Source organism: Anolis carolinensis, chromosome 4, assembly GCF_035594765.1.
Source record: "Anolis carolinensis isolate JA03-04 chromosome 4, rAnoCar3.1.pri, whole genome shotgun sequence".
Taxonomy (NCBI): Eukaryota; Metazoa; Chordata; class Lepidosauria; order Squamata; family Dactyloidae; genus Anolis; species Anolis carolinensis.
The window spans coordinates 241568730-241712908 of NC_085844.1; the positions used below are offsets into that span (position 1 = coordinate 241568730).

Genomic DNA, 144179 nt, shown 5'->3' on the forward strand with positions numbered 1-144179 from the left:
TGATAACTTTAGGAAAGGGATAAAGAGGATAATAGTCCAATTGCACTTTCATTCTTACCACTTCCCTCGGGCAGCAAGTCTCATACAGACATCATAACTAATTTGTTGTTGTTATTGTTGTTATGTGTTGTCACATTGACTCCAATGTATAGCCACATTATTATTGGGAATTTGGTTTAAGATTTATTTCAGGGTGGTTTGTGCTTGTCTTCTAAGGTTACTCAAAACCTTGGTCTTTCAGAGTTTTGGGTATAAATCCTTTCTTGGCCACATTCTTAGCCTTAGAAGAGGGAAATGGTAAATCTCCTTTGGATAAATCTTTTTTAAAAAAACAACCTAGGACAGGATCGCTAGAAGTCAGAGTCAACTCTAAAGCGCAATAAGTAAAATATCTCTATATATATTTTGCACCCAACATTTTTGCCAGTTGTTTTAATGTATCATTGTTAGGTAAAGGTAAAGGTTTTCCCCTGACATTAGGTCCAGTCATGTCTGACTCTGGGGGTTGGTGCTCATCTCCATTTCTAAGCCAAAGAGCTGGCGTTATCTGTAGACACCTCCAAGGTCATGTGGCCAGCATGACTGCATGGAGCGCCATTACCTTCCCACTGGAGTGGTACCTATTGATCTACTCACATTTGCATTGCATTTGAACTGCTAGGTTGCCAGAAGCTGGGGCTAACAGTGGGTACTAACTCCACCCCTCAGATTCAAACCTGTGACCTTTCAGTCTGCAAGTACAGCAGCTCAACGCTTTTACATGCTGCGCTACTGGAGGCTCCAGTTAAGCTGTCTAAAATCACCAGATGCTGTCTGATCTCGGAAGCTAAGCAGGCTAGCTCTGATTATTACTTGAATGGGAGACCAATAAGAAATCTCAAGTGTGGTAGGCTATAAGTCTGAAGGAATGGGCAAAGTCAGCTCCTAATATCCCTTTCCTTGACATCCCTATAAAATCAGTAGGGCCACTATAAATCAACAGGTGACTTGAAGTCTAGTTCATTGTTTAATAGCACTTACAATAAATAAGGTCTTCCCAATGTATAGGTAGAATTTCCTTTCCTGCAACTTTGAATTCATTGGTTCTCATTCTAGTTAAATGAGCAGCAGAAAACAAGCCGTCTGCAACTTTTACGCACTGCATCACTTCAAATATCCCTTGAGAATTTTTTAAAGTTATTACACTTTTCTTCAGATGAACTGAAAGTAGCATATATGGATCTCTTCCCATTTTAGTCTCGCAAGAGCCCTACAAGATAAACTAATATGAGAAGCAATACTTGATCATAATTTACCCAGCATTCTTCAAAGCTGGGTAGATATTCGAACTCAGTTCTCCTTTGTCCTAGTCTGACATTCCAACTGCTACCCCACATGGATTCTCATATAAAATTAGAAAGTATACTTGAAGAGAAATCCCTTGCTCTGTTCCAGGTCTGTTAACTTGTAGGCTATTAAGGCTCAATGAACTTCAGACATTTTGAACAGTAAAAAAAATGCAAAGCAGATGGGGTATCCATTATCCAAAATGTTTGGACCAGAAGTATTTTAGTCCCGTTCCCTCCAGATTTTGGAAATATGTATAAATACATACACCTTAGAGATGAGATCCAAGCCTAAATGTGAAATTCATTATGTTTCATAAAAGTCTTATACACATAGCCTGAAGGTACTTTTAGCCAACGTTTTAATAATTTTGTACATGAAAAAAGTAAAAGGTAAAGGTTTTCCCCTGACGTTAAGTGCAGTCGTGACCGACTCTGGGAGTTGGTGCTCATCTCCATTTCTAAGCCAAAGAGCCGGCGTTGTCCGTAGACACTCCAAGGTCATGTGGCCGGCATGACTGCATGGAATGCCATTACCTTCCCGCCGGAGCGGTACCTATTGATCTACTCACATTTGCATGTTTTCGAACTGCTAGGTTGGCAGGAGCTGGGCCTAATAGCGGGTGCTCATTCCACTCCCAGGATTTGAACCTGGAACCTTTCAGTCCGCAAGTTCAGCAGCTCAGCGCTTTAACACACTGTGCCACCAGGGAAGGTTTATATATATTTGAACCACAAGCCAAAAGCAAAGTTGACACTATCTGTTTCCTATGTCGATAATCACCGTTTTTAGAGTACTTTGTAATTTTGGATCAGGGATGCCCAACCTGCAAACCTTTATTCCCCCCATAATACTCCAGCTATAGTTTTGTTCATAGTGGATGAAACAATTTTCTGGATCAGCTTTCATTCAGGGAGGAGTCAGGAGAGAGAAATGAAACCCAGAAGAAGTAGGGATGGGATAAGGTGACTGGATATAACAGAAGAGCAGGGGGCCTTTAGTCTTTTGATCGCTGCATGGCAAAAAAAAAAAACAACCCTCCAGTCCGACTTGTCAGTGTTGAGGAAAGCTGCGCATGTCCAAATTCTCCAGCAGAACCAAGTGAAAGCAGACAGGAGAGCCCTGCCTTCTATTACATCCGGTCATCCAAAAGGATGAAAAAGCAATCCAGAGAAAGGCTGGTGACAAATCCCTCCGAAGTGGGCCTACCTCTTGTTCATGTCTGTCTCTGAACAACGGAGCTGACCATACATAGCCGGGCCTGGCAAAGCCATGGGGTGGCCCTTTGTGTGGTAACTGAGACTCCTCTTTATTTGGCCTTGCTAAAAATAGCCCGGTGGAGCAGGCCGAGGGTGTGAGTGTGTGTGTGTGTGTGTGTGTGTGTGTGCATGAGGGGAGAGGGAGGTATAAAAAAAAGGCAGAGTCAGGACCCTTGCAGGGCTAGTAGTCAGTGGGCTGAGAGAAGAGATTGAACTCCAAATAGTCCCTGCTGTTCGGCCAGCTCCAGCTGACGGGCTATTTTTTGCCCTGGTTGACTAAATATGGTCAGGGAGGGAATGGCAGGAGAAGAGGCCACTTGCCTTGGGTGCGTGTTTCAGATGCTTAGCTGGGTATATAAGCACGGGAAAGGTGGATTCGGTTCCTGACCAGCCGCTTTGCCCTGCACCTCCAGACTCTGTGCGGATCCCGCTGACCTTCCCCCCAAACCCCCTAGATTTCACCCCCACCTTATTTTCTCCCAACCTTCTTTCTTTCTTCCATTCCATCCTGACCTCTACCTCTGGCTGACCTTTCTCTGGAGTGGGGAGGAGGGTGATAGGGGTTGGGTGAGTAAAATAAAGGCAGTGAGGTGACAGAAGAGACTTTTTGGAGAGAGTGAGAGAAAGAGAGGCGGTGGGTACCTACCTAACCCAACCCCATTGGCTTTCTAGTTGAGGGTGTGAGCAGCATCAGCCTGTGCAAGGAAGATTACTTTGGCTTCTTTTTCTTTTCTTCTTTGCTTGGCTTCCTTCTTTCCTTTTCTCTCTCTCGCCCTCTCAGCTGTAAGCGTGCATGCCTTCCCCTCCCTCTGTACCTTAGCTGGAGATGCTGCAGGAAGAATAGAGATGTAGTGGTGCCTATAGGGGAGATGAGGTGCAGGATGTGTGGAAGGGAGTTGCGTGTGTGTACGTGTGTGTATGTATGGAGGGTGGAAGATAACTGGGGGTGGGGTTGTCTGAATATTCTCTCTCTCTCTCGCTCTCATTCTCCAAGTGAGGTCTAATGCCATTACTGGGCCTGCTCCTTTCTCTCTCTCTCTCTCTCTCTCTCTCTCTCTCTTTCTCTCTCTTTCTCTCTCTCTCTCTCCCCTCCTGCATTAGAGATTAGCTTTAAGGAAAAGGCTGACGGCTGCTGCATGCAACGCATTATTACCTTGTGATTCCATGACCCTCCTCTATGCATCCCTAACTCTCGAAAGCTGATTCAGCTTTCAGCTACTGCTCTGGTGACTTCCACTGCTGCAACAGGAAAAAAAAATCTTCTAACTGGTATGTCTTCTTTTCCTTTTTTTCTGTTTCACCTCTCTCTCTTATCTCCCTTTAACTATTTTCCTACCCCCTTTTCCATAACACCCTCTGAATTGCACCAGCTTAGCTTTGTTTTAAAAAAAGACCTGCTGCAGAACTCTTTTTTCCCCCTTCTGTGCATGCATCCAACTTGTCTCTCTCTGTGTGCTCACTTAAAATGCATGCTTCTGCATCCAGCAGAAGGGCAGCAGCATGCTTTCATAGAGGTGGGGGTGGGATGGGTTAGTGTTAGGGCAATGTTGGGATTCTTCCCCCTTTTCTCTTCCTCCCCTTTTTTCCTCTTGTTGTTGTTATTCTATTGCTGTAGCACACACTCCGCATTTAAAACACACACACACAGACACACATCCACACGCACAAAACTGCAGAGCAAGCAGTGGACTAGAATAATCTGAACTGAAACGCTAGAACTTTGACATGCAGCCGTATTGCAAGGTTAAACCAACCTTTTAAATGCCTCATTCAGATATGAGCCGGCTAATGACAGCTGTGGCGGGGAGGGGGAATATTTTTTGATATTAATAACTAGTGGCTGCAAGCTGTAGCGATACCAAAAGGGGAAAGGGGCACTGGCACACAGCGACACAGCCACACTCACAGGCACACAAGGTGGTTAAACTTAGCCTAACTTGTCATGATCTCAGCGCTGCGGTGATTAACCATCGAAATGCCAGGGCTTGTGAGCATTAATTACCTGTGCATGATTTATGGGTAATCAAAATGGGAGGTTGGAGGTGAGGGTGAAGCATCCGTAACCAGATAGGCACACTGGAGAAGCCAAAGAAAGGGGGTTGGGGGTGGCTGGAGGAAAAGAAAGGCAAGTTAGACTTAAGAACATCTTGTATGTAGTTTTGCTTTCTCTTGGTCTTGAAGATTATAATTGAAGTATAAGATTGTGATGGCTGCTCAGTCATAAAGTCATGCAATATCCAAGAATGCACTGTGGATTTGATACCGGCAATGTATGCATATTTGTATACTATAGGTACTGAAAAGCATCTTGACTGTAGGTAAATGGAGGATCACTATCCTGAGTCAATGTGAATATTTGTACATTCATGTGCCTGTATCCCAGCAATGCTCACTAACACATGTGTCTCTTGTGTACTTATTCCATATGTTATGGCTGTGGTTTCTGAGTCATGTAGTGTGTGGAGTAGACCTAGGTCCCCTCCTGGGGCTGCTCCAGAGTTAGTGCATTAAGGATTTCAGGCTTGACCACTTGAGGCTTCTTTTCCATCTCTCTAGTGTACTGTGTATGTGTGCATAGGGAAGAATGAATTCCTAACACTCAGCAATAACGTGCAATTGTGTCGTCAGAAAAAAAGCTATCATGGTAATTGCTGCTTTTCTCCAGAACTGGTTTTATCATGCCTCTTGCTCAGAATATCATTGATGACACCGAGACATGGAGTCAATTCAGTAAGGAATAGACAGATATCTATTTGGGGTGGGCAGGAACAGTCAGCCTCCCCGCTCCCTTTAACTTTCCCACTCCTCACTTTCTTGTGCATGTCGTCTTCCCATGGCCCTTCTGTCTTGTGCCTCTTTTGACATAGATGGTCATTTTGCAAATATTTGAGATTGACACTTAGGGGACAGAGTTGAGAAAAAAAAGCTTTGTACATTAAAGTGGGTTCGTAGTGCCTTTGTGTCACCACACCCACAAGGAGCCAACTCTCTTCCTTACTTCAATTTCCTCCTTGAATTTTCATTGTGCCTCCTTATAGGAGGATTATTATTTGAAAAAGACATAGGGAAAGAGAGAGAGGGGGGGGGGGAGTCTCCCTTCCTCAGCATTTTGCCCTTGTTCACCTTTTTATCATGCAGGATTTTCCCACTATGAATGAACCGACTACTCCAGCTGAAGATGAGGAACTTGAGTTGCCCTCTGTTATCCTTGAGGGTGTGAAAATGATAAATAACCCTGACTAAATGTAAAAGCAGCAGCTGAGCTATATAATTCCGCTGTGCTAAAAGAAAAAAAGAAAAAAGAAGAGGAGGAGGAAGAGGAAGAGGAGGAGGGGAGGTGGAAGAGGAGCACTTTGGGCTGCTGTAAACCCAGTGCTGGGAGCAAATGTGACACAAATTACTTACCTGTCTTTTCCCACACACCTCTCTCCATCAGGAGAGTAACGGCTGGCTCCTGTATTAATTTCTAGCCAGACTTGAAAACTTTGAGGTGACTTTTTTGTGCTGCTTTAAATGGAGACAATTTTGTCGCTTAACCTTTTTGTATTTATGGGGTTTGCCTCTTCCGCTTTGCTGAATCGAGTTCCCAATTAGCAGCTGTTTCATTTGTGGAAGGAGCGCTTCAAGGATTCAAGGGGATAAAAAGGCATATAGGGAGAGAACTGGTGCCAATTGAGGGCTCTTCACAATAATTTAAAATGAGGGGTAAATAGATAAAGTGGATAACCTTCATCCACTTGTAGCTGTTTAAAATGACTCCCCCCCCACCCCACTGCATTGGAACAAGAAGAAACAAGTTAAAAGCCTGTGTCTCGATCAGATCCATGCTTTTAAAAGGTATTTGATAATGATTTCTAAGCAAGGACACTGCTATCCCATCTAAGTGTGTGTGTATGTATGCGTGCCGATTTTGTACCTTGGCTCAGTCTCGCTGAACTTAATTCTGCTGCTTTGATGCATTCAGAGGGGGGAATTTGCTTCAGCAATCTCCACTGAGACCAATTCCCTGCAATGGGGCTATCCTTTGGAAATTTGCCTATATATTAATAGGGGAGTGCTAGAACAATTGAGAGGTTTTTCAAATTGTGATATTATTATTGTTGTTGTTATTATTATTATTGCTTTGAAAAAAAGATATTTAATCAATCAATGCAGTCTATCTGAGCAGATAACCCAGTTGCCTTCTGGATGAGTGGGATAGTAGGCCTGCTTTGGAAATAACGAATCAGAAGAATAGTAATCCTAACGATCAATTAGCTTTATAGTAACGCTTTGAATTTGCGGTAGGGGTCCAGGTTGCCTTTGCCGTTGTATGTTCAAATGCCTAGTGGGGAGGGTGGGGTTGCCGGACCCATCAATACAATTAAGTATTCCAAAGTGCTTAGTTTGCCACTTGCTAAGTTTACTTAAACCCTCTTTAAAGGGTTCATTAGAAGACTGTGAGAAATGGTAAAATTCATTAACATTAAGGCAGCCGTTCTGCATTTGCCTGTAAATTGGTATTGATCTGCATGGCTCAGTCCAGTGGCAGGGAGGGAAGGAAGGAGTGAGGAGAGGAGAGGAGAGGAGAGAGAGAGAGAGAGAGAGAGAGAGAGAGGAGGTAGCCGTCAGATGGAGCAGGTGAGTGCTCCATTACAGCAATGCTGAACGAGCATTATGCACTCAGTGTGACCTCCTGGTTTGCTCCATGTCTAAATCCTGCTCATAATAGTCTCCTATTCAGTGCACTCATCATTCTCAGCGATGCTACTCGGACCTCATTGTTAGGGGAGCTTTAAAGCTCAGAGAGGCTGTGAGGTAACCAGTGAGAAGAGGGGGAAAAGAGAGGAGAGATGCAGCCTGATGCAAATGCAAGGGAGACGCAAGGTTTCATGCACATGGACACTCACACGCACACCGAGGAGTAACTCCCGTGACTTTCTACTCTGGCCTACTTGCAGCATCATCCACCTGCCCCCCTTGAGCTGCTCCCACTCCGTCTGATCTGGTCTGTCCTCACCTACATCTCCAGCATACTCCAAGCAGAAGATATTTTAGAAAATCCCATTGCTCCCCACTGTCTCCTCTTGTTCTCCTGTTCCTGGCAAAAGAGACCCAGAGAGAGGTCAAAGAGAAAACCAAGCCTTTTTCTTTGGGGGGTTTCCATCCTCCAGGCTGCACCCCATCTATCATGACCTACAAAAAGGGGGAGAAAACTGTGACAGTGGACACTTGAGGTAAGGAAGAAACTCACTCTTTTTTCTTACATTTGTGAGTCTGTGTGTGTGTGTGTGTGTTTGCATATATATTTCCCTCTGGTGGCTCTTTTTAACAGCAAGCAAATACAATGCATTGATTTGTTAAGTTTATAAAGTGGACACTTGCTTTGGTCTGTGGGTGTGGAGAATGTTTGTTTTAAAACAAGGCAATATATGTGTGCGAGAGAAAAAGAAAGACACTAGCATTGTCTGTATTTTATAGATGTTGAATGTATATGTGAGAGTGTTTGAAGAGTGGATGAGAAGAAATGAAAGCCTTTTCACTCTGGTCCTCTTTATCACAGCTGAAAGTTTCAAATTCTGTAAGAAGTCTGTTATTTTGAAATGAAACCTCCTTGGAATACATGTGGATTCTCCAATTTATGCTTGTTTTTAGATTAACTGGAAGAACTGTGTTTTACCTTTTAAAAAACTCAACAACACTATTTTATTTGTATGAAAATATCTTATTTCAATGATTGCTAAATTTGCTTCCTTTCCCCTGTGTCTCCTTCTGTTCTTTCAAAAGGAATGAGATAACTCCTTGCACAGATTTATGGCTGGATGGATGGTGAAGAATTAGTCAAAGGCAAAGTGGGTGTGTTATGTCTTGTCTGTTGGGATTTGGATCAGCTTTTGGAGTGGCAACCTGGCAGCAGGATTGGGGTAGAAGTTTGAATGGGTGATGGAGAGAAAAACCTACCTTTTTTTCCTCCCACAAATGGAATCCCTTTGGGCTTTTGGATGCTCGGCCTTGGGGCCACCTTTGGGGAGCCACTTAGGTGCTCATCCTGAAACTTACCTGCTTGAGTGACATACTTCTTTATATGCCCATATGAACCTGGCAAACTATGGAATGTAAAGAAGTATGTATTTCAGGTATGGACCTTCACGCTGGTGCTAATGGAGGATGCAGGGTGGAAGAAAATAAAAGATGAAAGGTTCAGAGGAAGGTTCGCTTCTTCGTCTTCTTCTTCCCCCTCCTCCTTTCTTTTTTTACTATTTAATGCTTGACATGGCAGACTGACTGGGGAGTCAATTGATGATCGTGTTCCAGTGCGTGTATTGTTCTGTCACTTTGCCTGTGTCAGCAGGTGGAAACGCTCATCAGGACATTAAATATTCAATATGCTGACTGCGGTATGGGCTTTGAAAGGCAATGGCAGAGAAAATCTCACTGTCCACTTCCATGGTTCCCCTTCCTTCCTTCCTTCCTTCCTTCCTTCCTTCCTTCCTTCCTTCCTTCCTTCCTTCCTTCCTTCTTTCTTTTGTTTTTTCTTCCTCTCTGTCTTTCTGCCAAAAGAAAGGGCCTCACTGCCTCCTTTCCCATTAAAATGAGAAAAAGGTGTCTTTATAGCAGATTGCATAATCCTGAAATTCTAGAGATAGAGCCAGCAGGAAGGAAAAAAGTACCCATGTGTGTGTATATATGAGTATGTGCCTAACGAGAATCGGAAAGGTTGTAACTAAATGCGCCTGGCTTATTAGAACTAATCTGAGTCTTAAAACTTCCTCTTCTTGATCTTTTACTGTGTTAACAAGTGATGCTTAAAAGGCAGGACAGAAAATAAAATTAAGATCAAAACCCAAAGACTTTAAAGTGTCAGGTGCTGTGGAATGAGAAAGTGATTTCTTCCAGCTAGAAGTCTGAGATCATTTAGGCTTCAGGTGCACTTTTTAGAAAGGCGTGAGCATACATGCATTTTTCAGGATGGGCTTTTCAACCTGTTCTGTCCATATCAAAAGTGGAACATGGCTAGGGATTGGAAGACATTTGCAGGCATACTTATCTTGGGGACCACTGCTATAAATATATTTTGAGAAAGAGATAATCTCAGACTTCAGTGGGGAGGAATGCTTGTTAAGTTGGCCCGTGAAAAAGCATAGGGTTCTTGTCTATTAATGCCTTCATCCTCCAAAGAGCTGCAGACAGACAAATTGCCGAATTCCTAAAAAAAACCAAAAAAAAAAAAACCAGCTGAAATCCTTTTGAAAATACCATTTTTGAATTAAGTCAAGTGACAGAGTTATTTACCCTTGCCTTGCTGTGAGACATTAACTCTTCCTTACCTTCTCTCGTCAGAGACACCATACTGTGTGTTCCCAAATGGAACGCTTGCAGGTCTGACGTCAAGTTATTCTGAGTTTGCCAAGACACTGCACACCACATGGCCGCCTATCTGACAAGCCATGAGAGTCTTGATGTCTTGATCCCCCATTGCTGAGTTGCTGATCAAGCAGCCGGCAGATGCTCTCTTTGGAAACCTTAGCTTGGTGTGTGGTGTGGGGCTGCTCTCAGAGAAATAGCAGGATTTTGAAGGGCACCCTCTAATTCTTTCCCCATAACCTTATCTGGATCAGCTCAGGCTAGTCCTTTTTTTACATGCAAGGTGGAGGGGGATTTAAGCAGAAAGGAAAATCTCTGTTATAAAGAGTGCAAGGTGTGTTTGTGAAAATGCTATACATCCCCTCCAAAACACATTGGGGAGGTTTTTGTATCATAGTGTGTTCAAGAAACATCAGGGACATCTTTTCTTTTCAAAACCCACATGGTTAAAATGACTGCAGAAAAAGCCCATCAGTATTTTAACTTGGACAGTCGATTGTCATTCAATGCAGTGATTTGGATGATAAAATGATGGTGTTTAATGCAGTGATTTGGATAAGGAAGTGACCAGAGTCAAATAAGGAAATATTGTAAATGTTAAGGAAAAATATTAATATACATTTAATATTAATATACAACAGGGCACTGACCCTGTTGGCATCTGAACTTGCTGGTAGTGGCATTGTGCGACCTTTGATCTTTCGGAGATAATCTCACTCGTGCCAGCCTCCAACAGGTGGGAGCAGGAATGGGAAGACATTGACCTTTGGCTTGAATAACAGGTGACCACTCTGAAATATTAGACTGACAGTGGAAGCTGTTTCTGGAGAAGGGGTGGGGACAGAAACAGGAGAGCTGACTCACAATTTTCACTCATCGTTTTTCTAGCAGCTTCAGGATGTTGAAGGTGACCAAAAAGCTTTCATCTTGCATGTGGGGGGACATTAGCATTCATTCAGATGGTTTAGGGGTACAAACCCTTAGCACTTAATTCTAGGACCACTTATTTCATAATGCAAGTTGAGTAACTCTTATCCAAAATGCTTGGGACTAGAAATATTTTGGATTTAAAAAAAACTGGAATACCCGTATTTGTACATTTGTACTTTATACAATATCTTGGAGATGGGGCCCAAGTTTAAACACTAAATACATTTATGTGTCATATGCACGGTGCTCCATGCAGTCATGCCGGCCACATGACCTTGGAGGTGTCTATGGACAATGCTGGCTCTTCGGCTTAGAAATGGAGATGAGCACCAACCCCCAGAGTCAGACATGACTGGACTTAACATCAGGGGAAAACCTTTACCTTTACCTATGCACCTTATACATAGCCTGAAGGTGATTTTATATACTATATTATTATAATGGAGCCCCTAGTGCCGCAGGAGGTTAAACCCTTGTGCCAGCAGGACTGATGTCTTGAAGGTTGTGTTGCTGACCTGAAGGTTGCAGGTTTGAATCCAACCAGGGGAGAGTGCCGATGAGCTCCTTCTGTCAGCTCCAGTTCCATGCTGGAACATGAGAGAAGCCTCCCACAAGGATGGTAAAAACATAAAAACAACCTGGTGTCACCTGGGCAACTTCCTTGCAGACAGCCAATTCTCTCACACCAGAAGCAACTTTCAGTTTCTCAAGTCGCTCCTGACATGAAAAAAATATATATAATAATGTTGTATATGCAATAAAGGTTGTGCACATGGAACCAGCAAGAAACAAAGGTGTCACTATCTTAGCCATCCTTGTTAATAAATTTTGGATTTTGGAGTATTTTGGATTTTGGAATTCTGGATAAGAGATGCTCAACCTGTACAAGAAATTCCCATCCCCGACTCCAGATGGTAGGCCAAAATGGACCCCAGTTTTAAGCAGAATGTGGACAATCTAAGATGATCCTTTCCCTTATTTTATCATGGGAGGCGAATAAAGAATGCTCACACATTTGTTTAACAAGAAAGGGTGCCCTGTTACACTGAAATTAAAACTAGTCAGCTCCCATAGGATTCAATTTTATTTCATTGTATTAGGGGATTTTTTTTTTGCAAAAGAATGTCATTTTGCAGATTTCACTTGCAGAAAACAGTGCTTTTATGCTAAACACACTTTTTATACACATGCAGAAAAATTGTACATAAATGACATTTTTCAAAAATCCTGAAGTGAGGGGGGGGGGAATCATTTTGAAATAAATGTGCAAAAGCTTCTAAACTTTCTACACTGGAAAAGAAAAAAAATCTAAGATTCTTCATTCTTACATACATACATACATACATACAGGTTTTACAACCCTTCTTTATAGAAGTCTGTTTGGAATACAATTAAGAGAACAAAATTCTATCTAAAAATGACTCTTAATGGAAATGCTTTTATTTATTTATTTATTTATTTATTTAATATTCCACTTTAACCAAGTTTTCTTTAAATATCCATAGAGAAGTTCACCATCAGGAACTACACCTGGCAAATGGAATGAGCAAGCACTATTCTTACCTGATGGTCACACTAGCGTGGCATTGTGTATCCGTTTAAATAATATTTCAAAATATTATTAGCCACATCAATTAGTAGATGTACATTTTATTCAAATCCCTTTCATATTTTATTTTTGCTGTTATTTTTTGGAGGGGGGAAACCATAAGTAGCCATTCTTGCCCTGATCTGTGGCCTAGCGGTGGCTGTTAATGTGAAGCTATGTTTTGGGAGATGGTGTAAATAGGAGTTTTATGGGATTCTTGGGAGGGATCAATATATGGTTAATGGGCCACATCCAGCTTGGTGGATCATAAAGTGTGCACACTTCTTTTTAAGAAGGTAAAGCAGTCAGATTAGAAAATATCAGACCATTGCCCCCATAAGTTAAACATACTTTAGAGACCCAGTGAACAGTCTTCATTTTCTCTGAATTGTACCTATTTTACTGGAAATATTTTTATGGAAACATAGTTAATTTTGGTGACCTCCTAGCAACTAAGCAGCATACTTAGTACAAATGAAGCCATTTTTACTGGTGTTCGGGGTGTGGCAAGCACTTTATGTGAAGTTTGTTGGGATCGTTCTTATGGAAGCTGACATAAAATACCAGATCCTGCCTGATCTTGGAAGCTAAGCAAAGTGGGTTTTGGTTAGTACTGAAAACCAGGTGGTCTGGGTTATATTTCAGAAGAAGAAATTGACAAAGTCCCTCTGAGTATCCCTTGTCTAAGAAAACTGTGTGAAATTCACAAAGTTGCCATAAGTCGACAGCCAACATGAAGACATACCACTATTCTTTTAGCATCAGGTCTATAGAGGTTATTGATATGACAATCGCCATATTTTAGGATGGGAAAAATCCATCTTAGAATGAGTAGTTTGCTTAATTTCAAATATGGATTTCTGATTTGTGCATCAGTTTCTCAGTCATTGCAATATACTGGTTGACTTGTAGCCAGGAATGTAATTCTTTCCTAATTTTCTCCTTGAAGAAAGCATTGAGCAATTTAAACAATTTCCTTCCTGTTTTAAAAAAGTTTTCAAAAACTACACAGTTTTGAAAGCTTTTTTTGTCATTCTGGACTTCTTCTGCGAAAAATTCATGCAGAGTTGTTTTGCGAGAAAACACTGTAGAGTAGATCTCAGAGTCTGGCAAACTATTTCAGGGTGATAAAAGACACCAAGTCCCTGTTTAGCAGTAAGATTTTACAGGATGATGTGGTGTTTAAAATTAAACCATGAGTGTTTTGGAATTAGCCTTGGCAGACCAGGCTTCAGTTTGTAGCTTTGGCTCGGCTATAAATCGGTGGCATTTGTGTGGGCACACTAAATTCAAAAGAGGGACAAATAGCATCACTGTCTTGGGTATAAATGAAGATTAATCTCTCTTAGCTGCAGTTCACTTTATTTATTTACTTATTTATTTGGACTGTCTGGTGTTGCAAATATTCTAAGAACAAAATGTTTGAAAAGAAAGGAAGCCATAGAGCTTTGATGTACCATAGTATAGAGAATTTTAACACTATCAAATGCTAAAATAAGATGTCCACCATGCGTACATATTTATTCTAGGATATGACTTTATATTCCCAGGACCCTCGTCGTGCTCTAACTGATGTCCACATTCTCTTTTTAGCGCATATTTCCCTGACATTTTCAGCTATTTTTTATTTGTTTATTTATTTATTTATGAATTTATTTATTTATTTGGGATGGGTAGTTTCCTGCAGTGATTTGCATGAGTGAAATGCATCTTCAATGCCATTTTGATTGATTTTCATTTTCTCTCCCTCCCATTTGCATTAATCAAAGGAAATTACATTAGGAAGTAACTACAACATACAGATTTACATTTTATGTAAATATTTGAGCAGCATTAATTTAAGGGTGGGGTGGGTTTATGATATTTTAACTGAAAGAGAAGAGATATGGCAAAGTGGAAACAGGACTAAGGGGTCTTCTAGGTTTGGGGTGGTGGAGGACTATGATAGGTGGGGCTGCAAAATGTAATTGAAAATGCATACTAAATTTGAAACAAATACACGAAACATATTAAAATTTTCTCACTGACCTTTTTATTACTTGCCTTGTCCTAGTAAGAACCATCTCTTTTTGTCATGGGATGTGTTAGTGCCTCATTCCCAAAAAACTTTGTCTATAATGAACAGATCTCTCTAGTCCTGACTCACTAAAATAATTAGGAGAAAAGCTACTATAAAATAAAGGGAAATAGGAACCAACTTTTATTTTATTTTATTTATTTATTTATTTAAAAAACCCTATCGTGTTTGTGGCTGAAGTTGGTTTCTGCCGTTGTCCATCCAGGCGAGGCAAAGTCATTCCTTCAGAACAAGTGGAGAAATCCAGGAGCTGTCATCCAAACAGCTAAGCGAGGATTTGTTTTAAGAGCCTGTTGTGGAAACAGTAGCTTTGAGGATTGTAAAAGCTGTAAATCCAGTGAACCAAATTAGTTACATTTTCCTATTCTCTATGCTTTGCAAAATTCGGCCATAGACACACAGGCCAAAACACATGATAAATATTTTACATGTAAATGAAAAAAAAAAGAAGTCTCTGAAAATACTCTGAATATTCCACATGGTACAAACAGGATGGACATGGGGAGGAAAGTGACAGGGAGGTTTTTCTGTGAAACTTTTCAAGCATTTTTTTTTTTGCTTAAATTGATGACACGCAATGTGCCGGTTAACATTTATTTCTTTTTAACCCCTGACTATCAGGAAGCCCGATAAATACACTCTTACACTCCATTACTAAATAAATAATGATTAAAAATAAAGAAGAATATGATGTTTACAATTGAAATTTAATAGTTCATTCATCAAGCGCAATAAAGCATTTTATTGAGCAAAGAGCTACATGCATGCGCTGGCCACGCTTTTGTGGTTCTTTTGCTTAGCTTTTTTTAAAAAACTGAATAAGAAAGGAAATGCATCAGCAGCTCTACTTAAAACTGTCGACCCCATGTGAAAAATGTTGCATGGAGGGATAAACTGCTATTAAGCATGATTAGATTGACCTGCAGGACAAATATTTTAGCTGCTGCAGCATACGTCACTCATAGCGAATCTCTCTTGCATTGAACACACCGTAGATACTCCAAGAGAGAGAGAGAAGGAGAGAGACTTAAATTAAAAATGAAAGAAGCTTCGAATAGTAGGGCTTTGGGGCTGGGGGATTGGATGTCTATTTCAAAGGGAAATGATAATTATATTTTCTTTAGGAAGGAGGTGTGTGTTGGGGTGATGGGGAGGTTGCACTAATTGCTGTCACTTTGGCACAAATCGGAAGTATGTGACTTAGATCAACCAATCCAAAGGGAAAGGAAGGAGCGATTGTGCTGACTCAGGTTTGGGAGAGTGTGCACGTTTGATTGCAGAATTGCTCAACAGCACTGCACTGCAGCATCTGCCCTTGCTTTGGAGTCCAACTTAGCTGGGAAGGGCTTCCCTCATGTCCGGGGAAGCTTGGCCCCGAAGGAGAGAAGGCCCGCACCCGCCCACCTGCAGCGCCTTGGCTGGTTCGCCACTTTTTGCCAAGTTTACCCATTTTTGAGCCAACTCATTCTTAGCATCAAGGAGAAGGGTAACCGCTTGGCTCTGAGGGTACTGTTCTGTGCATCTTGTGCCTCTTTGTCATGGCCTTGGGCTTGTACAATAAAACTTTTGATTGACTGAGTTTGGCATTAGAGAACAGAATTGTATCTCATGGTGATGTTGCAAAAAGGCAATGTGGCCACTTGCTAACTATCTTCTTCTTCAAACACAGCCAACCCTGAATATCTTCTCAATGTTTCATCCCTAATGTTCTGAACATTATCCTCAAGCTACTCAACTTAGGACATTGCAGCAGAAGTCCACATGATTCCATTTGTTTTTTAGCATTCAGAATGTAATGAAAACCATTCCTTCTGGTTTTTCAGAATGGATGTAGAACCACTTGGTAAGGCTGTATACAGGTTAGCTCCTGCCAACCTAGCAGTTCGAAAACATGCAAATGTGAGTAGATAAATAGGCACAATTCCGGCAGGAAGGTAATGGCGCTCCATGCAGTCATGCTGGCCACATGACCTTGGAGGTGTCTATGGACAATGCCACCTCTTTGGCTTAGAAATGGAGATGAGCACCAACCCCCAGAGTTGGTCACAACTGGACCTAACGTCAGGGGAAAACCTTTACCTTTACCTATACATGTTAGATCAGGCATGGGCAAACTTGGTTCCTCCAGGTGTTTTGGACTTCAACTCCCACAATTCCTAACAGCCGGTAGGCTGTTAGGAATTGTGGGAGTTGAAGTCCAAAACACCTGGAGGAACCAAGTTTGCCCATGCCTGGGTTAGCTAATTTCAATCTTCTCTATATCAGGAGAAAGCCGAATATATATCTATATCTATACCTATATTTTAGCTGATGAGATAAATATAATGAGAAATCCAAACACCAGAAACCAATTTTTCTTTAAAAAGTTTTTCTTTTTTAAATATGACACATGTTATTATTTCTGGATGTGAAATTTTGACTTTTATTAAATAAAGTTGGATTGTATCATATCTTGGTGGAAAGCCAGGGGCGAGGTGGTAGTAAGACCAGTTAAACTGAACAAAAATTACCTATTTCTTTCTTAATTCTGCTTAAAATGAATACAGTGTACCAGGTTCTAACACTCTTTGCAACCATTATTTTTCAGTTTGGCAAACATATTAAAGTAGATCTATCATATAGTTATTCTATTTTGGGAGGGAAAGCAAAGGCATTTTTATTTAGAGAAGCATTAAAAATGAACAGAATAAAAATAGATATTTTATTGTTTGGTGGCCTTTTGGAGTGTTTTCAATACTGTTTTGATTTCGTTTATAATTGTATATGCGGTTAGCTTTTAATGTGATGTTAGATGCTTTTCTCCCCAATCTTGGAGGAAAATATGTGATGCTAAATAAATAGATGAAAATAATGGAACCCAAAAAAGTGGCAACAGGGATGGGTAGACAGTGTAATTTGAGAAGATAAAGCCAAAAACAAGGTCATGTTTTAAAATATTAAAAGACCTTTTAATTTAAACTTACTAACATATTTTATAATAATTATTTTGGTTTTGTTTCAAAGGTTTAACCACTTTAGCAAATTATCTACATACTTTTTTGTCTATCAGAAAAGTTGGCCATTTCCATTCTCCACCTGTCCTCCTGTTTCCTTCTGCATTGATTGCATTTTAACTTTTATTTTGCTCTCAATAGGAAACATTTATTTCTTTTCCTCTTTTTTTCCTATTTTATGTTTTCCTTCCATATTTTTTCCTCCCTATGTCAATTAATTCTTTCCTATTAGAAAGGAATTGCAAATATGAAAATATTTCAGTTGACTCCTGCATAATATCTTTTGGGTTGCTGTTGGTTTTCCGGGCTGCAGGGCCATATTCCATAATATTTTCTATCCTGATCTATAGATTCTTGTGATCTAAATGAAAATTTACTATCTATGCATGTTTACTGATCAAAATTGGGAGCTGCACCTCTAGTCTTTCCTTTTCTCATTTGAACATCTATTTTAAAAAAAAGTATTGTCATAATGTCACCACTACATTCTGCATTACCACCATCAACATCAGCAACTGCAAACGGAAAACAAAAAAAATGCATACTTTCCCCTAAATAGTTTATACAGAATGAGGCATGAGCAAAAGAGAACTACACCTGCCATGTTGACAGGAAAATGCATTATTTATCGAATGCCTATGTGTTCTCAGTGGTTGCAAGCAATTTGTGCAACACTGCAGCACCAAAGTCAATGGCTTTACTGCTAAAGAATTTGAGAATAGAGGAGGATGTTGGAAGTTGCCTTTGTTGTTGTGTGCCTTCAAGTCAATTTCAGCCTATCCTAGGACTTTATTACATGGAGATAGCAAACAGGCACAGTAGCAGGCAATATTACTATTGGACGATATTGTGAAATACCTATTGCTTGTATATCTCTTCCCTGTGATGAAGCTGCCTGGGACTATTGACAGGCAAAGCCCATCAAAAGCATCTATGGTTTTGGTCGTCCAGAACCATAGTACTATTTGTAGGGGCATCTGCTTCTCTCCCCTCTCTTAACAGAAAAAGGAGAAAGACAAAAACAAGCAAAGGGAGAGTTATGCCATCCACCTGGAAGTACAGCTTCACACTATGAAAGCATTATGATCATGCAATGCTATACAATGTCGCCCATCATTATTATTTTTTATCATGTCAGAAACCACTTGAGACAATACTGCAAGTCACTTCTGGTGTGAGAGAATTGGCTGTCTAGAGACGTTGCCCAGGGGATGCCCGGATGTGTTACCATCCTGATGTGAGGCTTCTCTCATGTCCCCGCAAGCTAGCGCTGACAGACGAGAGCTCACTCCATCTCGTGGATTCAAACTGGCAACCTTCAGGTCAGCAAGTGAACCTTCAGGTCAGCAGTCCAGCTGGTACAAGGGTTTAACCCACTGCACCATCATCATGATGGAAATTAGCCATTATTCTGCATCTCAGGAATGCTGCGGGATAGCAGCTTGCATGCAGTAATATTCCTAGGTGGGTTTTTTTTTTGGCAAGATTCATCCAGAGGCGGTTTACCAGCGTCTTCTAAGGCTGAGAGGTTGCGTCTTGTCCAAGATTACCCAATGGTTTTTTTTTTTTTTTTAGCTGAGGGGCCAGAATTAAAATTCTGGTCTCCCAAAACCTAGTCTAACATTCACAATTTAGCCTCCTCTATGTTCTTCCTTGAAGCACGAAAGGGTTCTTCAAGTTCTCTTTAATGTCATCTGTTGCTGGAGATACTAGATATTGTATCTGACCAAGGGAGGCATGTTATATACCAACTGCCAAACATATGCTCCTGCCTCTGAGCCATCTATCTTCATCTTCCAGGAGTTACCTAAAAGAGTGTAAGCAGCTTTCACTATTGTGTCTTGCTGCTATTCTATTGTTTTTACTATTAAGTTGTTCATTTATGGCATAATTTTAATTCTTCCACTATTTTTGTTAGCCATCTCGGACTTGTTTAAGAGAAAGACAGGGTGTGTATTTCAAAATAGAAATAAAGTTTTAAAAATGGGCGCAGGTGTGAAATCTCAACTGGGTAATCTGATAAAGTGATGCCTGTGCGACCAAGAGCCCATTCACACTACACAACTATAATGCTAGATTCCACTTTAAAAACATCCTATGGTATCCAGAGAGTTGGAGTGTAGGCAAGGGGCTTATGGATTTTCAACTAGAGTGGCCTAATGGCTCACAAAACTACAAACCCCACAATTTCATATGACGGAACAATGGCAGTTAAAGCTGAATAATGCAATAATTATATGATGTGAATGGACATCATGTTGTTGTAGATGCCTATTTTTAAAACGAAATGATAATTGATAATTGAAATGTGTATGTGTGTCTGTGTGAGAGAGAGGGGAAAATTTTTAGGGTCTTATTATTTTATGTTTTTAAGCAGCTTTAAAATTATTGTGCTTATCCCAAGATTAAAGGAGACGGAATTAAAAATGAAGAATAGAGAGAATGGTCAAAACAAAATTGTTGCTATCTAGATAAATTTTAATTTATCTAGACAAAACTAGAGTAGAATGGTAAGAAAACACTTTTACTAATCTGATTGGATCAGCAGCTCTCCTTTTATTGAAAATAGCAATTGGACTTCTGAGTTGTATCTCATAGTGGTCTTGATCCAACTTGATCCAAGGGGAAAAATACTTCATTTTCAATTGTCTGGTGTGCCATAGTCATTATTCTCTTGGAACAGCATCCAAGTTTATAGCAGATGTGGTAGGTGTTTGAAAAAACTAGATACCCCAAGTGGAACTACTGTACATAACTCATGTACAGATTGACTTAATGTATAAGTTGTGGGCAGGTTTTGGGGCCCACTTTGCCACTTTACTCAAAGTGGATCTAGTTTGTTTTTTGATAAGAATTAAGGTACAATATTCACATTACCTCAAAAAAACTCATGTTTTTTTAGGTTGATTTTTGACTAAAATTTCTAAGCTTATACATGAGTACTTAGAGTAATTTTCACTGGTGCAATGTCCTTGTTTGATACACCTCTGTGTTCCAGAATCATTTACAAGAGTAATTTACCTTTTACCATGGCCAGTTGGGTACACATATATTGCCAGACCAAGAAAAAATACATAAATAATATATACAAAATTTGCATATGCTAATTTATACATATCATTGCAAACTCAGAATAATTAGCATACTTTAAACAGAGAATCTCTCCTTACTGGAGATTAAATATTGTGTCTGTTACTAAGTTTATTGTTGGCAGGTAATGTCAAGGCTCCAGCTTTCCATTGTGATGGTTCTATGTTATTAAACTGGGAACACAGAGCTGCCAGTTCCAGCAAAATGTGCAGAGATTTGGTCCATCGAATCACAAGCGCAGCACAGCTCTGAATGACTTGTGGCCACATGTGAGATTCAGTTCTAATAAAATGCATTGAGGTAACATGCTTAAATGTTCAGAACATTTAATCTCTCCTTATCTCACTATAAACCCGCATGTACATGACTGGCCTAAACCTGGGCCAGATCTATAAAACAACATATGGACAGTGACACATGTTACAGGATGTGTTGATGAGCAAATTCTATGAATGCGTGTAACTGGAGAGGTGAGAAATCTCTCAGCCTCCTTGCATGTCTCAGAATTCCACCAACCATCTCTTTCAGTCCTTTATCCTCTACCAGTTTGCAAGAATTTTCATTCTTTTGGAATGGAAATTTGTGCTTGTCCCCTACATTTTCCTCCAAATAGCCACCTTTTAAACATGTCTTCTTAGACATTTCAAGGTTTGTATATGTAGACATTCTTGCAGCAAGATGGGTCACAAACTCTCTTACATTACCAATTGCAGGAGATTGGGAATGGGTATTTCACCAACAGAAACATGAACCCAGCAAATTTATATTTGTTTCCAATCCCAAATTGTGTAAATGAGTAAAAATTTATAATCGCAAGGTGTAAATGAACAGGTGATGTGATATGCAATATGATCATTTGAGCCATCGTACATTTCATTTTTAATTCTCTGTTGTTAAGAATATTTGAATCCTTCCCTGTTACTTTCAACCTTTTGAAAAGTAACATTCCATGTTTGGGACACTTACGAGGGAGATAAAAATGAAAGCAAGGTTTGAAAAATAGATATACTGAATCTTCTCCCGCGTATTAATTTTAAGCTGTGAATGAGTTTTTACAAAATTGAAGCAATGTCAGGTGGAGATCTGACTCAGTTTGAAAGATTGTCACCATATTCAAATTATTTAATTCTGACTCAACAGAATTCTGCATTCTTCCTCCTTTTTCTGAGTTGAAAAAAAAATGGCAGTGATATGGGTTGTCCTATGAGTAAGCATGTTTTTATGTTTCTACATACAAACACCATCACTTTTCGTGATGAAGGAAGGGAATCCAAAAGGTAGTGGTAAACTTTTGCAAGGCAGGTGAATTATCAGTGCATGAAGAATTAACTCCTTTGTTAGTTACGTTGGTCAGCAGGATGCAGTGTGACCACATGTACAAAATCTCTTTTTTCCCGCTTGTTCACAATACAATGGGCCTATTTTTCATCCCATGTCATTCTGAAAGCCAGGCTAATGGTATAATGCAGGATCTCGCAGTTTACAGCATGCAGCCGGATTGGATGTTCCGGACAGAGATGCATTTAAATCCATATCTTATTTTTATCGAGCCTTAGATCTTCCTTTCAGCTGAAAGGTTTTCACATATTATGGCAAGCTCTCTTTACCCAAATCCTCGCTTTCAGAGTTCAGTATCATCATTTACATCTACAAAAGTTGAGTTGGTGCGAATGAAGATATCGTAAGCTAATACACGCCAGCCAATTTCATCCTGATTTGTGTGGAGGGAGATTCACAGGCAACATTTGTGTATTTATTTAACATTTTCAGGAAGGTTGTCAATACATATTAAAATACACACAACATACACAGTACTGCACTCAAACCTTTCTTCTGTCAAATCAGAATCCAACTGCCCAGGAGTATTCTTTAAATAGGACAAACCATTAGTTTTAATAGAGTTTATTTAAATAGATGAAGAGAAGCATTCATGGCCCCATGTAAGCCGCCCCGAGTCCCCGTTGGGGAGATGGTGGCGGGGTATAAATAAATTTTTTTATTATTATTATTATTATTATTATTATTATTATTATTATTATTATTATTCATTTTAAAACAAGTGGCAGGAAAGGTGGATTTTTCTTTTTCTTTGTTTGCACCTTTTTCCTCCTCCTCCTCTTTTAGGGGTGAAAGTGTTCTTAATAGCAGAACAGAAAAGTGGAATTGCATATATTTTTATACATCTCTCTCTTAATTTCTATATACAGTAGAGTCTCACTTATCCAACGTTCTGGATTATCCAACGCATTTTTGTAGTCAATGTTTTCAATACATCATGATATTTTGGTGCTAAATTCGTAAATACAGTAATTACTACATAGTATTACTGCGTATTGAACTACTTTTTCTGTCAAATTTGTTGTATAACATGATGTTTTGGTGCTTAATTTGTAAAATCATAACCTAATTTGATGTTCAATAGGCTTCTCCTTAATCTCTCCTTATTATCCAACATATTCGCTTATCCAACATTCTGCCGGCCCTTTTATGTTGGATAAGTGAGACTCTACTGTAGTTGATGTACAAGGCAACCAAATGACAGGAAGTTGTTGAAAATAAATTAAAAAAACCTCTCCGCTGGGTTTGCGAGAGGCTCTCTTATGCCCAGATATGGCCAGTATCTGGCAGAGTGCTTCTCCCTATCTAAAAAAGCCCCGAGAGACCCTCCAATGATTCCAGAGGGGACTGGGGAACAGCTGATATAAATAGTCCTCATTCTCAGCTGCCCTTCTGGTGAAACTGGACTCGCGAGGCATCTGGGCAATCAGGACGAGCGAAGCGGCCTCTTGATAACCAAGCGTTGTCGAAGTGCAATGTGATCGGTGACCAAACAGCTGTGGGGATGGTAGCCACTCCTGCAAAGGCCTTACATAGGCACATCCAGGGAGGCATTTTGCGGACTGAGGAATCCAGTGAGCTAATAGCAACCGAGAATAAAGTTCGCTTCCAAAAGGACAGGACACCAGAGCCTGATTGTGAAAGTCACACGTTCTCCTCTGGAGCCGCAGGATGACCCACCATTCTTTTTTTAACTTCTTCAGTTGGAGCTAAAAGTGAGAGGCATGCTCTTTCGAAAGAGCAAGGCACCGAAAGCGAGGTGGGGAAAATGGCGGGTGGAGAGAGGGAAGAGGCAGCACTCATTAAATTGTGTACATCCTTGTCCTATCTTATGTTATATAGAGCTATATTCAGTGTATATGTAATTACAATTATTGCAGAATTTTTAAGGGAAATGGGAAGGCTTTTGTGGTTATATGCCACTGAATCCCAAGTACTAGGGGGTAATGAGGAAGCGCTATAGGAGCCTCCGGTGGCCTAGGGGATAAAAGCCTCGTGACTTGAAGGTTGGGTTGCTGACCTAAAAGCTGCCAGGTTCGAATCCCACCCGGGGAGAGCGTGGATGAGCTCCCTCTATCAGCTCCAGCTCCATGTGGGGACATGAGAGAAGCCTCCCAAAAGGATGGTAAAACATCAAAACATCTGGGCGTCCCCTGGGCAACGTCCTTGCAGACAGCCAATTCTCTCCAGAAGCAACTCCGGTTGCTCCTGACACGAAAAAAATAAATAAATGAGGAAGCACTGTTGCAACCATGTTTGCTTTGGGGCTTTTTAGAAACCCAAAGTAGCTGGCAAGGCCATTAATGGTAATCAAGGTGATTAATTTCAATATTCACACTGGCCTCCAACAGACAAGAGCCCTTTCTCCCACCCTGGACCTTCTACAGATATATAAACCTTCCTTGCTTAGTTTTTCCAATATACCTCACAACCTCTGAGGATGCCTGCCACAGATGTGGGTGGAACATCAGGAGAGAATGCTTCTGGAACATGAAAACCTACAACAACCCCTTTTAGTACCATTTGGCTGGTCACTGTGGGGGGAAAGGTATTTGTATGTGCCTGTAGATTTAATGGTGACCACATCAATTCCACAGTGGTTTTTAAGACAAGGAATACTCAGTGGGTTTACCAGGTGCTTTCTCTGAAATATAGTCTACAGCCCGCAGCATTTGTCAGCAGTCTCCCATCCAAGCACTGATCAAGGTTGACCCTGTTCTCTCCCAAAATCAGATAGGATTTCAATCTTTAGGGTATTTATTCTTAAATTCCCTCCTGTGTTCTTTCTAGACTTATGATTAGGGAGGGAGAAGATGTTTACCTCAAACATTAGCTATTGGAAGACCATTGCAATGTCTTAGAATGTCTTTTATATTTTCTCTCATGGGATGAGAGGGATTTATATTTGCTACCTTGGGAAACAAAAAGCCCTGGATGTCCACTATGTACTACTTGAACATTTTATCCAAATTTTAATTTGCAAGCCGCACTGGTAGAAATGTGGGTGTATAATGCTTATTTTGTTTATTGTGCTTTAGCGTTCAGACTTCCAACGACCCCATCCTTGGGTTTTCTGGAGAAGATTTATTCAAAGGAGGTTTTCTATCACCTTTCTCTTAGGCAGAGAGTGTGTGCCTTTCTCAATCTTATCCAGCACGGTTTCATGTCTGAGCAGGGATTCCAACCCTGGTGTCCTGGGATCCCAGTTCAACACGTAAACCACTATGCTAGGGGGCTCTCACAAATAAATAAATTCTCTGAACCCAGAGATTCCACTCGATTGTATCATCTGAGGAAATCTTAACACATTGTTATAATCCCAACAACTTGTTTTTCTGAGAGGTTCTACAGAACCCCTCGGGCACTTTCAAAAAGTCAAACTTTGCTTGATTTGTCAAATGGTGTATATCTTCCCCTGACTCTCATCATCATGAGTGTTTAGTATCAGTCAATGGCTGAGAAAGAAAGAAATACTGTCTGTAATTGGACAAGTTGTTTGGGTGAGAATTGTAATCCAGTTTCAACTGAAGAAAATTTTCACTCATGAATGTGCTTGAAGAAGCGAAATGCACTTGAGAAATTTTGCAGTCATTGAAAACATAATTTGAGCAAAGTTAGTTAGAGCATTTCTCGGTCAAGAGGGAGATCTGCACATTTTAAGCAGGCTTTTGTGCGTGTGTCAGTATGATTGTAGGATTCGGGTTCTTTGTGAAGCTGATAAAAAGAGGTTTCATTTAAAGAGCTTAATCCCACGGTGAGGCACATGGCTGATTGACAGAATGGACTTTTCCTCTCGACCTGACTGATTTTGTAATGTTGCAAATTTATGTATAAATGGTGACTCACCCTAGCTTCCTTAAATTCACCCTTGAAGCTTTTTTTCAGGCATCGATGCATGATATGTAATGACATGATTGCATTTCCAAGACTAGTTCCACCTATCACATTCAGGTGAAAAGACCGATAGTCTTGACTTCACAATATGTGAGATGCTCATGTTAATTTTCCACATCAAACTGGTTGTCTTGGTGTTAGTTCTGCCTCCAATAAGCTTCGCAAATTTTCTGATTGCTGGAAAAGCATCTCCTTTGCTGAAATCAAGATTTCTGGGGGAAAACATATGCTCTGAATGTAGATTCCACCCAGATCAATTATGTGGCATCTCCAAATCATCTGGCAGATTATTTGTAGAGCCGTTGCTAAACCAAATATGCTAGGTTGGCTCTACACTGCAGAATTAATGTAATTTAACACCCATGTAAAATGTGATGGCTTGATGCTATGGAACCATGGGATTTGTAATTTTGTGAAGCATCTTTGGCGGAGAAGGCTTTTTTGTGAAGAACCAGCATCTTTGGCAGAGAAGGCTTTTTTGTGTCAGGAGTGATTTGAGAAACTGCAAGTCGCTTCTGGTGTGAGAGAATTGGCCATCTGCAAGGATGTTGCCCAGATGTTTTGATGTTTTACCATCTGCAATCGCAACCAATTGGCATGATGTGTGTGTGATGATGTATGATGGAGAAATACATCCCCATATATAGGGAGAAATTGCTGCTGTTCCCTATCTTCCCATGCCACACTTACCTTTTAGGTACAGGAAGTCAAAATACATTAAATCTCAGTCATTTTGCACTCTCATTTGTGTTCTTATTTCCATTGTGCCTGCAGTAGGTAATAATACTTTTGCCCTCCCTTTCAGCTCATTTCTAATCACAAATTGATTTTGAAAGTCTCACTAGTCAATTTTAGCATAAGTTATACTTGTGCATATTGTTTAAAAACATCGAAAAACACATCCCCAACACGACCTCAAGAATGTGGGATATTTTACAGGTTTTTTTGGACTACACGTAATACAACATCATCGGTGGGAAATATTACCTGAGCAAATACTTAGTTATGCTGAATATTTTAGTCTCTGGATAATCTTGATGGGAAGTGGTTAAGAACAAGGGATAACAAATAAGGTGAATTCATTGATATGGATATGTTTCGGAAAACCCTGTTTGAAACATAGTACTTAATCCATCATATTAAACAATAATTTAAATTACTGAAATGACCATTAACAAATTAGAGGAGCGAGGAACATCAGTTGCAACCCAAAAATAATGCAGTTGGCATTTAATCATTAAGTGCTTAATTTTAAATTCATTGTGAGGGGAAAAAATGAATTATGGGTGATAAATCAGTTTTGAGTTAGTTGTTTCCAGACTCTGCTGAGACTTGAGTCTGTTTCCTTTCCTATATGTAAAAAAATAGAACTGGCAGAATAAAATAAAAACAGGAGTTGTCATGGAGAGTTGTACCTAATCCATACCTTTTCATTTTCCCAATTTGGATGAGATGGTCTCGATTAACCTTCTGCCCCATTTTTTTTGTATGTCCCAGTTTTCTTTTCTTCTCCCACTTTCCCTGCTTTCATCATGAACTTATTTCAGTTCCTACAAACTGAATTCAAACTGCAACAGCACTCTATTGACTCAGCCAAAGGAAGAGAGGAGATGAAAGGGTGGAATCTTGCATTTTCATGTAAGGTAATAGTAAAGGTTTCCCCTGATACTAAGTCTAGCCGTGTCCGACTCTGTGGCTTGGGGCTCATCTCCATTTCTAAGCCAAAGAGCCGGGGTTGTCCGTAGACACCTCCAAGGTCATGTGGCCGGAATCACTGCATGGAGCACTGTTACCCTCATGCTGAAGCAGTACCTATTGATCTACTCACATTTGCATGTTTTCGAACTGCTAGGTTGGCAGAAGCTGGAGCTAACAGCAGGAGCTCACCCCGCTCCCTGGATTTGAACCACCCATCTTTCAGTCAGCAAGTTCAGCAGTTTAATCCACTGTGCCATTGGGGACATTTCCCTGAAGACTCTGGAAAAAGCAACCTGCTGCAGCTTCTCCTAACCTGTGTGTTCTTTCCTCAGTCATAATTTTTGCTATTTTGACAACACTTGATGTTGTTGTCCACACATGTTCTGGTTTTCATCTGTGAAATGCTGGAGTGTATGAAATCTACAACCATGTTAATCATAGAATGTCATTGGCTCTATCCCTGATATTGTCAGGTAGGGCTTGGAAGAATTCCTGACTGTCAGTGTTAATAATACTAAATTGCAAAAGCTAATGTTCTGAGCTGTTTCAAGATGGGCTCCTGTGTTCTGATTAAAGAGGGAAACCAATAAAAGGTGATCCTTCCCGCACAAAATGATAAAGTTACGAAATAATATAATGCTTACTTTAAATCACACTTCGCTCTTATGATACCCCAAAGCTTGACAATTTCAAAATTTCCAGTTGATGCCTGAGTTTTAAATATTTAAGAGACTGTCACACTTTGATGTGTATGGCATGTCCATCCTACTTTGAATCTGGATAACACAGCCTTAGTTTCAGCTGTTCAGCATCAGCTGCTCACATTTGAATAATATTTTGAGCTCCGTTGAGAGAAGCGGAGATGCCAGCAGTCTTTGGGTGTGTCTTGCATGATTGGCTAACTTGTGCTGAAGCATTTGGAGAAGGGAATTCTCTTGTCAAGTGAGCAAACATTTGCCAGCTTGGAGATTTATAGGTTACATTCCCTCTCAGCTCTGCAGGGAACAAAAATGCATATGCTGTGCTGTAGGGTGAAAGAAGTGGCTCTCTTTCTCTTACACAGAGCTGCTCTGCACATAATAGGCAGAAACTCATCTATAAGCAATGGTGTCCAAGCCAGGCTGTAGAGAGAGTTGAGTGGCTCATGGAAATCCTAGACCCCATCTACACTGCCATGTAATGCACTTCAGAACTGCATTAAATGATTGGTGGAGATTCATCGAATGCTGTTCAATGTAGTTTCAAACAACATTCTATCACAGTGTAGATGGGACCTCAGAATACATCAGAAGGAAGAAATGGGAAGATGGAAATACTGTAGGTAGAAAAGGGCAAATAGAACCACTAGCAAAATATTGCAGTGTGAAATACAACAGTCAATGTGTGCTGATGGCTGCAAGTGTGAGTGACTTTGCTACCTTCTGAGGCAGTGTTCCAATATATGAGAATATTCTTCTCATATAGTATTTAATATGAGAATATTCTTTTTAATATGAGAATATTCTTCTCATATAGTATTTAGATGGAATCTCGCTTTCTGGAATTTGCGTCTATTGTTCCATGTCCTAGTCTCTGGAGCAGCAGAAAACAAGTTTGCACTCTTCTCAAAATGACATGCTTCCAAAAATTTAAACATGGCAATAGTTTCCCCCTTAAATTTCCCTTCTCCGAACTAAACATACCCAGCTCCCTAAGCTGCTTCTCATAGGGCTTGGCTACCCAACCTTTGACCACTTTAGTTGCCCTCCTCTGGTCACATTGAAAATGGAATGTGTATTTTACAACAGCCCTTGCTGACAGTAGCTAAAATCCAGCATGGCACTGGTGCTGCAGCCCAAGCACAATGTAACTTTCTCCCCTCTCCTCCTGCTCCCTGCAGCTCTCTGCACTGCATGAAAACCGACTCTGGATGGGTTCCCAGACCTCCAAACTAGTTTTTGTTGCTCTTGTTTAAGTGGAGTTGGCTGCAGTTGGGAGAAGACATTGTTCCCTTTATGATTCCACTGATGGAAGCAATTCCATCATGAGATGTCCCGCTTTGTATTTAGGTTGTCTACTAAACATTAACAAAATTGTGTGGGTGGCTATTCAGGCAAGGATAGAATTCCACATGTCTATTTAATGAGAACTAGCATTTCAAGAGAGAGCCAGCATGATGTAATGGCTTACGTTTTGCACTACGGCTCTAGCAGACCAGGGTTCAATTCCCTATTCAACAATGAAAACCCACTATGTGACGTTGGGTAAGTCATATTTACTAAACATTGGAGCAAGGCAAAACAAACCTCTGAACTAATCTTAACAAGGCATTCTATCCTTGGCTGTATCTACACGGGTCAAGTAGTGTGTTCTCACCTCTCAGCTGCTCCATGATGCATGGTTGGATTTGCAGCAGAACTACATTCAGCCATTGATTTGGTTCAAGAGGAAATGGGATTTGGTTCAGAGATTTAAAGCTGTGGACTGCTGGATTGGTCTGGCCCTGGTCCAGTCTACTGTCCATATGTCCAATGGACCCCCTGTCGTATTGCTGGCCTCAAGCAGCTCGCTGGCAGAGACTTTCTGGTGAAGTCAGACAGCAAGTCTTTGCCAGGGAGCTGCTTGTGGTCAGTGATGCAATGGTGGCAGCCCCAATGTGCCCTCAAAACAGACAACTGTCTGGGCACACAAAGGTTCCAAAAACAATCTTGGGCTGCATCAGGACAGGGACATCTCTGGAGCAGATACCCTAGATTGTGTGAGTGTAGTTTCCCCCTCAGATTGCCATAAGTTAGAAATGACTTGAAAGCACCCAATAACAAAGCAGTTCAGATGGGTCTGCTCTTTCCTAGGGTTCTGATATTCCCAGTGAAGTTGCAAACTGAAATATTTGTATTTTAAAGGGAGGTGGACATTGTATCCAGGGTATTAGAGCAGAAATTAGTCGCCCCTTTCCCCCTTTTTAAAGTGATGCAGTAATTTGAAGATTGGAAATTAGAGCTCTATTCTTTACCCAGTCACGCAAATTCCCATCTTCAGAAGAAAGTAAAGGCAAAACCCCTTCTGAAGAATTCTTGCCAAGAAAACCCAATGATAGATTCACTCTAGGGTTGCCATAAGTTGGAAATGGCTTGAAGGCACACAGCGCTTCTTTTTTGCTTTTTCTTTTGCAAAGACCAGCAGAATCATAAGCCACGCTGCTCTCTGCTCCATGCACTGCATTTCTTGGGACTGTTTGAAAGGGAATTTATTCCTTGGGAAGGCCCCCATCAATTTGCTTTGCTCTTTTGTTGACACGTTTATTAAAAAGCTGAGCATCTTGGTATTAAAGTTTTATCAGCGTTGAAGAATAATATGCCTTTTGAACAGATTCAGAAGTTATGGGATGAGTCTGAGCTCTTCTCGTTGTGGAGCTCGGCTGAGTCAGCATGAAAAAATCAACTCTGAATTCTCTCTCTCTCTCTTCCAGACATTTGTCCTTAAGCAAAACATATAATAATGAAGTTAAAAGCAAAGCTCCCCTTTGATTTGCATGGGCTTTCTGGGTTGATATAGAGGTAAAACAGTGCAGCAGGTTCTATTTGTGGAGAATCCCCAGTGAAATTAATGAGCATTGCTCAGGGAAAATCTTTAACGATGTGTGATGTATTCAGGGAGTCCAAACTGAAATGAAATGAAATTATACCCATTTGCACTTTGATTTGCATGCAAAGAGGAATCCCTAGTGTGAGCACCTTTCTTCTCTAAAAGGGTCCTAAACCTATGGATTTTAGGTGTACTACATTCTAGGTTCAGTTCCTGGTAGTTGAAAAATTGTCAGTTTAAAGGACTGGAGTCAAGGAAACAATCCTTGTTGTTACAAATGCATATTATCTTGCAATTTTCTGTGTCAATCTCTGTGTTTGTAAAGGCAGTACACAGTTCAGCAAGATGATTTGGGAAGGAGAAATGGAGGGGCAGGATGTCTATGGATGAAGAGATCATCAATCTCATCAGACGGGGCACTTTTTAGTGACACGAACCCATTCTTCTATACTTTTGCAATGGAGCCCACTGGCTCCCATCCCATAACACAGCGCTACTTTTGGCAGAACTTCATTGTAAAAGTATACACAAACTCGTCATGCCATCACGGGAGCAACACAGAAAGCTTCCCATCTTGTATTGAATCAATGGGGAAAAGCCGGGCAGCCGGTGCTATAATGCTACAACTATAAGTAAGCCAGGCAATGCAAAGGGTTCACCACACACCCTGACAGGCACCAGCAGATTCACCACGATGTATAGCGATTCCAGCAGATCTAATAAGGTTGCTGGAAAGCTTCCATGCACTTTGGTATCCATTTGGTTGTTCTTATAAAGATAGCAGATTGACATGGACTTTGCGGCCAGCATGGCTATTTCTGCTCTTTGTGTAGACATAGTTTCAGAGTGGGGCAAAAAGCTAGGAATAAGTGGGCATTTGCAGAACAAGATCAGCAGATCAAGGAAAGTTTACAGACCTTCTTCCCACTCATTTATTCTTCTTTGTAAGGGCCATTTTCCCCTCATTTGTCTACATGAAAAAAACATTAACATTTCTTGATATAAGGCAAAATCTTCCCTCATACAGTTAATAAAAGGTAAGGTGGGACAATGTTAAAAGTCTCCTTGACCTTTGATCAATTGTTTTCCATCCTATGCAGTTTGTATATGTATATGCCGTCAAATTACCTGTCAATTTCAAGTGATTCCATGAATTTCATAGGGCTTTATTGATGAATGCTCCTTATTATCTGGTATCTGAGGTGGCTACTTCAATTCGTTTAACAGGGACAGTTACTGGTATCACTAGGCTTGGTATCACCAAAATTAGTGAGTTAAAAAAACAACAACGAAAACAACAGTGCATACTTGTAGCACATGCAGACAAAACGATGTGATTCAAAGTAGCCTTGTAACTGGGTCATAATGGCAGTTCTGATTGGAGCGCATGCACATTAAAAGGCTCCAAAAGGAAATCCAGATAGAGTTGTAGCATTACAGATATATCAGTATAGTGGTGTAAACCAGGCTCATAAAAAACATTGTTTATTTGGGTTTTAGTTAATGTCAAGGAATAGTTTTATTTTAAAAATATCAAAGAGTTTGGGGAAAATGTGTAAATTTGGGGAAATGCACAGGAAAAAATGTACAAATTTCAGTCCCTGCAAAAGTCTCACAAACCAATGTGGAATCAGAACAGGAAAATCTTTTTTAAAGTTGTAAAATATTTTTTTAATAAAAGGTGTGTCCTTTCTTTTTTTACAATGTTTTTAATTTTAAAAATATTTTAAATTAATGTTTTCATTGGATTGTTTGCTTAATCCAATGCTAGAATTGCAAATGTATGTGCAATGCTAGAAAATTGGGAACTGAAGGAAAATTCTATTAAGGTTATAATTCGAAAGCTGTGCCATTCCTCCTGACCCTAGTCTGCCAAAATACTCTACTTTTTGAGTGGAAATGTTGGGTTTTCAGTACACATAATGTTAAATGTAGGGGCCCCTGGTGGCACAGTGTGTTAAAGCACTGAGCTGCTGAACTTGTGGACCAAAAGGTCCCAGGTTCAAATCCCGGGAGTGGAATGAGCGCCCGCTGTTAGCCCCAGTTCCTGCCAACCTAGCAGTACAAAAACATGCCAATGTGAGTAGACCAATAGGTACCGCTCCGGTGGGAAGGTAACGGCACTCCATGCAGTCATGCCAGCCACATGAGCTTGGAGGTGTCTATGGACAACGCCAGCTCTTCGGCTTAGAAATGGAGATGAGCACCAACCCCCAGAGTCGATCACGACTGGACTTAACGTCAGGGGAAACCTTTATCTTTTACCTAATGTTAAATGTGCATTTTTTAAAATTTTGCAGTAAAAATCCAAAATGTAGAGGAAAAAATAATCTCACAGCAATTGACCACTCAATAGTGTGTCTAGGTCAGGCATGGGCAAACTTCAGTCCTCCAGGTGTTTTGGACTTCAACTCCCACAATTCCTAACATCTGTTACCCCTGGCCATTGAAAGGGATGAGCATTGGACATGTTGTGATGCTGATCAAGATTTATGCTCCTGAAACATTTCTATCAGCTAAAACTTTGATGCGAGATCTTGATCATTTTCAGCAAAGAGGCTTGCAGAAAATCTTATACCCAGCAGCCCATCACAAGTTTGATAACAGGAAAATGTTGAAACCCACCTTGACTCAACAATCTTATCACATATCCTTGATTTGTTCACATTGGGTAGGGATTAATTCTTTGTCATCCCACTTTTTGTGATGCTTCTGAAATGACTATTTTTCAGTCTTCCTCCCACTTTCTTCCTCTCTTCTCAGCTTACTTTAACTGCTACAAAAACTGAATTCATAGTGCAAAAGTATTGTAATTAGCTTAGAGCTAAGTCAGTGGCTCCCCCGGTGGCTCAGCAGGTTAAACCTCTGAGCTGCCTAACTTGCTGATGGAAAGATCAGTAGTCTGAATTTGGGAAGTGGGGTGAGCTCCCACTGTTGGCTCCAGTTTCTGTCAATCTAGCAGTTCAAAAATATGCAAATGTGAGATCAATATGTACTGCTTTAGCGGGAAGGTAATGGTGCTCCATGCAGTCATGCAGCCGCATGACCTTGGAGGCATTTTCGGACAACGCTGGCTCTTCGGCTTAGAAATTGAGATGGACACCCTTTCCACCCCTATCCATATCCCTACCACACCTCCCTTCCCTTCCCACCCTTTTCCCCGGGCTGTGGCGCAGGCTGTTGAGCAACCAGCTGCAGCCAGCTGCAACAAATCACTCTGACCAAGAGGTCATGAGTTCGAGGCCAGCTCGGAGCCCTGCGTTTGTCTCTGTCTTTGTTCTATGTTAAGGCATTGAATGTTTGCCTTATATGTTTAATGTGATCCGCCCTGAGTCCCCTTTGGGGTGAGAAGGGCGGAATATAAATACTGTAAATAAATAAATACTGTAAATTTTCCCCTATATACTACCCAATCCCAATACACCTTTTCCTTTTATCCTATGTAAATAACATTTTCTTTAATAAAAATCACTTAAAAAAGAAATGGAGATGAACACCAACACCCAGAGTTGGACACAACTAGACTTAATGTTAGAGGAAAACCTTTACCTTTAACTAAGTCAGTAGAGAGGAGAGGAAGAGGTAAAATATTGCTCTCCCCAGTAGATTTGGGCAAAAGCAAACCACTACAGTTTTTCCTGAATTGTCTCATCTTCCTCACTGTTAATTTTTTTTATCATCTTGACTGCCTTTTTCTGAGTTTTTCATCTGTAAAATTTTGGAGAGTTGTCAAGTTTGTCTCTGCAGTCTTTTACACAGCTAACACACAACATTGTATAATGGTTTTATTACACGATCACTGCTAACCCCATCAGTATTATGCATCATGCTAAGAACCCATTTCCTAGCACAGCAATATCTTAGGATCTGACTGTTAGCATGGTTAAGTGCGAGCCTTTTTTTTTCATGGGCCAAGATATTTTGTTATTAATTTTAATAATTAACTAAAAGATGGGATTAAAAATTCATCAGGTGGCAAATCACGGCTTCTTAAAGTCATTCCGATATAATCAGCAGGAAGTCATTTACATTTAAAAACTGCAGATAATTGCTGTAAAGCACTCTACACTCAAAAAAGAGGGCTCCAGAAACAATTAATAATCATTGCACTATGAAAAGGAGAGCTTCTGAAATGAACCTCTAGATCTGGATGAGACACAGATGAATTAATGGGGTGGCTGTTCAGGGTTAACTTGTCGTAATTAGAATTTCTCTAGTGCCCTCCATCTACTATGATGGAGAGCAAAAGAGGCAAAAAAGGAGGGATTTACCGCTTTTGATTTCACAAGAAGTGTTGGGACAAAATACTGATGTGCAAGTCATAGGCTTGGGAGGGGCCTCACAATGTAGAAGATGCATCTACACTGAAGAATTAATGCAGTTTGACACCACTTTGTCATGGCACAGTGCTCTGGAATCATGGGAGTTGTAGTTCTACAAGTTCTTTAGCCTTCTGTAAAGAGTGTTGGTGCCTCACCAAATTACAACCTTCACATTTCCTTAGCATTAGGCCATGACAGTTAAAGTGGTGTCAAACTACATTAACTCAACAGTGTAGATGGACCCTATCTTTTTGTTAGTGAAATCAAGAAGTACTTGATTTCACTAGCAATTTATTTCCTGTTGTGATATATTCTTTTGAAAACTATGTACTCTCCTAACCCGGTTAACAATCTGGGGAAAATTCCTCTTAATGTTCAATCAAAATCAAATGGATTTGAAAGCATTAGACCTGGCCCACTATCTGAGACAGCAGTGAACAAGCCCGTTCCCTCCTCTCTGTGGCAAGTTTTGAAACATCACAGGCTTTTTTTATCATGTCAGAAGCAACTTGAGAACATACTACAAGTCACTTCTGGTGTGAGAGAATTGGCTGTCTACAGAGACGTTGCCCAAGGGACAACAGGATGTATTGCCATCCTGCTGGGAGCCTACTCTCACGTCCCTGCAAGCTGGAGCTGACAAATGGGAGCTCTCCCCATCTCGCAGATTCAAACCAGAAACCTTCAGGTCAGCAACCCAACCTTCAGGCCAGCAGTTCAGCTGGAACAAGGGTTTAACCCACTGCACCACCACAACTCCACCATCACAGGTGAAAGACAAGTCAATAATATATTATTATTTATTATTATTTATTACAAGCATTTCTATCCTGCCCTTCTCACCCCTGAGGGGGGACTCCGGGCGGCCTTACAATTAGCATCATTAGACACTGAACAAACCAGTATAAAACATAATATATAAAAACTATTACAGTTAAAATAAATAACCACTAAAACATCCATATAAATATAAATAAATAGACATTCAAGGGTGCATTCCAAATAATATGCAAATGTAGTCATTATTTTTGCTTTAATTTGTTCATTTATTCCCTTTCTTGCTCAGAAACTTAGGAGCTTTTCACTCTACAAAGATACAGCACCATGACTCCACTTTAAGTGCCATAGTCCTATCCTATTGAATTTTGGATTTGCACCGTAGGAAGGGCTATTTAGATTTTTTTTTTAAAGGAAGAGCAAAGTAGTGTTCAGAGAACTCTGCTTCTGTTTTTATTTTGTGTGCTTTTAATTATGTTTTAATTGCATTTCAAAACTGTTTTTAACTGTGCATTTTAATTAGTACACCGGACCTTTGATATCTGCTGGGGTTTGGCTCCAGAACCCCCTGTGGATACTGATATCTGTGGAGGCTCAAGTACAATTATATAAAATAGTAAGTAAAACTGCGTACTTATGTAAAATGGCAAAACAAGTGTTTAGGTTTCGGATATATATATATATATATATATATATATATATATATTCGCAATTCAGGGAGAATTGCATTCGTGGATGCATAATCCTTGGATATAGAGGGCTGACTATATTGAGATTGAATTGTGATATATATATATGAGTATAGCTTTCACTAAAATGCTATTTTGATTTTCCGAGCCATCCGCGGTCCCTTGGTAAAAGAAAGGTGAGATATAAATTGAATAAACAAACAAAACAAATGTGTAATGTGAAAGGGTCCAAGGTACTCTTGAAGCCGAAGAAGCTGTTAGCGGCTACAACTGTTTGGGCATTTGATAAAGCAAACAATTAAATGGGCTTGAAACATCTGCTGACTGCCTAATCCCATCCAGGGGAGTGTACTCAGCGTTTTTAAACAGCATCTGATAACAGATACCACTCTATTCAACCAAATGTGAGCAGTCCCGTTAAAATCAATAGAAAATTAGATGCTATGAAAATGCAATATGTGTCCAATTAGTTATAATTGGAGCAAATGTTGATGTAGATAAAGTTCCAGCATAAGATGTATTTGCTCAGAATGCTTGCTACTTGGCTTCGTAATGGAAATGCCTGAGAGCCGATGGATCCCATCAAGTAAATGATAGCCCATTGAAGGCACACATGTTAAGCATTATCTAATTATGCAGGTTCCCAGAGTCTTTCGGATCACATTGGTTTGCTCTGTGTCTTTTGAAAAATAGCTCTCCATCATGCTGAGAAGTCCCAGTTGGATTTGACAAATTATGCTAGTAAACCTGTTCGAGAATTTCGTTTAAAAAAACGTACACACAAAACTGTGAATGTTGTGACAAGTTAAGAAATATGCTGTTTGCAAATCTGAAGTATTTTACTGATCTTTTAAAAAATATTCAGGAGCAAACAATCATTTTCTCCATTCAAGTTCTGTTTGTGACATATTCCTCTCCTTGCAAGCTGTAGTGTTTTCAAATTGCCAGTTGTACAGCCATTCACCCTAATCCAGAGTCCCATGTGGGCCATGAAGCAGAAACTTCAAAGAGGGGGCAAGTGCACTAAACTGCCTTTTTCACTGAAGGAAAGCTTTAAAAAACCAAGCCCACAAGAAACCATCTAAAGTGAGCCTTTTTGAAAATGTGTTTACTCTAAAAGAGTTGTGTTCTTATAAGTGGGCAAGTTTATTCAGCAGTGAGGACCATGCTTTCACAATCCAAATTACAGTAGAGTCTCACTAATCCAAGCCTCGCTTATCCAAGCCTCTGGATAATCCAAGCTATTTTTGTAGTCAATGTTTTCAATATATCATGATATTTTGGTGCTAAATTCGTAAATACAGTAATTACATCATAACATTACTGCATATTGAACTACCTTTTCTGTCCAATTTGTTGTATAACAGGATGTTTTGGTGCTTAATTTGTAAAATCATAACCTAATTTGATGTTTAATAGGCTTTTCCTTAATCCCTCCTTATTATCCAAGTTATTCGCTTATCCAAGCTTCTGCCGGCCCGTTTAGCTTGGATAAGTGAGACTCTACTGTATGTAGAACAGAAACTTCTTGTTGTTCTGAATATTCAGTTTTAACTTCTTCACCATGCCTAAAGGTTAGCTATCCTCCCACAATGACTATAATAAGATGCCTGTCTATTCATATTTTAATGAACACATAATTTCATGACATTGCAGTTTTAGATACTATTTTTTAAATCAAAAACACATTGTGATCTCATTAGCTAAAGCAATAATTTCCATGCTACCTTTATGTTTTTTTTTCTTCTGTTCCTTTCCATTCAGCTCTTCCTTCCTATTCTATGGCTTTCTTGGGAGAAAATATTCAAAAAGGTGTGCTATTGCCTCCCTCTTAGGCTGAGAGAGTGTGATTTTCCATGGCTTTGTGGGGATCTAAAAATCTTCCAAAGTCCTAGTCCAGCATACAAACCATTAAACCATATTAGCTTTCTATACCGTATTGGCTCTCTACCTTTAACTTTGTTGTTGCATAACTCATGTCATGCTTCTGGAAACCCTAAGAATAAGTAACTATTTGTTTTTTGGGGGTCTGAGAGTATCTGACCTATGGTGACCAGTGGATTGGATGGATGGCCACATTGTGGTTTACAAAGTCATATTCTAATGGTTAAGCCCAAAAAATCATGCTGACTCTCTACCTTTAGCTCTGCTTAATCTAGTTCAATATTCCTCCTACATAGAATAGTTCGCCTAAGGCAGTGGTTCCCAGACTTTGAACCTCCAGGTGTTTTTGACTTCAACTCCCAGAAATCCCAGCCATAATGCCAGCTGTTAGGAAGTGTGGGAGCTGAAGTCCAAAACACCTGGAAGCCCAAAGGTTGGGAACCACTGGCCTAAGGAGATGTTCCAGTGCAGCAATGCCATTAGCCATTGTCTAATCTGGAGAGAATGTCAGTCTTTCATTTGCTGAGTACACCATTGCACACATTCTCTGAATATTTCCAAACTTGTTGCAGACGGTTGCATGTTATCTTTCCAATGGAAGATGTGTTTAGCACTCCACAATGTAGTCTTTTTCTCAAAGCTTTGTCTTGCTAGTAACTGTCACTCGCTCCTTTTTGTGGACTTCCAAGCCGTACTGAAAATAAAAGAAAAGTCGACCTTGCAAATTTGCATTTAATCAAAAATGCCTCAATTGAAAATGCTCAGACATTCAAATTGAAAGTGACTTTGACTCAATCCTAGCTTGTAGTTTTTGGTTGGTTTTAGGTCCAAATGACTCTCTTGCTGCCTGCATTGGAGGCATAAGAGTGAAAATTATTGTCATGCCTGCTGAAGTTGCCTACCTTTGCGTTTATTTATTTTTTAGCAGCGTGCTATGCAGACTTTAAAAAACAACATTGCCATTCCAATCTGTTTGAATAATCTACATGGCATATAGAGTTCTCTTTGCAAATTGCCACTTTGGACACTGAGAGATAAGAGATTGGCTAGGTTATCAAAGAGCGTTTCATCTGTGGCAACAGCCCTCCAGATTTAGCAACATCAGACACTACATTAACTTAGAGGAAACTTCTAAAAGCAAATTACTAAAGGAACGTGTACTTCATTAAGATAAAGCTGTAGAGAAATCAATATTTAGCATTGTTGTTTTGATTGCATTTCCCTAATGATAAACTGCTAATGGGCTTACCCTCCTAAAATGATTTTTTTATCTAGATGAAGAATGTCAGATCTGTTTCGATGAGTTTGAGCTGATGGTAACTTAAAAGTCAGAAGTTTCAACCCCCCCCCCCCCAAAAAAAAAGTTTGCACTCTTCTAAAAAGAAAGCCCCCATTTCCAAGTAAGGTATGAAGGTTCTTTTTCTTTTATTCTGAGAGAAAGACTTCCAATTGGTGGTTCAATGTGCTTTAATTCTATTGCATGCTGGGAATCTGCCGCTTTATTAGCGATATTGACATGTCGGGATTTGCGATGACAATGTGCGATTCTTTGGTTTGAAGACCAAAAAAAAAAAGAAAAAAAAAAAGACAAAAAGCACAAGAAGATCCTGCAGTAGTATTCTACTGTGAATGTGAAAGGGAAATGATCTTATCACAATACTGATAGCATGGATGCCACTGCAGCAACATTAACTAAATATTTATAGATTCACCTTGTGTATTTTTCCCCCAGAAGCATAGAGTAATATGGTGAAGTGGTTTGAATGCTGGGAAATTAGAGTTTGAGTTACTACTTGGCCATGGAAACTCACTGGGGGCCTTTCCACACAGCCATATAACCCAGAATATCAAGGCAGAAAAACCCACAATATCTGCTTTGAACTGGGTTATCTTAGTCCTCACTGCCATATATTCCAGTTCAAATCAGATAGTGTGGAGTTTTATTCAGCTGTGTGGAAGGGGCCTGGGGTGACATTGAATAAGTCACACTTTCTCAGCCTCAGAGGAAGGCAAAATCAACTCCTCTCTCTCAACAATTTCTGCCAAGGTCCACCTTAGGGTACAAATGATGTGAAGGCACAAAAAAAGAAGTTGTGCAACTTTAGATAAAGTTGAGGGATACTCTGGAGTATTCTGGAGCTTTGTATCAATCTGGACAGATGGATTAGTTCCATTTCAGACGGATCTGCTGTCCAGATGGACAGTGCACTATCAACCTTTCCTTGTTGGCTCTTACTGGGTTGCATTTCTTTATATTCATTTATCTAATCTAGTTCTGCAATGACTTTGCAAGGGCATTGCACTACCTGAAGTCATGAGAAACCAGGGGGTTTCCTTATGCAGCCAAATCATTAGGCCATCTTGTTCAGGGTTATTTACTATGAATGGCAGCAACTCTCCAGGGATTCAGGCTGGAGTTTTTCCCAGCCCTATTTGGAGGCACATTTTTTATACTGAGTCAGACCATTGATCCCTCTAGTTCAGTATTGACACAGAATGGAAGCAACCTTCCAGGAACTGAACCTGGGACTTTCTGCATTCAGAGTAGGTGCTCTATCACTGAGCTCTCTTCTTTCACTGGCCCTATTGCTGACCTACAGGTTCATTGTAAGTAATGAGATGATATGGCTGAAGGCTTGGAAAGTATCCCATGCTAATTAAGAACATTAATGAAAGTTGCAAAAGAATGCACCCTTGCTAAACATACCTTGATTGTGTGGAACAAGGAGGGATTTTGGATCACATAGAAAAGAACTAGCTAACTTTTCTCTATTGTGAGCTCTGATGATGTGCTTGACTGTTCAAAAATGAATTAATTGGGGAAGAACTGGTTTATAGTGGTGCATGAACTAGCATGGGGAAAAACCTCTCTATGTGCCTGGTTAAACCTGCATGCCAAATTCTCATTGTGGGGTTTATTTACTTTTGTTTACTCTATGTTTATTCCACTTTTCTTTCCAATATAGGTGAAAAGTGGAATGGAGAGAGAAAAAAATGGGACACTTCAAATGTAGCTGAAAAAGAGGGATGGTAGAGGGTTAAGTTCCAGACAAATTTGTATAAAATCTGTGCTTTTTAGGTCCAATCCTACCATTAGTCAGAATGAGGTTGCAGATTTTAGATACCTTGAAAGAGCAGCAAATTGTTCATTCTCTCATTTCTTATTATTTTATCTTTACTGCTAGAGGCTCAGAGATTTTTATATCTGGAAACAAAATAGAGATGCTAGTTTTGGTGTTCTAAGCCTTTTAATTTTCTAGGTATTTGCTATTCTAACTTGGGCAGCAAAATTAGTCTGCGTCTCGTTAACACTTTTTTACAATATGGTGCAGCCGGTTTTATTGCATTTCTCTGGCCAACCAGTAGTGTATACTATGTCTTATATGCAGCAATTGTTCTTACTCCTAAAGAGAATAGCATATGCTTATTAAAATAGCAAAATAGAAGTCAAGCCAAATACAAAGGCTTTGCAATGGGAAAGATCCACGGTGCTGAGTGCTAAAAGGTGAAATCTATAATGTAATGGAGCCAAGACAAAATTCAAATGTGTTATAAAGACCTATCATTATACTTTCATTATCCCAGTCCAAGGCATATCAGTAAATACTTTTGGGATGGGATAGGAGGACAATTTTGCCACATTACCCTATAATGAATGTACCATATTCATTACAAAAACAAGCAGCCTCCATACCGAAGGATGTTCGGCTTTTGTCTCTCTATTCCAATAAACACACACTTTCACCATCAGCAGAATAATAAAGGGTTCCAGAAGGGTAACTGCATTAGCCGGTAGCGTTTTTTTGCATTTTGAGAGTGGCAAGTGCAGAATTTTGTAGAATAAGCAGAATAGGCCCACTAACAGTAGCCTGGCATGCGCTGTGTTTGTGAAAACAGTGTGCAAATTATGCTGACTGCATACAGCCACAATGTGCAAATCAGGGCCAGCCATCAAGCTCTTTATAGATTTCCAATGTGAGCCTCAGATTTAACCAAGTTTCTCATCCTGAGTCAAAATGTACGTCGCTGTTATCGGGCCTTGCAAAGATATGAAGTAGTTACGGTGATTTTTTTTCATATATATATATATATATATATATATATATATCCCTGACTGTTGCTGGTATAGAATTGTGCAAGATTTCCTGGAAAGGCTGAATGGTAACTGTTGGAGATTCTAGAAGAAAAGCTGTTTGGAATCTTCACACCAACATAAAAGCAGGTGCATCTACACTATTAAATTAGTGCAGTTTGACATCACTTTAACTCACATGGCTCAATGCTATGGAATCCTGGGAGCAGCAGTTTGGTGAAGCACGAGCACTGTTTGGCAGAGAAGGCTAAAGTTGGTAAAGCTTCAAGTCCCATGATTTCATTGCATAGAGTCATGCCAGTTAAAGTGGTGTCAAACTGCATTAATTCTACTGTGTAAATGTATCCTTGGCTAGGCACAAGTCAACAAAAATTAAAAAAAAAATAAATCTATAGAACCATTGGGCCATAGGAGCCCAAAATAAGACTCTAGAGGGCCACAGAAAGCATTTATTCACATGGGAGAACCAGAGCAAATTATTTTGTACTCCTGCTCATTACCTTTTCACATGCATCTTGTGTAATTCTCTCTAGAATCTATCCTAAACTTTAGGAGATGAATGAGATGGCCTGAGAAGGTTATGGAGTCATCTCTTCTGTTTCTTGAAGAGTTTAAGTTTATTTCCAGAGTCAACATTGGCTAATTTTCTGGAGGTTTTTTTTTTTGGTCTTTACAAAGTCACCAAATGACCTTCTATGCGCATTGTATCTTTAAGAGATATCACAGTTTTTCATTTGGGTCCATATTAAATTTATCACTACCTTTCTCTCAGTATAGTTTTCAAGACAGAAGTAGAACTTTTCTTACATAAGAAAGAAACAAGCAAATTAAATCTTTAATCTGCACATTCTGATTCTTGTTGTGGTAGCCTTTCTTCCTATGTGAGCAAGTTTGAGGCATCAACATTTGTAGAGACCCGAAGCCATTTCTGCAATGGATCTCAAATAATACCTTCTCACCAAGGTTTGCAAGCAATTGTCACCTAGAATCCTGGAAAAGTCATCACTAGAAACATGGTAAAGCATAGCCCACAGCATCTTTGGAGGGGTGTCTTGAGATCATCCTTATTTATTTGTTACTAAGAGGGTCAATTTAATCAAAAATTATTGAGGGAGATTTTTGTGTCCATAGCTCTTTTAAAGTTAAGGGCATGTAAGTCTGTTGATTTCAGCTCCTATCAGTTTGTAATTTTTCCCTATTTTAAGTACATTTTGTCACCCTTTGATATCATTTTTTTTAAAAAGACTGCATGAAAATGCATATACATTTATATAAGTATCTCTACACACACGTTGTCTGCAATGTTTAATATATGTCTGCATAACATGCTGTTTTCCCAGTATAATTCATATTTATACTGTTATTTTTATTGAAGTACATACTTGTGTGGGTATTTCCCTAATGCATGCATTTTATAAGCATTGCTATTGCATTGCCTAACTTTAAAAAGGACACATACTGAATGGTAACCACATTTCAGTCTGAAAAGTCCCAATTAAGTAAATTCTCATTAAAATGCAAACGCTAAATGCCTGAATATTTTTTTCTAACATCTCTATTTGAACTTGTTGTTCTATTTGGTGTTTTTATTTCAGTTTGTTTGTTTATTAAAAATCTCTTGAGAGTTGTCTAGCAAGGAAATGGTTGGCTCTGGAGAACATTCCCCCATATAAGTGCCTAGTTTGCAGGAAAAAAAAGATTGACAGCCTTGAAGCCCTTTGTAACAAACTCAAAATCCTTCAGCGGCTATTTGCAGCTTTGCCACTGAGGTCTTTCTGGTGGAAAACACATTATTATTTTTGATTAATGGCAAACAGCAAGGAAAAACTGCTTTTCCAAGAGGAAACCTCCAACCATAACTCATTGCAGAGAGCTAAACAAATGTTACAAAATATATACACATGCTTTCCCACATTGATTTCTAATACATTACATGGGTTCTTCTCCAAACAACCATCCCTTATACTCAGAGAGGTGGGTTGGTTGTTAACACATTGGTTATCAGAACTGCTGTATTTTGTCTATGCTGTATTATTCTTGTGTTATCGTGATCTTTCTCCAACTGCTGCCCCCAAATTAAGTTCTTGGAATACTTTTTACCAATCTGGTGCCTTTCAAATATGGCATACTACAAATATGGCAGGTCCTGTCCCCAAATAAAGTCCTTAGAATTCTTCTCACCAGTCTGGTGACCTTCAAATAAGGCATACTACAAAGCCCACCATCCCCAAGCCAATGCTGGAGAAAGGATAAGAGATGGCCACCCTAGAAGGCACTCAATGGCAAAAGGCTGTCTGGGAACATTAGTGAGATATTGAAGGCACCCAGATATTCTCAGAGGTGCAAGACACTTCCATAGAGGTCATCTCAACTTCTCAGGAGATAAAAAAACATCTTCAGTATGGTGTTATGATTCAGGTTGCGTGCTTTGAATTACAACTCCACTTACATGATAAAATGTGATTATTTAAATCATCATCTGGTTCTTCAAAGAAGAGATGTATTCATTTCAGATCTTCACTAGCTAGGTCTTTATTTCATTCCTTGACTTTCTCTCAAAACAGGATCTAGAAGTAATTTAATTCAATTAATGGAAGATATATTCTTTCAGAGCTATTATCTCCTCTTCTTTCCCATTTCCCTTGTAAGAGAACCAAAATACCATGTGTTAATTTATTTATTTATTTACATTACTTTTACCCCGCCTTTCTCTCCTAGGAGACTCAAATGATTATTAAGAGACTTAATGATGATGACTGCACAGTATTATTATCTTTGTCATTATTACTACAACTACTACACTATTTTTGTGTAGAATGCAATCCATCTGAGTGGTGCTTTCACCAAACCAAGAGTGTAAATCGTACCCCAATTCATTTTTGGTGGGGACAAAATAAGGGGGATAAGAGAGATAAGGGATAAAGATAACAGCAGTAAATGTGGATAAATGGCATTGAGCTAAGTTCAGACCAAGTTAGACTGCACTTGAAATTTAGGTGGAAATGTGATCTTGTTTAATTTACCATCCCAGGGACTATGGAATAATGACATGCATCATTGATAAGGAAAGATTATTCTGTCACTTTTGCTTTTTCCTACATTTTTAAAAAGTGTTTTCCATAGTTTTTATGCAGAAATTTTGGAATTTCTAAAAATAAAATAAAATGCCATCCATCTGTGTGGTGCTCACCATACCAAATGTGCACATCAGAACAAATTTTGGTTAAAGAAGAGAAAACTCTGACTGAAAAAAGGTCAAATCAAGTCAACTTTATTTATATCCCATTCTATCTTCCCTCAGGCACTTTGGGGCAGCTTACAACATAGATGGCAGCCATTTGATGCCACACAAATACACAATAAAATACAAATACATAATAAATTAAATACAAATAATTAATACAAACTATTTCTCATAACTAAACATAATAATAACTCTGGCAACTCTAGTTAACATTACAAATATATAGTAGACTCTCCATATTGATGGATTCAACTATCCATAACTTGAAATATTTTAAAAAATATCCTAAATGCAAAACTTGATTTTGCCATTTTTTTATAAGGGACATCAATTTATAACAGGACTTGAGCATCCATGAACTTTAGTATCTATCAAACGTTTTGAAACCCCAGTGGATACAGAGGGCCCCTGTAGCTGAATATGCAAGGATAGAAAGCTGAACTTTAAGAGCTAAATCTCCCTGGATTGGTGATCCAGTGATTGCCTACACACACACACACACGTATATACACAGTAATTTCAACTTTATTCTGTTGTTTATATAAATAAATTAGCCCATTATAGACCGTTCTTTTTTTTTTTTTTACAAACAAACAAACAATAAATGTTCATCCATCCTGATTCCCAGAGGACATACAGTGAATCTCTTGTTTCTTTTTTGACTGAAGGAAAAGATATACCTCTTGGGAACTTCAGTGTTATGACTTCAGAAAGCACATTTAGTGCTCCAACAGTAATGGTGTGGCTAGATGAAGGGATACATCGGAGAATGAATTGTGATTGGATTGAGAAAAAGTGTTAGATCCACAAGATCTGAGGCTCTCTTGTTTCCTTGAGACATTCCCACACAAGGAAGCAAAAATACACCAACCCTCTTGCTCTCATGCTTTAGTTGTTCTTCATTTGCTGTCACCACTAGAGATTGGTATAAGCTCTTCCACAAAGAATTCTAAGCCATTTTATTTATATCTCTATAGGTGTCATTGTAGTCGTGGAATAGTTAGACATCACAAAAAAATGGGGAATTTTGAGGAAGGGTTTGCTACTAGACAGGCGTTCTGGGATGAAGTACAGGGCAACCTTGAATATCTGAGATAATTTAGGCGCAGGACAGTCACCTTGGGGCTAAAGGTTAGATGAGAGAATACACTGAATCTTGTCCAACGTGACAGTTCACATGATTTCTTCTGCTATCTCTCCGGTGATACAGTCTTCAGCTGCCACCGCCTTGCCTTATTTGGAGCTTTTAAGAATTGCGCTGCAATAGTTTTACGAGACATTGTTGACAGTTCTGGATAAAATAAGTCTGGTTTTAATTGAACATCATGGCAGAAATGATGAGATACTGACTTTCCCCCCCTGCCAGGATGTGTGGGAGGAGGCACAAGAGAGACGATGGAACCATTTATTTCCAGTAATGGGGTTTAACTCAGCAGAGCCCTGAGAGAGAACTCTTCCCCAGGTAGCAGGATAAAAAACTGCCATGCCTGCACTTTTGGCAACCTGAGTTCAGCAGTGTGCCGTGTATCGTATTATGCTTAGGACAGCTTGTGCATCTTCCTTTTAAACTTTTTATTTGCAATTAATCACGTCCTGGTTTTCCTCCTTCCTTGCATTGAGAAAGCAGGAGACTTGTATCAGAATGCAGTGAGTTTCTTTCTTTCTTTCTTTCTTTCTTTCTTTCTTCCTTTCTTCCTTTCTTCCTTTCTTCCTTTCTTCCTTTCTTCCTTTTTTCTTCCTTTTCTTTCTTTCTTTCTTTCCTTCCTTTCTTTCTTTCTTTCTTTCTTTCTTTCTTTCTTTCTTTCTTTCTTTCTTTCTTTCCTTTCCTTTCCTTTCCTTTCCTTTCCTTTCCTTTCCTTTCTTCGTCCCTTGGTCCATCCCCTCCCTTTCTTTCTCCCCCCCCCCCCAATTTCTGTTATCTTCCCTTTGTTTCTTAGGTGTGGCAAAGACAAACCACCAGCTGTCAAAATGATTGAATGGAAACGATGGTGTGAAACTATTAAAGACTCGACAGTCTGATTTGTATCGCAGTTAAGTAAGAAACAGTAGGATCTGAACCAATGTCGTTCTACTGATTTTAGCAAGTTCACATGCAAACTCCTTCATCCCTCTGCAGCTGCAACATTAAGTAAAGCAATGCTCTTCCTCCCAGCCTCCCTTTGTGCCTGCCTTTCTCTAACAAATGCACACAATGTTGTTGTATGTCTTTCGGGCTGTGTGGCCATGTTCCAGAAGCATTCTCTCCTGACGTTTCGCCCACATCTATGGCAGGCATCCTCAGAGGTTGTCAGGAGAGAATGCTTCTGGAACATGGCCACACAGCCCGAAAGACATACAACAACCCTGTGATTCTGGCCATGAAAGCCTTCGACAACACAAATGCACACAATGTTTTGTTCTTTCAGAGGACTCAGGATAACATTTAAATTGTTGCAACAAGCCATTGAAATAGGCAGAAGTGAGAAGTAGCAAATGGCCAAGGATTTAAATCCAGATCTTCTGGATCAAATCTGCCATATTATCACTGTTCCATCACAGATTTGGGGAAGCCCAGCTTTGGATTCCCCCATCCAAACCTTAACCTATAATGAAGATACAGTATCCTTGCTTTCAGGACAGGTCAAACTCATCATAGAAACCCAGCTTTTATTCTCTTATATGGAAGCTATTCACCTGGCTGATCTGATGCACTGTTGAATCATATCTATGCATTTGTGCATCAGTTGGCATTGCAGGCCTTTTAATGCAGGTGGTTTACCAGTAAAGTACTTCGTGCCACAGTGTTTAGCCTGTGAGAAGCCAATTAAAGAAAGTTGGCTGTTACTATAAGGCCCATGTAACAGCATCAGATGCAAGGTAAAGAGTCTGCATTTTGGATACCTAGAATAAAACTGGAATCATTTACAATCATAGCAATCCAAAGGTGACCGCAATTACATTTAAGTGGCCCATTCTGTGTTTTGGGCTGAAATTGCTGCAATTCTTCTCAACATATGGTTACTTTTATTTTCCTGGTAGAAAGACACATATTATCACAGCTGACTAGTGACTAAAAACTGCTGCTGTTCACTAAACATTTCGCTCCAGATGGGATAACAAAGATTTCATCGCTAAGAGGAACAAAGCATCCATATCTATGGGTCATGGTAATCACACCTTCTCTTTCCTAGACGTTTTTCTTGGGAGGGGCTAACTCTCAACCACCAAGCAAGGAGTACTGTGTTTCACCAGTCCTCCCATTTTCATCCATATGTTATTTCTTTTAAACTGGTCTGCCTCATTTATTTTAGTCTCTGACATTGGGTTGGCATAACAGCTGAAAGTAGAACCTTGGTTGCTAGAGGACAAAGCTGCCAGATCTGGTGCAACGTCGGCTTATGGGATTTTGGTTCCCCACCCCACTGCCTTTCTGCTTTTCTGCGAACTGTGACGAGGCCCAGAATGCTTTGCTAAAGCTGGTAAAATGGAACCAAATCAACTGTTCAATGGATTTGGTCCCCTTCAACCAGCTGTAGCTGTGCATTGATCACACTCCCGGTGGCGGCTCTGAAGGATAAAGTGCTCCAAATGGACCGAGACAACCGGAAGACAAATGGCCCCTTGGATGTTGTCGATAAGGAAATTATGATGAGTGGCACCTGCAGATCTATCACCTTGGCTCTAAACTGGTGGGCTGGGCCCAAAGTCATTATGTGGTTGCCAGTCAATTCCGTGTAACTGAGGCCACTCAGAGATTGATAATCTCCATCTTCCTACTGTTATTGATCCAAGAGGTAATTTAGAACTGTATATTTTAACCACAGAAGCTTGCAAGTTTCCATACGTGTTTGCTAAAGCTTTCTCTTCAAAGAGCTATGTGCTTGGTTGTTTTTGTCTATTGCAGTGATTAATAAAGAATTTTAATGCAATGCTCTTTTTCTATATCCTGATTTTTTAAAAATAAAAAGCAACAGTTCAGCCTTTTGCTTCATCAGTTTAGTATGATGTTTGGTGGGTGAACAAACAAGTGATTTATTGCAAGTATAATGCAGCCCAAAATGAGACAACCCCAAAATCCTAATTTCACTTAGATGTTAATGTAGTCTGACAAGGAAAGAGATTTTGAGATAAAGGTGGAGAACTAAAAAAAACAACAACAGGTGAATTAAGTGCTGTGTGTAACCTCAGTGTTAGAAATGGTTGGGAAAGTGACTTGAAAATGAAACATGTATTGTAAAGTCTTTCTATAAAGTGTATGATATGACAAATTAGCACATATTTTAAAAGCAGCACACAAAAAGCTAACCAGTAGAATATCTTCCCTAAAATGAAAAGCTATTTGCTTTAGGAGGTTTTGGTTTAGGAACAGAAGAAAAACTACTGATGATAGAAATATGTTAATAAAAATAATGTGTGGATAAAGGGAGCATTTCTCCACACCTACACAATGCAAGAACAAATTAAGTTCATGTTCAGCAGGTTTTGGAGGAGAAGTACATTTCTGCACAACTATACAGTGATGATACATTTCCACCTCTGGCCTATTAGGTGGTTTTAAAAAAAAGAATCATATCAAGTCAAAAATGACTATGATGTGTCATAGTATTTAGATGTTCAGTTGTAGTCCTAGATGTTGTGGACACTGACAGACAATAAGGGAGAAGCTGACTAATGATTTTCTACAAGAACCTGGATGGTGTCTCTTGGACATAACAGCACTGGACTAGACAGATCTGGATTCTGACAATGACAAACCCTCTTACATTCATCTATGATTTAATTACTTGGAAAAATACATACATCCAGATAAATAGTCTAGTTATAATCCATAGCTTATACAGTTACTGGGACATTTCACTGGCAATGAGCATCAGCTGCTCTTCTGAAAGAAAAATTTCTCCCAAAACAAGTCTCTCCCTTTTCTTCAATCTCTGTTCTTCAAATGGACCCGAGGCTCATAAGGACATGACATAATGTGTAAAGCTCTGTTTGGCTGTAATAAGCATTGATGTTATGTTAATGGCTTAAAGAAAATCACTCACTTTCTCATGTTGTAATGATTTGGGGAAAGTAAACTGAACGTCATCTTTTCTGAACTTTATTGTAAATCTATACAACTATCACAAGCTACAAATGCTGTTGGTATAATAACAGGCCATCGGGGGTCATGTGCATATCCTAGCTTATATGTCTCTTTTCACCATTGATAACTCGACTGAGGGCTATGATTTGGATCAGACAAGGGTGTGTCTGCAGGATAAACCCTCTCAGTTTTATGTAGGAAGAGCTAGCTGAAATATGGGTCCCTTTTTGTCACAAAGACAATAGGAAACTGAACTCATTGCTAGAACTGTGCTAGACTAGTTGTAAAAACAGTCCAGTTTTATGTCTATCTCTTGACACTCCAAACGTTTCTAAGAAGATTTAAGTTGGAGGCTGATTGCCATGTGTAGAAAATAGAAACCTAGAATTGTAGAGTTAAAAGAAACCACAAGGGTCATCCAATCTAACTCCGTTCTACCATGTACATACACAATCAAAGCACTTTTGGCAGATGGTCATCCAGAGAAGGCAACTGAGGCAGTGTATTCCATGGTTAAAAAGCTCTTGCTGTCAGGATATTAACATAAATAGTTCAAGAAGCTCACAAAATAAACTAATCTATTGATTAGTCTCAACTAGACTCATTGAATCATAGACATTTATCTATTTACTGGTTCATGATTCAACAATGGATTAAATGGATCTACCCCAGTTGGGATTAGCCAATAGGATTCAGGTTCCTGTACGTACTTTGGATCAACAATAACAGAAAAGTGAAATACACTTGTACAAGAGTAAGAGCCCAACTGGGAAGGAGTAAAGAAGTGGAGTATAGAAGAGAGCGTCTGATGTTCTACATTTTGCTTTAAGTCCTTGACCTCCCAATGAAAGCTTTGTCCAATAGTAATGTGCATTGTACTTAGCCTACATGTCATTCAAGGCCTTGTATACACTGCCCAAATAAAACAGATTCACTTTGCAATTGCTGCGAGAAGTTCACATGATGTACAGGTGGCTTTGCAGCAGAAACAGTGCTTCCAGATGATGATCTGGCCCAAGGGAACCACAGTTCTATGAAGTTCCAGATCAGCCCAGTATTTTTAAGATGTGACAGCTGGATCTAGTCCAATTCAGTGTCCACACAGAAAACGATCCACTGCTGTGTTGCTGATTAAAAGCAGCTTCCTGGCAGAGCCTTGAAGGCGACCTTGCTTCCTCTGATCACATCGCCTGGTGACCTGTTGTGATTTCATCAGTAATTATGTTATCAACAAGGCTCTGCCAGAGATCTGCTTTTGGCCAGCAAAACAACAATGATGGCAGCCCCAATGCACTTAGTCATTTGGACACAAAAAGGGATCCTGATGTATCCAGAGCATCTCCAGAGCACAATACTCCAGATTATTTTGGTAGATGCAGCCCAAGACACTTAAATGATCAATTATTCGAAGCAACACAAATACATAGTGAATTGCAGTCCCAGTTAAACTAAGTATCCTGGTGTTCTTCCAAAGAGCTCAAGGTGATATGGAGACTGATGGTTTTGTTAGCTATCTTGTAAGGTAAGTTGATAATGGATTTTGAGTTGAACAAGTTCATTCAGTATTTGTATTCAGAACTTTCTGTTCCAGGACTACCATTGTGTGCTCATCTCCTCCAATCAAGAGTAAAAAATAAAAAATAAAAGCACAAGATCAACCAAAGTTGACCAAGAGACAAGCAGAAAGACACTTTCCATATACTTTCTAAGGCCGCTGCAGTAATTGACATATAGGAGTAAGATAATACACTTTATTTATATTCCGCCCTTCTCCCCTAGGGAACTCAGAGTGGATTACAGCATTTACGTACATAGGCAAACATTCAGTGTCTTTACAATCAGAGATACAATGAGACACAAAAACAAGCAAAGGTAAAGCTTCTTTAATTTTCAGCTTCTGAAAGCAATGCTAATTTCTGGCTTCTGGGAAGGTGCTTTCCTCTAGTTTCAAGCCAAGGAGGTTGTGTTGTCACTTCCTGATCGTGTGGCCGGAAAGATTGCTTGGAGTGCCTCTTGCCTTTTCCTGCCAAAGCGGTACCTATTTATCTGCTCACATTTATCTACTCACTCCATTTTGCGGATTCAAACTGCCCATCTTCCGGTCGGCAGTTCAACCAACCTTCAAGTCAGACATTCAGCAGCACAAGGGTTTACCCCATTGCATCACCGCAGCCCTTCACAGTATAAGAAGTATTTACTGGTGTATCTATTTAATCACAACCTCAAACCTGCAATCTCAATTTAGAAACATAATGTTGGAAGAGACCAGAAGGGCCATCCAGTCCAACCCCCTTTTTGCCATGCAGAAAGATACAGTCAAAGCACTCTCAATAAATTCCCAACAGAACACAATAGATCCAAAATCTGTTTAAAAACCTCCACACTCTGAAACAGTATAGCCCATTGTTGAACAAATCTTATGATCAGGAATTCCTGTCTAATGCTTAGTTTTAATTTAAGATATTATATCCACAAGGAATGAGGTATATGCAGGGATGGGGAGGGGGAGAGTTCAGTGCTTACAGAATCATAGAATCATAGAGTTGGAAGAGACCACAAAGGCCATCCAGTCCACCTCTCTGCCATGAAGGAATACACATTCAATGCACTCCCAACAGATGTCCATCCAACCTCTGCTGAAAACCCCCCAGAAAAGGAGACACCACCACACTCGAGGCAGCATATTCCTCTGTTGGACAGCTGTCGGACATCAGGAAGTCCTTCTTAATGTTTATGTGGAATCTTTTTTTCCTGTAATTCGAATCCATTGTTCTGTGTCCTAGTCTCCAGAGCAGCAGAAAAGCTTCAAGTCCAGTGGGGTAGAGGAGATGGGAAGGGGCAGAGCAGATGGTAAACCACTGCCTATGCTGGTGCCAGCTTGCATCATGATTAGCTGATCATCACAAAGATGCCGTAAAAACGTAGAAATCCAAATAAGGCGAGAAACCATGTTGTGCATCTTTAGCATGAATGTGGAATGGATGCATGGACATTTAGAACCTAATGGAAGCAAGTCATATTTAAGCATTATAGTGCACATTGACAGCCAGGCTTCCAAAAAATGCAATGTTGTGCTGCATCCCGACAGCACAGATAATGCAAACTCCTGCTGCAAGACATTTTGAATCTATAGGTCTCATAAAGATTTTGCTCTGTTCCAGTCACTGTGGGAGGGATCAAGGATTCACCACCTTTCCCAGCTTTGCGTTTTTATCTGGGGATAAGCCTCCCCTACATACTCAATCAAAATCACCTAACCAAGCTTAGAGACAGCACAAATAAATAAATAAATTATGCATATTACTATAAGATGCAGATGTGCGGCATCGACGTGGGTCCCTAAATTGGAGCAGTCAAAGGCTATATTTAGCCACTAAGAAACTGTCCTAATTTTTAGCACATGCTATACACCTGCAGCTCCCTCCGCAAACCATGAGAGGCTAGGATCTCCAGTAAAGAAAATAAAATCAGAGACGTTTAGCTCGCTCACACTTACTGAACTCAGGGCTTGTCTGCACTGGCCATAAAATCTCTGACTCAGCTTGACTACACCAATTGCAGTCTTCACATGCACAACAACTTCTGGTGAATATCCTGGGTCTGGGGTGTGTGTTTATTAATCCATAGAATCATGGGTTGGGAGAGACTGCAAGTGCCATTCAGTCCAACCCCATGCAGGGATACACAATGAAGGCACTCCTGGCAGCCATCCAGCCTCTGTTTCCTTTAACTGTTCCACTTCATGCAAAGTTGGGGAATACTGTGAAGTTTGTTGGAAACATTAGCTATGATGTCTATTAATGTTGAAAAGGGGGTGCTTTCATGACCAGCAAGAAGGTGTGGAGACTAATCATTCTGACACCAGAAGATGTGATAGGTGAAGGCCAGGTACATGGAGTGATGGCAGCAACATGAAGGACAAGGACTGATGTGGTCCAGCTAGTCAGATTCAGTATGCACATGTATTATCTGGGACTGCTGCAGGCCAGGTTTACACCAGAGTAATCTGCCTGGCATAAGTCCTGTCACAGATTATTTTGAATGAGTACTATGCCTGGGATGGAGGTAGCCTTGAGAGGAACAATAGGAAATGGATTGATGCATATTTGTTTGAAACAATCAAGATAGTGGTTGTTGTATGTCTTTCGGGCTGTGTGGCCATGTTCCAGAAGTATTCTCTCCTGACATTTCAAGATAGTTCAGTGATCAAATCAAGCTCCATCCTTGACACAAGAAGATCATTTTCCTACTATCCTACTTTTCCTGCAAGAAAAGATTTCTTCCCACAGCACATAATGAAACTGTTGGATTCATTATGTGCTGGCCATCAACATAAATGCCATCAACATTATGGCCACCAACATAAATGCAGTACGACCCCCCAAATATGCAGGGGCTACATTCCTAGACTTTATGGAAATATGCAAAAATAAGAAATCCTATAATGAAAGAAAATGCCTATAGAGGACATATTTTGTTGGATGTGAATAAATTAAATCACAAATACCATGTCATTCTGTAGTTTTGGCAAGATATAGAAAATAAAGCTGTCAACAGGACACTAGTTCCAATATATGAAGGAGTTTGCTTCTCATTACCAATTATTGAGAGGTGCTCTTGAGGTCTTTTTTTGAAAACGTGCTCCACTTGAATGCATTTGGTTGGCCACCACAGAAGAATGTTATATTCCAATAGAGTTTCCTGATGTTCTCATGATGCACTTTCTCTCTTCTGAATCAGGATTTGAAATACAGAGAACTGGGACCCCTTCAGACTGCTATCATAGCACTTTGATTCCACTTTAGCTGCTATTATGGCTGTGTCCTATGGAATAATGAGATTTGTAGTCTGATGAGATACTCAAGCCTCTCGAAACTGCACATCCCATACCAACAACATTCAATTTCGGCACCCCTACATTATATTCCCAATACTATAAGTAGGTTGGCTGAAACTGATGGCTGGTTAAGCAACTTTCTGCAAAACAGCAATTTGAACCCGGCTGTGCATTCAATTCTGTCTCCAACACAGCATCAGGACTGTGGATCTATGTATGGAAAGAATACGCTCTATTATTTATTTCCTTGTCAAAGAATGAGTTTCTAGAAAGTTAGGAAGCCTCACTGGAAAGAATAATAGAAAACAAAGCTTTCTCTGAGTATTTGAATACCCCAGAATGTTCTGGAGGACTTTGTAGTGTAGGGAAACACAGGGTTGTTTTGTTTTTTGCACAAAAACCACATTTACTATGGAGTATTTTTGTGAAAAGATTGTGGTCAGTATTCTATATCAGCTACATTTATGAGTATACTAAGTAATCTCTCCTGGCCTGATGCACCAAAATAACTGAAATGTCATTCACCTGAGCTTCTATTGTTGACAGAATGGACCTCCAGCTCCACAGGCAGCTGAGAATAAAGTAGCGTGGGAGGAAGGGACAGCCGTGTCAATAGAATGGCAAGTAGCAAATGTGAATATAGAATAATTAGTCTAGATTTATGCATCCCTAACTGTTCCATATTTATTATTATTGCTTATCCATAATCGCAATATGATCACAACTCCACCATCACCAATACAAACTGCTTCACTGGGCATTGGCTGCATGGGGAGAAGTATCTTCTGCTGGCAATTGGCACATGGGTTAATGATGTCTCTATTAGGATTCGGGGGAGGGAGGAGAGATAATACTGCCCAATCTATATTTTGAACACCACTTCAGGATGCCCAAATAAATAATAAATGTTTTTTTCTTAGATCTGGGAGAAAACTACATAAATTATTTGTCCCTGTGGACAAGGTTGAAATAATGAAGAGATCACATGCCTATGTGATCTGCTACCCAGGGTTTTCTACTGTGTCAGATATAAGGATGAATAGAGAGATTGAGAGAGAGAGAGAGAGAGACAAAAAGATAGATGATTGACAGATAATGGAATCAATGCATGAAGGAAAGTGTTATTTCTTTGGGATTTGGTCACTGACATCCATGGATGCTCAGGTCCCATTATATGCAATATTTATTTACTTATTTATTTATTTATTTATTTATTTACAGCATTTATATTCCGCCCTTCTCACCCCGAAGGGGACTCAGGGTGGATCACATTACACATATAGGCAAACATTCAATGCCTTTTAACATAGAACAAAGACAAACAAACATAGGCTCTGAGCGGGCCTCAAACTCATGACCTCCTGGTCAGAGTGATTCATTGCAGTGATTCATTGCAGCTGCTCTCCAGCCTGCACCACAGCCCAAGCCCAATAGTGTAGTAAAGTGGCAAAATCAAGGTTTGCTTTTCAGATTCTTTTAAAAATCAATATTTTCAAGGCACATTGAATAGTTGAATCCACAGATGCAGAATCCATGGATATAGAAGGCCGACTGTATTTCATTTCTTCTGGGGGTTGAAATGTAACTTTTAGAAAGTCAACTGCTTCTTTGGCTCATTGCCTGACCTTTGGAACACTGTGTTTATGTTGCCATTCTGGGGTTCAGGAAAGATTGCGTTGCTCATTGCAACAATGTCCTTTAGCTCATTCATGGAGAGGATGAATGTTGGCAGCACTTACTTTAACACAAAGTTGTCCAAGGTTTTCTTCCCCATCTGTATCTTTTAGTAGGATCCAGTGCCACGCAGAGCAGCATGGGTTGTTGTGTACTATTATCTGCATCATTAGGTTGCAACTTCATACCTCTCTAGTTTGCCATTGTGCCCGGCAGTACATAGTATCCTTTGATGCCCTGAGTGGCACTTTTGCTTTTAAGTAAAAGATAGCTGGGGAAAACTTTGTGCCTCCTCAGGATAAGATAAGCCTGGATGATACTTCTCCCTGCCCTAAAGTGAGAACTAATGGTTTATACATGCATAGTGGGAAAGAAATGCTACCTTGTGACTCGAATGGTGTCCCCTAGTAACCTGTGTGTGTATGTGTATACACACACACACACACACACACACACAGAGTAAAGTACTGTATATATAGTACTAGCTGTGCCCGGCCACGCGTTGCTGTGGGTAGGACTTTATTTTTCTTTTCTTTTTGTTGTATGAACGTAGAGGCATGGATGAGAGGTTGTGCTGTCAATTTTCGAGGTTGTGGGGCATTTGGTTTAGTTGTTTTGTCCGGCGCCGTGATTCCATTACCCTTTTATATATATAGATTGCAGTAAAGTACTTGCAATGGATGACTTCCTAGTTCTGATTTCTATTGCCATCAATTTTCCCCCTTATTCTAGATATTTTAATTTCCATTTTAAATACATGCTGTACATGTGCATGTATAAGTCTAAAAATTATTCCAAAAAACCTTAGATGACACACCCACAGATCAATATACTTATTTTATCTTAACTCTTATATAAGAAGTAAGATATTATGGGCCCACTGTATTCACTCCATTCCTAGCCTGTTCATTAAAACAGTGCAAGAAATGAGACAGGATCTACTTTGAGACACAGGAATCTATAGGCAATGTCCAGCAGGTAGGTATCTTTTCCATCAGTAGGCTGTGATAGGCTTACCTGGCCAGCATCTTCAGGAGTAGCTATAACAATTCTGCCATCCCAAATTTCTGTCCACAAAAATTTAGTACTGCAGTTGAGTATTTAGAAATACAGAGTTTTTGGTGTGAATTATTTTCAGTGTCTCTCTTTGAAATGCTAGAAAATTCAGGATTGAAGGGAAATTCATCTGCAGGAAATACTGGAGGATAGTACCCTCTTCTCCACCCTGATGCTACATCCTAGTCAGCATGGGAATATCCACCATTGAAATCTCCCAATGTTGTGTCCTCCATGAGCAATGGGAAAAACAAAATGTAGTCTGTAGTTGCTATTTAAAATTCCCAATGTTGCAGCCTTTGAGGAAACTATGGGAAATAAAAACACTGACTAAGCCCAACTGCACGCATGAGAAAATGAAATTCCCTGTGTTTAAATACAAGCAACTGCCATAAAAATGCCAACAAACCATACTTTTTATATTGGGGGCTGGGGAGGGGACTGGTTTTAGGATTGTCAAACTGGGGTTCAGAGTTCATAGGCTAAATATTCCACACTGTACAATATGAAATATATAATGCATTTAGGTGGAAAACCTGAAAATTTGGCCACGGCTTTGCTGCAAAACTGGGGTTCATGGTTCATGAGCTGAACCTTCTACACCACTGCTTTAAAGAACTTACATTACCCAGTATATAAATAATAATAATAATAATAATAATAATAATAATAATAATAATAATAATAATACTTTATTTTTGTATCCCGCCACCATCTCCTCGGGGTGGCTAACATGGGGCTAAGCCCAGAAAAGACAAAGTGTAGACAAGTTAAAATATAAAACAAAACAATAAAATAACAAGCAGTATAAAATCAAAAATGAATTCAAGCAAAACTATACATAGATACATAAGACAGAATAAAAAGTTTTAAATGGATCTAGCAGGAAAATCTGAAAATGAAGCCATTGCATTATTATGAAACTGAGGTTCAGGGTTCATGAGCTGAAACTTCCACACCACTGCTTAAAAAATAAAACAAACAAATGGATCTAGGAGGGGAATTTAGAAATATATCCAACATGACATAGTTATCTAGGTGGAGAGGAGCAGTGGGAAAGAACAGAGAACATGTTATAGACTTTTGTAAAAACTGATCTCAATAAACACATATTTGTTGCTGTTGTTAATATTGTGTGCCTTCGAGTTCTTTTTGGCTTACAATGACCCTAAGATGACCCTTTCATAGGGTTTTCTCAGCAAAATTTTTTCCATAGGGACTTGTCATTGCCTTTCTCTACACCTGCATATGATTTGTTCAAGGTCACCCCGTGAGTTTCCAAGCAGGATGTTATCCCTGGTCTCCCAAAATCATAGCCCAGTGTCCAAACTACTAGACTCTGTTCTCTCTCTAAACATCTCTAGTGTCACATATTTAGCTTTTATGCCATCTGCCTAATTCTGCATAATCATTGCTGGAGATGGCAGTAATTTTTGTCTAGTTTTGCTTTACTTTGCTTTTCTTAAAAAACAGCTCTCCCCTTTTTTTTCATCCTATAAATCCATTTAAGAAAAGTTGGGAGTAGGAACAATGGAGCAGGACCATATGTGATATTCGGCAGGGATGTGCCTCCCAGCATCAGAAAACAGCTTCCCCCGTGAAGCACTGGCAACTGCTTGAACAGAAGTTTCCCCTCTCTTTGCTCACAGCTGCCATTGACACATATCGCCTGAAGGAGCTATCAGCATACAAAGCTAAAGATGGTTAAAGACATTAAAAATTATATGATGTGAGCACCATCTCGGCTAGGCGCTTGATCGCAGAGCCAGGCGCATTGTGATGCATGGGGGCAAAGGAGGGTTTCTGCTGACAATGCGGATCTTGAGTCTCTGGTCAGAGATGTTTTTTAACGGGGCATGAAATATACATAACCTGACAAGCCATACATAAGGTGCATAAGTATTTACTGTAAGGTACGTACACACTGCAGATGCACCATTTTATATAACTACTAGCATGTCCTCTACATTTGGTTCCTGTAGGTTGTCCTCTGTTTAAAACACACACGCACAACAATAAACATAATGTTCATCTTTCCAGCTGACTTGTGTCTCCTTTGGGAGCATTCATCACCAAATGTGATGATAGAGTTGATCGAATGAGTGATTTTTCCCCCCAGCGTTTGGCTTTTCGCATTCCCAGCCATCTACTGAATATCCCTCTTGTGCCTCTGGACCGCTGGGTTTTGCAGGTACCTTTCATGGGCTCTCATAGGCTAAATAATAAATATCCCACTTAGAGCAAGGCTGTAAATCTTGCCACAAGGCTAGGGCAATTTGCATTTTTCCACGGGCGACACTGGTGTTTTGTAAGTCTGTAATTTACTTCGGGAGGCAGAAAATGGACTCTGTGCTAACCAAATGCTTTATGGCATGTGGTTATTTGTTATGGATCATATGCAATGAACTCTGGAATGGGCGAGGTTACGTACTTAGCCTACTTGTAGAAGGATGATTTACAGCAGAAGTTTCCTAATTTTTGTGCATTGTTCAGTTCTTTAGTCTAGATTTATCCTCACATTTATTTCTCCCCCTTCCATGCTAGGTTTCACTAAACTTTGTTCTTGATTGACTAAACTTGTGTGTGTGTCTGATAACAGTTTATAAGAGAGGTTATGTAAGGAAGTAAGACAATCTAAGATTGTACACATTAGTGTTTGAACTACAAATTCCAAAATCCCTTGACCAGCTGAAGAAGTCCTGTTTGCAGTACCAAAAAATCAATGTTTCCAAGCTCTGGAATCTACAACTGATATACCTCAGAAAATGAAAGGACATGCTTCTATAGTCCATTGAAGATCACTCTGTAGAAAATGTTGGACAACCAACAGAGTTTGGGTGGGACTCACATCATCTACCCAGAAGACTTTGAAGGGCCACACTACCTCATTGCATCTTCCAAACAAATGTTATTCAAAAACATTTTATCACCTGTGACTTTGGAAGGAGGGAGAGGTGTCACCATATTTTACAGTACCTGGACAGTTTTAGGTCCAGGAGTAACCTTTTTAAAACAAGAAGGGATGCCTAGGTCACGTCACGTCTTCAAAGAAGGCCTCTCCTGGATCTAAAATAGCAGGGAGGACAAGCAATATGTTATTAGAGATCATTTGGGAAGCAAATAAACTTATTTAAAAACTAAATTGTTTCCAAACTCTAGGTTGCCCCAAGGGGCTCACAAATGGCACAAGAGACCACAGCTTCCCATCCCTGCCACTGCATTTTAAAAATGTCATTGCCCTTCTAAGAGAACACTTTTAGAGATGGAGATCCAATCTTTCAGAAGGCTTTTACAGTCTAGTTCTTAGATACTGGAAATCCACAACTAGAAAGAGGAATCAAGATGTATGCAAACACCATGTTGGGAAAATCTGTGTTTTGGCCCTGGTTTCTCTCTGAGGCAAATAACCTTATGCCTTCCTCCTCTTCTTTGGATATAGACTGGCAACTCAGTCTTTCTTAAAAACTGATCATGAGGCAAATGTCATCCCGCTGTACAAAAGGTTTAGAGGTGGAGAGGTAGTCCTGAAACACACAGCTGTCTCTTCAGACACTTTCATGCCCACCTCCTAGCATCTGCCATCTGAAGTGAGTGTCTCATTTTACATCAGGGTGTACATGCTCATGACCTCTGAATGCTCCTGAAAGAAGCGGGAAACATATGTAATTCCTAGAATGGATGGAACAATGAGAGGCAAAATAATATCAAATAAAATAAAACTGATTTATTCATCTATACATAGATTTTCTTCATTTATAGTCCACTTTTCTTCCCAGAAGGAGACTCAATGAGACTTAGAACAAATACAATAAAGATAAAAGCATACCAAAGATTATCATTAAAGTGTAATTAAACTGTCAATAACACTAAAGTACAAACAATTTAAAACATGAATTAAAAAAGGGAAGCAATGCTAATAAAACAATATTGCATCCAGTTAAGCCTGGATTAAGAAAGCCTTTGCCTGCAATGGAAGAGCAGGAAGGATGGGCCATCTAGTCCCTTTAGGAAGGGTGTTCCAAAGCCTTGGAGCAGCCACTTTGTGACTCAATGACATCCTTATGAAGACCATTCCCAAAGATCTCTGTTTCAAAGAGACCACAAGGGCCATCCAATCCAACCCCATTGAGTCATACTGTCGATATATTCATATCTTGACTGGTGGAGGAAAATGTGAGACAGCAATAGAGATGGAAATAATATCTAAAAAATATTTGAAAAATGATTGAAAACTTTATTTCATAAGTGTCAAGAAACCTCCAATTAGGAGAATTTTGGGTGCTGTAGAATTAATGCAGTTTGATATCACTTTACTGCCATGGCTCAATGCTGTGGAATCCTGGCAGTTGTAGTTTTGCAAAGTATTTAACCTTCTCTGCCAAAGTGTGCTGGTGCCCCACAAAACTACAAACCCCAGAATTCCATAACATTGAGCCAAGCTGCATCAATCCTACAGTGTAGATGCACCACCAATCTGATGAGAATCTTTCACATTTTGAGACTTACACTGCACAAAATTCCCACATGGTATTTTTGTGTCAAAAAACCTTGTTTTTATAGGAAACACCATTTTATATACAGAAAATTATATTTCTGTCCAGAAAGTGTAGTTTTATGTGCCAAAATACCATGTACTTTTTGTGCAAGTAAATCTTAAAATGTGAACATTCTCCACAAACTGCTCAATTTTTGAAGACTTTCCTGCAGCAGCAGCAGCAGCAGCGGAAAAAAACCCCCTTCTTAAATCTTACTCATTCACTGCTTTGAGAATGGAAAGGACCTAGAAAATTTATGTTTTAGGCTACATTTCCCCAAATTTCCCCTGCTATCCTGACTACTTTCCAAAGCCTTCATTAGCACAATGTAAGGATGCAGCTACTGACTGGACAACAGTATGTCATGCAGGGATAGGCTTTGATGTGCATTTCATGGATTTCATTTCATGGTTTCAGTCTTTTCAACTGCGGTTTTCCATTGCATGTTAGGTGAGAACAGGTTCTACTGAACTCATTGAGGAATACTATTGTTTACTGCCACCTTGCTGGTAGGACTGCTGGATCCTTTCCCCATAGAGTAACTTGAGAAATTCAGTTTTTGCAGATTTCTAAATTAAATGATTCAATCCACATGTCGGAGAAAAATGATAAGATCAGAACTTAGTTTTCCACCAGATTTCCCATGTCTACAAAAGTAGTAACACAATTCTGGACTCCAAAACCTATCCTAAAATGCCTTTAAGGTTGCATTTGAGCAAAATATTTACATTTAAATATGCACATGCACACTATTGATCAGTGCGTATGGAAAGGAAATTCAATACATGTGCACATAATATTTTGAGAGGCTGGTTTTTTAAAGCCAAAACAGGTAACACAAAAATTAAAAAGTATAGAATATTGGTTGTAAAAAATCCAAAAATGATACAGATGAGACATTGACAAGTTCCTCATCCTTGCTGAGTTTCTGCTCAGTGATGGTGGTCTCTTGCCTTCAAGCACATCACGTCATCACCCACTGTTGTTTTTGCATTGCAAATGATCTTGGGAATGGCTTGTCATGTGATAAGAATCATTACCCCTTCCTGGTAGATGTAATTTTTCACAGGATTTCAAGGATATGGTAAATAGCAATCTTTCTGAGAACTGTTTCAAGCTTCATGTGAAAAGGGCCCTTCCTCCAGCAGAGCACGGATGAATGGACGCATGTGAATTTAGGTGCACTCCTTTGAGAGCAAGAGTGTGCATCCTGTCGGCCTACAGATTCCTTACTGCAAGCCCCATCATCCTTAGCTAACACAAGATAACCACATGGGGTGTTCAATACAAGTTCTGTAGTTTTGTGGAGTTGGAATAATAATAATAATAATAATAATAATAATAATAATAATAATAATAATAATAATAATAATACACTGGGTGCCGTGCCAAAAGATCTCAGCCGGCATTTGGAAACAATAGACACTGACAAAATTATGATCTGCCAACTGCAAAAGGCCACCCTGCTGGGATCTGCGCACATTATCCGAAAATACATCACACAGTCCTAGACACTTGGGAAGTGTTTGACTTGTGATTTTGTGATACGAAATCCAGCATATCTATCTTGTTTGCTGTGTCATAATAAAATAATAATAATAATTTCTTCATTTCTATCCCGCTTTTCTCCCACGGGTGGGATTTATTAGGGAACATGCATGCACCACTCATACTTTTTATGCTTATTTCAGAAATGTAGTGTAATTGAAGGGCACACACATGGCTGGCATACAAAAGATCCCAGCTCCAAACTTTGACTCTCGAGCCTTAAAGTTTTTCTAATAGATGATACAGAAGAACTCAGTTAGAGAACCATTATGAGCTGAGATTGTGCTGATCTGGATAGACACATATTGTAAGGCAGCTTTCTAGCTGGAAGCTGGAAAATGTTAAATTGCCTCTGTGTCTCTGTCTCTGTCTCTATGTTCATATGGCATTGAATGTTTGCCATGTATTGTGATCTGCCCTGAGTCCCCTTCGGGATGAGAAGGGTGGAATATCAATACTGTAAATAAATAAATAAATAAATAAATAAATAAATAAATAAATAAATAAATAAATGTCATTGTTTGTACTACAGCTTCCATAATCCACCAGTTGAGATAATCAGTGCCATTGGTAGCTAGAGGATAGGAGTCAGTCCAGGGAGTAAATCTTCATGACAGATAGCAAGTTAGAAATGTGGAGATGCAAAGTCAGCCCCGTGTGTTACCTTGAGGATTCGTCAGCTTAAGTTATGTTGCCTTCTGTGATTCACTTATGAATGCTATGTAGGATGGAAAGGAAAAGACAAATAACTTGAAATCTACGTTCTAATGTGTAGACCAGAACCTGAAAGGTTTCTTTCTTGGACTACAATTCTCATATCGCCTGGGGGAATCTGGAAGTTATAATCCAAAAAAGCTACTGTTCCAATTTTGTATTTTGTAATATTCTACATTACCAAAATAGGTAGTGCAAGAACTGATTTAAGTGTCATTTGTGAAAACAGCCACCATATGTTTATAAAGTCTGTTACTGCAGTTTAAGACGATAAAACACCAAATATCTTTTTTTTAAAAAAAAAAAATAGCTACCAGCATATACTTTCACTTACAAACTAGGCCACCAAGCAAACATATTGTACATTTTAGTGGTATATAGCCATTTTGAATTTAAAAGGCGGAACAGAACAGGATGTTTCCTATAAAAGAAAAAGAATGGTTGAAGTTGCTGTCATATCAGGGCTGCCGATCTTGCACTACACTGCTTTGCTATATTCTACTTATTCCATCAAAGTAAGGATGGAGCTACACTGCCATATAATCCAGCTTCAGAATGCAGATGAATTGCATTAAACTGGATTATATGAGTATATACCACCATATAATCCAGCTCAAGGCAGTTAATCTACATTCTGAAACTGGACTTGTGTATATCCAGCCTTAATCTACTTTGACTCTCAATAGACATAAAGCCAAGCCTTATGAGGAGTGGTTTAGAGAGCTGGCTTTCTTTAGCTTGGAGAAGAAAATGCTAAGAGTGGGAATGATAGTCAATTAGTCATATAGTCATATTGAAGAAAGACCAAGCTTGTTTTCTCCTGTTCCAGACTCTTAAGTAATGGGACGATGGATTCAAACTATAGGAAAAACAATTCCACCTAAACGTAAGGAAAAACTTTCTGGAGGTAAGAGACAGTGGAATATGCTGCCTTGGAGTGTACTCAGTACTGATGTCTTGTTCTCTGGAGGTTTTTAAACAGTGGCTGGATGGTATCCTGATACTAATAGGATTTTTAATACCCAGACATCACAGGCAAGCAAAGCTTCTTTTAACCCATATGACAATTTTGCTTGGCTAAATATAGCAAAACGGATGTTGGCAAAACACCCAATGGCACCAATGATTGTTCAGCCTGCATGAGACCCAATTGCTAATAAGTATGGCTGAAACTTTCTTATTGACTGCCATGCGGTTCTGTTGCAGAAGGCAGCCAACTTTCAGGAGTCACCTTGCCAAATATCCCATTAAATGTGCACAGTTGACATCTTGTCATAAAACATTGTGCAGTTACATGGGAGTGACCAAAAAGTGCTCCAGAGACACTAAGAACAATGTTGAAGACCTGAACTGATTTGAGGAAGCCTTTGAGATGGGACTGGCATTTTTTTAAAAAAATGTTTAATTTCAAGTGTATTTATAAAGGAGATAGCTTCACCATATACAAATAAACTGAAAGGGCATAACTGATTCGACTTTCTTGGTTGCTTTGATGATGGCCAATATCTGTGCCTTATCTCTTCTTTCTATACATCCATCACCATCTATACATGGAGAGCTCCTGGTTGGCGCAAGGATTTATTTTGGAGGGCATAATAAAGCATGGTAGCCACACACATATGTCTACAATTTGTCCTAGTAGTATAAGTAATAAATGTAGAATGGAAGAGGAGAATCACAGAGGAAAACATGTCATCTTTTTAGTTCTCTTTTAAAAAAAAAAAAAAAAAAAAAACCTCATGAATTTTAACTGATTAACCAAATCCCCATGAGTGTCTACTGAAGTTTATCTATTTTGAATGTCCACTGAAGTTTATCAATGGAACCCGATTTCTAAATTATTTTGCATTATGCAACTACTCTTCACGATTTGCTTAAAAAATGTTTCAACCTCCCCCCCCCCCCCCCCGGGCCGAATTTTTTTTCTGGCTATGGTCCTGCATGGGCCATCTAGTCCAACCCCCTGCCATGCAGGAAAAGCACAAAGTACGCCTGACAGGTGGCCATCCAACCTCAGTTTAAAAGCCTCCAAAGGAGAAGCTTATATCACACTCTGAGGCAGTGAGTTCCACTATTGAACAGCTCCTACAGTCAGGAAGTTCTTCATAATGTTCGGGTGGAATCTCCTTTCCTGTAATTTGAACCAATTGCTCCAAGTCCTAGCCTCCAGGGCAGCAGAAAGCAGGCCTTCTCCTCTTCTTCTTTCAGATATTTATATATGACTATCATGTCTCATCTCAACCTTCTCTTCTCCCGGCTAAACATACCCAATTCTTTAAACCACTCCACACAAAGCATAGTCTCCAGAACCTTGATGATTTTAGTTGCCCTACTCTGGACACCTTCCGGCTTGTCAATATATCTTTTGAATTGTGATACCCAGAACTAGACACAGTATTCCAGGGGAGGTCTAACCAAAGCAGACTAGAGAGGCACCATGACTTACTTTGATCTAGACCAGGCATGGGCAAACTTTGGCCCTCCAGCTGTTTGGGCTTCAATTTCCAGAAATCCCAGTCAGCTTACTGGCTGTTAGGAATTGTGGAAGTTTTATAGAACTCTGGTCCCTCTTCCTACACTTATCACCTTCTCTATGCTTCTTAGAATTAAGTGTTGTTTACACTATTGTTTACTGATACCCCTCTACTACTGACTCCACTCCCAGAAAGATCAGGTAACCTAGCTGAAGCTCCGTCCCTCAAGCATATGGTCTAAGTTCCATCCTCCTCAAGCACACTCAAGGTCTCAGGCAGAGGTATCAGCACACTAGACATCAAAACAACCACAATGTCTTAAAAACAAGCATGCCACTTTACTTAAGTGGTTGAGGAGAGAAAGGAAGGGGCCTGAGGCCAGGAATTGTGAGAGTTGAAGTCCAAAACATCTGGAGGGCCGATGTTTGCCCATGCCTGATACAGACAATTGTGGAGTATCTCAAGTTTGGGGTTTCTGGATGTTCAGTTTTGGAAATACAGTACCATTGTCAAGGAAGTGAAACCATACCTTTGGTTGTAGATTCGTTTCATTTGCCTCCATTGGGTTCAAGTTGTTCTCAAATAGCAGGACATTACAATCAAACTGTTCCAGACTGCAGATTTAATAGAGACAGCAATGTGCACTTCTACATTTTCTTCCACTATACCAGGTTGGTAATGGGTAATGAATTTTCAGAGGAACTTATGCACAAACCCTCTTCATTTGATCTTTCAGAGCTACAGAGTGTACCTCTACAATATTGGCTTTTCAAATTTAAAGTTGCTTGCAAACCTGAACTGTATAAGAATCCAAAAAACACTATACCACCTACACTTACTTTTTGAAAATATGCTTGCTGTACCTCACTACTAGGAGCCCCCAGTGGCACAGTGGGTTAAACCCTTGTGCCGGTAGGACTGCTGACTTGAAGGTTGGGTTGCTGACCTGAAGGTTGCCAGTTTGAATCCAACACGGGGAGAGTGTGGATGAGCTCCCTCTATCAGCTCCAGCTCCATGTGGGAACATGAGAGAAGTCTCCCACAAGGATGGTAAAAACACTGAAACATCTGGGCTTTCCCTGGGCAACATCCTTGCAGATGGCCAATTCTCTCACTCCAGAAGTGACTTGCAGTTTCTCAAGCACAGGAAAAAATAACATAAAAATCTCACTACTTTTAACAAGGAGATCTGTGGGACATTTACTATGAGCCAGATTTCTTTTGGTATGATTTTAAAAAAACACAAACAAAAACAAAACTATCATATATATATATATAAAAATAATTAATTCTTGGAAAGCCAGATTGGATTTTTTGTACAGAGAAAAGCAGGACAGAAATTAAATAAATAAATGAAGGGGTCAGGGACTGGAGAGGATCCTTTAAAATCTCATGTATTCTATATGTTTCATATTCACTCGAAGTGGGAAATCACAGAATACATTTTGCCTCTGATTCAAACAGACTTGAAACATGATTAAACTAAAGACCACCCTATCTATAGGAGATAAGCCAACTGGGGTTTGCCAAGGAAGGCACACTGAATGGAAAGCCCAGGCAGTTGACCCCATCTGTTCTGTGGCTTCTGCAGCAGATTTTCTGTAGCTAAGCTTTAAGTCTGGACTCTTGAGGACTGGCCTCATGCCGGCAATATTTAATCATGCCGAAATTGAGCCAGTAAGTCGAATCAAGGCGATCCATCTTTTAAATGGAAACCTGACATGATTTTCCATCAGATAGCCGCTAATAAAGCATACTTCATCTGCTAATTCAGGCTTTGGTTGCAAAGTGCCCCTTATGGTATATAAAAATATCAAATCAATATCAAAATGGCATGTAAAAATGAAGATGAGCTATTGGAAATAAGGGGAAAGACAGCTTCATATGCCTTTAAAAAAAACTAGCATCAGATTTTAGCTTCCAAAAAGTCTCACCCAATAGTTCAGCCGGAATGTGAACTGCTAGAAAAATGCAGGTGTCATGCTTTTCTCAGAGGGGAAAATGTATAACTTGCCACCTGCATGGAAGTAGTGCTTTCTAGAAAAATATAAATCCTCTTGACACCTTTTCTATTTTCAGAAAACACCTAGTACACAATGTTTTTTCCCAATGGTGCAGAGCAAGGAAAGAAGGAAAGAATACGGATCCCAGGTGGGGAGGTGTCAATTATGGGGACATGGTCACCCAGAAATTTTGAGAGCCCACTCTCAGAGATCTCTCAAAAGAAGCAGGGGCCAACAGAAGGCTGGAAAAGCAACCTTTCCCCCCATTTAACCCTGCATTTGTCTCTAGTCTGTATCACATGCCTGATCTGACTTTGGCACCTGATCTGAAGGAGGCACAGATGAGAGTAGAAGAATGGCCCCTCAGACTGAGTCTCTCTACATATCCACGATGTGGGGTTCTTCTCATTAGATGGGAAATTCCAGTAATGCTTGGCCATTTTGCACAATATTGCTTGAACTTTGTGGAACCTGTTTTCCATACAACACTAGTATCCATTGGGAATGCATTCCAAGACCCACATGGATACTTGAAACTGTTCTGGTCCAACTTATCTGTCCGAATGTATCTCTTCCTATGAGCCATCAAGAACTTTAAGATCGTCTGGGGAGGCCCTGCTCTTGGTCCCACCTGCCTCGCAAGCACGGCTGGTGGGAACGAGGGACAGGGCCTTCTCAGTGGTGGCTCCTCGTCTGTAAAATGCCCTCCCTAGCAATATTTGGCAGGCCCTGTCTCTTTTGGGCTTCAGGAAGAACTTAAAAACATGGTTGTGTGTACAAGCATTTAATGAATAAGCTCTATGACTCAACACAGCCCGAATTAAGGTTATGCGAAAGTTACTGGATGAATGGATTTAAGTATTTATGTTTTAAGCTTGTATACTGTTTTTATTAAGTAACGCTTATGTCGCACCTCAGACTAAATTCACCTTGCTAAGATACCCAGTCAACACACAATAGTCTTTTAAAGTCTTTATTAAAGCAAAGCAATATAGATGAAGCAAGCAATCAATGATAAGTCCAAATATAAAGGGAATGTCCAAAGGTAGCAAGAAGTCAATAAAGCATAAGAGTCCAATAGTTCAAGAGGCAAGGTCCAATGATTCAAAGGCAAAATAATAGCAATAATCCATGAGGCAGGGAGTTAGTCCAAGAGATCCAAAACATAAGATCTTAAATCCATAGAATCCAAAAACATGAAGTTCAGAGCACAAAGTCTTAGTCCACAGGATCTATAGTACAGGTTCCAAAGGCAAGAAACAGGGTCCAAGAATGCAGGAAGTCCCAGGGCAAAGAGTAGTCCTCAGAAAGCACAGCACAAGAGTGAAGTGATGAAATTGCTCTGACAAAGATATGGTCCAAAGAAACTGCTTTTTAAAAGCATCCCAGGAAGGCGTTCCTTTTGCCACAGCTTGAATCTTTTGACAGTTGACTTTTGCGCGCCAAGCGAGCGCTTCTGCGAAGCTCCGAGCCCCGCCAAGACAAACGGTCTTCCCTGGACAGCTCAGGGTCACTGTTATCTCGCACCTGGTCTTCAGTTGCCCCGGCTCCGTCATTATTTGTTAGTTCTCCAGTTACCTCCTCATTATTTCTCATAGCTGCCGAATCCTCCTCAAAAACTCCCAAAGGAAGAATGTCAGCTTGACCGGTATCTGACTCTTCTGGAGCCAACAGGTCATCCTGCTGAAAGTGAAACTGCATGTCTTTAACAGAAGGCTCAGAGTGCTGCAAAATCCCCAAACCAGAATCCTCTTCTGTTTCATCTTGGAAACCAAAATCCCCTTCAGTGTCATCATCTTGAACGTGACCATGGCCAGCCTGTGGCTGGGATATAACAGCTTAACTGTTTTAAATGTGTTATGTTTTATTTTATTTTATTTTGTTATTGGCATTGAATTTTGCCAGATTTTGTAAGCCGCCTTGAGTCTCCTCAGGTGAGAAAGGTGGGGTAGAAATGCTGCAAATAAATAAATAAATAAATGATAGCAAACACCATATTTTGACTGGCCTGAGAGCATACCACAGAATAGCATTAGAGGACTTAGAGAAGTCCACAAAAACTGTAGGTGTCTCTAAATTCTTCAGTGCTAGTCTATTGTGCTTGGTCGGAAGCATAGTATAGAATCACACTGGAAGACCTAGAGAGTGTTACAAACACTTCTAGGGAGGTGAATATATTTTGGAGCATGACTAAGTGAAATTATGGCTATCAAATCCATGGATTGGGCGGGGGTGCCATACATATACATGCATACAGTAAAAATAACATACACATTTAAGCAAAAAACAAAACAAAAACAACTGCAATATTATAACAGTTATTAAAATCACATCATCCAGAGTCAAATCCAAGGCTGTTCCATTACTCATTTCGCTGGGGAGGGAGTTCCATAGCCTAGGGGCCACCACTGAGAAGGCCCTGTCATGACCATCATGTCCAGCAGGTGGCTTCCAAGTGAGTAGCATGGTGAATCTTATAGAATCATAGAACTTGAATAGACCACAAGTGCCATCCAATCCAATCCAATCCCATTCTGTCTTAATGAGAATATACAATCAAAGCACTCCCGACAGATGGTTTTCCTGCCTATGTTTAAAAATCTCCAGAGAAAAAGACTCCACCACACTCCAAGGCAGAGCATTTCACTATCAAAAAGGTCTTATCACCAGAAATTTCTCCATTATGATTTTAGTCTGAACTTTAAAGGAGCTAAAACTCAGAGAATGGATTATCCCCCTTCTGATCTGGGAGCTGCCAAATATTTTAAAATTGTTTTATTTGATGTTAATTGGGTTTTTATATTGGGATATTTTGTTTTAACTGATTTGTTTAATCTTGCTTTCTCTTTATTTCTTAGAAGTAGTAACTGGGAGGGTTTACCAGCAAAAAGACAATTAAGTGCTCTTGATTTTTGTCTGAACTTTCAAGGTGCTCTCCAAAATGCTTAACCCTTTGGATAACATTGGATAGATCCTTTAAAATTCAGAAAAAGGTCGAACATTGATTTCTCTGTCCCATTGACATAGGTTTATGACCCACCACACCCCAGAGTTGTAGCTTTGAGTGGGAAAACCTAAAGCATTGATCCATCCCCAAATAATAATTCTGACCCCCATGAAATTTTCCTCCTGCCTTCAAATGCTAGAAATTTGGGAACTGAGGGAAATTTCCATGGAGGAACAAAATTCCTAATTTGTGGGGCAATGCCTTCATTTTGCCCTCTCTGTAGCTACACACCTGCTTTAATCCATGCCATTTCTACAAAGGGTGAACACTAGAGCAGCATTCGCCTCATGCACTTAATTTGGCAAGGAAATCCAGGTTCCCACCACCCTTCCGCACACTCTGAGAATGCAAACAAGGGGAAGTAATGTGTGAGAAGCCGCCAGTAGATATATTATTTCAATAAGGAGGTTGGAAATCTAGTATTAGGTGATAGACGATACAATTTTGGGATGCTTTGTTCAGCTGGCTGTTATTTTCTAATGTTTTGACTCATTGATTTGATGCCTCTCCATTATGCGCACGCTTCTGCAGATGTTTCCGGCAATGATTATGCTTTGCATTGAGCGAGTGAATAAAACCACTGCAGAAACTGCCATTAGAGATCACAGGATCGTTTTGCAAATCATTGTCTTTCAGACAGGAGGAATTCTGTTGGGAGGCCTGCCTCCTCTTCCTTCATTTTACCATGGAAGCTCTCCCACAATCCAGGTACTCCTGGATGGTTATTTTTCAAAACTTGTGGAAGTAAGTGCAGTAGCACTGCAGTCTGAAATGGGATGTGACATATCAGGGATGCTCAAACGAAGGCCTCCAAGGTCATTTATCTGGCCCCTGCCCTCAGCTTTAGACTTTGGCTTAACCTAAATCTGAAATGACTTGAAGGCACACAACAACAACAACAATCCTAATTAACTTGACTATCTCATTGGCCACAAGCAGACCTACACTTCCCATTGAAATCCTGGTAGGTTTATGTTGGTTAAAATTCATCTTATTTTTAAATATTGTATTGTTCTTTTATTGTTTTATGTTTTTTGCACTACAAATAAGACATGTGCAGTGTGCATAGGAATTTGTTCGTATTTTTTTCAAACTCCAGCCCCCAACATGCTGAAGGACTGTGGACCGGCCCTCTGCTTTAAAGGTTTGAGGATCCCTGTGCCATATATACCCATATTTAGTCTAATGCACCATTGAATCTAATGTACACCTCAATTTTCAAAACCTTGAAACCAAAAAGAGTATTTGCTACCAAATGTAATGCACAGTGGCAAAAATATGCTCTTTGTAATTTGGCCAAAAAAGGTGCGTATTACTTTTGCTGCCTGCTAAGAATTCCTTCATTATGAACAATTGTGTTACTACACCTAAGCTTCCAGTAATGCAAAACAAAACCTCGGGGTGCATCTATGCTATAGAATGAATTCACTTTGGTTTCCTTGGTTTAATGCTATGGAATTCTGGGGTGTGTAGTTTGAGCCTTTGCTGCCAAGGAATGCTGGTGCCTCATTGAACTACAAATCCCAGAAATGCATAGCATTGAGCCTTGACCAATTAATTAGAGATGATGTCCCTCAAAGAGGAGCTCCAGGTGCACTTCCTGAAGCAACCTCCCATTTTTGCTTTGGCTCAGCACTAAGATTACTGTATGACACAAATCTAATGTGCACCCTAATTTTGGCAAGGTCATTTAGCCAGAAAAGGTGAACATTAGATTCGAGTAAATATGGTAGTAATATATTAGTCAACTTCGTGTATAAGTCAAGGGCAGGTTTTAAGGCTAAAAGTATGATTTTTTATTTGATCCATAGGCCAGGGGTCATTTCACAGAGAAGGGGAAGCACCAGAAACCCCAGTGAGCCACCAGCCCCTGGCTGCCACCATTGCCATTTTTTGATCTATTCAAAAATACCAGAAGCAGTACTTCAGCATAGAGAACAGGGTGTGTGCACTTGCTCTTTTTAGGGTCTCCCAAAATGAACTAGGGTCTCACCTTTTGCTACTCTAACTCAGTGAAAGGGATGATTCCTTTTTTGATTAGAGTTAAGGTACACTTCTCACACTGAACCATGGATAAGATGACCCAGATTTTTTGGTATGACTTTTTGACTAAAGTTTTGACTAAATTTTGCATGAGTATATGCAGTTGCTACTAAAACAACTCTCTTATTTTTGTTAGGATTTACAAACCTCTACATAAAATTATATAAGATTCACACTGGTAGATTTCAATTGAAATTGTCCTGCTTCTTGGCAGGGGATTGGACTGGATGGCCCATGAGGTCTCTTCCAACTCTACTATTCTCTGATTCTATGAGTGTTCAAAGCTCATAAGTTCATATACCTCATGGCTGCAACCAGCTACAACAACAACATTGTTTTACCTGTTATTTTCTACAAATTGGATTGTGAATGCTTACTGGATGTTCTCTAGATTTGTAAATATTATGTATGTTTTTTTTCTGAAAAGAAGCAGCATGGTGTTGTGGTATAAAGTCTCAGGCATCCCAGGGTTTGAATCCCCACTTGACTAAGGAAACCCACTGGGTGACCCTATCTAAGAAGCAGGGTGTATTCAAAAATTAAAGTATTTTTTGTTCTAAAAGAAGATCTTCACCTCCTCCCATTCTTGTAGATTCCCTTTGAGTTTCCAGTGGCCCTTTACACTGATCACTTTAAATATTACCATATCCAACTGTTCTTTTCCTCCTTACCACTTGCTGACATACACAAAAATCCCAGTCTTCATTCACATGTTTTCCTATCTTGCAACATTTTAGATGAAAATTGTGGCCAAACAAAACCACATTATGGTCAAGATCAGGGCTCCCCAAATGAAGGCCTGTGGGCCAGATGTGACCCTCACTTACCCGGTCCCTGCCCTAAACCTGAGACTTAGGGTCATCCTGAGTCTGAAACAATTTGAAGAAACACGACAACAACAATCCTAATTAACTTGATTATCGCATCAGCCAATGCAAGCCCTCACTTCTCTTTGAACTACAGGTAAGTTTATGTTGGTTAAAATTGTTCTTCATTTTAAATATTATATTATTCTTTCATGTCTTTTTTCACTTCAAATAAGATATGTGCAGTGTACATAGGAATTTGTTCATTTTTTTCAAACTACAGTCCGGCCCCTGCAGCAGTCTGAGGGACCGTGAACCAGCCCACAGCTTAAAAAGTTTGAGGACATCTGGTCAAGATGATAAATGTAATTAATAGATACAATCACATAAAGTAAAAGAGAATGCAGAAGTTTGGTTTTGCCTGAACTTACAGGGAAGAATAAGATTGTATCACCTCCGGTTTTCAATGCAAGCCAGTTTGGCACTTTGAACTGCTTGCAGCATCTGGATTAAGGTGCGGACAAAGGAGTTAAGTAAATTGAGAGAAAAACTAAGATATTTTAAAGCAGCTGAAAAAGTGGGATGGAAGACAATTACTTAGGGCTGTCCATGCCAAATTGGGACATTTGGAGGATATTTGTTTCTTTTTTTCCAGTACAGAGTGGGAAAGTTCCAGCTCCACCAATTTCTAAAATTAAATTTCAAATAAGAGTGTACAGGCCATAGGCAGTAGAGAAATGCAATCATGACTTCATACAATGTAGTATTGTGCATTATTTTGTTATGCATGTATGTATTTATGTGTTGTCTCTTTTTATGATTTTATATATCTCCTGAAAAATGCCTTGAGAGGATATGCAGACCGAAATGTGTTGGGGTTTTTACCAATAAAGCATCCATCAATTGAGCACTTTGAGGAATGTATCTGGTTTCTTCCGTGAATTTGATTGGGTGCTCCCTGGTTTTTGCTTCCTTGGAAAATACAATAGCCATGAGCAAAAGCTGATATGTGATGACTCAGTACCATTCAATCTCATCTTGAAAGATAGATAGACTTCCTTCCTTCCTTTCTTTGAATGTGTATGCAACAGTCACTGGCTAACATTTTGTTAGTGGCATATTCAAGTGCAAATATTTTCTACTAGGCTTGTGCGATCAATGAAAAAAATCAATACTCATTACTAAATTAGGGGGGCAACTAATCATTTCTAGTGTTTCTAAAATATCGTAAGGGGTCTGTATCATAACTATAATGATATAACATTTTTGTTACTTTTTTGTTAAGTAATTGGGCTAATGGGGGCATTTAAGGGCTCCTTTCTCCCTCATTGTTAGACTATCAGCATGATACTTGCTACAATTATAGAACATGTGTACCACTGTTCCCTCTCCCCCAAGATTCATCCACTGATCCACTGGTTTTTGAGAAATTTTTAATTTTTTTACACACATCATTTTAAAAAAATGCTACAATAGTTATCTACTTGATTTTGTCTACAGTGACACAAGATAATCAGGGCATCATTCTCTCCAAGTTTCAGAAAGATTTACAGATTTTTGGGGAATTTTTAAAATTTTGACAAAACCCTTTTTTAAAAAAGTCATGACAGCTATGCCCTTGAATGTCATATGACACACAAAACATCATAGAACTTCTATTTAGAAATTTTCCTCCCAGTCCAGTGCAGATTTACTATCTATTTTCTTTGCAGATTCAATAATCTATTGGAACTCTGGCTGTTGCAATGGACAGACAATAGCTCTTCCCTACCTCATTGGGGCTTTCCGATGTGAGCAGAATTTTGGGGAATATAGTTTAGGGCAGGGCCTTTTGAATTCTCTGCCACAATGGTCTTCGCCTTCCAAAACTACATTTCCCAGAATTCTCAGTCTCTCTCCCAGATTGCTTGCCCTCCCAATGGCAACAGGCAATCTTAATTTCAGTAGGAATGGCCTCTTTGGCTTCACACCACTAGTACTGTTTACTGCTTGTGCTGAAAATGATACAGAGTTTGCAAGACTTATTAGGTTTACTGAACTGTAACAAAAAGTCATAGGTGAGTGTTTTGATTCTTAAGTTTTTTGCCTGGGCATCCCTCACATTTCTTAATATTGCCTTGTATGTACAAATCTTACGAAATAATATGACATATGAGGCACAAACAACTTTTTTGCACAGTCCTATTGTTCAGACCCATGATAGCACTCAATTCTGCATTGGACAAACCTCACCTGGAACCCTGTGTCCACTTGTGGACAACACAGTTCAAGAAGCATAATGATAACCTGGAACATATCCAGAGGAGGGCATTCAAGATGATCAAAGATATGGAAACCAAACCTTTTGAGGAATGAGTTAGAAAGCTGCTTATGTATAGCTTGGAGAGCAATGGAAGATGACATAAGAACTATCTTTAAATATTTTAAGACATATCATGTAGAAGATTGGGCATGCTTGTTTTCTGCCGCTTCAGAGACTAGAACATGAAGCAGTTGATTCAAATTACAAGAAAATAAATTCCACCTAAACATTAGGAAGACTTTTCTCTGAGAACTATTCAACAGTGGAATAAACTGCCGCAGAAGATGATGGACTCTCCTTCATTTTTAAAAGAAATATTAGATGGGCCTGTTTCATAGAATCAGAAGAGACCATATGGGCCATCCAGTCCAACCCCCTGCCATGCAGGAAAATTTAGGAGTGCTGTAAAGGTTTTCCCCTGACGTTAAGTCCAGCCGTGACCGACTCTGGGGGTTGGTTCTAAACCGAAGAGCCAGCGTTGTCCATAGACACCTCCAAGGTCATGTGGCCGGCATGACTGCATGGAGCGCCGTTACCTTCCCGCCGGAGCGGTACCTATTGATCTACTCACATTTGCATGTTTTCAAACTGCTAGGTTGGCAGGAGCTGGGGCTAACAGTGGGTGCTCATTCTGCTCCCGGGATTTGAACCTGGGACCTTTCGGTCTGCAAGTTCAGCAGTTCAGCGCTTTAACACACTGCGCCACCACCAGGAGTACTGTAGTTGTGCATTTGTGTATGGCAGAGATCACATGGCCTTTGCACCTCTTCCAGCTCTAGAATTCTATGACAGAAAACAGCATCAGTTTTTGATCCTTTACAAAAAGGATGGCCTAGAAATTGTGAAACCTTTATTTATCGTTTCCTTATTTTAAAACTTTTCAGTTATATTGCTGAAAGAGAAGAGTTCTCTCTGCAATTTTCATTTTCGTGGGCTTCATGAGCCCATTCAATTTCCTGATTCAGATTTGCAACTTGGATTGTTTTTCACCGAACTGTCACTCCAAAGGCATCTAGTCGGACTCCAATCTCATTCTCAGCCATGCCATTGAACCAATGTGAATACAAATAGATAGATTGCTTGTGCATTCTTAAATATACCCATCTATGGTCCATCCATCAACACGGCGCTGGTTCTGAGCAGGTAATTAAAGCTTTTCATTGTTGATCAACAGCGGGGGAAAATGATTAGCAATATCCCTGCAAGCACCCTGATTGTCACGACAATTTAGAGAAATTAAGACAGCTCTGTTACATTAAACTATACATAAGAGAGTGATTGTAATGTGCTTTAGACAGCTCTATTTACTCAGAGTTACAGATTTGATGCATGTACACTGAAGTGCATTTCTGTCGGCCATACATCACGGGCATGAGGTGCCGTTTGTGCTGATGGTAGAATCCAAATATTGGCATCTTGAATATCCTTGGGCAGGTCCCACAACCATCCAAGCGAGGTTTTCAACCTGATTCACATTTAAACAAATTCCCCACTGTGTCAGCTTTTCTCACGCTACAGTGGAAAGCAACATTGATCCCCCAAATCCCTAACCTGTCTCTGTGGTTTTAGGTTGCAGCATCGCTTCTCCAGACACAGTTGCAAATATTTTGGATCAGCTTTCTAAATTTAACCTTCAAGTTCAAAGCTTTTGCACCAGCAGTCAGTCTAATATCTGAAATGGAGGAGCTAATGTCTGAATGAATCTGACCTCTGCTGTGTGGTGGCAACCGTTATTTGACATTTGTTGATTGATTACATTTTGATCCTAGTCTTTCTCCCAAGTTACTCAGGGCAGCCTAGATAGTTTTGCCTCCTTTTTTACTTCCCCCAGCACCCTTTTGAGGCAGATCAGACAGAAACAGAGATACAGACCCAAGGAATTTTCACAATTAAAGGAGAATTTGAATTTTCTAGCTTTGGTGCAACATATTTACTAGCATACTACATTGACACTGCCCATGTTAGGATGGGAACTAGATAACACCTGTGAATTTTCAGTTTTTTTGCTTGCACTAGTCCCTACCAATTAATGAAAGTCATCAGTGGTGTATTTATGCTGCATATATATAGTACTTCCATGCCATTTTACCATAAGCTCTGCTCTATAGAAACCTGGGATTTGTAGATTTACAGGACACTTAGAATTCTATTCCAGATAACTTTCAAAGAGAAAGGAGGGTCAATTCACCAACTTAAGTAGAAAATACTTTCACTATGTCTTGGATATGTTTTTATTTGTGTTACTGTTTTAATAGGATTGATTGTGTAATGATCCCCACACTGTTCTACTCAGTATTGTTTTTAACTAGTTTGCTTTAATTTACATCATAAATATCATTGCGTCCTATAGTGGAAGAAAGGCAAGATATAAAATACACCAAGCAAGAAATCTCTCACCAAAATAGTAATCTCAGGATTCCATAAAATCTTATACTTAGAAGGGATCACAAGGGCCATCTTGTCTGGCCTCCTTCCATGCAGAAACACAATTACAGCACAACTGAAAGATGCCCATCTGCTTTCTGTTATAAGATGAAACTATGACAGTTAAAGTGTTATCAAATATCTATAACTGGGCAGTATGAACACATCCCAAGTGATTTTGAGTTCTCCTCTCTGTCTCTTTGGGTGCATCTACACTGTAGAATTTATGCAGTTTCATTCCACTTTAACTGCCATAGAATCATAGAATCATAGAATAGTAGAGTTGGAAGAGACCACATGGGCCATCTAGTCCAACCCCCTGCTAAGAAGCAGGAAATCGCATTCAAAGCACCCCTGACAGATGGCCATCCAGCCTCTGCTTAAAAGCCTCCAAGGAAGGAGCCTCCACCACGGCCCCGGGGAGAGAGTTCCACTGTCGAACAGCTCTCACAGTGAGGAAGTTCTTCCTGATGTTCAAGTGGAATCTCCTTTCCTGTAGTTTGAAGCCATTGTTCCGTGTCCTAGTCTGCAGGGCAGCAGAAAACAAGCTTGCTCCCTCCTCCCTATGACTTCCCTTCACGTATTTGTACATGGCTATCATGTCTCCTTTCAGCCTTCTCTTCTGCAGGCTAAACATGCCCAGCTCTTTAAGCCGCTCCTCATAGGGCTTGTTCTCCAGACCCTTAATCATTTTAGTCGCCCTCCTCTGGACGCTTTCCAGTTTGTCAACATCTCCCTTCAACTGTGGTGCCCAAAATTGGACACAGTATTCCAGGTGTGGTCTGACCAAGGCAGAATAGAGGGGGAGCATAACTTCCCTGGATCTAGACGCTATTCCCCTATTGATGCAGGCCAGAATCCCATTGGCTTTTTTAGCAGCCGCGTCACATTGTTGGCTCATGTTTAACTTGTTGTCCACGAGGACTCCAAGGTCTTTTTCGCACACACTGCTGTCAAGCCAGGCGTCCCCCATTCTGTATCTTTGATTTCCATTTTTTCTGCCGAAGTGAAGTATCTTGCATTTGTCCCTGTTGAACTTCATTTTGTTAGTTTTGGCCCATCTCTCTAGTCTGTCAAGATCGTTTTGAATTCTGCTCCTGTCTTCTGGAGTGTTAGCTATCCCTCCCAGTTTTGTGTCGTCTGCAAACTTGATGATCGTGCCTTCTAACCCTTCGTCTAAGTCGTTAATAAAGATGTTGAACAGAACCGGGCCCAGGACGGAGCCCTGCGGCACTCCACTTGTCACTTCTTTCCATGATGAAGACGACGCATTGGTGAGCACCCTTTGGGTTCGTTCGCTTAGCCAATTACAGATCCACCTAACCGTAGTTTTGTCTAGCCCACATTTTACTAGTTTGTTTGCCAGAAGGTCGTGGGGGACTTTGTCGAAGGCCTTACTGAAATCCAGGTACGCTACATCCACAGCATTCCCTGTATCGACCCAACTCGTAACTCTATCGAAAAAAGAGATCAGATTAGTCTGGCATGACTTGTTTTTGGTAAATCCGTGTTGACTATTAGCAATGACCGCATTTGTTTCTAAGTGTTCGCAGACCACTTCCTTAATGATCTTTTCCAGAATTTTGCCTGGTATTGATGTGAGGCTGACCGGACGGTAATTGTTTGGGTCGTTCTTTTTTCCCTTCTTGAAGATAGGGACCACATTCGCCCTCCTCCAATCTGCTGGGACTTCTCCCGTTCTCCAAGAACTCTCGAAGATAATTGCCAGTGGTTCTGAAATAACTTCCGCTAGTTCCTTCAGTACTCTTGGGTGTAGCTGATCTGGCCCTGGCGACTTGAATTCGTTTAGAGAGGCCAGGTGTTCCTGGACAACGTGTCTCCCTATTTGGGGTTGGATTTCCCCCAATCCTTCGTCCATTCCGTGTTGCTGAGGTTGAAGATGGCTTTCTTTTTCTGAGAAGACCGAGGCAAAGAAGGTATTGAGCAGTTCTGCCTTTTCCCTGTCCCCTGTCGCCATCACCCCATCTTCTCCTTGCAATGGCCCTATCGCCTCCTTTTTCTTCCTTTTTCTACCAACGTAAGCAAAAAAGCCTTTTTTGTTGTTTTTTATGTCCCTGGCAAGCCTGAGCTCATTTTGCGCTTTAGCCTTGCGAACCTTTTCCCTACAGGTGTTGGCTATACGTTTGAATTCTTCTTTGGTGATTTCTCCCCTTTTCCACTTCTTGTGCATGTCACTTTTGAGCTTTAGCTCAGTTAGAAGTTCTTTGGACATCCATTCTGGCTTCTTTGCACTTGTCTTATTTTTCTTCTTTGTTGGCACTGCTTGCATTTGCGCCGTGAGTATTTCACTTTTGAAAAACTCCCATCCATCCTTAACTCCCTTGTTTTTTAATATCGGCGTCCATGGAATGCCGCTCAGTAATTCCTTCATTTTTTGGAAGTCAGCTCTCTTAAAGTCCAGAAAGCATGTTTGACTTGTCTTAGTTTCAGCATTCCTTTGTATTGCAAACTGCAGGAGCACATGGTCACTTGCCCCTAAGGATCCAACCACTTCAACTGTATTGATCAGGTCTTCCACATTTGTTAAGATTAGATCAAGAGTTGCTGATCCCCTTGTTGCCTCTTCTACCTTCTGGACCATAAAATTATCTGCAAGGCAAGTGAGGAATTTGTTGGCCTTTGTACTCTTGGCTGAGTTTGTTTTCCAGCAGATATCGGGATAATTGAAATCGCCCATGACTACTATATCTCTTCTTTGTGCCTGTTTGGTCAGCTGTTGACAGAAGGCTTCATCAAGTCCTTCATCCTGACTCGGAGGTCTGTAGTAGACACCCACGACAAGATCTTTTTGAGTCCCGGTTCCCTTGATTCTTATCCAGATGCTTTCAAGCTGGTTTCCCGGATTACAGTCTTGCATTTCTTCTGCAACGTAACTGTTTTTGACATATAAAGCTACTCCCCCTCCTCTCCCCTTTGTTCTATTTCTGTGAAAGAGGTTATAGCCCTCAATGGTTAAATTCCAGTGATGGGAGTCATCCCACCAGGTTTCAGTGATGCCTATGACATCGTATGTGTGGTGCTGTGCTAGGAGTTGGAGTTCGTCTTGCTTATTTCCCATGCTCTGAGCATTAGTGTAAAGACATGTAAGCCCCTGTGACCTCCTCTCGAACTGTTTATTTGGGATTATTGTGCTCTCTGTACTTGGTCCTTGCTGTGTTTGTGCAGCCCTCCGTTTAGCCTTTCGGCGGTTCCCTGTGGTCGTGGGTAATATATTGTTCGCCAGGCTGTTGTTCCCCTCCCCCAGTGGATCTAGTTTAAAGTGCGCCTGATGAGGTTTGTGAGTCTGTGTGCAAAAAGATGTTTTCCTACTTGTGTGAGATGCACCCCATCGCTTGCCAGTAGTCCATCCTCTTGGAAGAGTAGACCATGGTCAAGGAAGCCAAAATGCTCCTCTTGACACCATTTTCTGAGCCAGTTATTGACCTGTACTATTTTTCCGGCCCTTGTAGAGCCGTGTCCTACAACAGGGAGGAGGGATGAAAAGATCACATGTACATTATACAGTTTTAGCTTTGTTCCCAGAGCTCGAAAATCATTTGTGATCTTTTGAAAAGTATGCCTAGCGGTGTCATTGGTACCTACATGTATCAACATAAGGTGGGGAGGGTGATGGGGCTTTAGGAGCCTGCTGAGCCTCTGAGTGATATGGTGTATTTTTGCCCCCGGGAGGCAGCATGTTTCTCGAGCCATCCCATCCGGTCTGGAAATGATGGCTTCCGTTCCTCTAAGGAGGGAGTCACCTACTACCAAGACCTGTTTCCTTTGAGGATTGACAGGGTCCCTTTTGTGCAAGACAGTGTGTATGTCCCCTGAAGAGTGTTCCTGTTGAAGTGAATCATGGAGGTGTAAAGTGTTGTCCTCCTCCTCAACATCCCCAGTGCATTCATCAATGACAATCCATTGAGATACATCCAAGAGCCCATTACTCTCCCAAGGATGTTCCTGTTGCTCCTGGTCTATGATTGGGGATGGAGCATTTGCATGATTACATAAGTGTGACTGTGGTGATGCACTGTCCCCGTCAGGGCTATCCCCTGCGCATTGATCCAGGGTGGTCCACTGAGTAGTATCTAAGAAACTGTGGTCCTCCACAAGATGTGTTTCCTGATTGTATGTTAATGATGTAAGAATTTCAAATCTGTTGTGTAAATGCAGCTGAGCAGAGGAGTTCTGCGGAGGCTGCCTGGTCCTGCGTCTCCTTCTATGGGTGACCTCCTTCCAAGCCTGAGGGTTGTCTACCTTTGAGTTGATCTCCCCATAAGGTTCCTGATCATGGTCTTGGTGGTGTTGGTGTGATGCAGGCTGCTGATCTACAGCAGCGTGTTGTGCAGTGTCCAAGAAGAGCTCGAGTGCCTGAATGTCCTTAAGGGTCTTAATACGGTGCTCGAGCTGTTGGATCCTCTGCTCCATCAGAGTCATCTGTTTGCATTTGGAGCAGATGTAGTTGTCTAGTTTTTGTGTGAAAAAGCGGAACATGCCACAGCTGGTGCATGTGATGGGAATGTTTTGCTTTTGTTGCATCTCTTGGTGAGCGTGGTGGCCAAGTGGGATCTTTGTACAGTTAAGTAATATGCACGCACTTTATGTGCAAACTGCAACAAACCACCTCTTTGTGTATTTGTTTATGTTGCTTTGTTTCCTGTATGTACTGCAAAGGATAGTTAGTAAAGGTGCCTTTAAAATCTTAGCCAAATCTTAGCCAAATCCTACCTGAAGCCAGGGAGCAAAAATGTCCTCCTGCTGCCTCTGCTTCTGCGAGAACCATGGCTCAATGCTATGAATTCTGGTATTTGCTGTTTTAATAGGTCTTTATCTTTCTTTTCTAAAGAGTGCTAATGCCTTACCAAATTGCAAATCCCAATTTTCCATGGGCATATCCACACTGATCACTTAAGGTGTGGTGAAAGCACCAGAGGACGAAGTAATTGGAATGTGGATCTGATTCAATTACTCAGCAGTTAAAGTAGTGTAAAACTGCATTAATCTGACATTGTAGATGAACTCTCTGTCTGACTTACATCTTAGGGTTTTCTTATATAAAAAATAGAGCATAGAGCAGGAAAACCTCGTATACTTCCTTGAGTTCACTGTAGCGAATGCGGGATCCAAACCTAGGCTCCTAAGCCCAGTTAGCTATAAACTCACATTCTTCAAGCAAATAGACACATCCTATTTAATGATGATGATGTTGATGATGAATTGACCTCATTGTCCCCAATTTATGTTTTAAAAAAACACCACTAAGCTGTTGGAATTGTGCAAGCTTACGGCAACTGAGGATCCAGGACTTGTGTTTAAAAGTAATTTGCAAAAAAGTCTCCCCACCTCACCAAGCTCTGAGCACGAAATGAACGATGATATCAAAGCCGTTGCATTTTTCAAACAGCAGCTGAATTTCATGGGGGAGACAATGGCTGCGGTGTTGGGAGAGAAAAGTAATTGACATTCCCGGAGGGAAACCTCTTTAAAAATTCGGGACCTACTTCCCTTGGATTTATTGTCAGCTGCTCAGTACAGCCTCGGAATATGATAATGCTTCTTTCTTTTTTGGAAAGGAAAAAAAATTGGACAACAAAACCATAAGTTTGATTCAGCACTATCCAAGATGGTTTAAAAATACATGTGATGGGGGTGGCAGTGACCTTTGCTTGATCTTCAAGGGGTTTAATAACAAATGCCAGGTGAGGACAGCAAATCTAAATTAAAAACCTTAAAGGTCAATACATAGCAATGCAGAGTTTACTTGAAATAAACCATCTACTTAGCAAAATATGACACTTCCCTCTGATGGAAGGGGCTAATATGCTCATGAAAGGTGAATAACAAGATCGGCATGCAATAATAGCTGCACACCTATTTATTTACTTAAGCTATCAGTATTTATCGCTTGCCAGCCCACAATTATAGAAAAGTTAAAATAGAACAGTTTCAATCATTGAAGGCCAAATGGAGTAATACTGTTTTGGCTGTCTACCAAAAACTTATAATACATGAAGTCAGCTTAACTTTTAAGATAAGGAGTTATAGTTGGGGACCACCACAGTGAAAGCCCTGCTACACAAACATTTTACTCTAATTTCATGTACATATATGTTCTAGGAATATTAGGCTTGTTTTTTTTTCTTCTCACTTGCAAGAATAAATACAGGTTTGATTGTGCTTTATCCAAAATATTTGGGGAACAAAAGTGTTTTGTATTTTGGAATACCTGTATTTGCATATACATACACAATGCAATAAGATGTCTTGGAGGTTGGATCCAAGTCTAAACATGAAATGCATTTATGTTTCATGTACACTTAATAAACATAACCTGGAGATAATGTTATACAATTTTTAAAAATAATTTTGTGCATGAAATAAAGTTTGTGTTCAAATAACCGATCAAAACAGAGCTACCTGGCCATGTGGAGAATTTTGGATTTTGGAGTATCTGAATTTCAGATTTCTGCTCAACCTGTAGCTTCCTCTCTTCTGAGCATAGTAATATATAGGCATTACAATACAATTTCAAGCCATCTTGAGAGTGGAGTGTCCGCAAAACGTATGCCCCACCCAGAAACTATGCACCCAGCCAGAAACAGCGCTAGAAATTCTGGGATAAGCCATAAAAATGACTGAAGCTGATCACTACATATCTCATGCAGAGTAGGATTGAAGACAGAGAAATGCAGAGCACTCATCAGGAGCCAATGTGTTTTAAAAACTCAGAAACAAAGCTAGATTCTCATTGGACATGCTGCAGCCTGTAAACGATTGGCATGCTGCTGCCCATTAAGGGTTCAGATTGATCTGAATTTAACAGATTTCTGTGGCCACCATCCCAGCTTCCAACCAGTTCCAGTGGTGCCTGCATAGGCGCTCTCAACAAACCAGCTCAGTTTAACCCACATCTGGGTTAAATGATCTTGTAGAACCTTCCTGGGTAAGCTTATTGGTCATTTTTGAATGAGTATTCCACACCCTGAGATTCCTTTTTCTGAACCCCCCTCCCCCCAAAATAAAACCCAGAAGTTGACCATAGAGTTATACTGGAGGTCTTACATATCGTTAGAGAGAATACTCCTCTCCACCCGCATGAGTTTGTGGTCAATGTTCAGTGGAAACCGATCACAGAATCACTATTGAGGACATATATATTCCAAAAGAGGCATCCTCACAGGTTAAAAAAAAATAGCATCCATGTCTTTTATTGAAAGGTGTGCTGCACTCTTAAACCCTGTAAAAGAGGACAATTTACTGTACATGAGTAAAAACATGTAAGGGTTTTTATGCCGTTGCTGCATGGGAATCTTGTGGTTTCCATGCCAATGGAGTTGCAAATCCACTTCAGGTTTTAGTCAGAACTTTAAAGGAGCCATCCTAATACTTGGAGTTGAATTAGTTCCCCACTGACATTAAAGTTACTTGCTTCCATTGCAGGAAAGTTGCAAATAGATTTTTTTAAAAAAACAAAAACAAAAACCAGACCTCCCATACCTCACCACTTGAACATTCTCCCTTCTGCCCTGGAGTCTTGTCTCCCTGGTAGCTATGCCTTTCAACCAGAGCTCATATCTCTTCATATACTCCATTGTGCATTATGCAACCCATTTCCTCAACATCCAGCTAAACTATTTAGAATTCTGTCCAGGTACAATGTGAAGGTTCTGCCATCAGGAAGCCTGCCTGCCATTTCTACATCATGCATCTGCTGGGTATTCATGTCAGAGCTTTTGGATTAAACTCTTGGCTGGGATAAATCTTCTCTGACCCCGAGATGGTTTGTTTGTTTGGGTTTTGTTTTTCAAATGGATTTCTTTTTCCTTTGGAGGACACTATGAAATCGCCTCTCGGATAATGCTTCTTTCAGCAGAGACTTCTAAAGGTTTGGGCTGACGATAGAAGTGCAGCAAGTCCGATGAATCAGAAAAGCTACATTTTCAGGGACTGATCCAGTTTTTCGCTCGTGGCAATGCAAACTTGGCCAGTGTGCTCAGAACACATTGTTATGTCTGCTGAAGTGTGAGGGGAATAGCACTTAAGAACATCAGGTGCAATCTGACTAATGGGTTTTCAACTCAGCCAGGTTTCTCTGGGTTTCTCTCTCTCTCTCTCTCTCTCTCTCTCTCTTTTAGTCTTGGTCTTTTACCAATCCTCCAACGAGCTACTTGAGCATCCCACTGCACCACTCTTCTAAATCTGGCACAATGCCTTCAGTCAGATGAGCTGTGCTCTGGAATTTTGGTCAAAATTGAAATTAAAAAAAGGACAGGAAGGAACTGAATCAAAGCTCGGAACAAGTCACCTTTTTTGTACTGCTGCAGAGTTGGGCAACTTGGGTGTACTACTGGACTACAAGTCACCTCTGCAGTTCTCCCCCCTTTGCAAGTCAGACTGTTGCAGCAGAAGCCACATCACTTCTGGTTGCCATTTTGGCTGCCTTTTAGCTATTTTAATGCTGGGGGTAAGTCTGGAAAGCATACTATGTATAACACCAACCCCAAAAGGTAGGTCGACTTATATCAGTGTAAGCCCTATACTTTAACTCTTATTAAAAAAAAAGGAATCACACCCCTTTCTGAGTAGAGAGGTGAAAAATGGGAGCTAAGTCCATTCCAGGAGAACCTAAATGAAGCATTTCTACTGTCTCCACAGTGTTACAAGTTATGACCTTTTTCAGTGTTTGGATGGGAAAAGGACAGCAGTGGTGGCCGAACGCAGATGGCCCACTGAGTCGCCATTATTGCCTTCTCCTCTCCTTAGAATGCCATTTGACATATCCATGATCATATCAAAATCCATCAAATCCTGCCATCAACCTACACATAAAGGTGCCTTCTGCACAAGTATATCTAGAATTTGAAAGTATTCAAAATTATTTTTAAAATGCTTTTCTTATGTCAAAATGAATGGAATCCTGGACTAAGAAGATTCAAAATCCCCAAACACCAATAACTTTAGTGTCCAAACTAAAAATGCACAGAATACGTATGAATCTCCACTGTCATCTTCATCAGACAAAATATATTTTAAGAAACATACAGGGGGAGACAAATAAGTTGAAGAATTATTGTGCACAAAATTCACATGCACATAGTTGTTTTGGGCATGGGAGAATTTTCATTGCCAATTTTTTTTTTACTGTTTATACATGAAAAATTCACGTAAAGTGTTTTCTGTAAAAAATATCTACATGTAAATTCTGCTCAAAACAAGGCTCAGATTGTGAATGGTCTGTGATAACTAACTATAATGTTTTCAAATATTTGTTGGCAGCAGGAGATTGGAGGGAATTGTTAGAGGGGGGATTTGTCCAATTTAGGGTATGAAAATTATAAAATGACTCAGAAATTGAGCGCTAAAACTGATTTTCAGAATAGAGTGAGGAATTTGATCAAGTTTTACCAAGTTTAGCCCCAAAAAGGGTCGATGACATAACCCCAGGTGGTTAGTTCCAGCCAGGGCTGGCCCAAGGTAATTTTCAAGTGTAGGCAAACAGAATTTTGGCATGCCCCCCCCCCAAAAAAAAAACCAATCACTGAAAAATAAAAGAGTTGGATAAGTGAAAATGATGGATAATAAGGAGGGATTAAGGAAAAGCCTAAATAAAGAACAACACTCTGAAAACAAGGGAAATCCAGACAAGAAACAATCAGGACCAGCTAACACCTCCCAACCAAGGATGCCCCCAGGGAGGAAGCAGCCAGGCTTTGAATCTGCAAGCCCATTTAATGATAATCAAGCTGGCCAATTGCAACAACAGACAAGAGCTCTTTCTCCCACCCTGGACTTTCCACATATATATAAACCCCACTTACCTAGCTTCCAACAGACCTCAGAACCTCTGAAGATGCCTGCCATAGATGTGGGTGAAACGTCAGGAGAGAATGCTTCTGGAACATGGCCAGGCAGCCCAGAGACCTGGCCTCAAGGGCAAAGGCCAGAACAGGCCACGCCTGGGCGGAGGCCACGCCTGGGCGGAGGCCACGCCTGGGCGGAGGCCACACCTGGGTGGAGTTGCCTCAACGGCGCCCCCCAGAGGATGGCGCCTCAGGCAACTGCCTAGCTCGCCTAATGGTTGAACCGCCCCTGGTTCCAGCAACAGTAGACCTATTGAATCAACTGATGAATGATGGATCAACAGAAGTCAATGGGCCTACTCTAGTTGGGACAAGCAATAAGATTCAAGCTGGAACTACACTGCCGTATAATCCAGATAAAGCAGATAATCCACATCATCTGCTTTGAACTGAATTATATGAGCCTACACTGCCAAATAATTCAATTCAAAGCAGATAATCTGAATTTGATATAGCAGTGTAGATCCAGCATCAGACTCCTGCATCAAACAGGATCACAGAATTAAATGCCAACAACCTCTTTGAAACCAGGATCAGAAATGAATACTTAGGATCTGTAAGACTCTATCTTTGAATGAAAGGTAAGCTTTTATACCCCTGATATTCTTAATTGTAGTATTGGGTTAATATACAAGACAAGGAAAAATCCCTGGCGATTTAGCCTTTCAGCCCTTGCTCCTACAAATACCCTCACCCTCTTTCTCTTATTTCAGGGATGAGCTATTTCAGAAGGGCATATTGTACCCCACTCAGCTATAGATATACTTGCACATTTTCTTTTTGTACACTGGTTTCTGCTTCAAAATTGATGTTTCTTTGCACAAAAACAAGGTGAGTTTTTCCACACTTTCCTGCTTTTTCTAAGTTTTAATAAGATGAAAAAACTGTTTTAGTATGAACGCAGGATGGACAATCTCGGTCTCAGAACAGGAGACTAAGCATTTCTTTTCATTGCACCAAATAATTAATCATGGGAATCAGGTAGCCTCTCACATTAGCTTTTACTTTTTCATCCTTAAGTCTTTTAACTACCCTTACTGCTTGCTTGTAGGAAGGGTGAGCTTGTCCTATTGGCTACTGATGATAAAGGAAAAATTTGGATCAAAGGAACTGGGTAGGGGAAATTGTTTGGGCTACAATTCCCCATATTCCTCAAGCAACATAGCCCTGGTCAGTGGAATTCAGAGACTTGAGGACAAAACTACTGTACTAATTGTACTATTTCTGCTTCCTGTTTCATGAAACCCATGTCTACAGTCTGCAACACACAGGTTGCATCTACACTGTAGAGCTAATGCAATTTGACATCACTTAAACTGTCATGGCTCACTGCTATACAATCCTGGGAGCTGTAGTTTGTTCTGGCACGAGCGCTCTTTGACAGAGGAGGCTAAAGACTGTGCAGTGTCTTAATTCTTAATTCTACAGCATAGATGTACCCTTGGATCCTTCTCAGGAGACAACAGCAGGAGCCAGGGCTTAATATAGAATATAACAAAATGTAAGAAAACCAATAAAAAACTAACTGCGTAGCTTTGGAGAATATTTCTCAAATGATCAAGGGATGACCCATCAGGGTTTGATATTCCCAGGAAGCCTCTGCATCATTTTGTCTCAAACTCATAGCTTGGTAAAGTTTCACCTCTCTTTTCCATGACTGTGATGCCCAGAATCCCCCAGTCAATTGGCCAACAGAAGACTATCAGAGCTGCAGATCCAAGTTGTGCTCTGAATTAAGTACTGGGCAACATCAATAGAGAAGCATTGTTTCCGACACAGGAGAGTCTTTGGCCTCTGAAAATAGAGAATTCAAAGACTGTAGGGCAGGAAAATGGAAAGCAGGGGATAGACAAATGCTGGCTGGAGAAAGGTCAACTCATCCCAACCTTACATGTGGAACCATAATTCTTTCTGTCACATCTGACATTTCTCCAAACAGCTATCCTTCTTGGGAAATAGCTGTCATTTATGTTCTCTTTCCCACTCCTTTTCTCATCTACATTTTGTTTGGAGTCATTCTTTTCCTCTGGGCTCATTGGAAAAGGTTGAGCAAATCATTCTCAATTGGTTAATATGTATTTGTGAATGGAAGGTTGCCTGTAAAATGCCCCAACTTATCATGGTCAACTTTTTTAAATTTAACATTCAAAGCATTTTAAAAGTTGTGTGTCCAAACATATACCTACTTCTGGCTTTTGAATACTCAAAGGAGACAAATGGACACACACAATTCAATCGGTAAACCACATGCTTCTCATCCCTACTGCAATGATTGCTGCATTACTGCAAACTAAAAAAAAAAAAGTGGCCAGACATGTATGAGTGTTGTAATCCCAGAAAAATTGTACCTTTTAATCATTTTTCTAAGCTTTTATGAGAATTCTTGGGATTTCCCTTCATTTAAATTCTGTTATTTTCTGGTTATGAGTAGAATAATAAGTATTGCTAGATTACTGATATGTGAAAATGTATATGTGCTGCATTGTCTTCCTCCACTCTTTTTTTTTTTTTTTTAAACCCAACAACAACACCAGTTGCAACAAAATCTGTCAAAATTGTATGCAATGAAGACACTTCTACTTATGAGACTTTTGAAAACAAGAATGGACACCAATGGATACCAATTTATTTAAAAATATGCTGCTACTAGTCCTTTCCCAAAGCTCAAGAAAATATTATTTATCTTGAACACAGCCTGAAATTCCATGTTCACCTAAGACTAAATCCAGTGGCTAGACCCATTGAATCAGTGGGGTTTACGTACATTCTGATTTAGCATTTGTCAATTAACTCAGCAAGTCTAGTTTTGCTGGCACTTTAAATTGAATTTTGACTCTAGTTTGCAGAGGATATGATTCACAAGAAAGAACAGGGAGTGTGTATACACTATAGACTTAATGCAATTCGGTACTACTTTAACTGGCATGGCTTCATGCTATAAAATCATGGGTGCTGTGATTTTACATGCTCTTCAGCCTTCACTGCCAAATAGTGCTAGTGTCTCACTAAAGTACAACTTCCAGGATTCCATCACATTGTGTCATGACAGTCAAAGTGGTGCCAAACTGCATTAATTCCACAATGTAGATGCATCTGTGGTATTTGGCAAGGTAGCCTGCAGTAGGAAAAGGTGAAGATTGCATTGTAGTTGTATAGACTCAATCAAGGATACTGTAGCCCTTAGTTTGAAAAACCTGAATCTATTGATAACAGGTTGAGTTATAGAAATGCCATAAATTGAAGTCAACTTGAGTTAACAAACAACTGCAAATGAAGTCTCATTGTACAATAATAGAATGGAGAATGGAAGGAAATTAATGTTAATACAAGATGGAAATTGCTGGAGGGAATAACCTCCCATCTCTTGATAATATAGCAGGCACACAGGTACTACATTCAAGAACAGGCATTTGCCACAGTCTTACAATTATAGAGAACTTTAATATCCAATGAAGTTTTCCCTCCAAGAACAGATATACTATGTTTTCTTTAAGGAAGACAAAACAGAAAGGATTATTTTCACCATTACCAATGTATGTATTTATTTCTGTATGCACTTGAATTTTTCCTGAAATTTCATACAGGATTTTGCATATAAAAAGACTGTTGTATTTATGGGGAAATGCAATCATAACTTTTTTTTTCACCAAAAATGTGCATAAAGCCTCTTCTCCATAGTGCATAAAATCTGGTTTACATGTCTTTAATCAGCTTTAGTAATATTTTGAGACATTATTTTACTGTAATGTACAAGTGAGAAAGAATGTTCTTTAGATTGTTTTAGCAAACAAAACCAACATAACAAAGATTGTTAAGCCAAAGGAGCCAAAAGAGCCATGAAAAACTCACAGTTCCAGCATAGACCATTTAATTCACGGAGCACTCACTTCTGTCACATCCCAGTTATCTTTGGCACATTGAGCTGGTTTTGTAAACTATCAAGCATAAGTTCTAGTTCAAGTGATATTTGAAAGATATTCTGGGACACTTTGTACAACAAGCTGATGCATTAGTTGTGATGCAGAACATTGATAAAATAATAGAAAAAAAATAATAGAAAGGACAAGATTGGATGTGTTTTCTAGCTTGTTTTGGGGAAGGAGAAAACCTCAAATAGAATCTGAAGATGAGATTTAGAATGGTGTCAATTCCTCCAGCCCCCTGCCAGGGATGGAAAGAAATGTCATTACAATTGACAGATTCAATGAAAGTAGCACTTTCTTCCTTGCATATTGTATATCTGTGAAGTTTACATGGCATTCCCAGAAAACAAACCTGTGCACCAAATAATGCACAGATTGTAGAATGCAAATGGAGAAAATATGTGTGATTTATGGGAAATAGTGGAAGACGAGCTTCTGTCAATATTGTGTACATTAGGTAAAGTACACATCAAAAATAAAATTAGAAAGAATGGGTACAAAATGTTTCAGTGGGAGAAGAAAATGCAAATGCTGAATTCCTACATTGTGGTTATTTAGAATTAAATCTACACTCATACAGTTAAGAGGTGGGTGTGTCATGCCACTCTTGTGCTGAATACCAATATTATTGAATGAACTGTGTATCTACTATGAATGTGCTTGCTGATTCCACAATCCCAGCAAATCTAAAATCATATTATCATAGAGTTGAAAGGAACCAAATGGCCATATGGCCCAACCCCTGCCTTGCAGGAAACACTATCAAAGCACCCCCAACAGAATCCATCGAGCCTCCGCTTAAAAACCTCCAGAGAAGTATACTCTGCCATGCTTCAAGGCAGCATTTTCTGCTCTTACCATCAGGAAGTTCTTCCTAATATGTATGTGAAATATTTTTTCCTGAAATTTGAACCCATTGCTCCATATCCTAGTCTTCAGAGAAAAAGAAAACAAGCCTGCTTTCTCTTCAATGTGACATCTTTTCAAATATTTAAACATAGCAATCATGTCCCCTCTCAGCCTTCTTTTCTCCAAGCTAGACATACCCAGCTCCCTAAGCTGTTCCTCATATGTCTTTGATAATTTGGATTGCCCTTCTCTAGACATGTTCCATCTTGTCAATATCCTTCTTAAATTGTGACACACATAACTGGACACATTATTCCAGGTGAGGTTTGACCGAAGCAGAATTGAAGGGCACCATTACTTCCCTCAATCTGGACACTATACTCCTATTGATGCAGGCTAGAATTGCATTGGCTTTTTAAGCTGCTGTATTGCATTGTTGACTCATGTTCATATTGTAGTCTGCTAAGACACCTAGATCCCTTTCACAAGTACTTTCTTCAAGTGAGGATTCACCCATCCTATTTGTCATTTATCTAATGGTACGCTGAATACACAGCATCCAATAGTGCGCAACTGCATGAGAAATAGAATTTCGCTTTTGAACTGAATGCAGTTGTGGCCCGTCACCCAGCATGATGTCAGAATAGCATAAACACCTGCATTTAGAAATCTGATGCACAAGCGTTATGCACCATGAACAACAGCAGCAGCATCATGCAACATATCAATGACTGAGAGCTGCTAATGCACAAAAAACAATTAAAAAAATATTTTGCCATTACAGATCTAACTAAATAGTTCCATTAAGATTACCAATAAGAGATTTAGGTTTCATTAATACTTAAGAATGAATGCAGTTTAACACCATATTAACTGCCACGCCTCAATGCATTTAGCTTTCATCAGCACTGTAGAATTAATGCAGTTTAACACCACTTTTACTTAAATAGCTCAATGCTATACAATAACGGGAGCTGTAGTTTTACAAGGTCTTTAGTCATCACGTTCAAAATATCCAAGAATTTCATAATATTGAGACATGGCAATTAAAGTGGTATCTAATTTCATTGATTTTACAGTATAAATATATCTTTAGTTATAGTTACAGGGGCCATGATTCTATATCATTGTCTACATTGCATAATTTTCTTCATACTCAGAAGCACTAAAGAACCATCCTAGTGAATTGTGAGAATGTATCTCAGCATACTAGCAAAACATTGTGGCTAGCTGATGCAGCTGTTGTGCGTTAGATATGATGCCCATTGGTGTTCACTGCAAGCAGTCCTAATGTGCATCAATGCCCATTTGTTATGTTGACATAGTACTAACTTTTCTCGACAATCCTTTTGCACTTGACCTCAACTTTCTTTGCGTGTCAGGATCATGTCAGAATATCCCAATGGGCTTCATTCAGCTGTTGACAGTAAATTCTGTGCAGAATTTAGAGACAGAGAGAAAACTCCCAGACTTGTTCCCAGAGTGACACCAGCAAAACTCTTGCAATGTCAGTTTTCTCCTTTCTACCTCCCTCCCTCCTTCCTTTCTCCCATACCAGCAATTCAAAGAAGCCTTCTGGGAACCCTCGGGCTGACAAAGTGTGAAATTTACATCCATGTGCCTCAGCTGCGAACAAGGTGCCTCTTTTCCACATGAACTAGTGATTGCCCAGTAAGGGAATAAATGTCTGTAAAGCTCCACAGACAAAACTACAGTTTTTCCTTGGTATCTGCTGAGGTTTGGATCCAGGATCTGCCCACCACCAATCAGTTAGAAATGACTGTCTAATATTCTTTTCCTGAATGGCCCAAGATAGAATACTGCCCAGTGAAAAACAATATATACTCTTTCCTATTGGCTAATTGTTGAATTTTGCTACAATGCCAGCAGTGATCCGGTCCTCCACACATTTCAGTTCTGAAACAGAAATTGTTGGGGTTTGTAAAAGACACCATGATGTAATGGGTTAACTGAAAAAGTACATGTCAGCAGCTGATTGGCTGAGCCTGTGAAGAGCTAGCAATATGATTGGCTACTTTTCCTGCCATACTGCTGAGGGAGCCGGTTTGAGCAGGCTTTTCACTTAGAGAGTAAAAGAGAATGCTGACTGGAAACAGCCAGGAAAGAAGATGGCTGCCGACTCTCTAAAGCCTTTTTTTAATACTGGTAGCCAAAACTCAAAAATCAGAACAGTAAATAAGAAGCAACACTCTGAAAACAGAGGAGTTCCAGACATGGGAACCAAGAGCAACTAATGACTCTGAACAAAGGATGCCCCCAGGCAGGAAGCCAGGAGAAGAAGCTATTCAATGCTATTTGAGGTGATTAACTACAGAATTCACACTGAACTCCAAAGAGTTCTTCTCTCACCCTGGACTTTCCACAGATATATATCAACCTTCCTTACTTAGTTTTTCCATACCTCACAACCTCTGAGGATGCCTGCCATAGATGTGGGTGAAACATCAGGAGAGAATACTTCTAGAACATGACCATACAGCCTGGAAAACATACAACAACCCTGTGATCCCGGCCATGAAAGCCTTCGACAACACAAATTCATTCAAGGTTTTAGCCTGAACTTCCAAGGGCCTATCCATGATGCCATGGCCTCTCTCTCTCCAACATTGGGTTCCATTGCCTACACACATAGATGTTATATGAGCGATTCAACTTTTCAATTTGAGTCTCCTTTAAGATAAAAAGTAGTATATAAATACATATAACAAACAAACAAACTTTCAAGGCTCTGTCCAAAGTACTGCATCTATAATAGAGTTTGCATAGCTACTTTCAAACTCAAGCTAATGCCCAGAGCAGATTCCCCACCTCAATGAGACCGGAGCCACTGAAAGGTGATTGCGAAGGGTTAAACAATTCCTCTATGCCTTCCTGACTATTTTGCAGAATAAAGCAATGGAACAAGTCAGGACTCCCTCGTCTCATTACAGTTATTTCTGGCTTCAGTAAATAAAAGACTACATATGTATTTTTCACCTGAGTTGCAAGAGGAGATTCTGTGTTTTCCCCACACTTCTCAATTTTTCATGCCTCTTTGGGGAAAAGAGTTCAAAGGATGGGGGAATAAACCTAGGAGTTAAAAGAATAAAAAGAGAGTGAGAAAAATCACAGTCAGCGTTTTTCTTCTGCTTATCATAATCCAGTTATGTTTTCTTCCCCCCGCTCCTTTTGCATACTCCTGTTACTCTTCTGCTACTGCTTGATGAGACGCTGTGAATTTAATTCTTCTTTCAGCGGGGCTCTTATATCTAGTGTTCAGCATTAAGTAGGGTTGGGAGTTTTAATCGGTTTAATCAGCAAATTAATCAGCTAAAGCCAATTTTAATCAGTGAGGCTGACAGTTAAGAGTGTCGTGATTCCCTCCTCCATCTCTTTTGGATCTAGGATGTTTCTTGAAAGTAGGGCTGGGCAAAAGGTAGATCAGGACCTCCTGGGAGAATTCTGGGTGGTTTGCTGTCGATTGCAAAAAGATTTCTTACTCCCAATTGTTTAATGATAGCGAGTAACCAAATCATCCTTTGCTGGCTCTGATGACACTGCTGAAGAAGAAATGGTGGCATAACCACATAGGAAATAAGGTCTGCAAACTCCACTCATTTCTGGTATTCAGGAAAGGGTTCGGATCAATTTCATTCTAAGTGTAAGTCTTTCTAAGAGTGTATCTATGCTGTAGAATTAATGTTACAACTTAAACTGCCTTGGGTCAATGCTATGAAATTGTAGGAGTTGTGGGTTGGTGGGGCACCATCACTCTTTCACAGAGCAGGTAAAACTACAAATCCCAGCATTGAACCATGGCAGTTAAAGTGCTCAAACTGCATTGATTCTACAGTGTAGATCTGTATTTATAGCTATCGATATCTATGTTCCAGGTTAATCTGAGAGAGTGGATTCTAAGACACCAAGGTGGAAAAACCTATCTGGCCTGCTTCTCTCTCTCTGTCTTCCCCCTCCCTCTCTCTGCCTATATTTAAAATAAATATATTAGAATAAGTTAATAAAAAGACAAATAAATAGTAGAGCAGAAAATAATGTATCTGCCCCTATTCACAGTTTTGAGGCGAGGAACGTTTAATCATTGTATTTGGCACTTTAAAGCCATTTTCTTCCATTTATGACATGGGGCAGCAACTCTGATATGGGGCAGCAAACTGGACTGAAAGAAAATTATTAACTTGTTTTATTAATTAGTTCAGTTTCGCTGATGTGGTGCTTCAGAAGAAGTCTACCATAGACTGTCAAATAAATGTCAGCCGGAACTAGAAGCCAAAATGACTCAAATGAGGCTGACATAATTGGACAGATCAAGAAATGACATGGCTCCTTGGAAAATATGATGATGATGATGATGATGATGATGATGATGATGATGATGATGATGATATTGTGGAATACACACACACACACACATATAGAAGCATACAATCTTGATATCCCACAGTCAAAATACAAGTATTTTTCCCCAGTCCTGCCACCTCCCCATTCTCACCTATGAACTCTCACCCTTGACTTATCCTTACGTAATATGAAGGTACAGGAATACTATTGTATGATCAAGCATGTACTGTATATACTCGAGTATAAGCCTAGTTTTTCAGCCCCTTTTTAGGACTGAAAAAACCCCTCCTTGGCTTATACTCGGGTGAGGGTCCTGGTGGGCTTATATTCAGGTCGGCTGATACTCAAGTATATATGGTATATTTAGTATTTTTCTCTATTATTATTGGTATTGTTACATTTATTGTTTTACTCTATTGTTATTATTACATTTATTAATTTACTCTATTATTGTTGTTACTTTTACATTTATTTTAATTATAATTAATGCATTTATTATTTTACTCTATTTATTATTACATGTATTATTTTCCTGTATTTATTATTATTATTATTATTATTATTATTATTATTATTATTACATGTATTATTTTACTCTATTATTATTAAAAGGCTACATAAGCACATTTACATTGATGAAGATGAGAATAATGATTTAATCAGAGTTGGACAATCTTATCTTATATTTGAGCTTTATGTAAATATTCAAAAACATTTAACCTACTGATGCCTAAATTAATGTAATTTTATTGGTATCTATTTTTATTTCTGAAATTTGCCACCCTCGGCTTATACTGGAGCCAATGTTTTCCCAGTTTTTTGTGGTAAAATTAGGTGCCTCAGCTTATATTCGGGTCGGCTTATACTCGAGTATATATGGTAATTGTTTCCCTTGATTTCACCAACTATTCTATTATCACTTGGAATCCTATTAATCTTATACATAGCCATGTGTCTGAGGTTGGGAAAAGATGATAATGTTGGAAAATCTGAAAGGTGTAGGAAAAGAAGGAATACATTGGAAACCACATCTAAGCTGATTTGCAAGACCTAACCAGGTGTCACGACCCAGGCTGCAGAGCACCAATAACCATACACAGAGGCCAGAATCTATCTAATATCTTTATTAAGGAAATATATAAAGTTAATAAAAACAAGTATAGGAAATAGTCCAGAAGTAGACCTTTCAGGAAAGGTCAAAATTAGTCCAAAAAAGCAATGTCCAATATGAAATATTAAGGTCCAAAGTTGTAATCCAATAACCGAAACACTCACTTGCCAAGCAAGTGAGGGGAGATGACAAGGTCCTTTAGTCCATGAACTTGAGCAAGGCTAGGAAATAACTTGATTCTTGGCACACAAAGCTTGATTCAAGGCAACAAGGAAACGAGGAGCAAGAACAAGATCCGTGGTAATTACTTGGCGAGGTCCGGAAAACAAGGCAAGATCCGGGGAGAAAACAAGGCTGAGAACGAAGGCTTGGAACAGGAACAAAGGCTTGAAAGCAGGAGTAGCTGTCCACACACGCTGCTCCGGTAGCTGACGAATTGACTCCGCAAGATTCCTTCGGGAGCAAGGAACCTAAATAGGCCTCGTTTTCCCACCAGAGAACACTTCTCTGGGGAATCAGAAACGAAAGTCAATCTCTGTGTCCAGATGTATGACTCCCTAAAATTTCTCATGGCAGCAGGCTTAATCATCTGAATGCTTTGCTGCAATTCTCAAACTCCTGCGATTAGCTTGTTGCACTCCTTTTTGCTGGAGATAATAATTACGGCGCGAAAAAGGGGGAGAACTCGACTCAGGGCTTGTTTGGCAGATTTCTGGAAGACAAGCCTCCTGCAGGTGCAAAGGCTCAATTTCTGGCTGGGATAGTTCCTTTTCTGGCTGAAATGGTGGAAAACCCAAGTTTTCCTCTTCATCATTCACAACAGCACTAGGAACGGGACTACATGGCCCATGAGACATCACACCAGGGATGTTAGTGGCAGGGTCACATATGGATGCCTAAAATGAAGCTGACTTCATGGCATATAAGCACAACAGAAAAAAATCAACATCTACATAAAATTAATTCCTTCAATAGGTCACTTGTAATTGAAAGCCAGCATGGTACTGTGCAGTGTTTTGAGCACCTGACTTCAAATCTGGAGAGCAGAGTTTGAATCCCTGGCTCAGCCATGAAAACTTACTGAGGGCCCTTCCAGACAGGACTTATATTCCGGGATCTGATCCCAGGTTTTCTGTTTCTGTACACACTCATATAATCCAGTTTAAAGCTGAAAACCTGGGATCGGATCCTGGGATATAGGGCCAGTCTGGAAGGTCCCTGAGTGATCTTGGGCAGGTCCTATAACCTTAACTGCATAAAACCCCACGAGGGAGTCTCCATCATCAGAAATGACTTGAGGATGTACAAGTAAGGATTAGCTATGTAATTTAGAGAACAATGTTGTTTGGAAGTGTCTCCATCCGACAGTGCTCTAGAAGCTTTATAGAATTTCTGCTGTCATGGTCCCATTGCATAGAGGGCTAGCAAAACAGTCACGAACCTGTTGACTCTTCGCAAGATTTCTTGCAAAACCACTTGTGCAACTGTTTGGCACAATGGCTTGCATGATAAAAAGTGCACTGTATACATGATGTGTGCCAAGTCAACCACTGAGCAGCCACTATTTCTATGAGCCTTGTGATAAACACAGTGATATCAGTGGATATAGGCCATGAGGAATACCTGGATGAGGGACAGGAATATACAAGTGCTCTATATGTGAATGAATGTCCCCTGAAGTTTCAGCTTTTAAAACTTCACTTAAAAGAAAGAAAGAATTAAATTAAATCTTTGCGTCCATTTTTCATCAAACGATCCATAAAACATTGGCTGCTCTAGAGGGATGAAATGGAGATTTCTCCTCCTGCTAATTAGAAAAATGCCAGGCTAGAAAGAAGCGGCAGTGTGTACGGAGGAGGGGGAGGAGGTGGGAAGACTGAGGTTATGATTTCTTGCATTAAACAAATTTTATGGCTGCAAAGAGTTTTAGTGGCTCTATTTGCAGATTTGGGCGAATGCCAGCTTGCTGTCGTTAAATCTGTCGATCTTACATCTCAGCTGCACTTATTCAAAGTGGATATAAATAAAACTCTGATGCCTGCTAAAGGAGTCCTCAGGCTTAAGGGTGGCCTTATGGACCGCTTACTGGAGACTTTCTATTTTTGTTCCATATTCATGTTAATTCATATCTTCATCCTTCTTCATTGAAATGTTGACACTTTGAGCTATCAAAACCTTTTAAACTGAGGCTGGCTGGTCATCTGTTGGGAGTGCTTTGATTGTGCATTTCTGCATGGCAGGAGGTTGAACCGGTCTCTCCCAATTTTATGATTCTAACTACTGCAAATGGCCCAAAACATTTTAATGTCTTGAAACAGGAATTTCATTTGCAGAACTGTTTGTCTATTTGTCCACTTGTATTTTGAGAAGTCATATTAATTTCCAGTCGGCTCATGGTGTTAGCATGATAACCTTGATAAAACTGTGAAGAGTAGCGACATCACACTGGCAACGAAAGTCTGCATGGTTAAAGCAATGGCATTTCCCGTAGTAACCTATGGATGTGAGAGCTGCACCATAAGGAAGGCTGAGCGAAGGAAGAGAGACACTTTTGAACTGTGGTGTTGAAGGAAAATGCTGAGAGTGCCTTAGACCGTAAGAAGATCAAACCAGTCCATAGTCCAGGAAATAATTCCCGGCTGCTCACTGGAGAGAAGGATATTAGAGGCAAAGATGAAGTACTTTGGCCACATAATGAGAAGACAGGAAAGCTTGGAGAAGGCAATGATTCTGGGGGAAATGGAAGGAAAAGGAATGAGGGGCTGACCAAGGGCAAGATGGATGGATGTTATCCTGGAAGTGATTGGCTTGACCTTGAAGGAGCTGGAGATGGCAACAGCAGACAGTCCATGAGGTCACAAAGAGTCGGAAGCGACTGAACCAATAAACAACAACAACATGGTGTTATTTTTGGCCAGGATTCTACATGACAGGCATAAACTGCAATTGCTCCATGCCTCCCCTTTGCCGTCCCTCAGCAGTTCAGCCCCATAGGACTTCTTTCCTAGTCATTAAACAACCATGCAATACAATGTAAGGGGACAAAAAGAACACAGCAGCACCAGTCACTGCCTCTTGACTCCCTGCAATTTCTGGAATTGTGAAAGGCAATGTAAGGATGACAATGTCCCTCTATGCCTTCCATTCTTATGCACACAAATTGCAGGGGGCTGAGAGGACATTGCCCAGACTTCTTGCTCCCACTGATTTAAAGCAAGAACCCTGCCAGATGTGGCTACTGCCTGAAGTGGTGGCAGTTTTAGACTGAAAAACTTTCAGATAAAAACTTTTTTACACCCATAGATGACATCTCCCAGAGACCTATAGCTACCCTGGCTGTTGCCTGCATTGGCCGGGGATTATTTTTCCTGGAAGTAATTTTTCCATCCTGAGTCCCCACTGAAGATTACTCAGCACAACTTCACTTGCAAAGCCCTGGCTCTGAAGCCAGTACATGCAGTGGCCCATTTCCAAGCAATCTGTCCAGCCAAACAAAAGAATTAACAATACATCCAGTGTTGTTAGATGCCCTTCTGATTCCCAGGAGCAACCGTGTTGGGCCCGGGCTGTGGCGCAGATGGGAGAGCAAGCCAGTGCAATTAACTGCAATGAATCACTCTGACCAGGAGGTCATGAGTTTGAGCCCCGCTCGGAGCCTATGTTTGTTTGTCTTTGTTCTATGTTAAAAGGCATTGAATGTTTGCCTATATGTGTAATCTGAGTCCCCTTCGGGGTGAGAAGGGCGGAATATAAATGCTGTAAATAAATAAATAAATAAATAGGTCATATCTAGGTAGAAAATGTGTATTTCACAATGTGCATGGAGAAGAGACAACAACAACAACTGTTTATTGATTAGTCAGTTTTGACCATATCAAAACATGTAAAACATACAAAACGTACACCCTTACCCATACATACAGTAAAATCATGTAAAACAGTAAAACCATGTAAAAACAAGGCAAAGTGTATTTCACAAGCAGCATGTCAACCGAGATAATTCTTTTCCATCTGAATATTGATAGCATCAGATAGCAAAGAAAAGAAACTGTGTGTTCATGCAAAAAAGATCTAGGAGGCCCCTTCTACACTGCCATATAATCCAGATTATCAAAGAAGATAATTTATACTATCTACTTTGAACTGAGTGATCTGAGTTTACACTGCTATATAATCCAGTTCAAAGCATATAATATGGATTTTATATGGCAGTATAGAAGAGGCCAGAGATTGAACATAAATCAACAATGTGATACAGCAGCTAAACATGCCAATGTGATTCTAGGCCGCAGGAGTGAAGTGTTTAGAAGGAGGAAAGTAAAAGTATCATTCTATTCTGCTTTGGTCAGACCTCACCTGCAATACTCTGTCTAGTTCTGTGCATCAAAATTCAAAAAGGATATTGGTAAGCTGGAACGTGTCCAAAGGAGGGTGATGAAAATGGTCAAAGGTCTGGAAACCATGCCTTATGAGCAGCAGCTTAGGGAGTTGGATATGTTTAGCATGGAGAACAGAAGGTTAAGAGGGGCCATGATAGCCATGTTTAAGTATTTGAAAGGATGCCATACTGAAGACTGATCAAGTTTGTTTTCTGCTGTTCCAGAGGTCAGGACATGGAGCAACCAATTTAAACTGCAGGAAAAGAAATTCCAGCTAAGCATTAAGAATCTCCTGATGATAAAACCTGTTCAACAGTGGAATGCGCTGCTTTGGTAGGTGGTTGAGTCTGGATGGCCATCTGTCTGGGATGCTTTGATTGTGTGTTCCTGCATAGCAAAGGATTGGACTGGGTGGCCCTTGTAGTCTCTTCCATCTCTAAGATCCTATGATTCTATGACTTCAATTTTAGTAGGTAATTGATTTTGAGTACTGGAGAACAACCTCATTTTTTTTCCTTTGGGATGAGCCACCCTTCCCACCTTTACCATCTCCTCTAGCTATTAAAGGAGCCTCTGGTGGCCTAGGGGATAAAAGCCCCGTGACTTGAAGGTTGGGTTGCTGACCTGAAGGCTGCCAGGTTCGAATCCCACCCGGGAAGAGCGTGGATGAGCTCCCTCTATCAGCTCCAGCTCCATGCGGGGACATGAGAGAAGCTTCCCACAAGGATGGTAAAACATCAAAACATCCGGGCATCCCCTGGGCAACATCCTTGCAGACGGCCAATTCTCTCACTCCAGAAGCAACTCCGGTTGCTCCTGACACACAAAAAAAATCTATTAAAGGACCATGCCAGGGTCTCACAGGTCTTGGCAATTGTTGGGTTGAGGTTTCAGACAGTACATAAGGGATTAGGGCATAGACATTCATTTACCATCCTAACTAAAACATAAACTTATGTGACCCTGAGTTATGCAGATATATGTAACCAAGGAGGATTTCAGACATTAGTTTTCTTTTAAAAAAACTTATTTGGAACACTTATTACGCTGCCTTTCCACTGCTGGAGATGACCCAAAATGAAACAGACTCAAACAATACCATAAATCTAAGCAATTTCCAAAAATCCATGATTTCTACCTCCTCCTCTGTTTCAAACCACAGGTGAATACATCCCAGGAGCACTTCTATCTCTAGCCAGACCTACATGCGGAGCAATTTGTTATAAAACATTAAAAGACAAAAAATCCTTTATTTCTCTGTCAGTGTTCCAGACAAAAGCTTTAATCTAACATACCCTCAGCACAGTGTAAATAATATCCGCATGTGGGGATACACTCTGCCAACATTACCCAACCCCCACGCAGAATAGCAACATTGCTCAACACAAGTCAGTGATGGGATACTGTTGCACAACATGCAGTATAGAACTGCAATCGACATGGACAGTGTAAAACTGCATTGCACAAAATTGCTGGATGCACAACTTCCTCCATAACCACATATTGCAGGAAGAGAGATGTCACCTAAACATTAGGACGAACGTCCTGACAGTAAAAGCTGTTTGACAATGGAATATGCTGCCTGGGAGTGTGGTGGAGTCTCCTTCTCAGGAAGTTTTTAAACAGTGGCTTGATGTCTATCTGTTGGAAGTGGTTTGATTGTGTTTTCTTGCATGACAGGGGGTTGGGCTGGATGGCCCTTGTTGTCTGTTCCAACTATATGTTTCTGTAATTCTATGATTCATTATCAGAAGAATATGACAATTGTGATACAATGAATAATTTACATCCATGCATAGCACAACTCACCCATTACTAACAAGATGCCACCTGAAGATTGTTGCAACTATAATCAGGAAACAAAGCTGCAAAATGTGTTAGCTGGATTGAATTAAAGGTCACAGCTTATTCAAACCTATATAAAACATACATTCAATCAATTAAAAACTACATTTCCTCCCTGAGTCGGCAAACCTGCTTCCGAGGCTGTGACATTTTCTATGTCTTTTCACCTGCACTGTATGGATTTTTTTAAACTTGCAAATAACTTTGCTTCTGTTTCCTCACAATATTACATTCATGGTCGAGACATGAGCCAATCTTAAAGATCGTGGAACGGGCACACTGAACTGTTAGAACCAGAAATAAAAGTTAAGCCACGGCCTTATGGTGAGTATAGTTCAGGCCATGCCAATGTCTTACAGATCAACAGTAGCCTGAAGGCCATCACAGGAGAGCAACCCAGTTCACAAACAAAGAATCTCCACCTGTCTCCAAGTCTGTATGTGTTATTTAATGAGCATCACAGACTGTGCTGTGCCACAGGTAAGGCATTTCTCTTTCTAAAAATCAATGCCTGAAAAGGTTGATAACTTGTAAAGCTGGCCCTAATTTTGATCAAAGTGGAAGAAAATTTATAAACAAGATGTAATTACTTTGGTACAACCTCCCATTCATACCAATAAGGCCTCCATGGGATTTCTCCACACTCTCTTTTGCTTGCTGCGCTTCCTTTGTGAGAGATCTCAGGAGGAATAGCTCCTTGAGTCCTTACAAAGGCCATGTCTGTCCACTCCTTTGCTGGTCATCAATAGCCTCAGGCTGCCCTTGAGGCATATTCTGCCTTGAATGACACTGTGATGTAGCATCACAACAAAGGGAATGGGGAGGGGAGGGGACTTTCTCAGCCACTTTAGAATAGATGGTGCAGGAGTCCTTAAAATAGGGCAAAGGGAGGGCCACGCTTAGTGGCTCAGCACATCCTTCATTGGCTGAAAGTGTCAACATGAAGATTCAGTACTTCAAATAGGAAGGATCCTAGGTAGACATCCTGAGAATTGTCATTGTGATGGGAGTTTTGAGAGCCTCTACCGGTCACTTTGGATACTACTACTAGATAGGCTGTTGATTTAATTTGGTATAAAGTTGATTTAGTTTGGTATAAAGGAGCCCCGGTGGCGAAGTGCGTTAAAGCACTGAGCTGGAGACTGAAAGGTCCCAGGTTCAAACCCCAGGAGTGGCGTGAGCAGCCGCTGTTCGCCACAGCTTCTGCCAACCTAGCAGTTCGAAAACATGCCAATGTGAGTAGATCAATAGGTACCGCTCCGGCGGGAAGGTAACGGCACTCCATGCAATCATGCCGGCCACATGACCTTGGAGGTGTCTACGGACAATGTTGGCTCTTCGGCTTAGAAATGGAGATGAGTACCAACCCCCAGAGTCAGACATGACTGGACTTAACGTCAGGGGAAAACCTTTACCTTTAAAGTTGACTGAATGAGTGACTGATTCATTGACTGTAAAGACAGTCTGCCTTTGTATTACTTCTGCAATGTCCAGGAGTGACTAACAGTTTAAATTAAAAAAAAAAAAATTGAACAGATCCTACACATTATCAGTCCAATCAAAACAAAACTGTAAGTAGTAGCTTCCATGTAAGTAAAAGGAGTCAGACTGCTTTATTCTGAATTTTAGGCCTAATCCTGTTTAGAAAATACAGTTCACTGCCATGTGTAGCAGCTTTAGAGTTAAGACTAAAATCTGGAGTGGATTCACCACCCCACTGACATTTCCAGCTCCTAGGACAATAACACGAAGATAAGTGTAGCAGATGAATGCAGTGTGAGGCACTGGCCACAATACAGACCTGCAAAAATAAGAATAAAGTCTTAGCCAGGCATTACAAAGCAAGGAATTGTGGTGTGGACATGGGGAACTTCTGAAATAAAAACCTCCTCAAGCTAGAAGTACGCATAAAGAATGGCCCTTTCCATATTTCAGATAAACAGACGTTGGTTAATATGAGGATGTAAAGAAAAACTTATCAGGAAGAGGTCAGGGAGTGAATGAGATCGTATGGAAGAAAACTGTTTTGTTGGTATCCTGGGAGGCTTAAAGTCAGACTCTGTCATAATTCTCTCCTTGCTCCTTCTGGAATTTCTTTACTTTGGCTTCACAAGTGGAGAGGCTAATAAGCATCTAGTTCCTTCCTGCCATATAGCAACAGCCTGTGTTATCTCTTTTTCATACTCTCACCACTGGCAGCAAATATATTCTGTATTGGAGGAGCTATCCAAGGTACTGAACCTAGTTTGGTAATGGGTTTCAGAACCACGGCCTTTATAGTGTAGATCACATTCCACATGGATTCATCACTCCACCAATGTGGAAGCCACCAAGCATCACTTCCATCCCTTGCATCTGCAAAATATACTACTGCAGTTGTCACAATGTTCTGAATTTTCCAGGGCTTCCACCAATGGAGTGGCAGTTTATCCCCTCACTCCCTTGTGGCTCTGAAGATCCTTGGGGTAGGATTCACATGTATATTGTTTCTCATGTTGTGTTTCTTTGTTTTTCTCCCTTCATCCAACATGACCAACAAATGGGACAGAAGAACAGTATCCAGACTGGAACCAAATGTGAGATTCCAACCTAACATAGTTCCTCTGTATCACAGAAGGTATTGACATATTTTTCAGCATTAGTTACTGAATTATCTATGGTGCTGGCTAAAATTTGGACTTTACTATCACCCTTAATTTAAAATTCTAATTCTAGAATAATTCTTAAAACATAATTTTTATCTCATTGAAGAATTTTTTATAGTTTAAGATTGGGAAATAACATATTTACTCAATGCTAATGCTTTTTTTTAACTAAATTGCCTTCCCAAAATTAGGATGCACATTGGAGTCACATGATATGGTAAATACTTTTTTGGGTTTCAAGGTTTTGAAAATTGAGGTGTGCATTAGATTTGATGGTGCATTAGACTTCAGTAAATATGGTATGTCTGCCATAACTACTTATCTCATTTGGGAAATATGCAATATAACTCATGGTTGCCTAGAAAAAAATTGTGAAGCCAATTTGTTAGGGGAAGTCCCCACTTTTAATACTTTCTTTCTCTGAAGTCCAGCAAATGTTTCAGAACTTAATCTTCCCTCACACATGCATGAGAGTGCTTTATAATGCAACAATAAAGTACTGTAGGGAATATGATCCTGGACTTACAGTGGAAACATGAAATTGCAGATAACCATCAATCCTATTGAAATGAATGACTTCTGGCAGAAGCATACCATATAATTGTTTTGGAGGATCTAGAACATATTTTTTCTGATATAGGTAAGTGAAATTGTGGGTACTGTCCTGTACTTATGGTTTTTTTTTTTTACTGCATCCACACACAAAAAAGAGGGAGTATGCATCCAACTAACTTTATAGCTTGTTGTAGTGATTTGGGATTAGCCTACTTTATTGCAAAATGGTGCTTGGTCTTAAATACCTTTATGCTTATGGACTGTAACTCTTGAAGAAGGCTTTTGAGAGCACATACAGGCTGAAAATAAATGAACGATTTTATAAATAATTCATCTGTTAAGCACTTTGAAATGTGTCTCCTGTTTTTTCTTCAGACTTTATTGGGTGCTCCCCAGTTTTTGCTTCTTTTGAAATTTTATTGGGAACTTGTACCAGTATTACTCTAAAAGCTGTACTATAGCACAGGTTAGAATCTGTGGGTGCTTGCATTAGGTGGAACCCACTATCTATTAGGCAAGCAGTTCCACTATAGCTCAGCACCACCCCCAAAAAAACTTTAACAGAAACCAGAATTGAGGCCTTATGCTAGCAAAGAGCAAAATTTCAGCCAGGGGCTATTCCTATCGTTTTGTTGAGCTAAAGTACACTCATTGAAGCTATACAGTATAAATAAGTGTATGTTCATAATTTAATTGGTTCCATGGGTTTAGTTGTGATTGTAAACTGAATTCCAACCAAAGAATGCAATGTAAGCATGACTGAGTAATCAGAACAAGAATATTGATCCTCACTTTCCCCATTATATATCCTATATAACTTTAGACAGCTTGCATTAGATTGTGTAGACAGAATTCACAAGCAGCCTGCTTATGTCACATTCTGACTATCACTTGATAAGGAGCTATACTACATTGTTTCATGTAAAACAAGGGTACCAATATTCATATGACAATTTTTGCGAGAATGAAATATTTTTCAGTAGTCTGTCAAGAGTCAAGGCAAATTGCATCTATATATTCCAGGTCTTTGCTGCAACTTGTCTCCCATATAAAATCACAACAGATTTGCAGAAGCATGAGCCTGGTGATCGGATGCCCATCTCTTCAAAAAAATGTAGCCACTTCCACTCTTCCTGCTCTCATTTCTGCAGCCTGCTGTACTATGATTCAGACCAAACTGGGAAAGGAAAAATCACTAGTGTAAGCCTCCCTGAAAAGTGTTTTGGATTCTTCAAATAATGAAATACACAGTGTAATGCTTCAAGGGAATGGGAGATGCACCTGCATCAGTGCAAGGAAGAAATCCCCCATAAAAATATTAAGAGGAAGATACAACAGACTCTCATGGCACCTTAAATTCTCACAAATTTATTGTGCCATAAACTTTCATGGGCAGGTGGCTGCCTGTTGGATGCAAGCATGGACTGTAATGCACAGAAATCTATGGCACAATAAATGGGTTAGTGTTTAAGGGTATCACCAGATTCTTTGTTAGTTACGTTATTACTGGCCCATGCAGGTATTCTCTGGCATGAAAAAGGAAATATTTTACAAGAAGTGTGACTTCAAAAGGGATGCTATATAAAATAATTTGAATTTTCTACTCTACCCCAACCTCTAACTTTGAAATGATTTCATTAGCAATGCTTCAGGAATGAAGTGAGAACACACCAGGAATTCCAACTCAGTGGATAGTTCTTTGAAATGCTGGGATCCACATCATTTTGACAAATATGCAGGCCAGAATTTAATTATCCATCGGATTTTATTTTAGAAAAAAATACACATTCAAATAAGAATTTTAAAGCTCAAATGTGCACTTAAATAGATATTAAAATATTTTCACAATATGCATTTAAGTATGCTATGGCCAAGATCCTGGGTCATGGTTGTAAAATGTAAATGCCCACAATGACATTAATGTGTCATTAATGATGTTACAAAATCCTGATGTTGAATGACAGCATTGGCAAGTGAACCAAGACAAAGCATATGCATAACCAAATGTGCATGCAGTGAAAAACATAACATGCAATACACATCTACATGCATTTTACTTCCATATGTAAGGTGCTCCCATGCAGACTGGACTGAATGCACAACTCTGCTTCCATAATTTGCTTAATGCATACATTTATAATAGACAAAGTTTCATAGGTGAATTCATGCATGTATTAGACACCAACAGAGATTCCAGCTGCTTTGGGTGTGAGTGTATATGTGTGCATTTAACACAGTTTATTAAAAAAAACAAATTGATATAGAAAAAGAGCAGGATAGACAGAACAGAGAAATTACTGCAAAAATAACCCAGAGTAGAAATGAATTCAACCAACTGTGGGCTATAGAAACATGCATAACAATAAAAAGGAAGAGGATAATATAGAAAAAGGAAAGTTAGAAAAGTTAAAGCAGGATGAGATCTTGGCCTCAAAACTGGACAGTGTTTAGGTTTATTTTTTTATGGTGTCAGAAGTGACTTGAGAACATACTGCAAGTCACTTCTGGTGTGAGAGAATTGGCTATCCACAGAGACGTTGCCCAGGGGACACCCAGATGTGTTAGCTGGGAGGCTTCTCTCATGGTACCCCTCTATTCTGCCTTGGTCAGACCACACCTGGAATACTGTGTCCAATTTTGGGCACCACAGTTGAAGGGAGATGTTGACAAGCTGGAAAACGTCCAGAGGAGGGCGACTAAAATGATTAAGGGTCTGGAGAACAAGCCCTATGAGGAGCGGCTTAAAGAGCTGGGCATGTTTAGCCTGCAGAAGAGAAGGCTGAGAGGAGACATGATAGCCATGTACAAATACGTGAAGGGAAGTCATAGGGAGGAGGGAGCAAGCTTGTTTTCTGCTGCCCTGCAGACTAGGACACGGAACAATGGCTTCAAACTACAGGAAAGGAGATTCCACCTGAACATCAGGAAGAACTTCCTCACTGTGAAGGCTGTTCGACAGTGGAACTCTCTCCCCGGGGCTGTGGTGGAGGCTCCTTCTTTGGAGGCTTTTAAGCAGAGGCTGGATGGCCATCTGTCGGGGGTGCTTTGAATGCGATTTCCTGCTTCTTAGCAGGGGGTTGGACTGGATGGCCCATGTGGTCTCTTCCAACTCTACTATTCTATGATTCTATGATTCTATGTCTCCGCAAGCTAGAGCTGACAGACAGGAGCTCAACCCATCTCACAGATTCAAACTGGCAACTTTCAGGTCAGCCACCCAACCTTCAAGTCAGCAGTTCAGCTAGCACAAGGGTTTGATCCACTGCACCACCACGGCCCCTTTAAGTTCATGGAGAACCAGGATTTCAAGTCAATATGGCTATAATACCAAGTTGGAAGGCTGAAATACTTCCAAAAGGAAATCAACACTGCTATAGCAGAATGATGCAAAACAATCATACCCATCTTCCCATGCCCAAAGGAGAAATATAGAGCTTTTTATATCACATTTATAGGATACTCTTAGAGTAGATGGGTTCTTTAAGGCCTGGACATATTCCCCTGTATAACAGATATTAAGATCCACAGGTAATGGATTTTAATATTTATTAATCTGAAACCTTTTCCCCTCCTTTGCTTTTTTATATCCCTGCTTTGGTTATGCTAGAACAATATTGTAGGTAACTGAGGACCCTTTTGAATGTAAATGATTTTTGAAAAAAAGAAAATTCTTTCTAAACTGCATCAATTGAATCAGTGGGATGCATCTGTTTGTGGACTCATTTGTCAACTGTTGATTCAATGGGTTTGGCTCCAACTGGGACTAATCAATAGTATCAATGGTAAAATCACTGCAGTAGCATGGCTTTTAAATAAAGAAGCATAATAAATAAATGTTAATTTACCTGGCATCAACCAGATCTGTATCAGGTATATCAGATTATTTGGACTTCTGTTTGTTGTTGGCAATAAAGAAGAGGAGGAAGGGGTGAGGAAGAGGAAGGAGGAGGAGGAAAAGGGTATCGCTGTACACAAATGTACAATGCACAAATATTGTATGAATGTACAAAGAAGGGATTTCTGTTTCCTGGTTCCACTTGAAAATGAAAGAAGGACACAGTATTGATTGTTACCAAAGTGGACCAGACTTTGTTAATAAACCTTTATAGTTTCCATTATAAGCAATGTACAATGAAAGGAAAACTCACACTGGACCACGAGACAAAAGCAGTGGTTAATATTATGACAAGCTAATGGTGAAAATGAGGAGAGGGAAACCTTCCATGTAGTAAATCCAGGACTTGCTTGGAACAAAGGTGTTTATAATTAATTCAAATAAGGACTTTATTTCTATGTCTTTCTTTGCTTTTGTCCAAGAAGCCTGATCTAATATGTAGGACTAGCAGCAGTTTGAGAAACCAAGGACAGCCTTTTCAAACTTATTTTGTTTAGAATCACAAAGCATACATCACCTTGAGGTGATTGTTTGCTCCTGGATTAGAAAATTCTTCAAGATATCTTGCTGAAAAGATCTTATTTGGGAACACTAATATTTAAATGCCAGAGTATGAAAGCAGTCCTTCAAATGTTGCTGTTTCAGGACCTTGGATAGGGAATATAATGTGTTGCTTTTACTAAGCGAGTTAGACTTTTCTGTACACCTCCCATACTTGATCATTGGATTCAATGAAGACTTGTGGGGCCAAAATATCATGGCTCTGCCTTTTTCTCTTTTTCTCCTTCTGAACCACATCTGTTTTCTTCAAAGACTAGTCAAGGACAAGTTCTAGAAAGCTTGCACTGAGTTTTGTGGCATATTGGTTTACCCTAATCTGTTTATTACAGGTTGAATATACTTTATCTGAGTGTTAAAAACCCCATTAAAATATTCAAAACTTTCTATTTTCATATATGTACACAATAAAATATGTTGGTATAAAGGTTCCCCCTGACATTAAGTCCAGTCGTGTCCGACTCTGGGGGGAGGTGCTCATCTCCATTTCTAAGCTGAAGAGCCTGCATGGTCTGCAGACACCTCCAAGGTCATGTGGCCAGCATGACTGCATGGAGTGCTGTTACCTTCTTGCCAAAGCAGTACCTATTGATCTACTCACATTTGCACATTTTCAAATTGCTAGGCTGGCAGAAGCTGTGGCTATCAGCAGGAGCTCGGCCCACTCCCCAGATTCTAACTGCTGACCATTTGGTCAGCAAGTTCAGCAGCTCAGCAATTTAACCCACTGCACCACTGTGGATATGTTGGTAATGGGACATAAAATAATTTAGGTTTAATATACACTTTTATGCACATGGCCTGAAGATAATTGTATGTGATATTTTAATAGCTTTGTGCATCGAACAAATAATAATAATAAAAAAACTTTATTTATACCCCGTCACCATCTCCCCGTGGGGACTCGGGGCAGCTCACAATGTTACAAAAGTAACAGCAAAGTTTATGTACACTGAAAGCAAGAGAGTGGCACTATCTCAGCCACTCATGCAGACTATTTTGGAGTGTTTCAGATTTTGGAATTCATAGAATCATAGAATAATAGAGTTGGAAGAGACCTTATGGGCCATCCAGTCCAACCCCCTGCCAAGAAGCAGGAAATCACATTCAAAGCACCCCCGACAGATGGCCATCCAGCCTCTGCATAAAGGGCTCCAAAGAAGGAGCCTCCACCACAGTCCGGGGGAGAGAGTTCCACTGCCGAACAGCCCTCACAGTGAGGAAGTTCTTCCTGATGTTCAGGTGGAATCTCCTTTCCTGTAGTTGGAAGCCATTGTTCTGCGTCCTAGTCTGCAGGGCAGCAGAAAACAAACTTGCTCCCTCCTCCCTATGACTTCATCTCACATATTTATAGATGGCTATCATGTCTCCTCTCAGCCTTCTCTTCTGCAGGCTAAACATGCCCAGCTCTTTCAACCACTCCTCATAGGGCTTGTTCTCCAGACCCTTGATTATTTTAGTTGCCTTTCCTCTGGACACATCCCAGCTTGTCAACATCTCCAGATAAGGGAATTCCAGATAAGGGAATTTGGTGTCATTGCATTTCTCTTTCAATCTTCCATTTCTGTACATGCCTGGAACTCTAGCCACTCCATTTCCCATTCTGCCTATTCTTTCATTTCCCCTTCTCACCCCCCCCCCCCCCACACACACACACCAAATGGGATTTTTCTGTTTTCATTTTTGTTTCCTTCTATTTCAGCCGGACCTATGACTGTGGAATAGATTGCCTTGGAGAGTAGTGGATTCTCCATCTGTTGTTGTTGATGATGACAATTTATATAGCACCATCAATGCACATGACATTTTACAAGTAAAACAATAAAAAGTGAGTCCTGCCGATGGTGTATAATCTAAAATATATGTGGAGAGAGAGAGAGAGAGAGAGAAAGAGAGAGAGAGAGAGAAGAAATAATAAAAATGTACAACATAATTGTAAAATGAATTGTTCACGTAAAATGCAAAAATACAATGTAATATGAGGCAAAGTGGCAAATACACATAATCAAAATATACAATATCATAAAACAATATTCAACTAAAATTCCAAAAAGCTTTAAAAACAAGACAGCTTTTAATTGAGATTTTAAAAGAATGAGGAAAAGAGGAGTCTACAAATGTTCAGGGGGACAACAGCAAGATAATGGAGCAGTGAATGAAAGAGAATGAATCTGAGCCAGCTTTGTGGGCTTCTTTCAGGAGTGTTGCAGTTGTGCACAGGCAGTCCTAAATTATAAACATCTGACTTACAAACCACTCATAGTTAAGAAAGGGAGTGAGACAAGAAGTGAGAGAATGCTACCTCTCGGAAGGGAAATTCACGCCTGAAAGAGTCCTCATGGGGAAAAGGCTTCTCCACTGAAACTTTTATTACCAATCCTTGTTTCCTCAACAAGCCATTTTTTCAAAATCCAATTTTCACAGGGACAGAAAGTGAGGTGAAATCTTCCAAACAAGGGCACAGGCAGCAAAACCAACACCAAAGGGGTGTTAACCCTTCCCTATGCCATCCAAAGCTTGCCTGTTCTGCTTTACATACAAATTCAACATAAAAACAAACCAACAGAACCTATTTTGCTCATAACTTGAGGACTGTCTGTATTCTTGTGTATGGTAAGGGATTGGATTAGATAGCCCTTTTAGTATCTCCCAGCTCTAAAATTCTATGTATCTAGTCCATAATAGATCTTACAAATGTTCTTTTGGCCATGTTCACAGATGTTATTTCAGCTCTTGTTTCATCCAGTGCAAGGTGAATATGATAATTTTACCCATAAAAGGCGAGTATCCATAAAATACTATTGTTATTGCTAGTAGTGGTACTAACACTACTATGATTAGCTGTACTATTTTTATTGTTCTTGCCATTAAAACTATTTTTACTACTACCACTGTAACATTGGTTCAGAAATGCCTCCCTTCTATGTTCCCTTCCATATAAAGATCAGCTATTTATATCATAGCATAGAAAAGGTAAAATGCAGGTTAAAGAGGGAAACAGGCTGTTATTTCCCTTTAGGGGGATTTGAGGAGATTTGAAAGTAGGATCACCACTGGTGTTGTGCACACTCCTGCCAGGTTTGCCTGCAGTAAATATATATATATTTAAAAATAATTGGAGGGAACAGAAGAGGAAATGTAACATATGTATGTCAGGACATATGGCTGGCCATGGGAAGCAAAGCTATCTCTAACCAAGCCATTTTATGTCTTATACAGTAGTAACTGTCTCAAGCATAAAGTTGCAATTATTTACACCAGGGTGGGAACAGATGGTCTGTAGACTAAAAGCAATCCTCTCCATTTTTACAGCCCTAGAACATTATTACTAGTGGTTTTTTGATGGAAATGATGTCCAAGATCCTAGATGAGTTAGTTAGAAACAACCCACACTGTAAAATCATAGTAGTTTGATACTACTTTAGCTGCCAGGACTCTATCCTGGGATTTGTTGTTTGTTGAAGTACTGGAACATTTTGACAGAGAAAGTTAATTATTACACTAATTATTAAACTACAAATCCCAACATTTCATAGCACTGAGATATATTGTCAAACTGCTAGAATTCTGCAGTGAGGACATAGACAGAGTTAAATATATGTATATCTCAGCTGACTATGTAATCATTTCTCATCCTGGTATGGGGAGGGAGCCAAATGTTTCTTTTATTCCTCCCACCTTCTCCCAGCTACTTCATGACATGTCTGTGCAATAGATAAATGATGAATTGGGGGTATACTTTAGTATAGTTACAAAGTGGCATCTCCTGGTCAATGCCTCAGAAGTAGGATCACTGCCACAATTCCTGCTCACACCAGAAATTGCTGTCAAGAGGGAATGGAAATGTGCCCTGACTGATATGAAAGTAGGTCTCAGATGCTCACAGCAGCTGCTGACCATTAAACCAGGACTTGGGGGACTTGCATGTTGGCAGCAATAGCCACACAACTGTGAATACAAATCAGTTGCAGATATTCAACTCTAGGTTATGTAATTCATGATGATAGTGAATCCCAGCCTATATTTATTTTAAATTAATAATACTGTGATTATTAGTACCAGTAGTATCAGTTGAGCATCTCTTATTCTAAATCTTGGGACCAGAAGTATTTTGGATTTTTTTTTCCAGATTATGGGATATCTTGGATATGTGCCCAAATCTGGGGAATGAAAATCATTCCATGTAGAGAATAGCATAAATATTCCACAGGCACAACTATGTCTCTTCTTTCAATCCCCACTTTGGATTCACTGTTTAGCTTCTGCATCCTCTGCACCCACCATTCATTGGTTGATTAAAGATGAGTAGTGGTTTGAAGAAGCAGATTCATAACTATTAAATCATCTATTCCAAACTTGAAACCTCTGCTGATAATACAGTGCTTTTACAGTCTGATCCTATGTGTATTTAAAAGTAAATTCAACTGAGTTGAACACGGCTGACTCTAGGGCCTTTATCTCTAGGTTTGCATCTCATTCATTCTACCTGAAGAGATACTTTTTGAAAGGCATCCGTTTATCTTTCCCAGCAAGCTGTCTGTCCATAAGCCTTTGAAAATGCAACAAATTGATGTATAAGACTTTGGATGCAATGTCGAGACCACTTATGTCAGAACAGCCCAGTTGACTGCTCTGAAATAAGTCACTTGAGATCTGCTACATTTGGCAGAGAATAGGATGTGGGTCCATCTTTCATCTGTTGGATGTGGGTCCATCTTTCATCTGTGCAAAACTGTGGCTGCTTCCTTCTTCCACTCATGGCGATAATAGCAGAAGTCTCAAACAATGCTTTCAGGGTGATTCCAAGCTGGATTTGAGAAATTCTGGATCAAAGAAATTCAGGTAGGATCAAGACATTTTCCCTAATTTGTAACAACAGAGAGAAACTTAAGCTAGGGAAGCAGTTGTAGAACATTGTCTCCAAGTCCTGAAAGATGACCTCTAACATGGTCCAACCAGAAAGTTTAGGTGATCACATATAATTTCCAAAAGGTTGACAGACACTGAAGTGGAATGTGGGGCAGTGCTCCTCAACCTTTGCCCAATGCCTTCCTCCCAGGGCTGAGATCCAACATCTTGCAATATATACCTACACTCACAGGATTATTGTACTATACCACCCTTCTGCTGATATTATTCAATCAATTCTGTATGTGTCAATGTGTCTAGTTACTGTTCACTTATGCAATAGAGCAGTGGTTCTCTACTTGTGGGTCCCCAGATGTTTTGGCCTTCAACTTCCAGAAATCCTAACAGCTGGCTAACTGGCTAGGATTTCTGGGAGTTGTAGGCCAAAACACCTGGGGAGCCACAGGTTGAGAACCACTGCAATGGAGAATGCATACCTGTGTCTTTGTGCAATCTGAGTGAATTGAGCAGTGAAATGAAGGCATGAATGAAACATGAACTGAGAATGTGAAACTGCTTGGCTAGAATCCTATCCATTGGTTGAATCATAGAATCAACTGTTGAAAATTCAGTCAACACAGAGAAATCCAAGCAATTTAGTTGGCTTTCCTCAACTCATGACAAATAATAAGATTTAGCTTCATTTCAGTTCGATACATTTGTGCAACTCCACTTACACAATCCTGAACTGAATATGTCTATTGTAAAAAGGCCAGAAAAACAAAGCTGTGTTAGTCTGAAATATTTGCAGGCAAAGTGATTTTGTAGCATCTTTGAGCTAACTGAGAGAAATGAGTTGAAACTTGAACTTTCATGGACTTTAGGGACATCTGCACTATGGAATTAATGCAGCTGAACACCATCTCCTTTTTCTGTGTATGAGTGTGTAGGAAACTTCTGAATCTGCTTCTTCCACACTTTTTTAACATTACAGCTGTGGCAAGAAACACAGCCATCACTGAGTGCTCAGAGGCAAAGGCTATCGATCCAGCTGAGTTTTATGAAGAAAATAAAGAGTTAGGATGATATAACAGTGAAATGGGGTCAGCCATGGTTAATGCCAAGGCTAATGAAGTGGCTTGTGGGAGAGGTCACTGCTAAAAACAACTTACACTTCCTCTTCCCTTCATTCCTTTCAGCACCTCCTTATATCCCAGCCAGGTTCACAGAGAATGTGTAGTTATTCCTCTTCCTGCTGTTCATATCTCAAAGGCAGATGATGAAGAAGAAAAAGCAGAACACCTGGTAAGGGTATTCATTGGACCTCAAGTGTGGAAGCACATTAGAGGTGTATGCAACAAATCAGGTATTGGAGGTAAGAAAGAATCCCAGTGCTTCCAAGATTTGTATAATCCTGCCTTTCTCAACAGGTCAAAATTGCCACTAAAAACCTAAACCAGCTCTCTCTAGAGATTACAGTTTGGGGGGGGGTGGCAGGAGAGAAAATAGCAATGTATTTCTGCAGTTTGCCCAAACTGTGAACAAACTTTGCACAAAATACCTCAAGGCTGAGACTAATAATGAGCTGCTGTCTTAAAAGTTATGAGATGACCTCAAGACTCCACGCAAACAGAAATCTGCTTTTCACTTCAGCTCTTCATATCAAGAAAGAATTAAAGGGGAGGAGGTTGCCTTGTTCCTGTGCTGAAGAATGTTTAGTCAGTAATAGAATCATAGAGTTGAAAGAGACCCCCAAGAGTTATCCAGTGCAACCCCTGCCATACAAGAATATGCAGTACAGTACAAGCACTCCTGACAGATGGCCATCCAGCTTCTGCTTAAAGACTTCCAAAGAAGGAAATTTCATTGCACTCTGAGGCAGTGTATGCCATTGTCAAACTACAAACTTCAGGAAGTTCTTCTGAATAAGACATTTGGATATGAAAGATATAGTATATAGAATTCTCAACCAGACAGCTCTATTGTGTCACCAAACTACAAACGTCATGATTTCATAGAATGGGTTGTTGTGCATTTTCTGGGTTGTATGGACATGTTCCAAAAGCATTATCTCCTGACATTTCACCCACATCTATGGCAGGCATCCTCAGAACCTCTGAGGATGCCTGCCAAAGATGTGGGCAAAACATCAGGAGAGAATGCTTCCGGAACATGGCCATACGGTGGAAAATGCACAACACCCCAGTGATTCCGGCCATGAAAGCCTTCAACAACACATTTCATAGAATGTTACCATGACAGTTAAAGTGGAATATATTGCTGTGTCTGTGTATTGTGAATGGGCCATGCTCTCACCTGGACATTATTATTTTCTTACTCCCAGAATATAGAAACATTACTCTTTTTTTGACAATACTTTCCAGTGTCACCAGCACAGCTGGTGACCATGCTATCTTGAGGATTCTGGGTGATGTAGTCCAAAATATTACCTCTCCTGGCTACTCTTGCCAGTAGGTATATCTACTTCAGTCAGGTCTCTACATGAGCCTCAAGGTGTCATGGAATGAGACCAAATGGTTTACATATGTAGTGCTTAAATGTGAGAGCTGTGGACCTATAAATACCTGATTCAAGCCTCACTAAAGTCACAGTTCAATTTTCTGTTGCCCACTGTGAGATTGGACCACAAAGCCATTCGGCAACATGGAGAACTTAGAATATTTGAAGTGGGCCCCATAAATGCTACATATGATTAACACCGGTGGCTCAGAGCCAAGCCAGGCCTTACCATTGGCCCTCCATATTTGTGAGTTCATGTTTTGAGGATTTGATTCATCAGATATTTATAAGAAGCCTTTTGGGGAGGTGGGATATACAATAGATCCTCTGCTGTGGTTCTTGAATTCCAGGCAGGAGCTCCATTATGTTACTTCTTCTCCACCAATGCATAAGGACCAGGGGCCTGCATAGATTTATACTCAGCCATCTCTCTCTGTGAAACATCTGCCTACACCCAAGGGTAAATGTGCATGCATTTTAGTCAACATGATGTAATGTTTGGACTGATGCAGTGCTGTATATCAAATCTCAGAAAGTGTAACATCAGCTGAAAAAAATGGAAAACATTGTCTTGTTTTTTAAAAAAAAAAAAAAAAAGGACATGCTGTCTTCCAAAGAGCCCCCACCACCACCTCCTCCTCTTTTCCGTTCCTTGTTTGCTCCCTCCCTTTGGTACTTAAGAGGTGATTCATAGGCCACTGATCTTGGCATCCTCTAGAGAAGTCACAAAACCATCTTCTTATTTCTGTTAACTGCAAGGCTGCCTGCTGCCCAATCTCGAGGGAGCCATTGGAAAAAGAGGTTGCAGTGAACTGTTGCTTCAAACTCTGAACTCCCCACCAATTTTCTATTTTAATGGGAACATTTACCCTTCACTAGAGACAACTTAGTCCTAAGCTGCTGAAACAGAGCACGCCAAAATGTTCTTCCCTTTGTGGCACTCACCTTTGCCTTCCCAGTTCTCCCATTTATTTATAATTATCTTAGCCACCAATTTCCAAGCTGATAAAACTTACAACAACCCTGAAAGGTAGGCCATCATTATTATAATAAGCTATTCCCTATGAGACACAGCTTAGGGAGCTAAGTATGTTCAGCTTGGAGAAGACAAGGTTAAGAGAAGGCATGATAGTGATGTCTAAATATTTGAAAGGATGTCATATTGAAGAGGAAGCAAGCTTGTTTTCTGTTGCTCTAGAGACTAGGAAACAGAGCAAAAGATTCAAATAGAAGCAGAGATTCCACCTAAACATTAGCAAGAACTTCCTGATGGTAAGAGCTGTTTGACAGTGGAATATGCTGCCCTGAAGAGTAGTAGAGTTTCCTCCTCTGGACATTTTTGAACAAGGCTGGAGAACAATCTGTTCGAAGTGCTTTGATTGTGTATGGTGCAGAGTTGGACTGGATGGCCATTGTGGTTTCTTACAGTTCTGTGATTCGCCGACATTCAGTTTTCCCCCAACTTTCATTTCTTCACATTGCAATATTATGACATTTACAAACTTGAGTACATTCAAAAATAGACCCTGACCTGAATACTCTACACCAGGCATGGGCAAATTTCATGCCTGCCCAGGTGTTTTGTACTCGTGGGTTACCCCGCTTGCACAACTCTAATATCAAGGGTGGATCGTGCAGCCCTCCAGATATTGTTAGACTGTAGCTAGCTACCAGCATTTCTTACAATTGTCTGAATGGTTAGGGCTATTGCAGGTTGCTATCCAACAATATCAAGTCAACTACATGAATCTCAGCCCCAGTAAATGTACAGAACAAAGCTATATCTGTGAGGGATATGTTCAGTAACTTTCAGCAGAAACATACCATAGAATTGCCTGGAAGACCTAGAAATTTCTTAGAGAGGACATTGTTTTTCAGATGTGGGAAGATGAAGCCACAGGTACCAGTGTTGTAAGAAGTGTAGAATCATTCTCAGTCATATCTCTTCTCCTAAGACAATACTTTGGAGCAATCTATTTTTGTCTCATATGTAACTGTCACCCTAGCCATTCTCTTTCTAATCTGAGTCAACTTTGGTAGCGGTTGGCTGGAAGACACCAGAAATTGCTAGCGCTAGAAAAGAATCTTGCTTAAAACTTCAGAGTTGATAATATTGGGCAACATGGACCAAAAATCTGATAAAGTGGGTAAGAGTCATAGTGAATGAAAGAGTTACTGTTCCCTTTTCTGTCATGGACTGCAATCCAGAAAAAGATGTAGTTTGTTCATGGATATCAGCATATGGAAGGCCAGTTATACATTATTGAAGTTCCTCAAGATGAAAAGATCATATTAGCTGGGCTTCCATGGAACAACCAAGGAGAAGTTAATCCAGGACGCCAATGGAAGATTGGTACTAAGCAAAATAAAAAATAATATTATATAGGCATTTCAGAGTTTGTTTATTCAATGGGATGAAGGCTCCACTGATGTGATGGAGAACCAAGCAGATCTCTGTTGCATTTTTAGTAAGTTGATAAAAATGTGCAAAACAGATGAGGTGTGCAGCTGAACATAAAATTTGATATAAGTTGAGTATCCCTTATTTAGAATTTCAAAATTCAAACTAATCCAAAATGACCACTACTTGTACACATGGATGGCTGGGATAGTGACATATTTGCGTTCTGATTGTTCAATGTACAGAAACTTTGTTTCTTGCACAAAATTATGAAAACTATTGTGTATAAAAATACATTCAGACTATGTCTATGAAACATAAATGAATTTTATGTGTAGATTTTGGGACCCTCTCCAAAATATCTCATTATGTATACTATACTTAGCTGTGCTTTTATTCAATAAGCGTATTTATTTCTGGACTGTTTTAAATATGTGTCTGTCCTGAGAAACATAATTCCTTTATTATGCAAGTTCTGTTCCTCAAAATATTGAAAAATTAACCTCTGATGAGTTGAAATTATGAGCTGACAATAAAAATGTATGAATTTATTGTGTCTAATGTTCGTTTTTTGGATTGTAAGAGATTATAGTTTCCATTTAAACATTTAAAGATTATTTCTTGGAACATTTTGATCATCTTCCAAGAAGAGAGTGTAAATCCATGGAAGTCCATTGAAGTATAATAAAGAACTATATAATGGCTGAAGTGGTGAATTGGGAGGTCCAGGTTCTAGTCCTGGATGAATGTTTTTGGGCATTCATTTGTTCTCTGTCTGATCTACTTCACAGAGTTGTTGTGAGGTTACAGTGGAGCTGAGACTCAGGTACGTACTTTTGACCTTACTGGCAGAAAGATTCAAGAAGGATATAAACAAGCTGGAACCTGTCCAGACGAGGGCAATAAAATGGTAAAAGGTCTGGAAACCATGAATCTGTCTGAGGAGTGGCTTAGGCAGCTGGATGTGTTTAGTTTGGAAAAGAAAGGGTTAAAAGGGGCCATGGTAGCCAGTTATGTTTAAATATATGGAAGGATGTCATCTTTAAGAAGGAAGCAGTTAGTTTTCTGCTGCTTCAAAGACTAGGGTAAAGGATGCACATTCTAGAAAAATAAATTACACTTAAACATTAGGAAACACTTCATGATGATAAGACCTGTCCAACTGTGTAATACGATGCCTGGGAATGTGATGGACTCTCCTTCTCTGAAGGTTTTCAAATAGAAGCTGGATGACCATCTGTTGAGAGTGCTTGGATGATGATGATGAAGATGATGATGATGATAATAATAAATCATCTTAATTTATATGCTGCTTTTCTCCCACAAAGGGACACAAAGTGGCTTCCAACATGTTAAAATACAATACAAAGTCAACAACATCAAAGGGACAAATAAGAAACATTATAAGCAATCAATAAAACATAAATAAGCATTCAAATCAATTGTGTGTTCTGCATAGTAGGGACTTGGACTGCATGGCCCTTGTGGTGTTTTACCACCCTGTGATTCTATAAGATAAATAAAATACTCTAGAATATTATAAAGCAGATTTCAAAATTTTTCAATTGCACTGGAATGTCTGAGATCTGGAGGTATACTAGTCTGAATGCTGAACTATGAATGCCAGTTGCTGTAGGTTATATTTTAGAGGAAGGCACTGAAAAAGCCACCTCTGAATATTCTGTAGCTAAGAAAACCCTATGAAATCCATGAGGTCACCATAAGTTGAAAAGTGACTTGAAGGTACATACCAAAAAAAAAAAAACACTTGTGGTTTTAATGTGCCTTTCAGTAGACATCAGCTTACAATGATCATCTCCTAGGGTTTTTATAGCAAAAATTATTCAAAGAAGGATGTCACTGCCTCCGTCTAAGGCTGAGAGAGCATAACATGCTTAAGGTCACCATGTGGATTTCCATGACTGAGTAGAGCTTCAAAATCTGGGTCTCCTAAAGTCTGAGTCCAATCCTCAGATCAGGACACTACTAGAGATCCACAAATACTATTCACATGTGCAAATTATTTAGGCCAGTCCCAATATTTCTTCTTCAAAAGAAATTCCTCTGAGACTCAGAAAGTTGACTTGACAGAGTGGATTTCCATGACTTGACTTTCCATGACACAGAGTGGATTTGAACCCTGGACTCATGGAGCCCTGGTCCAGCACTTTAACCACTACACCACACTGACTCCTTACATATAGTGTTTCTTGTTACTTTTTAGCTACTTTAAAAAAAAGCCATAAGATTAATGAGAAGGAAAAGAAGACCAGCCAGGCACATTTCCATCCTGCTGGGACTTAGCTGCTGCTGAACTTAATCCTTTTCCCCTCTTCCCTCCCCATCCCTTTTCCCTTGTGTGTCATGTCTTATTTAGATTGCAAGCCTGAAGGCAGGGACTGTGAATTTAACTATTTGTAAGCAGCCGTCAAGAGCCTTTTGCCTAAAGACTGGCAGTGTAAATGCTTAGAGAAACAGATAAACAAACAGAGAGAGGATGGCATGTGATCGGATAGATTTCACCTCTTTAAAAAACCTTTCTAAAATAACTTGAGAAGTAACTAGGAAACATTGCTCATTCCAAATCCCCCACAGCTGTTCACGTGCATTTTGTTGCTTTTGTCACTACCAAATAACTCATTACAATCAACAACATATTGCTTGTAATTTGTGGCTTCAAAGTTGTGAGGCAGTGAATCTGTTCCAGATTTTAGTACAGACATGAAAAGAGCTATTTAAGGTCCTGAACCCCATTTTGCAGACTGGGTTATTTCTCCATACCTTCTTTTAAGGTTCTAACTAAAAGCTGAAACAGTTTCTTTCCCCATCCTAACATAGAATCCATCAAATTTACATCTCTTATGCTCCTGAGTATCAGATGGTAATGGCCAAGCTCTTTCATTTGACATTTTTTACACTGTAGTGGTTAAAAATCAAGGGTTAAAAGGCTAAATGTCTGTGTATCAGGCAGGAAAAAGATTATGTTAAAGGAACAGGCTTGGCATTTCTGGGTTTAGAGCAAACTAAATTACATGCAGCTATGACTTACCTATTCTTTTTGGAAAAATACACTATCATCCTGCAAAACTTTGTAGAGATGGGCAGAATAAGAACCAGGAACTGCCCTGCAGGGATTGCTGGAAACCCAAGAAAGGGAGACTGGGTTTACATTCTGATTTTCTCAAATTCAAATGGTATGAAGCATTGAACTCACACTCTTATTGGCTGAGGATCAGAAAAACAAATGTAAAAACAGTAGACAGCAGCAGTTCACGGCCACACATCTGACTGAAGGCAAGAAGCTGTCCTCCGCGTTGTGTGCTGTATCCAGAAATGGGTGAGAAGACTTTGTTTACCATTATTATCATGCTGGCATAACAGATAGATCCTATAGCTATGAGGAAGACTTCTAATGTATTGGAAATGCTGAAATGCTGTATAAATAGAGCAATCCGCATTTGGAATTTCAAAATTTAAAAAATTCCAGAATCTGAAATTGTAAATATGGGTGGCTGAGATTATGAATATATGTAAATTTCACGTTAAGCACAAAACTATATTAAAATGTGTATAAAATTACCTTCAGGCTATATGTATATGATACATATGAAATGTGATTAAATTTTGTGTTTAGACTTCAGTCCCATCTTTAAGATCTCAACATATATGTATATGCAAATAACAGTATTTAAAACAAAAAATGAGAAATCAAAAACACTTTTAGTCTCAAACATTTCAGATAAGGACTACTCAACTGCAAATGTCTCTATAAAATCTACCAGTATATATATGAGATGTGCTTCTCAGGTACTACAAATTGTGTGCAAATGTATGTTCTTTACCATTGAAATGTACTAGTAAAGGTAAGAGATTTCCCCTGACATTAAGTGTAGTCGTGTCTAACTCTGGGGGTTGGTGCTCATCTACATTTCTAAGCTGAAGAGCCGGCATTGTCCATAGACACCTCCAAGGTCATGTGACTGGCATGATTGCATGGAGCGTCATTACCTTCCCACCGGAGTGCTACCTATTGATCTACTCACATTTGTATGTTTTCAAACTGCAAGGTTGGCAGAAGCTGGGGCTAACAGCAAGAGCTCATCCTGCTCCCTGGATTCAAACCGTCGACCTTTCAGTCAGCAAGTTCAGCAGCTCAGTGGTTTAACCCGCTCCACCACCGTGGGCTCCTGAAATGTACTACAAATATCTATAACCAAGCATGAGAAACAATTGCCTAGACCAGTGTGGCCCAACCTGCGGCCTGTGGGCTACATGTGGCCCACCAATTAATTTTTGTTGGCCCTTGCCCTTCTTACTGAAAAATATTGTAATTTAACATTTGGAATAAATGTTTACCCTTCTTATTGCTTTAAGTTTTTAAGAAACTGCCATGTCTCTGGCCCTCACATTCCTATACTAAAGTTTGATTGGCCCTCAGGTAACTAAAGGTTGGACCACACTGGCCTAAACTATAGAATGTCTCTAGAAGCAATGTATGTGATATGATGAACTTCCAGAAGAAATATGCAACTATATAAGCTATTTGAACTATCTAATAAATATATAATGATTATCAAACTCAACATATATGCTTCTAAAATGTCCTGAAAACTTAAATCTTAAGAGATTCTTAAGATGAAAACTGATGTTGATCTTGGCTTGATGGAATTTACTTCAGGCTTGTATCTGCCTATCTCTGCGATTGCTTCCTTTCCTACAAACCTGCACAGGCCCTAAGATCTTTTGGGGAGGCCCTTCTCTCGCTCTCACTTCTGTCCCAAGCATGGCTGGTGGGGACAAGGGAGAGGGCCTTCTCGGTGGTGCCCTCCTAGTTCTGGAACTTTCTCCACAGGGAGATTAGGTTGGCTCCTTCATTGCCCATCTTCCGCCAGGAATTGAAAACGTGGATGTTCCGGTGCACATTTGAGTGAATAAGCCCATCAGACATGCAATCTGTTTACAAATATGTATGGCACTTTATCCCTGTTCCTCACTCCATATGTTTTAGCACTTCAATGGAACGGTTCCCTTGTTCTTTCCCTATTTGCCCTGATTTACCTATGGATCTTTCAGAGTTCTTGCACTAGTCACCCTCTGCTGTATGTAGCAATCGATGCTCAGGCTTTTAAAGTACTGTATATACTCAAGTATAAGCCTAGTTTTTCAGCCCTTTTTTTAAGACTGAAAAAGCCCCCCTTGGCTTATACTTGGGTGAGGGTCCTGGTTGGCTTATATTTGGGTCAGTTTATACTCGAGAATATATGGTACATTTATTATTTTTCTCTATTATTATTGGTATTATTACATTTATTATTTTTCTCTATTATTATTGGCATTATTACATTTATTATTTTTCTCTATTATTGTTGCTACTATTACATTTATTTTACTCTATTTTTATTTTTATTATTAATAAATTTATTATTTCACTCTGATCTTATTTCACCTGTTTCGGCAGGCGTTTGAGTTCTGTTATTGATGTTTTAAAAGGTGCTTTTAGGATGTTTTTAAGATGTTTTTTTAAAGATGTTTTAAAGATGTTTTAAAGATGTTTTTAAGATGTTTTTAAATTGTTGATTTTAGCCGGTTCTTGTAAGCTGCCCCGAGCCCTAGGGGAGTGGCGGCATATAAGTTTGAAAAATAAATAAATAAATAAAATTATTATTATTATTACATTTATTATTTTACTCTATTATTAAAAGGATACATAAGCACATTTACATTGAAGAAGATGAGAATAATGATTTGATCAGAGTTGGACAGTCTTATCTTAAATTTGAGCTTTATATAAATATTCAAAAACATTTAACCCACTGATGCCTCAATTAATGTAATTTTATTGGTATCTATTTTTATTTCTGAAATTTACCACCCTCGGCTTATACTGGAGTCAATGTTTTCCCAGTTTTTTTTGTGGTAAAATTAGATGCCTCGGTTTATATTCGGGTCGGCTTATACTCGAGTATATATGATAACTGTTATGTTATGTTGTTTATACCTTTGTTATATTGTTTTAAATTACTGTTTTAATTACTGTTGTATGTAATGCGATGTTGTTGTTTTTGGGCTAGTCCCTGTGTAAGACGACCCGAGTCCCTTTGTGGAGATGGAGATGAGATACAAGAATAAAGTCATTATTATTAAAAAACCTCCTTATTATTATTATATTTTCTAGAACTGTATAGCATTTGCATTGAAGGCACCATTAATAGCATACAAAATATGCTGGGTTTGGCTTAAATAGATCCACTAGTCCCTTGCTGTATGTAGGGGAACTCATTTGGATCTTTGTTCAGAATGTGGGCTCAAAGGTAATTCTTTTTATTGTGAGTCAAAGAGACAGCTGGGGTCCAAAGTATCATAAATATTGTGTGTCGGGACAGCGCCAGTAAGAGGTGAGTATAATTGTTTTTGTCCCTGTTGACATGCCAAGTATAATGGCTGGGCAAAACTGCAGTTATTATTTCTAGCAACCTAGTCAAAAATTATTTCTGACTTGAAAGGCAAGAGTTAGCTTACATTTTGGAGAACCTGGTTTTGATTATTACAGTAGTTGCAGTTCCCTGGCTAGCATAGGCAATGGCCTTGTTGACTGAGGGAATTCCTGGAATCTGCAGTCAAAAGAAACAAGTTCTCCATCGCTCTGCTGAGGCAACACTTTTGAGGTTTTTTGGACTCCGGCACTACTGTCCTTTGAACGTGAGCCTCTGGAGCACTTCATGTCTCCACTTCGTCTGTGATTCTGGCTGCTCTTATCTGATGTCGATTCCAAAGAGGTGAAGAGGAAACTTGGGCACTCTTCAATAATGTAGGGCACTTTTGCAGTTTATCTCCAAAATGTCAGTCTAATGAGTTTTGGCAGCAGGTCTAAAGGCAAACCACTTTACAGCAGCCCAGCTCTTGGTCTCAGTGGAGATGGTGAAACATCATTTTTATTTTCTTTTATTTGGATTTCTATTTTATTTTCCCCTAGGGCTCAAGGTATTTGAGTGCATTTGTTGCAACATGACCCGACCATTTACCTCTGGGGTGGAAGGAAAGGAGCCAGCCTTTCTAAGAAGTTGGCTAGTTCCTTGGTTTTGTTGGGTTGACTCTGGTCTTCTGAAAACACTCATTAAGTGGGGGCAGAGAGGAGGGAAATTTGTGCCAATCAAACTTTGTGTATATGGACCACAGCACAGAATGCCCAGTCCACATGTGCCCCCTATCCAAGGATCTCAGGGCCACATACAGTAAAACTTTCTCTGTATGCCCCATTCAGAAGTGGAATCATAGAATCATAGAATCATAGAATAGTAGAGTTGGAAGAGACCTCATGGGCCATCTAGTCCAACCCCCTGCCAAGAAGCAGGAAATCGCATTCAAAGCACCCCCGACAGATGGCCATCCAGCCTCTGCTTAAAAGCTTCCAAAGAAGGAGCCTCCACCACACTCCGGGGGAGAGAGTTCCACTGCCGAACAGCCCTCACTGTGAGAAAGTTCTTCCTGATGTTCAGGTGGAATCTCCTTTCCTGTAGTTTGAAGCCATTGTTCCGTGTCCTAGCCTGCAGGGCAGCAGAAAACAAGCTTGCTCCCTCCTCCCTATGACTTCCCCTCATGTATTTGTACATGGCTATCATGTCTCCTCTCAGCCTTCTCTTTTGCAGGCTAAACATGCCCAGCTCTTTAAGCCGCTCCTCATAGGGCTTGTTCTCCAGACCCTTAATCATTTTAGTCGCCCTCCTCTGGACGCTTTCCAGCTTGTCAACATTTCCCTTCAACTGTGGTGCCCAAAATTGGACACAGTATTCCAGGTGTGGTCTGACCAAGGCAGAATAGAGGGGGAGCATAACTTCCCTGGATCTAGACGCTATTCCCCTATTGATGCAGGCCAGAATCCCATTGGCTTTTTTAGCAGCCGCATCACATTGTTGGCTCATGTTTAACTTGTTGTCCACGAGGACTCCAAGGTCTTTTTCGCACACACTGCTGTCAAGCCAGGCATCCCCCATTCTGTATCTTTGATTTCCATTTTTTCTGCCGAAGTGAAGTATCTTGCATTTGTCCCTGTTGAACTTCATTTTGTTAGTTTCGGCCCATCTCTCTAGTCTGTCAAGATCGTTTTGCCCAAGTCAGTTGCTAGTTCTTAACATAAGCTGAGATGACATTCATGTAATTCAACAGAATACAAAGGAGCTATGGGTTAGTTGTGGGAGGAGGCTAGCCATTTCATCTTGCAGCCCTCCAGCCACCTGTTGTGCAGATTTTTGTCAGAGCCACTCCCTTGAGTTTAAGTAACATTCCAGGATCTTTTAAAACCTTTATTATGTCTCCTCTTACTTTTCTTTTTTCTTTTGTTTTAATTAACACTTATTTGAGTTTCAAGGAAAAATACAAACAAATAATAGAAGGAAAATAAACTTAAATAATACATAAACAGGCTCAGGATGTGGACAAGGCACCCTTACCAAGAGTTGTTCAAAGGAAGTTGTCATTGCCTTCCTTGTAGGATGAAAGTGCATGACTTGCCCAAGGATGAACATGCATGATTTGTCACCTAGTGGTTTCCATGGCTAGCAGGGATTGAAATCCTGGTCCTTCAGAGTTCTAGTCCAACATCCATACCACTACATTACACATCCTTCAACTGGATGATAAATAGATACAAAACCAGTAGCAAAGTTAGCATTCAGAAGGGGAGTGACATAGTGCAACTATTATGTAACTACACGGAGCCTCCGGTGGCCTAGGGGATTAAAGGCTTGTGACTTGAAGGTTGGGTTGCTGACCTGAAGGCTGCCAGATTCGAATCCCACCCGGAGAGAGCGCGGATGAGCTCCCTCTATCAGCTCCAGCTCCATGCGGGGACATGAGAGAAGCCTCCCACAAGGATGGTAAAACATCAAAACATCTGGGCATCCCCTGGGCAACGTCCTTGCAGACAGCCAATTCTCTCACTCCAGAAACAACTCCGGTTGCTCCTGACATGAAAAAAAATGTAACTACACAATGTAGATTTACTTTATGCAACTATAATATTGGGTTTCCACCCAGGTCTTTACAAACTATGCATCCAGAGATGATGGAAGGAACTGAATTTGGCCCCTTTCAAAAATAAAACCTATACTCGATGGCTGCACTAGAATCCTCCCTTAAAGTCTATGACTCTACTAGTCTAGGTGGTCCATGAATCAACCCCTAATTCTGGCAAATAATTATAGCAGGATGAGAATATTTTCCTTTTGTGAGGATAAGAGCCATGGAGTTGGGAGGGGGGAGGGAGAAGGGAGAAGCCAATGACCGCAGCAGCCTGCCAATAAAATGTATGAAGGCAATTTCTGCGTTTAAGGCATTTCCTCATGGAGGCCACTTCAGTGCATTGGTTTCTTGTCACAGTCCATAGTGAGGATGACAAATCTGACTAATTCATGTTCCCCCAGTCAAACAACTTGTCAGTGTTCTCATAATAATATATAAGCCACTGTACCGACATCAATCAGCATCTCCCTGCTTCTTTCTCCATTTTTCCATTTGTAAAGGGAGAGAAGGCAGCAGGAGCCATGCGGCTAGGACCTGAGAGTTTCCGAAACAACTGCTCTCCCATGTTAAGGCCAGAATGGAGGGGGGAGGAAAGGACACACAAACCTGACCGGGAGGAGAAAAGAGCTGTAATGGCAAAGCAATAGCCTAATGGGGTTTCTATATCTCACAATTCATGATATATAGCACTGATGTTTTTTTCATGGAATCACAAAAATCACAATGCCTGATCAAAGACAGATGGTTCACAAGGGTCACATTATTCTCCAGCCTGGGAGGAAGAAGTGTATTTTATCAGAAAAGCCAACCTCTTCATAGATGGTGCTCTCAGTTGCAACAAGTTATAATGAGGGAGCTAAACTATTGAAAATGAGCAAAAACATTTCTTTTATATCTTTTCATCAGTTCTTGCCAAAAAGAAAAGAAAAAAACTCACCTTCATTATGTAACCAAAGTCTATGGCATATGATGATGATGACGACGACAACGACGACGACTACGACACTTCATTTATATTCCACCCTATCTCCCCAAGGGGACTCGGGGCGGATCACGGTACACATAGATGGGAAACATTCAATGGCATTTGGAGACAGGACAGAACAGAACAGAACAAGACAGACAAAAGGAGGTATGTAGTCTTGAAGTGCAGTTTTTTGGTGCCTTGGAATTTGAGGTTGTGCTCAGATTCATTCACAGGGAGTATTGTTGCTCCATTCTCTATGAGGAAGAGCCATCAGGACTTCCTCCTTCCAACTTCCTCTTGATCACCACATTTCTGGTCTTGTTTTTATGGTGTCATAAAATACCTCCCCCACAATTTGCAGTACCTAATTTCTCTACTTACATTTTCTAAGCTGTTTTCGAACTGTTTAGATAAACAGTGAGCTGGGCTTGACTTTCGGGTGCTCACACCAACCGGGCTTTGAGTTGACCACCTTTCGGTTGGTAGATCTTATTGCTGTGTTGTTGAAGGCTTTCATGGCTGGAATCACAGGGTTGTTGTTTGTTTTCCGGGCTGTATGGCCATGTTCTAGAAGTATTCCCTCATGATGTTTCACCCACATCTATGGTAGGCATCCTCAGAGGTTGTGAGGTATCTCACAACCTCTGAGGATGCCTGCCATAGATGTGGGCGAAACGTCAGGAGAGAATACTTTTGGAACATGGCCATACAGCCTGGAAAACACATAACAACCCTAATTTATTGCTGCTGGTGAATTACCAGCTGTGCTACAGCCCAGCCCAAGATGATCCCATCTTGTTCGTTCTATGAGATCTAATTAGGTGAGACCAATCATGCAAATATTTTAGGCATGAGGAAGACACAATGACCTATGTGTATATGCCAGCACTAGTTATATATAGTCAATTGCTCATTAATTAATGTGTGTCTATATTCTGCCTCATCTTGGAAACTAAGCAGTTTCAGCTCTGGCTGAAATGGTAACAGATTCAGGCAACAAACAACGAGATTTGTCAAACTGTGTCTAAATCCATGGATTACTGCATCGGAGAATCCACCCTCCAGGTCTAGCCTGAAATCTAGTTTTGGTTTGGCATAAAACATAAAGATTGTATGAAGTAAACCAACTCCCTCAAAGACATGTGGGGTCAGACCAAGAATTCCTTGTGTTAGGAGGCTGTAGTCAATCTAGACAATGGACCAAATATCATTGTTGTCCTATCTAAAGTAGACCCATTATATCAATGGGATTTACATATGCATTGACACATCACTTAGCACAGTGGTTCGCAACCTGGGATCCCCTGATGTTTTTGGCCTACAACTCCCAGACATCCCAGCCAGTTTACCAGCTGTTAGGATTTCTGGTAGTTGAAGGCCAAAAACATCTGGGGACTCCAGGTTGAGAACCAAAGACTTAGCAGGAAAGTCAATGAATCTACTTTAGGTGGAATGACCAATAGGATTCAAAAGAAAAAGTCACCTAGTGCAGAAATATATTCTCACAAAGATCTTTCTAGTGAACCATATCTGTACCTGGAGTCTTGTACAGAGCAACCAGTACTCCAGCCCTCTCAAATTGCCATCCTATCACAGCTTGGCATTGAATTCAGTGTGTAAAAATCTTGCTACGTCTGGTAATAAAAAAGTTGAAAATGTCCAAGTCCCAACTTATCCTGTGGATGCAGCCATTCATCATGGATTCACTCCTATGTAACATCTTGTAGATCCAGGATTCAGATCTAGAGACAATGAGAATGGGGAATGGAGCTGCAACCTTACCTTTAATGATTCAAGAAGACCCAATATTATTTTTTCAAAATGCTGATGTCTACACTTTTGGCATAACCCCACTGTTAGTACCTTTGGCACCAATTATCACCTCCGTTGCCAGAATGATAACTTTACATCCTTGCATGTGCGTTGTTCTAAGAATAGGATCAATGTCAGAACATTGCATAATGCATTTTGCAGTCAAGCTGTCCTAGCGTGAGTTGGTAAAACTTTCGACTAATGCATTTTACTACCTCTCTGATCGGATACAGATGAAAAATGTGGTGGCATCCAGTAATAATTCCATTAATTATGAATAAAGCATTTACAAATGACACTCTTATTTAAAAACGGTGATGAACTCATTTGGTTTTAATGCAAAAGGCAATATGCAATTTGCAATCCTGGCGAAAACGTTGCTCGGAGAATGGGGCCAAGGCGGTTTATGAGCACTGCGCCATTAAGGGAAGAATATATCACAGGATGATGATGAAGGAGAAAAAGCCAGTGGCTGCAAAACAAGACAAGTCCAGCTACACTCACGAGCTGGATAGAGGCAGTCTATTTAAAGATGCTGAGGATTGTCAGAAGGCTTTAATGTGTCCCAGTCAGTGACCTCAAAGCTGGGACTGGGTCCAATAAAGCACTATCCTAGATCCACCCATCTGAGTTTTGTTTTCGTTGGCAAGTTATTATCAAATGTGTTACTTACCCCGTTTTGTAACCTTTGCGTAATTTTCTTTCATGGGAACACAGGGAAGTGCTTTATACTGAGTCAGATTGTCTTGCCCAGTATGCTAGTAAATGGGGTATTCTATCAGAGCCAGGGGTTAGTTACTTTCCCCTCACCAGGATTCCCATTGGTCACATCCCCACAGCAAACCAAAACACCTCCATTTGAGTCTGCAACCCATCTCAAAATGGCTCCAGTTTGACCACTTCTGATCTATCCCCTCAATCTAGCACTGGCAGCTCTAACTGGGAGCAACAAACAAGGGTTTCTGGATGGATCCTTTCCAATCCTTTCTAAAGATGTCTACTATTCTTGGTTGAACTCTTGTCTAAGTTTCACCTGATCCAACCATACCTAACTACTAAAATCAAACAAACTGAGACATGCTGCATGTGGGTGTGGTTGTATATTCATAGGGTCTCCTTTATGTCCCTAGAAAACACTAAACGCTATCAATGGAAATCATATAGGGATGAGGGAAATGGCCTGTTTCCACATTCTCTGGCATTTAAATTTCGAAAGCTCAGGGGTCTTTATTCCTCCCTGAGGTAGGTATGCATTTTATTTATATCCTTCCTTTTTTCCTGGCTTGTGATCCAAGGAGGCTTAATTAAAAAGGCTAAAACAAGATAAAGCTTAAAACCTGATTATAAAAAAGTCAAAAGACATTTAAGCTAGTTATCATATTAAATTGCAGCTATGTTTTGAAAGGTGTGAAATATTAAAGCACACTGAAATTAAAAAAAAAACCCCAGCACAAACATTCCATCAAAATGGGTGAGAAAATGTGGGTTGTGGGACCCCATGGGATACATTTTTGACCTCTAGCTCCCCCCCCCCCCCCAGGTTAAAGAATACAAACGAAGTTCAAAATGCTTTTTGATGAGAAGGTGGGTTAATCTATGCCAGTGGTTCTCAACCTGTGGGTCTCCAGATATTTTGGCCTTCAACTCCCAGAAATCCTAACAGCTGGTAAACTGGCTGGGATTTCTGGGAGATGTAGGCCAAGACACCTGGAGACCCACAATGTTGACTTTTGATAGAAGTAAATAGGAAACTTCTGCTTATTTCTTGTTAAAAAATGGAGAGGAATGCCTCAAAACATGGTAAGAATACTGCCCCATATACCCTAGAGAGTGTTCAGAGGCATTTTTGTAGAAGTCAATATAGTCGATGAATGTGACCCTCAATATGGTCCTCTGACCTTCCATAGTTACCTAATCCTACCATTAAAAGTCTCTTTGATACCAATTGTAGTTGGCTCTCCTTATCCATGGATTCTGCATCCATGTGTTGAATCAACCACAGCTTGAAAACATTTATGGGGGATCCAAAAGGGATGTCATTTTTCTATGCCAGCATTTATAATGGGATTGGGGCATTCACAAATTTGATATCCACAGGAGGTCTTGGAACCAAATTCTAGAGGACACCGAGGACCCATTAAATGCTTGGTTGACATTTGACAACACTTCCTCACCCATTTGACTTTTATCTAGGGAACAAATCTCAAGTTCTTGCCATCCCATATTGGTTGACATTGTGAATTTTGACATTTTGACAGAAAAATGATTTTGAAATAAATTTTTAAGTTAAACTCAAACTAATGCAAAATTGTCCTTCATCCAAAGTTTAGAGGGGATTACCTTGCATTTATTACAGCATAGCAGTCTTCCTAAGGCATCTTTTCTGTAAATTCAACATAAGGATTTATCTAAGTATCATAAAAGTGGTTAAAAATAATCACCGCAGTTCTTTCTCTTTCCCCAGCACTAAATAACAGAAAGTGGAAATAAAGAAGTAACTCACGATAAACAAAACAAAATCAGTTTCCACCAGAGTGGAAATTGCCCATCAGAGACTTATTAGCCTGATGTTCTGTTGAGATGGTTCACCTTGTAATTTCTACTAATTATTACTAATGTGCAGATCATTCCCAATTAATTGGCTGCAAGCCGTACAACATAGTCAGGGTACTCACTATGCCATAAAATTAATTATGAGCAAAATTGGAAAAGTGTGAAGATACCTGACATGGCAACCAGAAAATATTAGTTGATTGGATGGATGACTGCCTAATATCGCAAGCTCAAGCAGTTCTAGCTTTAAGCTATGCTCAACTGAAGAAGCAACCAGCTCCATGATGATCTCAGTATTTCATGCACATATTAAAAATATGTTCAGAAGTATTTCTAGAGATCCATAGCACTCTTTAGCATGTCTAGTATTACGCTAAAAAAAAAACTATGACATGCTTAGTGTTATGAGAAATCTTTATTCCATATTTTAAAACTGTATGTTTTTTTCTTTAAAAAAAAGAAAGAAAGAAAATTGGGGTGACATATTTTTGGATGAATTGGTTACAGATTCTTGTATTCAAGTATTTTTTTTTCCCCCTGAGAGGTGGAATAGCTATTTTAGCTACACACTAGAAGTGGGAAGAGTGAAACCCATGGATCATATGTGACTCCTGGACCCCCTTTTTAAGTCCCATTGCTCACCAACCCTTCATTTTAAAAAAATCTGCACACTTTTCAGGCAATTTTGCACCTCTAATCTTGCACAAAACTTCCCAAATATGTGCAAACACCTCAAACACTCTCACCCAGCACCCCAAGAACCCCAGAATTACCACATACACACACGTATAACTTGACTCATGTATAAATCAAGGACAGGTTTTGGAGCTCAAACTATAGATTTTGATATTACCCATAGATAATTTGAGAGTCATTCAGTGGAGAGGGAAAATCACCAGTGCCACCTGAAAAAACTAGCCATATTTTGTCTCCAAATTCCCCATTCAGGCATTCCCCACAGAGATGGCACTGTGGGGGAAAGAGTAGAGGTGGCTGAGGCTTTTTAAGGTCCTGCTGGGATTGAGTTAACACTCACTTCTGCCACTCTACTCAGAGAAGAGAGCCCTTTCTTTTTGATAAGAGTTAAGGCACAGTACTTACGTTAACCTGAGGGTGGATCAACTCAATTTTGGATCATTTTTTAAAACTAAATTTTCTAGACTTATACACAAGTACCATATTTACTCAAGTCTAATACTCATCTTTTTGGCTAAATGACATCACCAAAATTAGGGTGTGCATTAGATCTGAGTTATATAGTAATCTTAGTGCTGAACCCAAACCAAAAGGGAAGCTGCTTCAGGAGCACCTGGAGCTCCTATCTGAGCAACATCATTTTAATGGCCATGGCTCAGTGTTTTGTGATTCTGGGAGGCATCTGCATTCTTTGGCAGAGAAGGCTTAAGATCTTGTCAAACTACAACCCCCATAACTTCAAAGCATTGAACAAAGGCAGTTAAAGTGGATTCATTTTATAGCAGAGATGCACCCCAAGGTTTATCTTCCATTGCTGGATTCTTTGGTGCTCTAACACTTTTGTTTTTAAAGAAGGAATGATAAGCAAGCAGCAACTACAATGCACAACTTTTTAACCAAAATTAAAAAGAGCACACATTTTGTTACTGTGCATTACATTCAGCAGCAAATACTTATTTTGGTTTCAGGGTTTTGAAAATTGAAGTGCACCTTAGATTCAATGGTGCATTAAACTTGAGTAAATACATATATGCCTTACCTGTAATACTCTCAAAATACTCTGCTTTCTTTTGCAGTCCCTCTCAAAATGGTGACAAGAAGTGAAATAGCATTGCTTCCTGTTGCCATTGTGTAAAGTGCTGTAGAAGAAAAGAGTTATTTGGGCTTTCTGTGTGAGGATGAGTGACGCCCGAGAGAGTGCCTGTGTGAAAAATTGGCTCCTGGTCCCCACACAGTGACCCATACCTTTTGGACACTTGTTCCTGGCAGTTTCCTGGCTTCTAACACAAAATTTAAAGCCCACAGAAACACATCAGAAGTTATCTCCTCACATCAGAAAATTCAAGCTGGCAGGGATGTTGCAGAAGGACTGAGAGAGATGTATTACCAAAAGAAACAGACAACACTCTAGCTGCTTTCTAACAAATGAGGTAAGCTAAAAAAAAAAAAAAAAAAGCACCAACAAAAGAAAGAGAGAAAGAATTTTTTTGAATATCTTGATGACAGTGCAGAAAGCTGGAGCCTCTTTTGCAGAGGTAGGAAACTTTCAAGCAATTGGGTTACAAATTTCAGCAGGATACTCATTTATATTTTATCATATTGGTGAGTTAATAGCTTATACCACCAAGTCATTCATTGTCTGGGGTCTAATATACCGGATCAGAATGAGGGAAGCATTGCGGAGGAAAGGAGACAAGAGGCAAGAATTGTATATAAGAAGATAGTGAGCTCCAGAGGCAAAATGTAAACAATGGCAGCGATCTGCAAGCCATAACTTGGGTTACTGGCATTCATCACCACCACCAACATGCCAGGGACCTGTACCAGTTTTGTGCCCTATGGTTACAATTTCTTTCCTGGAAACTTTCAGTGTTCTGGCAGGAGTTGTTTCTTTATGCCATTTGGAGGTCCTCATTAAAGATATAGGATCAATATCTCTCTCCCAGTATTATTCTCCAGTAACCAGTATTAAGAACGACCTTGTCCCAGCCTGGAAGGTACCTTTAGTGCCCATGAATCTAACTAAACTTTTTTAAAAGTCATATGCATTGGTGGCCTGAACTAGAACCTATGGCAGTGAACTCCATAACTGACCTTTGTGAAGAAGTAACTTGTTTGAAATATGGCAGGAGAGAAGAGTTTTATGAATACCATGGATTGTTAAAAAAAAAGAAACAAATGGGTCTTAGAGCAAATCCAACCTGAATTCTCACTAGGGTTGAAAATGACTAAACCAAGACTGGCCTGCTTTGAACATAATGTAAGATTATTTGCTTTATTGAAAAAGATGGTATTGCCAGGAAAAGTAGAAGGCTGTGTGAAAAGAAGATTACATTACAGGTGGAATGATTCAACTAAGCTTACAAGACCTGAGCAAAAATCTTAAAGATATTTCATTGATATGGCCACTATAAAACAAGGTTGACTTTATGGCAAACAACAAGAAGGAAAACAGCAAGCCTTGATGTAAGCATGGTGGCAACTACATCAGTGGTTCCCAATTTGGGTTCCCCAGGTGTTTTGGCCTACAACTCCCAGAAATCCCAGCCAGTTTACCAACTGTTAGTATTTCTGGAAGTTGAAAGCCAAAACATCTGGGGGCCCACAAGTTGAGAACCACTGCACAGCATCCCAGAAGTCATCTGTGATATTAGATCTATAGCAACCTATTTGCACATTTTAGTTATTATTAGATGTTGGACATAGATGTAACTGGCCAAAGTGTAGCATAGTTTACCTTAAAAATGAAGGAAGATATACACATGTACAGGTACCAGATTTCTTAGCTTGTCATCCAATTCTAGCACTGTGTTACCAAGAATTTAAAGATACCACAAGGGACATCTGGTTCAATTATCCTGCCATCTTATCATGCAATTGTACAGTATAAAGGAGCATCTATATGAGATGAAAACCTGGACTCACCCTGAATTGGATCTTGGCTATCTTCATGCCAATTTCTACTTCCAATGAATACCATGAATTCCACTTGTTTAGCCAGGCTTTGCCCCACTTCAGGCAGTCAGGGGATGCTTTGGGGTTTGCTTGAAACTTGGAAGCTTCAGGGAAATGTGGACAGTCGTATGGAATCTGATTTGCTCCAGCCTGCTGTCTACATGGTATACTACTCTCATCACCATAGGAAAACGGGAGTGGGTTTTGCCCACGTTGTTGCAGAGCTCCCTGCAAGCTCCTAGCCATCACAGGTGTCTCATTTTGATATCAACAGAGATATCTGTGGGACCAAGAAGAAGGTGAGGAGACCAGCCTCTACTGAAATCAGACTGGGGAGTGAGGGGAGGCCAGGAGCTTGCAAAGAATTCTGCATCTGGATGAGAGTATTGATGGCAACATGGCAAGTGAGGTGATAGTTCAGTGGAGCTGATGCAATCTCAGCCTAGATTGACTATGTGGATACCAATCTGCAACAGCAGGTTCAGCAAGGTGCATTTGTTTCTCTCTGCTTTAAACTAGCCCTGGATTTACTAGCCAGTGTAGATTTGCCCTTTATCTTTTCATGCCTAGTTAGTTACACATTGCTTGTGTTGTGCAACTCTTCTGCACAGTGAATGTGTACTTAATTGTAACACAGTCCAGGCACACATTTCCCTGTGCATTGGAGCCATTTATGCATCTCTGCTTCCATAATCTTGAATGGAAAGCAGAGCTTCCTTGTGTTCATTTCTAGTGGAACTCAGGCAGTTGTGACACATTAACAGGATTCTGACCAGAGGGATGTTTTTTTCTAGTTCGCTGCATCTTTCCCATGATTTTTTTCTTAAAAGATTGCCCTGTATTAGGCTGAAATTACTGTCATGTTTCTCTTAGCCCTTTGAAAGTTTCATTGCACAGCTCCACTTGATGCTCAAACGAAACACTGAAAATTAATGTCAAGTGGTATGTTTTTATTAATCAATGAATGCAGCAAGAACACCATTTCATAGTGATTATTTCCAGTTCTGCTGAAAGAGAGTTTGTGTAGACTGTTTTCTCCACTTCTGAGAGCTGGGAGCGGGCTGGCACTTGGGCAATTCAGAAGTCCCCTTTCTGCGTGAAACGTCTTTGCAATTCAAGATATCCCTGTAAAAGAGGAGCATCCTTGCTTTGCAGCCCTCAATGACACAGAATTTATCTATCAAGGCTTTTTAGCAACTTGCCAGAGCTTGTGTGTGGCAGCCATTTCATGGGGTTATAAAAATTCTATTTCCTCCTACCATCCAAAGTGAAGCATAAAACATCCGTTTGAAAAGTAGAGTATAACCATTTACATTTTAATCTTACCCAAAGAAACGATTTAGTTTCTGACAAACTGAGTTTTCTTGGGTGTACGTTATGAAAGAGAAAACTGGAGAGGGAGGGGGATGCAGGGAATATAGCAGGTTGCTGAAGAAAAACCTTTATGGGCATAGATTGGAAAGCAGGCTGTTTCATGAAAATAATATGGGGAGTGAGACTCCGAACATGACACCCTATATTTGGTGCTTAGTGCAACAGGAAAAAGCTCAAACATTATACTGGCTGACACAGTGCAATTTTGTCTTTTTAGCAAGGATGGAAAACTATTTCAGAATATTTGATGTTGAACATGGGTTTTCCAGCATGATTTTATGGTTAACTTCCACTGGAAACTGACCATAGAATTGTATTAGTTGACTAGAGATTCCTAGACTGGTTTCCAGCATGACTTGGAATAATGCTAGAGAGAATATTTAAAATCAAATCCATGGATAATTAAATCCACAAAAGTCAAAACCACAAATGTGGAAGGGTGACAGGATTGGACTGTA

At 40.0% G+C, this 144179-nt stretch overlaps 1 long non-coding RNA gene and 3 other non-coding genes across 5 annotated transcripts; all 4 read left to right on the forward strand.

The window, feature by feature from the left end:
- The first annotated feature begins 2933 nt into the window (after positions 1–2933).
- Positions 2934–109590, forward strand: LOC134298533 (uncharacterized). 2 transcript variants are annotated; one of them, XR_010005648.1, is made up of 4 exons: positions 2934–7801; positions 105304–105412; positions 107284–107404; positions 109473–109590. It is a non-coding gene; the product is annotated as an uncharacterized LOC134298533 (long non-coding RNA). The 2 variants fall into 2 exon arrangements; XR_010005647.1 differs by lacking the exon at positions 2934–7801 and adding an exon at positions 100281–100647 and having other exon boundaries at positions 101566–105412.
- On the forward strand, positions 8621–8710 carry mir1a-2 (microRNA mir-1a-2). The gene has a single exon (NR_129906.1). It is a non-coding gene; the product is annotated as a microRNA mir-1a-2 (primary transcript).
- Positions 30065–30151, forward strand: mir5436 (microRNA mir-5436). The gene has a single exon (NR_130036.1). It is a non-coding gene; the product is annotated as a microRNA mir-5436 (primary transcript).
- Positions 49542–49638, forward strand: mir133a-1 (microRNA mir-133a-1). The gene has a single exon (NR_129849.1). It is a non-coding gene; the product is annotated as a microRNA mir-133a-1 (primary transcript).
- Positions 109591–144179: the final 34589 nt, after the last annotated feature.